Here is a 140,861-nt window from a genome sequence, read left to right as displayed (position 1 = left end):
TAACCTGAGCGTGTCACAATGCTTTGATCTTATAATTATTATTAAGCTTCTATATTGTTTTCAAATTTTCAGTAGGCTTTAGAAAGCTGCAAAATAGTATACACTGACTGACAGTGACAATGCAACACCAAGGAGGAGTGGTTCGAAAGGGATGAAAGTTGGGGAAAAAACAGAGTCGGCACGGAAGAATAATTGATGTTTATTTCAAACCGATATGCAGGTTACACAATGCGCACGGCATTGACTCAGTAGGATGTAGGACCACCGCGAGCGGCGATGCACGCAGAAACATGTCGAGGTACAGAGTCAATAAGAGTGCGGATGGTGTCCTGAGGGATGGTTCTCCATTCTCTGTCAACCATTTGCCACAGTTGGTCGTCCGTACGAGGCTGGGGCAGAGTTTGCAAACGGCGTCCAATGAGATCCCACATGTGTTCGATTGGTGAGAGATCCAGAGAGTACGCTGGCCACGGAAGCATCTGTACACCTCGTAGAGCCTGTTGGGAGATGCGAGCAGTGTGTGGGCGGGCATTATCCTGCTGAAACAGAGCATTGGGCAGCCCCTGAAGGTACGGGAATGCCACCGGCCGCAGCACGTGCTGCACGTAGCGGTGGGCATTTAACGTGCCTTGAATACGCACTAGAGGTGACGTGGAATCATACGCAATAGCGCCCCAAACCATGATGCCGCGTTGTCTAGCAGTAGGGCGCTCCACAGTTACTGCCGGATTTGACCTTTCTCCACGCCGACGCCACACTCGTCTGCGGTGACTATCACTGACAGAACAGAAGCGTGACTCATCGGAGAACACGACGTTCCGCCATTCCCTCATCCAAGTCGCTCTAGCCCGGCACCATGCCAGGCGTGCACGTCTATGCTGTGGAGTCAATGGTAGTCTTCTGAGCGGACGCCGGGAGTGCAGGCCTCCTTCAACCAATCGACGGGAAATTGTTCTGGTTGATATTGGAACAGCCAGGGTGTCTTGCACATGCTGAAGAATGGCGGTTCACGTGGCGTGCGGGGCTGCCACCGCTTGGCGGCGGATGCGCCGATCCTCGCGTGCTGACGTCACTCGGGCTGCGCCTGGACCCCTCGCACGTGCCACATGTCCCTGCGCCAACCATCTTCGCCACAGGCGCTGCACCGTGGACACATCCCTATGGGTATCGGCTGCGATTTGACGAAGCGACCAACCTGCCCTTCTCAGCCCGATCACCATACCCCTCGTAAAGTCGTCTGTCTGCTGGAAATGCCTCCGTTGACGGCGGCCTGGCATTCTTAGCTATACACGTGTCCTGTGGCACACGACAACACGTTCTACAATGACTGTCGGCTGAGAAATCATGGTACGAAGTGGGCCATTCGCCAACGCCGTGTCCCATTTATCGTTCGCTACGTGCGCAGCACAGCGGCGCATTTCACATCATGAGCATACCTCAGTGACGTCAGTCTACCCTGCAATTGGCATAAAGTTCTGACCACTCCTTCTTGGTGTTGCATTTGCTCTGTCAGTCAGTGTATAAGAGCACACACACCTACAATAAAAAGAACCAAACCTCATGGCGTAACAGCCCTGAAGGGCCATGGCCTAGCAAGCGATCTCTGCTCAGCCCAAAAGCCTACAGATTACGAGGTGTCGTGTGGGCAGCATGACGAATCCTCTCGGTCATTATTCTTGGCTTTCTAGACCGGGGCCACCATCTCACCGTCAGATAGCTCCTCAAATGTAATCATGTAGGTTGAGTGGACCTTGAACCACGCTCAGATACAGGTAAAAATCCTTTACCTGGCTGGGAATCAAACTCGGGGCTTCTGGATAAGAGGCAGGCATGCTACCTCTACACTGTGGGGCTGGTACACACCTACAATGACAAAACTAAAAATAATAAAACATCAATCATAACATTTACAGTAATTTTGTTATTTAGAAAGTCATATTGCTAGTTATAAAATCATCTATTTTGATCAAAATACTGCATAATTCTGTTTTAACTTATTTTTTTCAAGAATTTTAGAAAGAGAAGGTAATATTGATATTGAGCAATCATTTCCTTGAATAAACATACAGATATATCCTCGTTTATGAATAGGCACCTTTCTTGCTATTTTAAGACTTTTAGGGACTTTGCCAAATTTCAATGAGAATATTATCAGAGTTAATGGTTTTGCCATTTTTTACAGCATTCCTTTAGTAATATATTACTTACGTTATCAGTATTTTGGAATCTTCATTTAGTAGTTCTTTTTGATTTCTTTCTAAGACTTCACTTTCACTTCTATCATTTTAGCGAGATGAATTTTCATTTGAATGATTTCAATCAATCAATCAATCAATCAATCAATCAATCAATCAATCAATCAATCAATCAATCAATCAATCAATCAATCAATCAATCAATCAATCAATCAATCAATCAATCAATGTAGTGGCATTATTCAGTGAGTTGTTGTTCATTAGAGATCCAGCAATTGTTTGTAGTACCATAATCACAAAAATTTTGCAGTTGTTTCCAGGGGTCTGGTAGGGGAACCATCCTCCTAATTAATTTCAGCACTGTGTGCTTCACTGCTCTTTTGTTTGTTTGAAATGATCTTATTAATCTTTCCATTATGTTCTTACATTACCTTCATTTTCAATTTTATTAGTGTAATAATTATTCTCTATTCTCCTTTTCAAGTTGTTACTAATAAATGGCATCTTTTTTCTTCAGAGAATTTGAATCAGAGGGCTTTGCAAAGTGTGTTTTATTTGAAACAGTAAAAAAAAAAAAAAAATTGTCATGTATAAACAATAAAACTTTAAGGTATAGTTAGAAGTTGAATTGAAAGTACACCTAGTTATTAACCAACTAGTCTGAGTCCATAACAATGACTAGAGTTTTAACCTAATGATTTTTTAAACATTTCATTTACTCATTAGCTTCTATTCTTCTTTGTAGAATATCACAACATATGGCTGAGTGGGTACTTAGAAGACACTCATTGGGTTTGGAAACCCAAAGAACGCCGGATTCCTACTGTGCCTGGAGATGATGGTTTCCCTGCATGGGTGAGAAGTATGCCTCGACCAGAGCATGATTGTCTTAGCTTATACCGTGATACAGAGAACAAACCATTTTTTCTTGACACAAGGTGTGAAGAGAAGAGACTGGTAGTCTGCCAAAAATGTAAGTGTTGTCCAATCAGAAAAGGTATTTTAATGGCCATTGTAATGTTGTATTAATATGATGTCATGTGACTTCTTAATGGAAGATAGTTAAATTATTATTAAGGATATTAGAGCTTACAGTGTTCAACTCTTTGGCTGAATGATTTGTGTTGAGACTTTCGGTTCAGAGGGTACTGGGTTCGATTCCCGACCGGGTTGAGGACTTAAATTGCATCTGCTTAATTCTTCTGGCTCAGGGACTGGGTGTTTATGTTTGTCCCAACATTCTCCTCTCAGTATTCAGACAAAACACCACACTACCATCCTCCATAGAAACATGCAAATAGTGATTTCATCCCTCCATATTGGGCTGTCATCAGGAAGGGCATCTGTCATAAAACAGGAACAAACCCACATGAGCGACCCAGTTCATACCTGTGGCCACACAGGTGTGGGCAAAGAGGAGGAGGAGGAAGGAGAAGAAGACTAGAGCTTTCAGTAATTACTTTCCTAGGAAAAATCTGCTTTGCTATAGTGGATTAATTACTAGGCTGAAAAATATGATGAATCTATTCAGGTTTTGATTATTATTCTAATAGCTCCCTCTATGGATCAGTGGCCGAGTGTTGGCCTCTGGATCTCAAGAGCGCGGGTTTAAACCTGGCAGGGCTAGTTGCAGTTTTGAAGCATAACAAAAAGTCTGTTTGGCACTCCACATTGTACAATATCAATGTATGAAAGATCTGTGGTGACACACTTTGTGTTTACCCAAGAAAAATAATTAAAACTAAGCCATAGATAACCCAACAAAGGTTAATTTCTCTGCCATCTGGTAGAGTGGAATGGAACATAAAAGTTGACATGTAGGCAGTGTAGATAGCATCAAATCAAAATGCCTGCACACAGTAGTGAGGCCATATTATTACCATTGATGCTTTCACGGCCCGTACTTATAGACATGATATAGGATTTTTGGACTTGCGCCGTGTCAAGAAAATAAGGTTTCACAGAGAACTTTACTCTGCATCTTCAGAAGAAAATCCAAGACTGAAAGTTTGAATTTAGACATTAGAACGTTAGATATGGTACGTTCATTCATCACCTTCCTCGTAAACAGTCGAGATTTTCTACTGAACACTCAGAGCAAAGTTCTCTGTGAAACAAAGAATTTCACCTTATTTTCTTGACACAGCATAAGCCCAAAAAGCCTGTATCATGTATATTATTATTATTATTATTATTATTATTATTATTATTATTATTATTATTATTATTTAATTGAGGTTGCTGATTGATATTGATGTTCAGACACTTTTCTATACTGTTCAACATAATCATTTAATACAAGTATGCTTAAACATACAAGGCCAATGTAAGGAGATTTACTGACAACTTAAAGACGAAAATCAGAAAGGAGTGTGCATGTGGTAAAATGAAGGAACACTAAATAAACTCAAAATATAAAAGGAACAAAGACATGAACTTTTGAAAATGTGAATTTTTCCTTGTTCTTTTTTATAGGTGTAAAATGTGAATTTTACCTTGTTTACCTAAATTTGTGTTTGTCCTTGTTGCTGCTTTCTGATACTTCATTTATTTACACATTTTTGTTATTACGTTTATGTATGTATGTATGTATGTATGTATGTATGTATGTATGTATGTATGTATGTATGTTCCTATCCTCCTTCCTAACTTCCTCGTTCTGTTGAATATTCATTCACTTTATTGCTATGGACTTCAACAATTTCCCTTACTTAGTAAACAATTTGTATAAGCGAATAGTTCAAGATAACACTTTACTCACTATTATTAGTCTTTCTTTGAACAATTATTTAAAGCCTATGTTCTTTACGCAACTCCCACCAAGGACCCTGTTCCTCCCTTTTAATTTCTTTCTGAATAAGGACCTTGGCATTTGTTTCATTCTTATGTTCTCATCTCAATCCATCCAAGATGTGGTTCAATAATTCAAACATTTTTCCAAGATCTTTTGAGATAAAATAAAAATAGGTTGTCATATAATTTGTTTCTAATACAGGATACCTGACAATACTGTTATCTTCCTTTATATCACTATCTAAGAAAATGAAAGTGATGTTACTGGTGTATCCTTGATATACAATCAAATTGGATGATTATTCTACTTGTCAAAAGCTTCTTTAATCTTTTGTTAATACTATTGGACTTCACTCTTATGTTGACTGCCTTGACTCCTTTATAATGACTCTATAAAGTGACCAAAGATTGTTTTCCAGGAACATTCTCCAAATTTTTCTTTCTGTCCCTGGAGGCAATGCATTCCCAGAAATCCCCAGATTTTTGTGCTCATTATTAGTATGGTATTACATCAACAGAATGATCCAGTAATTTTTTAATTGTATTCATAAAATACACAAGTACTTCCCTTTGCTGTAATTTCTTATTGGTATGTCTTAGGTCTAATCCTTGCACTTATTATTCTCTTTGGAAGTGAGTAGTTGTTAGTTCTGCAGCAAGTAACTCCTTCAGTCTTTGTTAGCAGCAGTTTGCAATGCCTGTAAACATGTGGTAAACTTGCATGGTGATGTACTGTATGTTATTAGAATATTTATTCAGTATGAAGAATGTCTAACAACATTTAAGTGCTCAGGAAGTGGTTTGATGCAGGAGTTTTCTTTTCTCAGTCAAGCTGTGAATGAATCTACTGCATTTTGTTCTCTATGCCAAATAATATTTAGTGTTGGGAGCAGCAGAGAAACCTGTTTTGTAGTACACATGGAAACAAAAATGTGTGAAAGTGCTTTGTGTCATGAAAGTAGTAACACAAAGTAAGTAAATATGTTGGCCTATGTAAGTAGAATGAGTATTTTCTCTCTTTAAAATGTGTATGGAACAATGAGATGAATGAAAACACACCTACAGCACATTACAAAAGTTTACATCTGTCCCCAAAAATCATAGAAAAGATCTGGTAAACTTACTTCAGTAGTCAGTAAGGTTCCATTGGAATTCCAAATTCAAAGTTCAATATTACTCCTCAATTTAAAAGCTGGTGAAAAGAGAGACAGAGTACTGAGAAGTGAGTCATATAGTTCTAAAAGGGGCCTTCTCCAAAACTGATAATTTTTCAGTTAGTGATACTAGCACCATCCTCTTGAAAGTTTCCATGAAAATCAGCATGGAGTATGTTCCAAAATGAACCCATTTTAACGTAGTTGCATAGTTCCTTATCCAACATACTGCTTAGTCAAACAGCTCTTCTTATTACTCCCATCCCAAAGTTTGCAACATTTTTGGAACACTATTCTTTTGTCGGAAATCACCAAGAACATATAGTGCTGCTTTCCTTTGGATATTTTCCAGCTCTTGTATGAAGGTTATGCCGAAAGTTTTTAGCGGCGTGTAAACCGTAATTCTGAGGTCAATGGGATTATTTTCCTTTGAAAGAGCAATGTTTTTTGACCTTGGAACATGTGCACGCAACCCCTCCTAGCGGTAGTTCCTTCACAGCGAGGGAAGAAAGCACAGGCAGTGCTGAGCCAGACACAGTGCAAGATGGATCTGTCACGCCGCGATTTTCGAGCAATGACTTTTTATGATTATAAAAATAAATTAAGTGCTGAAGAATGCCATTCTTCTTTGCTGCGTATTTTTGGTGAAGCTGCCCCTTCTAGAGCCATAGTTGGAAATTGGTTTCGTGAGTTTTCAAGGGGTCGACAGTCAGTCAAAGGTGAACCTCGTCCCAGTCGCCCAGCAACAGCTGTGACTCAAGGAAACATTGATGCTGTGGGGAAAATGATCAAAGCAGATCCACATCTTACATTTTGTGACATTAAAGGGACCTTAAATATTGGGTCAAGAGCAGTGCAGACCATTGTTCATGATTATTTCGGCCTTACCAAGAGATGTGCTCGTTGGGTGCCACATTCCCTGACAGAAAGCCAAAAGGAGGAGAAGGTGGACTGGTGTCATTTCATGCTAGAAAAATTCAATGGAGGGCAGTCCGAAGACACCTACAATATCCTCACAGGTGATGAAACATTGGTCTACCATTATGACCCTGAAACGAAGAGACAGTCTTCTGTATGGTGCTTTCCAGGGGAAGAACCACCCACAAAAGTTCGATGAAGTCAGAGCTCTGGAAAGAAGATGGTGGCAACTTTTTTTTTTTTACAAAAATGGGGCATCTCACCTCTGTGACCTTGGACACACGTCGTACAATCAATCCTGAATGGTATGTGAATGACTGCCTTCCCAAAGTCCTTGCCACTTGGAGGTCACAGCACCCAAAGTCCAAGAGTGGGCACCTTCTGCTGCATCGCGACAATGCATCTGCACACAGGGCTGCCAGAACAATGGGCATTTTGGAAAGGGAAAATAATGTGCGACTGTTACCTCATCCCCCCCTATTCACCTGACCCGGCTCCGTGTGACTTCTTTCTGTTCCCTAAGACCAAGGAAAAAATACGTGGGCAGCGGTTTTCGTTAGATGAAGAGGCCATTACAGCATATGAGAGTGCACTAAGTGACATCCTGAAAGAAGCTCGGACTAAAACGTTTTCTAAGTGGTTTCAAAGAATGGAAAAATATATACGTGCTAATGGAGAGTATTTTGAAAAGTTGTAATTGTTGTTTCGCAAATAAAAAATTTTCTCACACTCTGTTAAAATCTTTCGGCATAGCCCTCATATCTAGTAGTCCTGGTGTGGGTTGTACACTGAAACCATACTCTAATTGGGGACTTACCAGAGACTTATACTGGCAGCCCTGAAGATGGTTTTCGGTGGGTTCCCATTTTCCTTAATTAAGGCCATGACTGCTTCCTTCCCACTCCTAGGCCTTTCCCATTCCATCACCATATGACCTATCTGTGTCAGTGTAACATAAAAAAAAAAAAAAAAAAAAAATTAAGAGAGACTTATACGCCTTCTGCTTTACAACCTTAGTACAACCACTAAATTCCCTCATAACCATGTGAAGAGATTTGTAATCTTTCTTTACAACCTTGTTAATGTGAATACCCCAATGAAGATCATTCCTGATATGAACACCTAGGTACTTACAGTGATCCCCATGAGGTACCATCACCCCATCAACACAGTAATTAAAACTGAGAGGACTTTTCCTCTTGATGAAATTTACAACCTAATTTTTCATCCTGTTTACCATCATACTGCTGTCCATCTAATAACATTGTCTTGTTCTTTTTGTAGTTGCTCACAATCCTGTAAGTTATTTACTGCTCTATACAGTATAACATCATCCTCAAATAGCCTTATCTGTGATTACAGTACTTTACTCATAACTTTTATATATGTATACCAGCAGTTACCCACGGTTTCGCTCACTTGGATTTCGTAATTTGTTAAAAGTAATCGTTTCTCGGTACTGTACTAAATCATTATCTGAAAAACGCTAATCTATAAAAAACTCACTGAAAAATTGAGTTTCGTTTACCCCAGAAACTCTTTGCAAACCGCGTTTGTGGTATTGCCTTTGGGGGCTAAGATGACCATGCGACATAGATCTGTACATGTGAGAGACAGTCTTCTCTCAAGTCGAAGAAATTGTTTCTTTATTTTTAAAAGAGATTCCAAATACCTACTTCCACATCTGTTTAATCTTCTGTTTTTGAGATGTAAGTATCCTCATAAAAATTACTTCAACTCTTTTTTAATTTCTTTTCACCCCATTAAGTGCATTTTCTGAAAATTAAAAAAAGTATTCCTGCATTTTTAAAGGACTTTCCAAATACCAAGTTTCATGTCTGTAACATGTTAAGTTTTTGACTTACATTCTTTAGATATACTGGTACTCAATTTAAAAATTCACCCGCTTGTTCAAATCTTTTCACCCCCTTAGTGGATTTTTTTAAAAGAAAAGTGTTTCTTTATTTTTTAAAGAGATTTCAAATACTGGTGTTCATGTCTGTAACATCTTCAGTTTTTGAGATATAAGTATCCACATAAAAAAAATTCAACTACTTCTTCACTTCCCTCCACCGCTCTCTCCCCTTAAGTGGACTTCCTGAAAACAATAGATATGCATTTAAAGTAGGTAGATTCAAAATACCAATTTTCACATCTGTAACCTTCAGTTCTTGAGATATAATTATCCCCATAATCATCATCATTTAACAGTTCCAGTTTCTCGGGGACTGGTGGTGACCCTCTTCCATTCTGTCTTATTGAGGTACGTTCCATTGTTAATGACGTCCTCCAGTGTCCTTCCCCGATCTGCAATGTCCATCTTTACGATATCCATCTTTACAACGTCCATCCAATGGGTTCTTGGTCTTCCCACCATCTTTTTCCTTGCCACATGTCTCTCCAAGTTAACATATGCTGTCCTTGTTGACTCCATCCACATTACATGCCAAAACCACCTCAGTCTGGACATGCTGACCTGATATAACAATGTTGTAACAATCCCAGCTTCCTTTCTAATCACATCATTCCTTAACTTGTCCAGTTTGGTTTTTTTGAATTGTGGACCTAAGGAACTTCATCTCGGATGCCTGCAACCTTGATGAGTCTTTCTTAGTGAGGGTGCAGGTTTCAATACCATAGGTTAAGATTGGTATGAAATACTGATTGAACAACACCAGCTTTGATTTTGTTGGTACTTTGGGATCCCAGAGGAGTGTTCATACATGCTGGTAAAAGTGAGAGCTCTTCTGCACTCTATTTGCCACCTCCTTTGTGGCTAGTGTATCTCAAGATATTACATTGCCGATGTATGTAAATCTTTCCACATTTTCTAGTGGATGATTTCCTAGCATGATGTTCGCTGGTCGTCCCTCTCTGTTTATTGCCATAACTACTGTTTTGAGTTTGCTTATCTTGAGATTGAACTCCTGGAACTTAACTTTCCATTCATTGAGTCTCAACTGTACTTGTTCCTCAGTTTCTCCCTAGATCATAACTACATCAGCAAAGGCCATTGCATTTAGTTCACCAGAGATTTTCTTGATGTTCTTCATTATGTCATCCACGATGGTGATAAACAATAATGGGGATAGTGCACTGCCTTGCTGGACTCCACTTTCGGTTTTGAACCACGATGAATGTCGGTCACCCAATCACACACAGCTGATACAGTTCTCATGCAGCATCTGAACTTTCCTCACCAGTCCCTCTGGCACATTCCTTTTTCTCAGGCATTCCCATATCTTCTCTCTTGAAATGCTGTCGTATGCCTTCTCAATGTCAAGGAAAACCATAAACAGATCTTTGCCTTTTTCCTAATATCTTTCCATTAACATACGGACACTGAAGATTAGGTCTGTTGTGGACCTGTTAGGCCTGAAGCCATACTGTTCCTCTTTGAACTGTGGCTCTAAGATGACTCACAATCTGCTCTTTAAGATTTTCTCAAGAATCTTAAGCCCATGAGAAGGGAGTGTTACTCCCTGGCAGATGTAGCATTTTTGGCAATTTCCTTTCTTAAACAGGGGGATAATGACACCCTTGCTCCAATCAGTAGGTATCTTGCCATCTTTTCAAACTGCATTGAGCACTCTGTGTAGCCACTGCAAACCCTGGAGTCCTGCTGCTTTAATCATGTCCATGCTGGCTTCATCGATTCCTGGGGATTTTCCTTTCTGCATCTTCTTAAGGGCTGCTTCTGTTTCTGCCCATATGTAATGGGAGGTTCCTCTGTGCAGGTTTCACCAGGTGGTTCTTTTGTTCTCTGATCTGCTTCTGTCCTGTTCAATAGGTGATCAAAATGATTCCTCAGAACCTCTTTGATGTCCTCTTCTTTCCTGACCAGGTTTCCATTAGGATCCTCAATTGCTTTGATGGTTTCAACTGAATTCCTTTTGTTTTTGATCACTCTGAACAATAGCTTCATATTGCCTCTGCTGTCTTTCTTCAGTTTTTGAGTAAATTTCTCCCAGCACTTTATCTTCTCTTCTACTACTCTACAACTCTCAATTTCTTGTCCCGGTAAACCTGCTCGAGGTCTTTGATCTTCCTCTCATCACTTACCTGTTCCGGCTTGGATTTCTCTTTATCTTGTTCTTTTTGTGCTTTTTATTGATTATCTTACTCTTTCATTCCACCAGGGTCTCTTTTTCCCTTACTCTCGCAATTGTACTCCCGCAAACCTCTATCGCTCCTCAAGGTATTTTTAAATCTTGTTCACTCTACCTCACCACTCTCCACTTCTTTTATAGGCAGTTGTCCTCTTGTACTATCCTGTTAGTTGGTCCTTTATCCAATCTGTTGTAGTTGCTATGCCTTAATCTTAGGTAATTTCCTGATTTTTATTTTTGGTACATTAATGTCTTTCAGATCTGCTACTAATAACCGGTGGTCGCTATTGAGGCTCTCACTTGGAATCACCTTGACATCAGTCACAAGCCAACCTCTTTTTTTAATCTGTAATGATATAGTCAATGACCGTATTGCTCTTTCCATCCCAGCTGAAACGGGTAATCTTGTGACTGACTCTTTTGTTGAACCAGCTGGTTAATTTACTACCAAACAGTTTCTTATGCAGAAGTCTAGAAGGTGTTCCCCTTCTGAATCCCTTCTCTCATAGCCATGTGGTCCCATAACCTTCTCATAGCCATTTCTCTCTGTCCCAAGCTGAGCGTTGAGGTCCCCGATGATGATTGCCCTCTCTTCACTGATGGTCTCTTCTAGGTCTTTGAGAAACTTGTTCTTTTCATCTTGACTGCAACGTGTCTGAGGGGCATACACTTGCACCAGTGTCAGTGTCTCTTTTCCAAGGTGAACTGTTGCCTTTATCATCCTCTCATTAATGTACCACATCTCTGTAATGCCATCTAACTCTTTAGACAATTTCAATCCTACTCCATTTCTCATCTCTCTGTTGTTACCATTCCAGTAGAGGGTATAGTTTTTCCTCAAATCTTTCTTTCCTTTACCTTTCCATTTAGTTTCACTCAATCCTAGGATTGATATTTTCCTTCTCTCCATGATGTCCACTAACTCTTCACATTTCCCAGTCAAACTCAGTACATTGATTGTTCCAATTCAAATGTGTTGTCTTCTCCGGGGTTGTTGCACAATTGCAAGGCTTGGCCTATCATCAGGCTGTAAGCCATCTTACCTGGCGTGGGTCTGCAGGTGCTGTTGTCTGCTCCAAGTTCTTTGTTTGCATCCAAGGCTCGTATAAGTGTTGAAAGCATTTGCAGTTACTCTCCAACTGACTTGCTAGGCCGAACGTTAGAGAAGATTTTCTGTCAGGGTTATCTCCCTTAGCCTTTAGCAGTCTCCTGCCACATCTGCAAGGCAGCAGCTTCCAGTTGAATTTATGTGTCATTTCCTTTACAGTGGCTTCAGCAAGCCCCCTAAGGGTGAACTCCTTTGCCCATAGCCATTGGGTCGCTTAAGTGCGGCCAGTATCCAGTATTCGGGAGATAGTAGGTTCGAACCCCACTGTCGGCAGCCCTGAAGATGGTTTTCCGTGTTTTCCCATTTTCACACCAGGCAAATGCTGGGGCTGTACCTTAATTAAGGCCACGGCCGCTTCCTTCCCACTCCTAGCCCCTCCCTGTCCCATCGTCGCCATAAGACCTATCTGTGTCGGTGCGACGTAAAGAAACTAGCAAAGCATAGCCATTGGTTCTCCCTTAGTTTGTCAGGTTTGGTAACAGCCGCCCAACCCTCGGCCAGGCAGTCACAGGTAGTACTGTCTACTCTCGCAAATTGTAGCAGGATGAACCTGACCTGACCCATAAAAATAATACAATTCTTTCACTTCCTTTCACCCTCCCTCCTTAAGCGAATTTTCCAAAACCAAAGATATATGTTTCTTTGTTTATAAAGGAGCTTCCAAATATCAATTATCAGGGCTGTAATATCTTCAGTTTTTGAGATATATGTATTCTCATTTGAAGGAATTCAACTCCTTCCCACCCCACCATCCACCCTATTTGATCCCCCATGGTGAAAATGCTTGTTTCTTTATTTTTAAAGGAGATTCAAAATACCAATTTTCACATCTATAACATCTTTAGTTTTTGAGATATAAGTACCCTCATACAAAGAATTCAACTAATTTTTCAATTCATTCACCCTCCCCCATCCAAGTGGTTTTTCCAAAAACAAAATAATGTGTGTTTCTTTACTTTGAAAGAAGATTCCAATTTTCATGCCTGTAACATCTTCAGTTTTTGAGAAATAAGTATCTACATAAAAAAATTCAACGCCTTTTTTACTCCTGTCCCCCAAGCTGATTTTCCCCCCAAAATATACGTTTCTTTGTTTTTTTAAGACGTTTCCAAATACTAGTTTTCACGTCTGTAATGTCTTCAGTCTTTAAGATATAAGTATCACCATAAAAATCATTCAATTTTTTCACTTCCTTTCACCCTCTCCCTTAAGGGAATTTTCCAAAAACTAAAAGAAGATGTTTCTTTATTAATAAAGGAGTTTCCAAATACCAATTATCATGACTGTAACATCTTTAGTTTTTGAGATATATGTATCCTCATAAAAATAATTCAACTCCTTTTTCACACACACCCTCTCCCCACAAGTTGATTTTTCCTCAAAAATTTTTAATGGAGATTTCAAATACCAATTTTCATGTGTGTAACATGTCAATTTTATGAGATGTTCTGTAAATATTCTCATTTTAAAAATTCACCTCCTTTTTAGTTCCCCTTAAGTGGAATTTCCAAAAATAAATTATCTATATTTCTTTACTTTTACAGGAGATTCTAAATACCAATTTTCACGTCTGTAACAATTCATGTTTCTGAGATATACTGTAGATATAGTTTTTTTTAAAAAATTCAACCCCTTTGTCACTCCTGTTCACCCCCATTAATTGGATTTTCCAAAAACAAAAGAAATATGTGTTTCTTTGTTTTTAAAGGAGATTCCAAATACCAATGTTCATGTCTGTTACATCTTCAGCTCATCAAAGGTATTCAACCCCTTTTTCACCTTTTCTCAGCTTTTCTGAAAAAAGTGTTTCTTTATTTTTAAAGAAATACCAATTTTTACATCTGTGAACGTTTAAGTTTTTGAGATATGAATATGCTCATTTAAATAATTCATCCCATTTTTCACCCCCTTAGCAATGGAATATTAAAAAATCTTCGCTTAGTGAGCACCTAGACTAGAATATAAATGTATCCCCAAAATTTCATTTCTTTATGTTCAGTAGTTTTGGCTCAGTGATGATGAATCAGTCAGTCAGGACATGTTATTTTATATACCGTATATATAGATTTTATGTATTGTTGCATTACGAGATTAATAAGTTTAATGGTTCCAGTATGTAATGCAAATATCGTTCATTTCCCAAAGTAGGAATGGAATTTTTGTAGAAAAGTTCAAGAAATTCAGATTTATTACTTTGGTTAAGTATGTATGTATGTATGTATGTATGTTCGGTATTCAGCCCAAGGGCTGGTTTGATCCTTTACAGCTCCACCAACAGCTGTCATAGATAGCCTAGGTGTCACTGAAGAGGCATACTAGGGAAATGAGGAGTGAGGTAGTTTCCCGTTGCTTTCCTCACTGCATCAGAAGTTGCTATTACATATCAGTCTGCCATGCCCACTGAAATGCATGCACCAACCGACCCTATGAGCGATATTTTCACACCATTCATAACGGACTGGCTGCATAAGGAACGGTGTTACTGGAATCGCTCATACCTCGGTTACTTTTACCTGTATTATTCTGTTAACAAAACTAATTAATGAAGCAAGAATTCAGTAAATTTTTATAGTGAATTTCAAAATATATATATGACCTTAAATTATCTACATAGAGATAGACAAGATGGGTAGACAAAAAATGTAAGTAATATTTTTCTAATTATACATCTTTTCTTTATTGTTCCCTTCTCCTGGAATACTCACCAATTCATTAGTTTCCCTTATAACCTTTATGAGAAACATCGACATGGTACAGAAGTTAAATTTTCTGCCATATTGAGTTAGAAATGCGCTTTTCTCTTTTGTGCATATAAATAATTAACAGCTATATATTATAACACTTACTGTGAAAGTTATTTAAACTCTGTCTAGCCATGACTTGGTCTCGCTCTACTTCTCTTACAGTCCTACGCCAAGTTCAGTATTCTACACTGTAAACTATTCTTTTCATTTGCCTCACAGGTGCCTCAAGGTCTCACATTCTAGGAACAGTACTGCAGAAAATGCACTCTTCTATATCCATTCACTTCTACCCTCCAGATTTCAGAGAATTTTAATATAAGTACTACTACTTGTATTGTTTTATTTTGTTTCAGTTAACAATAATCTTGGAGAATTTCTGGAAACATTTATGCATGATGATCGTCGTTTTATATTTGTTCATCACCCTGAAACATGGAGTGATGCTTCAGAGATTTGTCGCCGAAATGGCAGCTTCTTAGCCATCATTTATGATCATGCTACCTCAAGAGCTGTAGCAAAACACATTGGTTGTAAGTATGACCTAAGGCCCTGCACTGTGTAGCTTATGGAATTACATCTCATTAAACATATTTCTTAATTTATAAGATATTAATATCTTGTTTGAATAGTGTTGTGATTATTAAACTCTGTCTTCCAGAAAGTTTTATTGAATCAAATCACTGATTTTTAAATGAGAATTATAATTTATTTAGAAGAAACAGTAAGCCACAGAACCAATAAATCTGTAGGCTAGACCATTATCATACTCATCAGCATTTGTCTCGTTTAGTGACAGGCTCACAAAGTGACTCATTTCTCTCTATTTCATTTAGTCATGGGCTATGTTGGTGTGTATATTTACCGTGGCCTACGTTATTACTCAAGGCCTGGAAATAGAGCCAAGACTGGGAGAGACAAACTGGTAGTTCTGCTTCAAGCCACTAGGATCATGGCTTAGCACCATGCATTACATCCAACTCGCATACATTTTACACACGTCTTCTTCAGTATTTATTACCGGATTTTCTCCAGTTCCACCCCAATGATAAATACGGCTCATTCTTTGATGAAAGTCACGTTACTTTAAGGGCCGGTATTGTAATGAAGGTTTAAATTGAAGATTGAGTTAAACTGTAACTTGAGTTTAAACCGATGTTGAGTCTTATAATGGCCGGCCTAAGTTAAACTGAGGTGAAGAAGAAAATATACGATCTTGGTAGCAGTGACATGCGAGAAAAGATGACTGTCAATAATGTTTTGCAGTGACTTGCAAGAAAAGATGACTATCGATAATGTTTTGTTTACTTCTTGTAGGTAAAATGGCGGATAAAAACAATAAACGTTGTCCTAATGTTACTTGTAAGGAAATAGAATTGCTTGTGGAATTAGTACAGATATATTTATATAGTTCGTGAAACAGTGGCCTTATGAATTCCCCCAAAATCACCCCTAGTAATAAACATACTACCGGAGGCATAAAAAAGCAATGCTATTAGTAGCTGACTGAGGGGTTCTACAGTATGATTTCTGAAATAGAAGGAAGTTACTTTATTTTCTAAAATTTACACTTTTGATATTCAAACAGTAAAAGAAGTCATTTTTACATTCTTACCTTTCCATTGCATGTTATATTCTAGCACCAGTTTGAAAAATAGGTTTATGACAGTCTGTTTTGTAAGCCTAAACCTATTTAAAAACTCTGTTTCATTCCATATATGAAAGTGACGTTCCCGTGCTCGCAAAACTCATGGTGCCTGTGGTCTTTCAATGATTTGAACCACTTCTTCATCATCGCTTAGTATCTCTTCAAACACCTCAAAAATATCTTCCAGATCCATTCGTTCTGCCATGTTGTAAGGTTATGTATTTTTAAACTTCAGTTTAAATGGTAGAGGAGTGGCAGTAAAATTAATCTCTAGTTAAACTTAAGATTAAGTTTTATAATACGCGAGTAACAGATAAACCGAAGTTTAAACTGAACCAACGGTTTAAACCTCTATTATAATACCGGCCCTAAGAATTTTTCTCTCAAATGGTTTACTTCTGACCGAGCTCAATAGCTGCAGTCGCTTAAGTGCGGCCAGTATCCAGTATTCGGGAGAACCCCACTATCGGCAGCCCTGAAGATGGTTTTCTGTGGTTTCCCATTTTCATACAAGGCAAATGCTGGGGCTGTACCTCAATTAAGACCACGGCCGCTTCCTTCCCAGTCCTAACCCTTTCCTGTCCCATAGTCGCCATAAGACCTATCTGTGTCGGTGCGACGTAAAGCAACTAGCAAAATTAAAAAAAAAAAACTTTACTTCTGAAATTCGGAAATGTGCAGCAATATTCTTTCAAAGTGGCCATAAGAACTAACTTCTCATTATTGTGAATCATTCACTTTTCTTCAGTTGTCAACCTACCTTTTGCAAGTGATATGATACCTGTCATTCCATTCATGCATCCAATGTAAGTTTTCAGTGTTTGTGGATGAGGAAGTTATAAAATATCCCTATCTCTCACTAAGCAATTGGACGGTGACTTACTTGAGAGCATTACACCAATTTTGATTGTTATTTAATTGTATTTATGCTTCTTTTTGGTTAAAGCTCGGAATTTGTTTAGCTTTTGAGCTTTGTTAGTTGAAAATAGAGTTTGCCCCGATGTTACAGTGACTGTAAATTTTTAAAAATAAAATAATCTTTTGATTTAATAATGTAATTGTAGTTTTGTATAATGCGTTTTTTTCTTATTACCCTCCGTAACGGTTTTTTTGGTCGACTTACCATGAGCTAGCTCGATTGTAGAGTATTGCGTTCCTGTACTAACACGTGGTTGATCATTGTTTTCCTCAACTAGTTCATCATGGTGGTCTTCTGTAATATTTACATTACCTGCACATTTTCTTTTATTGCTGATACTCTTGTCTTTTACTACATATGCTTTTTTGTGTGCATTTCTATTTACTTACACTTGCTTACGTTTGGGGCAGCCCTCAAAATCTGCCGGAAGTGCGTTTGATAAGGGCTTTCTCTTTGTGGTACTTATACTGTAATCAGAATCCTTGAAATCCTTGCTACAAGATGTAGAAGGCTGTTTCGGTGTCTACAAAAACCCTGGTTTTTTCCCCTCATTGAAACAACTAGAAACCATTTTCTCTGAAGGCCATCATTCAATGAATAATTATGAAACAAAAGTCCATCGCATTTAACTTGACGAGATTTACAATAGGGCATGCTACAATACACCATTTTTAATAAACACAACTAATAGCGCTGCTATTTACATTTTAAATTACTCTACAACTGACTGAGCAAGTGGCCGTACGGTTTGGGTCACATAGCTATCAGCTTGTTTTCGGGAGATAGTGGGTTCGAACTTATTGTTGGCAGCCCTATAGATGGTTTTCCATAGTTTGCCATTTTCACACCAGGCAAATGCTGGGACTGTAGCGTAAGGCCACGGTCACTTCCTTCCCACTCCTAGCCCTTTCCTCTCCCATTGTCGCCATAAGGCATATCTGTATCGATGTGATGTAAAGGAAATGGGGGGGGGGGGCAAGCGGGGGGGGGGGGACCTCTACAAATGGCACTGTGTGATTTATTTCTGCCATATTTACACTTGCTTTTTCGCTGCATCTTCTTCCCAGATAGCATTTAGCACCCATCTCATTCTCTGTCAAACAGCAGTCCAATGCCCTTAACTAAAGTATATCTATAATACGACACAATTCGCTAGTCAAATTTAAACACACCCCAGATTTCTCTCTCTTTACGACTCCTTGTTTACCATCAAATATAGAGAAGAGAGACAAGGTACATATTAGGTAATGAAAACGATACAATTAAGGGCACCAAAAAGCGAAATGTGGAACAAGATTGAACCATCGCTCGCAGTGTTGTTTCATGCCTCATTTCCAGTCTTGTAATATAGGTCATGATATTTACACCCATAATGTTGTTTTGTAGCATATTGGCCCATTGTTGCATAGGTCATCCCTTGGATTTATTTCTGATGATTTCTAGTCTGTAGCCCATCTTTGCAATTATACCTGCTTCTTTATGATGATTTCTAGCCTTTAGCCCATATTTGCTTCTCCTGACAGCTCAGATCCAAACCATTTTGGTCGATTTTTGTGCACAATTTTCTTCTTGATTGATGTAGTGTTAAATCATTTTCTTATGCTTACGTTGGAAACATGATCAAGTCCAGCATATGAGCGTGTCAGTCTTCAAGACACTAAGTCAGTATTCTGCCTCTGTTGTAATCAACCAACCTTTGGTAGCACAGGAATGCAGTAGAATGAGGAAATAGTGTGGTATACTTGAGGTGGTCTTTCAACGAATGATTGTAGGTAATGTTTGTCATGATTCACCTCTTCTTCAAGGCTGTATTAACTTTCATGTTTGCCTCTTTGGTAACTTGACCATCATTAGCAATCCTCAACCCAAAGTATTTAAACTTCATCATTCATGGTAGCTATAATAGACCACTAGATGGCAAGTAGACTGAGTGAAAAGAAAGAGTTAAAGTCCATGAGCTATAGACTTAGAAGTGGCTATTGCATTCAGCTTTGATAAGTGAGAAATCTTAAGTAACCAATTCAGCTATTAGTATCAAGTCCAGCTCAGTGGGTAATTGAATGATACCAATGATGATGACATCAACAGTGATCTCTAAAATTATCCCTATAACAATTTTATTAAATTAGTCTATGGCTCAGGCCATACCTATTAAATGTTGAACATTAATTTATTGAAACCACCTATTCAATACTGGTTAAGTCTTTATGACTATAACAATGTCATTACATTAACTTTGAGTATGGTACATGTTTCGCTTGGCATAGCAGGCATCATCAGCCTTAATTCTATCTCCAAGTCAGAGCTCTGAGTGGATGCTATTTTAGGATTAATCATAGTCAATATTATTTAGATAACATTGCAAAGGAGTGATTAAGCCGTCCATGTTTTAAAGTTCTAAAGTGACATTCTCTCATGTTCACATTTAATGGAAATATGTTGACTGTTAACTTTCATAATGTCGGTAATGAGAACGGCTTGCTGCAAGTGGAATTTAATCATCTGTACATTTTTACAACTTATTGGAGATTAACATATGCAAGAACTATTCTTAAACATTATTTTTTACAACAATTTACATAATATATATATATACAAACTTATGGTACATTTTGGAACTGAACTGGTTGAACTTGTCTTGAAGTTTCAATGGGATGTCTTATTCATATCCTGTCAAATGGAGAAAAAGCTGATGCTGGGATGGCATTATAGTCTGTTGAAGTCATAGCATTTCAATATATATTTTTATATTTGTAGGACATTGACACATGTTCAGCTTATATGTTTTTTTGGGGGGAGGTCTAAATATTCTATAGATCGGTAACACTCCTTAGAAGAATGAGCATCAATATTTAGGTGTCTTAAAGTGGAATGGCGAGAATGCTGTTAGAGAGTTTGATCAAGATTTTTTAGATAACGGATTAATATATGACTGTATAAACTTGTATGTTATTTCGTTGTGGAGCTTTTTGAGGTTATTCAGTGTCAGGTTGAAGAGCAGTTCACTGGATTCAAGATGTAGTGTGTGGCTGGTGAGTGTGTTGAAGTCTGTGGAATAAAACAAAAAAAGTGTGTGAGTGCTATATTAGGATGATTTATTAGTTAGTAGATTCAATGTTCTTGAAACTTACCCTTTAGATGTTAGGAGGAGGTCCTGTTGTGTTGCCTGTGTGAGGTTGTCTGAACAGTTGCTTTATCTCTGCTTCTTGTATTGTAGGTATGTGTCATTGTTGGTAGGGAGTGAGTTGGGTTATTGTTGGATTTATAGTTGAAGATTAAAAAAAAAATTATTACTGTTTATGTTAAGAGTTGACAATAAATTAGGGATTTGTTCCATGACCGGGCTCTTTGTTTCAACGGTGTCATTTAGATTTTTGTTTTTATTGAAGTGTTGATCTAAAAGGATGTAGGTGTTTTCAAATTCATTCATTAGACTACCTTTATTGATGATCTTTAAGATTTGAAGGTCCTGGTCTATAGTGGTGAAGTTATGTCCCATTTCTTTCATATGGATACTCATAGCGGAGTGTTTGTTGTGCTTAGATGCATTGTAATGTTCTAAATATCTTGTATGAAAGCTGCGTCCAGTTTGCCCAACATAAGAAAATTCACATTGGGCGCATTTGAGTCTATATACTCCTGAATTAGAGTATCGGTCGTGTGTTGAACTTACTGTATGGGAGATAAAGAATATATTTCTCTTCGTGTTGCGGGTTTTGAATGCAATATTGATGTCCTGTTTCTTGATTGGGTTAGTGATTTGGTAAAGAGCCAGTTTTTTTGTTTTATTCCATAGACTTCAACATACCCACCAGCCACACACTACATCTTGAATCCAGTGAACTGCTCTTCAACCTGACACTGAATAACCTCAAAAAGCTCCACAACGAAATAACATACAAGTTTATACAGTCATATATTAATCCGTTATCTAAAAAATCTTGATCAAACTCTCTAACAGCATTCTCGCCAATCCACTTCAAGACACCTAAATATTGATGCTCATTCTTCTAAGGAGTGTTACCGATCTATAGAATATTTAGACCTCCCCCCAAAAAAACATATAAGCTGAACATGTGTCAATGTCCTACAAATATAAAAATATATATTGAAATGCTATGACTTCAATAGACTATAATGCCATCCCAGCATCAGCATTTTCTCCATTTGACAGGATATGAATAAGGCATCCCATTGAAACTTCAAGACAAGTTCAACCAGTTCAGTTCCAAAATGTATCATAAGTTTGTATATATATATATATATATTATGTAAATTGTTGTAAAAAATAATGTTTAAGAATAGTTCTTGCATATGTTAATCTCCAATAAGTTGTAAAAATGTACAGATGATTAAATTCCACTTGCAGCAAGCCGTTCTCATTACCGACATTATGAAAGTTAACAGTCAACATATTTCCATTAAATGTGAACATGAGAGAATGTCACTTTAGAACTTTAAAACATGGACGGCTTAATCACTCCTTTGCAATGTTATCTAAATAATATTGACTATGATTAATCCTAAAATAACACCCACTCAGAGCTCTGACATGGAGATAGAATTAAGGCTGATGATGCCTGCTATGCCAAGCAAAATATGTACCATACTCAAAGTTAATGTAATGACATTGTTATAGTCATAAAGACTTAACCAGTATTGAGTAGGTGGTTTCAATAAATTAATGTTCAACATTTAATAATTGATTTTCAATATGGTAAAAATGAAAATAATCACTTGTAACAGGCCATACCTGCATTATAGTGGATGATAACCTTATTGAATCAAATGAAGAATGTGCCTGCTTGGGCCACACTATAAAGCTGGGATGATAAAAGCAAACAGTGGAACTCAAACACTGAATTGGGTTGAGTTGGGTAGCCTTTGGTAAACTAAGTCATGTTCTGAAGAACGCAAAAGTTCCTATCAACTTGAAGTATAAGGTTAACAAGACATGCATACTGCCAGTCATGACTTGCAGTTTTAAAATATCATGCTGCCTCAGAATAGTGCTGAGAAACTACGTTGCAGCCAAAGAGCTTTGGAAAGGTCAATGTTGTATATCAGCTTAATGGGGCTATGTAAGAAACAAAGTCATGAGAAACAGAACAAGTGACAGATAATGTAAAATGGGTGGCAACGCTGAAACAGAAGTAGGCGGAGCATGCAGCCGAAGCTCCGAGGAGAAGTGGGCCAGCCACCCCCCCACCCCCAAATCTGTTGGCACAATGATATAAAGAGATATGCTGGAGTAAACTGGTTGCAGACTGCCCAGGAAAGAACGATATGGAAAAGACTGGAGGAGGCCTATGTCCACGAGTGGATGTCCCCACGCTTGAAGAAGAAGAAGAAGAAGAAGAAGAAGAAGAAGAAGAAGAAGAAGAAGAAGAAGAAGAAGAAGAAGAAGAAGTCTATAGAGGTGAATTGAATCTCTAGTTTTAGAACATATTCTTCTTGATAAATTATAACATATCTAGAGTATGACATTACATGAAAGTAAAAGAATGGAACATAACTTGTTAGAAAGAGAAAGAATAGAATAATTCAAAATCACAGAATAATTTTAAAGATGGATAGGCCTAAGTACAGTTACAAAAGAATAGTTATTAATTTGTGTTAGTGAGAAGAAAATAATTTATTGAAATGTGGATTACTTCCTGGTATGCCCAAGTTTTTACCACACCTGTCAACAGCTGAACAACCTGTTGAAGCTGCAAGCAGATGCCAGGACATTAATGGAATGAATCCAGAATCTACCATTATAAAACAACAAAAACAGTTTTTGAAGTAACATAACACTTTATACTTATTTTGAATCGTGGTCCTTCATATTATTGCTTTCTGCATGAAGTATTTCTAGCAGAAATACTAGATGTTAGATTTTGCACCTTATTTCATTTTCCAATAAATGGTGTTGAATTTTAAGATATATCAAACAGAGTGGTACAAATACAAAGTTCATCATCATCATCATCATCATCATCATCATCATCATCATCATCATCATCATCATCATCATCATCATGTTGCTGTAGCCATATCTGACGATCTTCTGCTAGCCTCTTCATGTTGCTATATGAACCACATGCCAGTTCACCGACGGAGTTCTTGATGTATGACATCCTTAGTCATAACCTCGGTCTCTTTTCTAGTACTGTACCTTCAATGATGGTTTGGATAAGAGGGAGAAGAGAGTCATGTCTCACTACGTGTCCAAGAAACCTTGTTTTCCTCTTCTTTATCGTATTTAATAAACATTGGTTCTCTTTTACGTTCTTTAAAACAAAGTCATTTGTTTCTTTATATGTCCAACTTGTTTTTATAATTCTTCTCCAAAACCACATTTCAGCAGCCTCAAGTATTGTTTCTCCCTGTTTCCCTAATGTCCAGGTTTTGCACCCATTCAGTAGCACCCTTCAAACAAAGGTCTTGAGAAATGATTTCCTGGTCTCCAAACTGAGGTGGTTGTTTAGCAGTAACTTTTTCTTATTTTGGAAGGCTTGTTTTGCTACCACTATTCTTTTCTTGATTTCTGAAAGGGATCTGTTATCAGAGGTAATTATACTACCCAAATAGGGGAATTGTTTTATCGGTGTGTTATTTAAATTTAAGTGTTTTTTGCCTGTAGGCTTCTCTTTGCCTACTGTCATGAATTTTGTTTTCTTTATATTTATTTTTAGTTTAAATTTTGTAAGGATTTGTTGAATGTTCTTAGCATCTTACTCATATCCTTTTCAGAATTAGCTAAGAGAGCAATATCATCTGCAAAGCAGATACTGTGCACCTGAATACCATTAAAATTCATCCTTTTAGTGTGCTCTTTCATTTCTCTAACTGCATTTTCCTTAATCTGTTCCTTTCTTCACTGAGCTCTAGAATTTCTGAGGTCATGCATGGTTTCCTTGGTTCTAATTTTGCTCTACCAAAGACTTCTGCGGCAGCTATCTCTAAGCCACTTTTTATATCATCCCATGCCGAGTTACCTTTCTTTACTTTGGTAGCATTCTTAAATGTTTGTAACACACTAGAATCTTGAAGTTTATTTAGGCACCACTTCTTCCGTCTGAGTGTTTGGAACTTCTTGAATCTGACATTACATTTAGCTGCAACAAGAATGTGATCACTGTCAATTTCAGCACCTGGATAACAATGACTGAATTTTGCTTGATTTCTGTACCTCTCAGTGGGCAGCCTTGTCACACTCCTCTTCTAATTTTTGCTTTTCTTGTAGTAGGTACCATTAATATTAACGTCGGTGGTTTGAGCTTGATATAGATTCAGAATAAGGCGCCTGTCTTTCCAGTAAAATCCCATATTCCTCATTACTTGAAAAGCAATTTCCACTCACCATTATCAAAGGCTTTTTCCAGGTCAATAAATGCTATACCATTTTTACTGTTGACTTCTATCCTTCTTTCCAGAATTTGATGTAATGCTAATATAGCCTCCCTAGTTTCTTTCTGTGATCTAAAGCCATATTGATCATTATCCAATTGTTGTTCTATTTTCCTTCTAATTCTGTCTTTAATGCTGATAAGTAAAATCTTAGAAACATGAGAAAGGATCGCTAATGTTCTATAATTTGAACAATCGCATGAATTTCCTTTTTTGAGGAGTGTAATTGTTCTACTTTTAATAAAATCAGTTGGTAAGGTTCCTTGTTTGTAGCATTCAGTAATCACTTCAAACAGACCATTTTTCACGATATCATCACAGTTTTTCAAGGGTTCTGGTGGAATGGCTTCCACATCAGTGGCTTTTTTCTGTTTTAGTTTAGAGAGTGCTACATTGAACTCTGCAATAGTAATGTCGACTTCTTTGAACTGATTCCACATCCTTCAAATATTCTGCAATATTGACAATATCTTCTGCATCATATAAGACTTCAAGGTATTCTTTCCACTGGTCACTAACATTTTCAATTTGAAAGAGCAGTTTTCCATCTTTATTTTTAACCACATTGCTTTTAGTTCTTTTCTTTTAGCCCAGAGATTTTATCTTAAAGTATGCTTTATCAGGATACCCCTTCTTCAAATCATTTTCGATTTTTCCACTTACTTCTTTCATCCAGCTGTCTTTAGCTAGTCAGCATTTCATTGTTATCAAGTTTTTAAATTCTTTGTATTGTTCAGAATGTATTTTTCCTTAATGTGTTCCTTTCTTCAATGAGCTCTAGAATTTCTGAGGTCATCCATGGTTTCCTTGGTTCTAATTTTGCTCTACCAAGGACTTCTGTGGCAGCTATCTCTAAGCCACTTTTTATATCATCCCATCCCGAGTTACCTTTCTTCACTTTGGTAGCTTTCTTAAATGTTTGTAACACACTAGAATCTTGAAGTTTGTTTAGGCACCACTTCTTCTGTCTGAGTGTTTGTAACAAGAATGCGATCACTGTTGATTTCAGCACCTGGATAACTATGACTAGTTTTCACTTGATTTCTGTACCTCTATTTAACCACTATATAGTCAATCTGGTGTCTTCTTGTATCTCCAGGGGCCTTTCAAGTTTAACGTCTTCTTTTGGGAACTTCAAAACATGTGTTTGATGTAATCATCTCGTACTGCTCATAAAATTCTATCAGTCTTCTGCCTCTTGAATTTGTTTCTCCCTGACCAAATTTACCACTGTATTGAACATTTTTATTTGAACCTACAGAAGCATTAAAATACCCCGTCAAAATCACATGAGCGTTCTTGTCCACAATCTCAAATGCAAAGGTAACTGAAAATTTATTATGTTAAATTATATGCTCTACTATACAATTAAGTACCCTCTATTATACAATTACATGTTGCTATGTGTCTTCCTTCATTGTGAAGAAAAAATTCAATGCTATCGGTTATCTTAGAAACTTTAACGGAGCACTGTTCAGGTGTTATATCAGAGAAAACTAGTTCATTGTTCATGTAAAGGCCATATAGAGTTTGTGGAGGTGGTCTGAAACATTTCTCTTTTAACACTCCCCACAGAAATCCATTGGATATTGCAAGGTCTAGACTTCCAGAAGGATAAGGATATTCAGAACTTCTTGACACAAGCTAGTGTGGAAACAGTGCTTGGTTTCCAAAGCCTATGTGCATGGTGACTCTGTCCTGTTAGAACACTTGCTTGTCAAAATCCAAATTGTTAATTTCACAAAATATTCCTAGGTATGTGCAAAAGTCCTGTATGACTTGCTCCCTGTATACCATAGCACTTACATTTATTGTGTTACTATGTGTATCTTCTAGAAAATAGGGGTCAGTAATGCCATGGCTTGAAAATGCTGCCGAACTTTTCTGAGTGAAGTGGTTTTTGCACATACTTCTCTGACTTTTCCCAGCCAATAAAGTACCTGTTTGTTTGCATGTTCACCGAGGAGAACATGACATTCATCAGAGTACCACCAATTACTGTTGATGTTATGTTGGCCTTCTTAAAGATTCACCATCAGATGTCCATAATACTGGAAGTGAGTATGGAAATCCTGAATCCTCAATTCAAGAAGCACCTATATGTGATATGAATAAGCTCTGATCCCCTTTACCATATGTATGAAACTGTTTTTTCCTATGGATAATTCTTTCGATATATGCTGTGTGCTTTTCTTTGAAGACCGGAGGACTTTGTCCATCACTTGACTAACATTGTCATTTGTTCTGGTGCTTTGTGGTTGCTGTTTGGAATAATTCCACCAACGGCAATATGTATTTCTTTGGTGGTGATCATAACTGAAAATGTTCCTGAAAATCATTGCATGTGTGTCCTGTACTGTAACTTTGGAAATAATTTCACACTCCAAGTGCAATGTACTGCAATATATTGTGGCATGATTAATTAACAGTCCGTGAACAAAGAAGAAGAAAAATGATTTAGTATGTGTTTTAGAATTTATGCACCTGACGGCTTTGATCGTTGAAGCTATTTGCTGTACATACCACCGACACAGATAAGTCCTATGGCGACGATGAGACAGGAAAGGCATAGGAATGGGAAGGAAGCGGCCGTGGCCTCAATTAAGGTACAGCCCCAGCATTTGCCTGGTGTGAAAATGGGAAACCACGGAAAACTATCTTCAGGGCTGCCAACAGTGGGGTTCGAACCCACTATCTCCCAGATGTGAGCTCACAGTGCGCGCCCCTAACTGCATGGCCAATTCGCCCAGTGATCATTGAAGCAAGGACTAAATAACCAAAGGTTAAATTGAAAATCACAAATTGCCCATCATGTTTCAGAATTTATTACTTTCTACTTTTCTTTTCTTTTGCACTACCCTGTACTTTCTGTTTGTATTACTAATTCATCCAAGTTTCACAGCTGTCTTGTTTTCTATAGTCTCTTTACATTAAGAACATCATCTCCATTATAAACGGCTATGGTTATCTGATTTCATTACAGTAGTTCAGTCCAGAAATTAGCCACTTTCGGAACCCAAAACTGGTTTATACTGAACTGGTTTGTACATAATTCAGAGGGAATAACCCAAACTTTTGAAGGATAGAAAGATAAAGGTATCTTAGCCTTAGGAATGGTTAGCTTTATTCCCGGCTGTCTTTGCCTCATTTCTAGTGTGGCTGATCCTCAGATATCATATGTTCGGGCTCTCTCTTCGAAGTCATTAGCTTCACTGTTAACCCATGAGGACCACCGATGTTTTGTTGATTGTGCTCTAGGAGAAATGCATGGGCCTGTGAACATCGGCAATGGACCATGGAAAAGTGGTGGTGTGTGGTATGGTCCAATGAATCCCGGTTCCAGTTGTATCGAGCTGATGGGCGCATGAGAGTGTGGCGTATACCCCATGAAGCTATGGATCCTGTGTGTCAACAAGGTTGTGTCCAGAAAAAAGGTGGCTCAGTTCTGGTCTGGGCGACGTTCTCATGGTCGTAGTTAGCACTGACAGGTCCTGCACATTATGTGGACATTCTTTCAGACCATCTGCATCCTTTTCTGGCCTTAGAGTACCCTGATGGAGATGCCATGTTTCAGCAGGACAATGTGCCATGTCACTGCTCTGTGGTGGCACACAGGTGGTTGGAGGAGCACTCCAGTGAAGTTATGACCATGGATTGGCCTTCCAGATCCCCTGATCTTAATCTAATTGAGCATTTATGGGGTGCTGTTGATGCTGGTGTATGCTCCATGAACCTTGCACCAACCACACCAGACCAATTGTGGGTAGCAGTGCAAGATGCATGGGTCCATATCCTTCTGGAATGATTACAACACTTTGAAGAGTCAATGTCTTGCCATATTGCTGCCGTCTTGAGGGCTCGCGGAGGAGCAACTAGTTATTAACATCACATTCAGTGTCTTCCATGACTTTTTTTTTTTTTGCTAGTTGTTTTATGTCGCGCCGACACAGATAGGTCTTATGGCAACGATGGGACAGGGAAGGGCTAGGAGTGGGAAGGAAGCGACCGTGGCCTTAGTTAAGGTACAGCCCCAGCATTTGCCTGGTGTGAAAATGGGAAACCACGGAAAACCATCTTCAGGGCTGCCGACAGTGGGGTTCAAACCTACTATCTCCCGAATACTGGATACTGACTGCACTTAAGCGACTGCAGCTATCGAGCTTGGTTTCCATGACTTTTGGCCACCCAATGTACTACCAGAGTTGACTCAAGATGAAAACTAAGTGGCCTGAGTAGGTGGCACAATTTAAGTTGAGTTGGACTTTAAGTTGAGGTATATGGTTGGTGTGAAAATGACCTGCTTGAAAGAATAAAGAATAAATCAAATAAATACTTCATATAACAAGAGTGAAAGCTTATTGGGGGGACGAGTGACTATTTTATTTTACACTTACATACTGTATATATTAATATTGCTCTGTCATCTGAGAAGGTACATGGTTCTGGGATTCACTCAGATTATGACAGAAATTAGTAGTGGATGACTTCTTGTGGGACATGGTTGAGCATAAAACTAATCTCTCTATCATTTTTGTCTACTAAGTTTAATTATAAGGGAATATTTTTCGCTACTCCATAAGCATACATAGCCTGTGTGGAGATGACTTTGCTTTTAAGTGAACTACATTTCCATAGATTTTGTTACCAGTTTTAATTAACAGAGATTTATTACATATGAAAAATTAAATCTTATATGCATCATCACCTTGCAGCTGTACCGGACATCTGGACAGGAGGACGTCTACAAGAACATCGTTGGTTCTGGGAACTGAGTGGAGAGGAAGTACTGTCTATGAAGGATGATGAGGAGTTTCCAATTTGGATAGGAGAACCTCATGATCCACAGTTTGGATGCATGGCCCTAGACTCGCAGGTTGCTGGTCAGCCGAGATTTGCAGATCGAGACTGTTCTATACCAAAACCTTTTGTGTGTGAGAGTGGTGAGTATACAGTAAGCTATGTATTTCTCACCATTGTATGAGAATGGTTTCTTTGAAGAATATGGATTGTTATTGATTTTCTTTACTGTGAGAATTCATATATAAAAACACTTGGTAGAAATTAATTTCATGTAATATTCAAAGAGAGAATAACTGAAACTTTTGTTAGTAAAGGACTTAATTTACAAGTGGCTTTAATGTAAGCCTCCCTTAACATGTTCATCACAAAACACAGTAATACTCCTCCCTGCTATCAGCTGGAATTTTTCTGTCTTCCACATTGTGATAGATATTTGGAAGATAAGTCCTTATTGTGGTGCTGAAAGGGTAGGCCTACTTATTATTGTACAGTTGTACAGTTTTCATTGTGTATATTTGTGTCCTTTTTAAATATTTATATATCTTTAATTTTAGATTCATATCTATTGTACATAGCTCAAATCGTTGTAATTCGGCGTTATGCTGTTGCTGATCCTGAATAAATAAATAAATAAATAAATAAATAAATAAATAAATAAATAAATAAATAAATAAATAAATAAATAAATAAATAAATAAATAAATAAATAAATTAATTATGCTTTTCTGCCTATGTTTCTGTATACCACCAATGGAATGCACTGGCTGTCAGGAAAGCTGGGCATGTACAACTAATGGTACATGTATGTTCAGACTCTTTTTCTCATCAAGGCTATCTTGACAGACAGCTAAGTTCATATTAGGAGAAACAAATTGGTAAAACTGCTAAGATTTGTGCACTTATCAAGCTTCCCCACTATTATTGATAGTTTTGAGGGTTATTTCTTATCATTGTACATCCTGTATTATTGATGCCAGTATGGCCAGACATCACACCATACATTATGACTCATCCTGATGATGATACTTGGTGTTTTAAGGGGCCTAACATCGAAGGTCATCGGCCCCATGACTCATCCTAGAGCCAAATGACAAGAATTAAATTCTCCACTAAAACTTTCAAGAAGGCAGAGAGATACGAGGATGAAAGCGTGTACTACTAATGGTATATGACGGGCCTCTAAAAACAATGTTCGTGCTGCCAGAAGCAAACATGTTAAAATGATTAATATCTAAGGCAAATTAAACGAAACTGTGACCACCATCAAAATTCAAATCCAAATTCCTTGCTTTCTCATTCTTGTTCTTCTTATTCATCTTCTTCTTATTCGTCGTCTTCTTCTTCTTCTTCTTCATGTGCCATGTCCTCGCAGAACGTTGGCGATCAGTAGCATGATCTGTTGTTTGTTCGTAGCTGTTCTGAACACAGTAAGCTTTGTCACCCCAAACCACTGGCTCAAGATGCCGAGCACAGTGTCTGGCTCCATGGCTAAATGGTTAGCGTGCTGGCCTTTGGTCACAGGGGTCCTGGGTTCGATTCCCGGCAGGATCGGGAATTTTAACCATCAATGGTTAATTTCTCTGGCACGGGGGCTGGGTGTATGTGTCGTATTCATCATCATTTGATCTTCATCACGATGTGCAGGTCACCTATGGGTGTCAAATCAAAATACCTGCACCTGGTGAGCCAAACATGTCCTCGGACACTCCCAGCACTAAAAGTCATATGCCATTTCAGTCGTCAGTCATTTCAGGGGTCAGTCGTTGGGAGAATTACTTTCATTTTTTTGATGTGTCTATGGAAACACATTCCTGACTGGTAGCCATAATCATTAAGGTGTCAAGTATATATGGTCTGCCACTGTGATTAGCTGATTTGAGTCCCATTCGTGGGGAAAAAAAAACCAATCAGATTGTTGGCTGGCAGAGTAGAGAGGTGGTAGTATATAATTTCTAATCACTAGACTGCGTACCAAAAGCCTGGATTCAGTTCCAAACCTCTCCACAGTGTTCATATAGAGTGAGAGCATATGATGCTGTTAATGATCATTCATCCATCATATGAAGCCATTAAGCCTTGAGCAGACCCCTCGGCGTAATGCGGCAGGAGTGGGCCGACACCAGGTTTCACCCTCTCCCTACCTCATTATCATCAATATCATCACCATCATCGAAAACCCAAGCATCTAGGTCGGCCATGGGTGTCAAATACATACAAAACCAATCATGTCCTCGCACACTTCCAGTACTAAAAGTCATATGCTAAATGAATGAATGAATGCATGCATGCATGAATGAATGAATGAATGAATGAATGAATGAATGAATGAATGAATGAATGAATAAATGAATAAACTGGAATAACTGCAAGGGCAGTCACATTCTCTACTCCAGGGCCTCTCAGGATGCATGCACCTGGTGCATGCACTGTGCACGGTGCAAAAGAGGACTTTGCTTGGTTGACCAGAGTGCAGACCCCCACTCCTTGATTTGGAGCGATAGCACTGTCTCTCTTTTTCCCCACGCCTGTCTTGCTCATTTCGCCTGTCTCCCTCATCCTCATTTGCTCCATAGCGCTCCAAATCCAAGACGAGTTTAGTCGAGTAGCCCAGAGACGAAGCGTTGGTCCGAGCTGAGCCGAGTGGGACCAATGCACTGTGCACAAGAACTCTGTGCTTCTGTTTGCACGCATGAGATTTTGGACGTTTGAGAGGCCCTGCTCTACTCTTTCACCTTAGCATCTTCTTCATTTCCTGTTTCCAGTCTTAGCATATAAAACATGATTGTTTATCATAACAGAGAGCTGCTGTAGAAGCAGCATTATCAAGCATTGAGAAAGGAGATATTTATTTTCAAACTAGTGAGATGATCTCTAATATTTGTCTTAATTTTATTCAATTAACCTTGAAAAGATGACTGTTAAACTTATGAATTGTTTAGGCTGCTTGCCACTCACTCAAGCAAGGCGTGGACAGTGGTCACGATCTGAATGTCTCTCACGTGTTGGTATGAGAGATGAGGTGTGTGAACTGAGCTGTTACGAAGGCTTTGAGTTGTGGGGGTCCAGAAGGCTTGTGTGTAGCAAGAGTGGCTGGAATGGGACCAAACCTCAATGCGTCAGTATGTATGAGTATCATTAGTCATATATTTTATGCTATAGAAAGTTAATTCTTTGTATGTTCATTCATATGTTTTGTAACACTAGTCTACCTCAAGATTACCACCCCTGTGGGTGGGCGCAGTAGAATAACACCCACAGTATCCTCTGCCTGTCATGTGTTTCATGTTTGTCATTGTCTCTAATTTCTGTTGTCCCCTTTTCTAAAGCTGATGTCGAATTTTGCTTTTCCTCTTATATGTTCCGTTTCATGATGCTATATTTCTATATATCCTAGGCCTACATTTACACAGCTGCATATCAGTTGATTTTTCATAGAAGTATAATTCATTCCTGATGTATTCTCAGTTTTGAATATAATTTTATTATTTATTTACACTAAAATGTATATAGTTGTTTTAACTTGATGGTCATATCGTGACTTACATTAAATGTCAAAACAATTTACAATTAACCGTTCACAAAAGACTTACATTGAGCATACAACCTGTGAAAAAATAATCTTTATTTTGGTAATATAAACAAGAATCTTTAAAAAATTGAATAATTAGGAGGCACAGTGAATGAGAGTTTATTGTCTTTTGAAGCTCATTAGGAATACTGTGTTAATTTTGCCATTGATTGTACAGTTGACATTCAGTGATTATATGCTTGATTGTCAATGGTAAGTTACATACATTGTAAATGGGCTGTTGCTCTTTTCTTAGAAGATATCTATAGATTAGCTTTGAGTGTCCTATCCTCAGTCATGATATTAAAGCCTGATCTTGCCTGCAAAGGTTCATAACTGGGTACTGTGTTATGGAACTGGATGTTATTTCATGAAACATAAAAATTGTCAAACACACACGTGCACTTTCCATGCTATCAGTTCTGCTAGTTCATAAAAAATTGTACATTTTTTAAAACGGGAATGTCAGTGTTACATTTCATGTTTTCGACAGACTGAAAAACTGTAAGATGTATGGTATTAACTGAGTCAACACAGTAAAAGAGGCTTTCTTTTTAACACCTCAGTGATGGGGAACATTTGAGTGCCGTTTTATCCAGCGGACAGAAGTGATTCAGGTGTAAGCACTAGGCTGACTGTCTTTTCTAGATTTGTATCCATAGTGTAACGTCAGATTTTTCCTGGCCACTCACTTTTTTTTTTTTTAATGTACATTAGAAATACAGTTATGATAATGTTTATTAATTGAATTAACTGTTTTTAGCCCCAGATAAACTGGCGTATGAATTTGTGGAGCGTTTGAATGCTACTCTGGATGCTGTTGTGGAACGTTTGCAATCTGATCAGCTACTAGGTACTGGAATCTTGTTTGTCATAGGCAAGACCACCACCCTTGGTCATGCAGGCTATGACCAGATCACAGAGTTTCTTAAGGCTACAGTAGCAGCTGTGAGGTTTGTATTAATTTGATATTCTTTTCAGTGTCCTGGTTGCATGCAAAATTCCTTCCTAACAGGAAGCCCATATTGAGAAATGTTTCTGAACATTAATGAAGTCAATAATGCAATAGAATAGAAATAAGAAATGTCTACCTTCTTATCTTCAGTGTTGATAATGAAGTTAATGTTTTCTAGATAAAACAATTTCATGTCGGAAACAATAGTGAGTGTAAAAGCTTCGACAGATCTTGCACAATTAGAGAGAGAGTGATTCATTCCTAATGTTCATCTTACATGCTCTTACAGAAGAACAAAATAAGCAATGAATTTCTTCTCAAAAAATATGTATGTGTGGTTTCAATTCTGTTAAGAATGACTGTACTGCAGATTATTGCATACAAATACTACTCTGAAAGGTCACTGCCAAAACATTTCGAATTAATTAAAAATTGTCTTGTGTCTGAATGTGACCAAAAGAAATTGTTCAGTATAATAAAATTGCTGTGGTTTATGGTAGCATGCTTGTCCCTTACATGGAAGCCCTAGGTTCAATTCTTGGCCTGTCCAGGTATTTTAATTCTGGACTGTGGACTGGAATGGGATGGGGTTCATGCAGTCTTACGAGACCAACTGAGGAGCTGTTTTAACCTTCTTACAGATATGTGGGTTGTCTTGGGTGTTGATTCAAAAGACGTGCACTGAGTCTCTCTGGAGGCATTACATCATATTATTATTCAAAACACAAACATTAACTACATCTCAAATGCCAGCCAGCCATCTCTAAACAGGCACTGAAAGTCTCTTGGAACAGGGTAAGGTAAAGGCTTCCACCATCTGTAACTTTGGCACGAAGTGGGATTGAGTGGTTAGACTTTCCCTCCAAACGTTAGACTGCTGCTCATTTTTGGTGTAGGCTAAGTGAACCTCAGGGCTGTGCGCCACTTCAGAAATGGATATCTCATTTCTATCTTTTTTAACCTTCTGATAGGGTATCAAACCCTTGTCTGTTCTTGTGAGCCAAGCACGCTTTTCCTGCCTCAAAGAGGCAACCCATATAACTCAAACAGTAAAATATTCCTTAAAAAGGAATTGTTCTTAAAGTCAAGCATTTCCTTTTTGGAAATTGGTAAAAATATTTTGAACTTTATAATAAAATGATTTTGCAACTTATGTTCAATTTGAGGTTTCCTAATGCTCAAACGAAAACAGGAACACAATTTGTGCTGACATGAGGGTTAGTTTTCTTGGTCACATCAGAAATATATAAAAACCTGCCTATAGTTTGAACACTACGCTACACATTTCACTACCTATTGATATGTGTGTGAAATTTCTATTGGACCAAGTGGAGATGAAATAAATTTTCTCAGTACTTCAGATTTCCCAAATCTTTTTCATCCCAGTGTACTGTAACCTTTTAGTTGTAATTAACTGATTAATTAATTAATCAAAACATTAATCAATTAATTTCATTTACCAAATGATTTTGAGGCAGAGTTTGGTAAAAAGAGTGTATTCTATGACAACTCACTTTTCAAGTAAATTTTTAGAAGAAATTATGAAGAACAGAAAACACTTCATTGCATATCTGCAATCATCATCATCATCATCATCATCATCATCATCATCATCATCTTCATCATCCCATCCCTCATGAGTATAACTGTTGTCTACAGAATGCATCAGTGTGTCCAGTTATGGATTTTTAGATGGCTAAAGAGACCAAGTCTAGAACCACAAGTTCTGCTGTGATGCTGACACTTCAGAAGTGCCTAAGCTCCTCGTTGTTGTGAAACCTGGAAGGTCAGTTCTTCTCTGCACTTCTCGCTCTTGTCTGCAGTCTTTTTAATTGCACTTGTGCCTTCATTGCTGTTAATCAAAACGTTGCAGGCCCTCATGAACAACACATCACCACATTGGTCAGTTGACGATGTCAGTATGGCACTTTTTCATGTTAGTCCTTAGAATGCACTTGTATTGCTTTTGCTGTCCTTCCAGATTACACTGTTCATTCTTGAACTGAGAATACACCACTTTCTTTGGAAGACATGTGTTAGGCATGCAAACAATGTGGCTGGTCCATCAAAGTTGATGTTTTATAATCGTTGGCTGATATGAATAAACCTGAAATCTATCTCTTGTCTCATAAATATGGAGATATATCTCAAATGTTTCATCTCAGCAGTGACCTTTGCCCCTTAAAACGTTCCGTGCGGTTCGGGTCACCATGTGCCCCGAAACATGTTACTCTTCTCCGTCGGTGCGAACTTCCCAGAATTGCGAAGTAAGTAACTACGTCCTAGTTACAAATTTCCGTTAACTAATGGCAACCTAGTGTTCCAATTGAAGTAAAGGATCGAGGCATACTGCTAGTTTTGATCGGCCCACCGGTGACCCGAAGGAAGTTTTTTCATCTTCCATTCATATCGCTTCGGGTCACCCTGAGTCCCGATTGTTGTCTGACTTATATTTTTACGCGGGAATCGCTTAGCGCGGTTACGGTGAATGAAGCCTAGAGGGTTGCTTCCCGCAGATGGTAGATTGTTGTTTAAGGAGTAACCCTTCTGATATCTGCTTTCTACATTGCTCTTAGGAAAGCCTATAGAGGTTACTGGAGTAGTTATTGATATATTTATTATCTTCCGAATATAATATTTACAAGCAATTTCACGTCCTTTTTAGGTATGGAGCTTTCACATTCTGACACACCGGTGGAACAGAAAAGAAAGAGGGTTAGGACAGCACTGGGGTAGGCTTATATCACGTTCTGTGTGGTTCGGGTCACCATGTGCCCCGAAATATGTTACTCTTATCCGTCGGTGCGAACTTCTCAGAATTGCGAAGTGAGTAACTACGTCCTAGTTACGAATTTCCGTTAACTAATCGACAACATATTGTTCCAAAGGAAGTAAAGGATCGAGGCATACTGCTAGTTGTGATCGGCCCACCGGTGACCCAATTATTTCCGGGGTCATGTCTGTTTCACGCAATTGTTGAATAGGAACACTGTCGCACAGGTAAATACGCTGGAATGTCTCCTCAACAATAACGCACACAACAAGTGCACATGCATGGTTTAGGATGTCATACTAGGGAGTAAACAAAGTCAAATTCGTCAGGTCACCGGTGACCTGAACCGATAATAACTAAAGGCAGCATCGGGTCACCGGTGGGCCGATACGACGTAACATTAAGTCATCGAAATTCACTGCCGCAGGGAACGTGTTAAGGTACATCTTGTTAGCAGATTCTCTCGGAAATACATCTCGAAATATGTAGATGAATCAACTGGTGCTTCGTTAGAGATGTCTCTCAGAACTTCTTGAGACTGCCCAGTTGGTGACTCAAAGTGAAAGAGATCAGCAAAAATGTGATGACGGACTTTATGATCATTTTACAATGGAGAAAAAAAATGTATAAAGCATGAAGAGATTGTCTCAAACATAATAATTGTATAAAAATCTCTATAGGTTTTATAAAGAAAATGTGGATTATGGCAACATTCTGGAGCCAGAGAGGTGGAGCATTACAAATGAGGAAAAAGATATATTTTGGGCGTAAGATAGATGACTTTGGGTGTCAAAGTGATGTGGTGTAGCCGAAGATGTAGGTTTCAACCCGAATGCTTTGGCAGGTAGTTGGAGCAATTAAGTCACAAACAGAAGCCTGGATGTAATTTCGAACAATTACACAAGCATTGGAAGATGTAAAGATCAAGTGGCAAGAAAGTTATGCTTTTCATAGTGCTATAAGAGCAGTTGATTGCACTCCCCATGTGGGTGGGATAATATAATACATCCATGGTATCCCATGCCTCTCGTGAAAGCTGACTAAAAGGAGGCCTTAGCAGCTCTTAACTTCGGAGCAAGGTTTGGTGACCCCGGGACACTAGCTGAGTCTGGTACTGTTCCAGCTTACTGGTTTCTCACAAATTAATTTAATATCAACACTGACAAGGGCTTCTCTACACCTGACACCTGTGAGTTTGTTGATGTTTATCACCTGGTAGATCCTTCTCTATGAGATTTTCAACCTCTTCCATATGTCAACTCCTGGTACCTGAAAGAGACAGGTTGGTAGATGCAGAGTGGGTCTCGGCCCATAAGTGGCCACGGCTGGTCCATGGTCCAACCGCTCTGCACTCTGACTAGCCAACCGAACAGAGGAGGGTGGCCACGGTTCCACCGTAGGTCTCTGCCTTTGCATTCGGGAGACAGGACAAAGCTGGACCTCACGGCTGACCTCAACTGTCGGCTGTCCTGAAAATGGTTTTCCATGGTTTTCTTTTTTCCTGCACTAAGGTAAATGCCAGGACAGTTCCTAGTATACACCACAGCCACCAACCACCTCACCTTCTCTGAGCATCTCCTTCACTGTAACAAATCTCTCAGCCTGAGTAGTAGTAGTAGTAGTAGTAGTAGTAGTAGTAGTATCTTGTGACTGACACAAAAAGCAAATTTTTTTTCTCCAGAGAATAAGCTCTGGATAGGACTAAGATGTGCCCGTTATTTTGGTATGCTGATAAAACATGCTTAGGTTCAGTAAATACCTACATATTTAAGGCTGCCATTTTAAAACAATTAACTACTTGAAAAATCAGAAATGGGCCTCTTTTATAATTGAATATCTGAGATATATTAATACCAAATTTTAGGTCAATTTGTCCTGTAGTTTTGGCATGATTGAGTGAAAAGAAACAGACACCATCTCATTTTAGGTTACTACACAATTCTTTCGCAAATAATTTCTCAAATAATGTATTTTCTGGTCAATATTTTGCACAAAAACATGTGATAGTTCCTTCTAAGGAGGTTTATGCAAATTTTCATTAGACTCCACCTTTAGATGTGATGTTGTTTTGGAATGCAGGCAGGCAGGCAGGCAGGCAGGCAGGCAGGCAGGCAGGCAGGCAGACAGAAGGAAGGAGATTATTTTAGTTTGAATGGTTGACTTAACTGTTGTTCGCCTCTGTAGCTGAATGGTTAGTGTTATTAGTTGCCGTCCTCGGGTGCCCGGGTTTGATTCCCGCTACTACCAGAAATTTAAAACTGGCAGGAGGGCTGGTATATGGTTGAAATGGTACATGGAGCTTACTTCCATTGCGGGTGTGCTGGAAAAGAGCTGTACCACGTAAGGATGAGGACACAAGTTTACTTTACGAGCATCATACTTCGGTATGCAATTAATGGTCGAATAGAAGAAAGATTTATCAAGTTTTTTTAATGTTTTCAGAAACAAAAGTATAGCAAATATATCACAGATTATATTAGAAAACTGGATATAATGGCAAGTTGTGAACAAATTAGTCTGCTGGGGATGAGATGGTGCTTCGGTGCTTGCAGGTGACCATAAAATTATCCCCAGACATGTGTACTCATTGATATTCACACAGAGTGAACCTACTGCTTCATTAGGGTTTGAAGCAAAAAGTTGAGTTTTCTACATTAGTGAGCTCGCTATGTTTCACTCATTGTTTAGCAGGTCTACTAAAAGAAGTGAGCATCTCCATGAACAAGGTTTCAGGTTTGCTCATCACAGTGGTACTGGGTGGAATTATCACTCTCAAGCTGCATCAGTGATAAAAATGCATTTCGAAGTACTTCAGAAAGCAGTGCAGATGAAGATGGTAATTGGGACCCAGTTCCACCAGCTCTGCAAAGTCTAACAAACAAATTAAGAAGCAGAAGCCTTCAGGCAGATGAGAAATGAAAACACCTTTGTTGCACATTGTACAGCCCATCAGTTAAATGACAATATAATATACTGTATGATAAAAGTACTCACAAATTACACAGTCTCACATCTGAAATATTGGATTCATTTACTGTGCAAAAAGAACTTCGATTTCAGGACTTTGAGCAAATTGACTTTATGGAACTTCTAAATGAGAAAATATTTGCAGAATATTGGGCTCCTCAGAATAAGGCCATTAAGTAGATGAAAATGTACCCTTTGAGTTAGAACAACTAAAGAATGAGATTATTTTTATTATTATTATTATTATTATTATTATTATTATTATTATTATTATTATTATTATTCTGAGAGGTCTGCTGCTGCTGCTGATGATGATGATGACTTCATAGATGATGTGCCACTTTTTACACGAGAAGAATTGACGAGAGCGATTAGGTCCCTTAGAAATAAAAAGGCCCCAGGACCAGATAGTATTCCAGCAGAGATATTAAAGCTGATAGCAGATTCCTGTCCACAACTACTGCTGAAAATGTACAATAACTGCCTGCTAGCGGGGGTGTTCAGTGTTCGCTGGAAAACAGCTTGGCTAGTTTTAATAAGCAAAGGAAAATCTGGGGGCTATAGGCCTTTATGTATGCTGGATACTGCTAGTAAAGGATTAGAGAACCTTTTGCAGCCAAGAATACTTTCAGCAGTTCAACTACCTGGGGACCTCTCTGATCGTCAACATGGTTTTCGAGGAGGGCATTCGACAATCGATGCAGTATGGGAAGTGTTGAATACAGCTAAAAGGGCACAAATGGGTAATCATCACTCTTGAAAAGTGACACTCCTTGTGACCCTTGATGTTAAGAACGCTTTCAACTCGATCAGTTGGAATGACATATTGGAAGCGCTTCAAAATACTTTCAAACTACCAGAGTATCTCATGCGCATAATGAGAAATTATTTGAAAGATCGTACTCTAGTATATCACACAGAAGATGGGCAAAGAGTGAAACGGCTCACAGCTGGTGCAGCACAAGGGTCCATCCTTGGCCCAAATCTGTGGAACATAGTGTATGATGGATTGTTGAGGTTAGAGATGCCGGAAGACACAATGCTAGTGGGCTATGCTGATGATATAGCTGTTTTGATAGTTGCTCGAAATTTGGAGTTGGCTCAGTTTAAGCTCTCACCACTCACCACCCTCTAGGTCCCCGGTACCACCTAGGGGTGATGAGGTGAATAACCTTACCCACCAGGGTGAGAGAAGAAGAGAGAGGAAGAGAGAGAGAGAGAGAGATAGATGGAGACCCTGGCGAGAAGGTTGTTAGCGTGCCCGCCCCAAAATGGGAGTTATAGCGAACACGAGGAAGGGTGATGGGCACAAGAAGAACAACAACAAGTACAGTCACAATATAAAAAACAAGAACCATAGAAAAACTTACCGGAAACAGCTGAGGAAGACGACTAAAAGGCCGTGGAAGTTAATCAGAGGCAGTGCTCCACCGAACGTGGCGAATGAAAACCAGCATTTACATGAAGTTTAAAAAACTTAATGGAAGGGCAAATAGTAAGTAACAAACCAAGTCATTTAGTTTGATAAAACCTAAGTTTATTTTAAAACGTAAGGCCAAAATGTAAATAAAATAAACGTAAGGTTGAAAAATGGAAAGGGAAGTTAACAATAAATTAAATAAATAAGAATATACCCAGGTAGGGTTTAAAAGAAAATTAATTCATTACTAATTGACAATTAAATGGAAAATAAATACTCTTTAACAGATAATAAATGGGGAACTTTATGAAAACAACAAAGAAAGGAAAGGGGTGACCTCCGTACCAAATAAAATGTGATCAGAAAACAACGGAAAACCAATAGACTCTCTTACATAAGTACAACTTGAAATAAAATGTGATCGATCACGGATAGTTATTTAATAAAAAACTAAGTTAACAATTATTCAATGAACTGGATCTTCAACGCGGTCGCTTCTCATAATTACCAAATTTGAAAACGTTCTGTTTACACCAAGGACAGTTTCCAAGGCAAACAGAATTTTACGTAAAAATACCTCCTCACGCGGGGCAAGGAAATGGTACACAATATTAAAGGAGGAGAAAATAAATAAATTAATTTAAACAGAAAACGATACACTCAACCCCAAAATATATAAATCAAGATCCACACAGGCACAACACGCCAGACAACGCTTAATCCGACAACAATACCCCCACGAACCGTTGCCAAGGTCACGGCTAAACAAAAGCAACGCCTCCAAAAACACGGAGGAAAAACAGGCTAGAGAAAAAAATTTAATTCACCCAAAAACCCCAGGAGGGGGGGGGGGAGGGGAGAAGAAAACATACCAAACGAATTAGAAAACAAACACACGAAAGCAAACAGAAAGCCGAAGAAGGCAAGGCTCGATACCTTGGAGGCTGTACCTTGGTTTACAAAGAAAGTTACAATTTGAAAGTGCCAAAAGTAGATCAGTAAAATTTTAAATTAATAATTCCAATTTAGTTCATGGTGAACCTTCCACATTACTGTGATTAGCTGCCGAAACTGTTTTTCAGATTTTCGATACCACACACGCAAAAAGGAATTAATTTAACGGCGAAGTCCAAATATTTATTATTATTATTATTATTATTTTTCCAGAAATTTTCGAAAATATCAAAATCCTCTTCAGGACGACGTATAAAGTGTGTCAAACACTGGTACATACCTTTGGTGATGAAGAAAAGAAAGGAATTTTAACCTGACATTGTTGACGAAGAAAATACAGTCACACCACTGGCATCCAGACCTCGTTGTGAAGTATCCAGACGAACAATAAAACCAAAACAAGATCAGAAGGAATGGCAGGAGGTCTCCAATTAGTTCATCTGGGGCAAATCCCCGTTATCGTGGAGATTACGGTGGTTTCCAGGTACTCCACGACTCCATGACGCCGGACACAAAACCACACCAGCTCGACAACATGGCTGATCAAAGCGAACTGAGCCTCGCGTCGGCAAGCAAGCGAGGAGGAGGCCAGTTTTGCCTGGTACTAGGACTGCGCATGCGCAACCCAACAGAGCTAGGAGAACGGCGCGCGGCTTACATTAGCTTAAACTGTTAGTCAAGTAGTCAATTGACACAGATATTCTAGGGCTCACAGGCCAGTTCAAAATGGTTATAAGGGGGGAGGCTCACATTATTTAATACTGTCTCAGCCCTCCCGCCCCGAAACGACGACAAAATCTCATGCACATGCCATCAATGATGAGGTGGTCACACATACACTAAATTTGGGCGAAGTTGTCCAACAGAAAACCACCACCAAGATTAACTCATTTTAGTTAGGAGTTCACATGACCAGGTTAATAGTCCAAGACACAGTTCCATATCACATAGTTTTTAGAAATAATTGGCGGGGTGCGATTAACATCAGTGTCCAGATACGTTAACCGAGCACTCGGAAAATCACCAGGGTAATGTTTGTCATCAAATAGAGAGCACAATGACCAGAGTTCGCCAAATATTCAGTTTCACCCAATACACATTGTTTCAATGCATCACACAATGATATAGTTTATGACACATGACGCAGTTTACCTTGAGGTTTGGCAACTCTCACACTAATCACAGATATACTGACCAAAATTAAACAAAAACCACATGATTATAAGTCCACGCATACAGGTTATTTTCTCAAGCACGGTGGTAAATTAATTTTTAATGCATGAATACCTTTACAAGTCTCCTTTGATGTTAAGGGAATGCATGATCTCGGGTTGCAAAAGGGTGACAACAGGGGAATGAAACGCACAACGGGATCAGGGGAGGACCAAAGAAAGCGCAATTGGTGAATGTAATCTTCAAAATAAGTGAACCGCCAATTTTAGATCAATACAGTTTTGTTACGCTTGATCGAGTCAGGGCCACGGTGCACCACTCAGAACACAGCAGTAGGTAGTCAACGAGGTAAGCACCAGATAGTACACGGAGTATCCATAATACCAGAATGGAACGAGCAACCACACCCATCACCATAGCCAAACAAGACCTCAAACTTCAACACTCGATTCGGTTAGCAATTAAATACCCAGAATTAAAATCACCGCAAAAACAACAACCCATAATCAAGGGCATCAACCACAACATAAGGTGCTATAACCGCAGTGCCAAATAGCGATTTTCCACAGAAGTTCAGATCAGAAACTCTGAGAGAACCAACACCTAGTCCACAAGCACCATCACAACAGTACAACGGCTTACCACCACTAACTAAACGTAATGAAATATGACATAGGTCAAGAAGGTTTTTCATCTAGACAAAGGTCATTACACAGGCATACTCCAATGGAAGCAAGTTAAGTCCAAGATATTGAATTTAGCAGATACAGGGCTACGACACAGTGAAGAATCGACCACTAACAGATTCCGAGATCCACTGACAAGAGCATTAGGGCAAAAAAAAAATATTTCAAATACAGGTTTAACTTCCCACATCAAAATACACCACCTAATTGAATAAGAGTGAGGACAAGCAACCAAGACACAATAGATAAATCTAGCTTCGAGAAGTCAGAGTTAGGATATTAAATTTTGAAAATCCAAGGCTTAAAAGGGTAAACATGTTTAGAGCAAGGGAAGGATTGACTGGACCAGTTGGAGACTTCTTAAGTTATCCAGATGGAGGGTTCGCGAACAGTCTGTCATCGACAACCGATCAGACAAGCAACACCAAGCAACCGCACACATCATTAGTCACAAATAAGCAACCTGGAATTAACGGAACAGAAATAGGGATAGAAGAATCACCGGAGGGAACACAATCTGGAATCAGTAACCAACCTACTACACAGAACCTTAAATACAATTAATTTCACAATGGCCAGCCAATCAAATTAAAAGGCAAAGTAAAACCTCAGATCGGAAGACCAAAATGGAAAATATCGAGCAATGACGCACACAACGTACACCACCGGATACCCAATAGGGTCTCGGCATTACCCGGTCTACAAATACGTGACTTTCCCATCACACTGTCCCAATACGGCCACAGGTACTTTCTCCTATCCACCAGGAGAGCAAGCAAATAAAACATAAGTGGCGGAATACGAGGCGAGTCCATGGAAAATGCTCACAGTAGCATGAAGAAGGCAGTACTCTACAAGAAGACCCCATAATCTACTCGCAGGAAGATTCCAGTACCGACCAAGGGAGCACTACTCCGTCCCATACCAGAGTAGCAAACCCAGAGCACGGTAAGATGACAAACACCAAAGTCAACAGACACAAGAGATCCACAGTGAAAAATGAAACACCATAGAGTGGTAGGTAAAATAAAAATGAGCTTTACAGTAGAAGAAGTTACAAACGCGACATCAGATCAATAGGAAATGCATGGAGACAGGGAAAGTAAAACCCGAGCATACCAAACAGACACATTACTGAAGACCAACAAGCTAATTCTGAGAGTAGTAGATTCATGTAGAAGAAATGGCCATATCCACAGAACACGGAGGTAAATCAAAGACAGACACGAACACTGCCCATACCAAGGTGCCAACATCACCAAATAATACAACACAAAAGAATAACCCAAACCATGACCAACCACACCGGACATGTGTCAGCTCCACAAAGGGATTAAAGGAACACCAACATCCTCAACAACATGCCGTGTAGTTCTCATGCCACCCCAAAATACATCCCCAAAAATAATCCACGGTACCGTCACAACACAACCACCTTACATATGTCCAAAGCCATCCCAATGAAGGTTCAAAAGGGCAAATACCACCCCTCAGGCAGAGGATCATCAACAACAACACAAAACCCGACAAGTAGATATGGTAAGGAATACTTGAACCCACAACCCAAAGGAATTAGATAAGTACCAATAGGTTAACAAAATTTTGACAACACATATTCTAGGCCTATAATTACCACGGCAGTGCACGATACCAACATGGAGTGAATAATCAGGCATAAGAAACACTAAACCACCAAGTAATGCTTACAACAGGATGAAATCCAAAGCAGTAGTTCAGAAAAGGTCAGTCAGATTAATTAATACACAGCAAGACAAGTTACGAGTAGGAAACTAGAAGTGGCCCAGACACCAGATAAATGTACTTCAACTAGTTGATAGGTTACACGAGGAAGATGGTTCATGACACACCAGAAATAGCTAAACACGTCCGACCAACAATCAGGAGGGGAAAAACCAGTTAAAACTATAATAGCTCAGGCACAAGGCCATCCAGTTATCCCAACCTAATACCGGCCAACATGGCCCAACCATAACTGATAACTGCCTCACAACCAGTTGACAGGAAAGATAACTCCAATCACAAACCAAGATCAGACATACATACATATTCACGGGTGGGATGATGAAATGAAAAGACACTCAAGCCAACAACACACAGCACTCAGCCAAGGCACAAACACACAAAGCTCGGTAATGATTGAGGCACATCATATAGGCCGATTCAATATACCAAATTCCACACAAGGATGGGAACACGTCTCTAGTAACAGGTCAAATAAACCAGATATGATCTTGCAAGGGTGCATATTTAACGGCACACTAAAAGCCAACTACACTTCAGATAACAGTAACCTAAACCAAATTTAAAGAAATAATAAAAGACAAGTAAGGTTAAGCAATTTCCAAATTTAAACAACCAACCCAAGAGAACAGAAACATTACAGGCTTGATAAGTTCCAAAATACCATGATGTTGCCCACTAGATTATCAGATACTAACAGCCAAGAACGGTTACTGGCATGGAAACAACAGAGGTTAGCCATAAGTTAGTAGGGGCAAATAACTTTACCCACACAGCCCCAATTAAATGAAAAGCACATACAACCATCAATACCATAACACCAGGTCACATTTCAAAACCATGAAAGGGCATAACACATCACCGTGCACTTCAGCACATAACCGATTACACATATAAGTAGGCATATTTGGACATGCTTAGTGGCCAGGTCAAATTATAATCAGAATCACACACCAGAGTTAACGCAGTAAGAAGGTATTAAATTTAGAAGACAAATAAACGGTTAGCATGTACACCACCGAGGTACCACACAGGAAATATACTAGAAATGATAGTAACATCATTAAGTCTCGGAGCCCAAAGCAAGGCCAGAACAGATAACGCAATAAAATGATCCCAGGACACACAATGTCACTCTGCAAAAGCAACCGAGTGACCTTCACATCACATAATGATCAGAAAAGCTCTCCACGATAAAACCAGATTAATTCCCACCGAAATCGCAACCACAGTATGCAGGTAGGCAGCAAAAATACAAGGTTGACAGCCAGTACAGATAATACACGACATGTACCAGGCGGTAGTACACCAGTAGCCCTGAGTCAACCAAGTCATACTCCATTACAAGTTGTTCAATTATTACAACTTCCACCAACCCAGAATAATTAATTACATGCAGTCACTCACCAAATCCGCCAGGAAAAGGAAGAAAAATTTACAGATCACCTCAAAACAGCAAGGCAGAAGCAGAATTCACAGCACAGGTACCCAAAGGGTTTCAAAATCATAATCAGCAAGTAGATAAGTCCATACAGCTCAGCATAAACACAGTTGAAAGCAACAGGGAACTCCAAAACACAGGTACATGAAACAAATAACATAGGGAATTACACGAGATCCTTGCATTTCCTTTTACAATAGTTATTGACAATAACACTTTTTGTTTCTTAAGTCTTTGATTTTCATTCACCAACATCCACTACAGCACTGCACCAAGCAAGGGTAGAAAGGGAGGAAAATTAGGCTGCACAAGGCAGAAACAACAGAGATTAGGCAGCAGAGCAGCAACAGTGGAACAACCAACAACCACCGCTCTGCTACCACTCTCACCACTCACCACCCTCTAGGTCCCCGGTACCACCTAGGGGTGATGAGGTGAATAACCTTACCCACCAGGGTGAGAGAAGAAGAGAGAGGAAGAGAGAGAGAGAGAGAGAGAGAGAGAGAGAGAGAGAGAGATAGATGGAGACCCTGGCGAGAAGGTTGTTAGCGTGCCCGCCCCAAAATGGGAGTTATAGCGAACACGAGGAAGGGTGATGGGCACAAGAAGAACAACAACAAGTACAGTCACAATATAAAAAACAAGAACCATAGAAAAACTTACCGGAAACAGCTGAGGAAGACGACTAAAAGGCCGTGGAAGTTAATCAGAGGCAGTGCTCCACCGAACGTGGCGAATGAAAACCAGCATTTACATGAAGTTTAAAAAACTTAATGGAAGGGCAAATAGTAAGTAACAAACCAAGTCATTTAGTTTGATAAAACCTAAGTTTATTTTAAAACGTAAGGCCAAAATGTAAATAAAATAAACGTAAGGTTGAAAAATGGAAAGGGAAGTTAACAATAAATTAAATAAATAAGAATATACCCAGGTAGGGTTTAAAAGAAAATTAATTCATTACTAATTGACAATTAAATGGAAAATAAATACTCTTTAACAGATAATAAATGGGGAACTTTATGAAAACAACAAAGAAAGGAAAGGGGTGACCTCCGTACCAAATAAAATGTGATCAGAAAACAACGGAAAACCAATAGACTCTCTTACATAAGTACAACTTGAAATAAAATGTGATCGATCACGGATAGTTATTTAATAAAAAACTAAGTTAACAATTATTCAATGAACTGGATCTTCAACGCGGTCGCTTCTCATAATTACCAAATTTGAAAACGTTCTGTTTACACCAAGGACAGTTTCCAAGGCAAACAGAATTTTACGTAAAAATACCTCCTCACGCGGGGCAAGGAAATGGTACACAATATTAAAGGAGGAGAAAATAAATAAATTAATTTAAACAGAAAACGATACACTCAACCCCAAAATATATAAATCAAGATCCACACAGGCACAACACGCCAGACAACGCTTAATCCGACAACAATACCCCCACGAACCGTTGCCAAGGTCACGGCTAAACAAAAGCAACGCCTCCAAAAACACGGAGGAAAAACAGGCTAGAGAAAAAAATTTAATTCACCCAAAAACCCCAGGAGGGGGGGGGGAGGGGAGAAGAAAACATACCAAACGAATTAGAAAACAAACACACGAAAGCAAACAGAAAGCCGAAGAAGGCAAGGCTCGATACCTTGGAGGCTGTACCTTGGTTTACAAAGAAAGTTACAATTTGAAAGTGCCAAAAGTAGATCAGTAAAATTTTAAATTAATAATTCCAATTTAGTTCATGGTGAACCTTCCACATTACTGTGATTAGCTGCCGAAACTGTTTTTCAGATTTTCGATACCACACACGCAAAAAGGAATTAATTTAACGGCGAAGTCCAAATATTTATTATTATTATTATTATTATTTTTCCAGAAATTTTCGAAAATATCAAAATCCTCTTCAGGACGACGTATAAAGTGTGTCAAACACTGGTACATACCTTTGGTGATGAAGAAAAGAAAGGAATTTTAACCTGACATTGTTGACGAAGAAAATACAGTCACACCACTGGCATCCAGACCTCGTTGTGAAGTATCCAGACGAACAATAAAACCAAAACAAGATCAGAAGGAATGGCAGGAGGTCTCCAATTAGTTCATCTGGGGCAAATCCCCGTTATCGTGGAGATTACGGTGGTTTCCAGGTACTCCACGACTCCATGACGCCGGACACAAAACCACACCAGCTCGACAACATGGCTGATCAAAGCGAACTGAGCCTCGCGTCGGCAAGCAAGCGAGGAGGAGGCCAGTTTTGCCTGGTACTAGGACTGCGCATGCGCAACCCAACAGAGCTAGGAGAACGGCGCGCGGCTTACATTAGCTTAAACTGTTAGTCAAGTAGTCAATTGACACAGATATTCTAGGGCTCACAGGCCAGTTCAAAATGGTTATAAGGGGGGAGGCTCACATTATTTAATACTGTCTCAAAGCTAAATCAAGTAATGCGACGGGTGAAAGATTGGATGGCGAATCACAGATTACAGCTTGCAGATCATAAAACAGAGATTGTTCTCTTGACAAGAAAAAGGATCACGACCGTCATTCCAATGTATATTGGACAAACAGAAATTGAAACATCTAGAAGTATAAAGTATCTCGGAGTGACACTTGATAGCAAACTTACTTTTTGGGATCATATCAAACGGGTGACAGATAAGGCGGTGAAAACAACGATTGCGCTGAGTAGATTAATGAGCAACATTAAAGGTCCAAAGTCTAGCAAACGACGACTTCTGATGTCGATAGTTCACTCGACACTTCTATATGGCGCCAAAGTCTGGGCTGAATCTCTGAAGTTTGAAAAATACCGGCGAAGGATAGCTGTGGTACAGTGGAGATCAGCTTTGCGTATTACAAGCGCATATCGCACAGTATCCGAACCTGCGGTCCTTACGATAGCAGCGATAGCACCGATTGATTTACTTGCCTTAGAGAGGCAGGAAGTCTGGCGAACTCAAGGAGAGCTCGGAAAGAAGTGCGCTAAGGAGCTAGCTTATAGGCAATGAACGGAGCGGTGGCAGCAAAGATGGGAGGAAGATCCTCGAGGAAAATCGACTAAGCGGCTGATACCACGCCTAGCTGATTGGGTTGCCCGAGCTCATGGCGAGGTTAACTTTTACATCACGCAACTATTGACGGGTCACGGATACTTCCGGAAATTTCTACATAGAGTAGGTAGAGCGAGCGACTCGGCGTGTATTTATTGCAATGATATAGATGATGTATTTCACACATTTTTCGTATGCTATCATTGGTCAACTCAGAGAAGATGTTTATATACTGAGCAAGGAGAGTTGACGCCAGAAACTATTGTGCAGGCGATGCTACGAAACCAAGAATCTTGGGATCAGATAGCAGTATATGTAGAAAGCATCCTGCGTCAGAAAAAGAGAGATATGAATGCTCATGAACGACAGTAAGGAGAAATAAAGAAGAAGAAACCTGAGAAATTAGCACGACGCCGCCCTGAAGTAATGCGAGAGCGGTTCCGGGGCGGAGATATACGTCGTGGGAAAAGGGTGTGTGGGTTTTAGTGAGTAGGAATCTCACACGCTTGTGGAGTGCGGACCCTCACAAGTGTCTAATGAAAGATTTCCCATACTTCCCTCATAAAAAAAAAAAAAAAAATATTATTATTATTCCAGAAAGCATATATCACCAAATAAATTTCTGAAATTCATTTTCTGCAATGTTGATCAAGTACAGCTTCTGAAGTTTCTACATCTTGCTTTGAGCTTCCCTATGACAACTGCATTTAATGAATGCTGCATCAATGTGTTAAAATATGTTAAGATATTTCTGAGAAATTCCGTAATGAATGAAAGACTGTTCTATTTATCTTCTTTGGCCATTGAGAAGACATTGCTTTCTGAGATAGCGTGTGAGCCAAGGTTATGGAGCATGTCATTTGATGGTTTTGACAAAAAAGATGAACAATGTATCGAATTTCAATACAGAATTTAGTGAGTTGAAGCTATTTAGAATATAACAGAGCATGTGACAAGTTTGCCTGAAATATTTGGATTATTTATATCAAGTTCTTTCAGAAGGTACGGTATTATTAGGTGCAGAAGAAAGTCTCAATATCACCCTTACTTGAAATGCATGCTTCATCACTGAAAAACAATCCTTACTTGAAATGCATGCTTTGTCACTGAAAAACAGTAACATTTTTGACCGAAAAGGAAAGGAATTGATAGTACGCGCCAAGTACAATTGAGAAATACTTCAAGAGGAATTGGTCATAATATTTAAGTCTAGAGAGCATTGTGACTGAGTACCATACCAGGTTAAAGAGTATTGTGTATCCTAATGAATGGTGGTTTGAAGGAGAGCACAGTACAACCCAAAATTTGTATTTATGCTGAAAATTAGGCTGTACTGGATTCTTGACAAATTTTATGGTTTGAGGCAGCACAGATTATTTATTGCATTATTATATAAAATCAAATTAATCTACATTTTTTTAGATTTTTAATTATTTTACTAGGATAATCATCATCATCATCTTTAAGATTTAAATATTTCCCAATATCTTAAGTCGTCATGTTAAAATCGCAATCCCTTCCCATTACGATTCTTTGTTATTAATGCTAATCCATTCAGTCCCACAAGGAAAGATGGAATAGATTAATCCAACTGTAAGATGATAGTTAAATTCATTATTTAATGATTTATAAGGTCGGCAGTTTTTTCCCGGAACAAGAATCCTTCCATAGTTTTGATTGACAGCTCACATTTCACTCACTTTGCACACTCAGTCATTTCACTCAGCTGCTTCATGCACGCAGATTTGAACACACAGTCTGTTAGCAAGCATGATGTATGATGACTGTTCCTTGGCTTGACTCCAGAGAAGTCCATCACTCATACATTCATTTCACATGGACACTCCACACAGTGAACTACTCAGAACATATATGGAGGTCGAGTCATAAGTCGTGGCAACTATTTTTTTTCACGAACGGGAGATAACACAGAGAATCTAAGATATGCATATTAAAACGTACGGTATGTACTTGATGATGCCACTAGATGGTGTATGTAAACAACAGTGTGGGTCTAAGCATGCCCCCAAGTTCAGTGTGTGAGTGAGAGCGTCACAAAATGGAAGTCAACAAGCACGAGCAATGATTGTATATTAAAATAGCAGTTCTCCGCGGCAGAAAAGCACTCCAATGCCATGCAGAGCTTTGGGAACCATTAGGTGTGTGACTATGATCTAATCCTCATTAAAGTCAAGAAGCCATTACGTGGACAACAGTTTGCTAACAAAGAGGACATCGTAACAGCATTTCGGAGAGAGGTGTCACACGTTAGCGATACACATGCAGCGAATGGTATTCAGCGCCTGCCCCACCACTGGCAACACACAGTGGAAACGTTGAGTGAGTATGTCGAAGGTCTGTAACCAGTGGAGACCTGTCCTTTGTACGTAGTCTTGTGTATTTGCTGTATGTACCATTATAAAACAATGTTTACCAATGGCCTGTGTTCTGTCACTTTCCTATGAGAATCTCCTGAAGTCAGAATTTGTCTTCAGGCACTATGCATATCTTAGATTTTCTGTTTTGTCTCCTGTTCGTGAGAAACAAAATTGTCTCCTGTTCATGAGAAAGAAAATACTTGCCATGTCTTATGACTCGACCCCCATATTTTGGCAAAGCAATAACACAACACCTCTAAATGACAGAGATCATACATAAACATTACTCTAAGTTGTATTCCACCAACACACTCTGCAAGGACAACCACTACTTCCGCTCTCCCAGTCCAACAACAACCAGTGTTGTCCAGCTCAGCACCGTAATGACACTCCAACACTGCTGACACTGGCACTAACTCTGGTAAAACACCATCCACAACAACTTTGACAACAGCCAGCACTACTCCAACTCCTTATTTATGGCTAGGATCCTTTTCATATCCCCGCTGACGAAGTACTGGAATCCTCACAATACTGCTAGAGAAGGAACATTCTTATTTTGCCTTCGAGACCAGACAAAGAGCACGATACAAGGAGAGACCGGCTGGGAGGTCCCTGGCGTGACTCACTCATCCCTGGGCTATGACAGTGCTAATGGTTGCTTGAGCATGTAACAATACAGTGTACATCATTGTCCTTACAAAGTCATTTCCTTTCTATTTGTTCTAGGTGTGGATATTGTCCTCTGAAGTTAGAAAATTTTACCTAATTAAAAGTCCCTTATAGCAAACAAATAAGTTTTTTTTTTTTTAAATTGCACGCTATGAAGGAGCCATCGCAGGGGCACATAAGTGGATACAGACACAGGATATGGTAGTATACAGAAACCTTCAAAATATTGTACCACACCAAGCATTTATTACAGTGTAACAGACACTTGCAGGCTGCTCTTAGTACAGTGCTGGACCATCTGTAACATGGAGACAGGCAGTGATTCAAGTCAGGCATGGAGGCATACAGAGGCATATGTTCACCTGGGGAAGAACCTGTCACAGCTGGTGCAACTTCAAATCTGCCATAGTTGCCACTGGCTGAAGATGCCATCCAATCTGGTTCCAAACGTTCTCAATGGGGATAGGTCTGGAGAACTTGCTGGCCAAGGAATCATGTTGGATCATGAAGGCAGACCAGTGATACCTGTGCTGTGTGAGGCCAGACATTTTCCTGCGCAGAAATGGGATTGTCAAACTGCAGCAGGAAGAGAAGCACACACAGTCACAGAATTTCATGGAGATACCACTGCCCCGTCAGGTTTCCAGCTGTTAGTGGTAATTGTAGGAAGTGGCACCCCACACCTTACACCTCTCGTTGAGCAGTGTTCCACTCTGCAATGAAGCGTACAACACCACACTCGCCAGGGCATCTCCAGACTTGAATTAAGCAGTCGTATATATCCAGATAGGACAGTGATTTGTCGCTGAACACCACTTGTTGCCATTTCACAAGCTGCCATGCTGCCCATTCCTGGCAGAACTTCAAATATGCTCAGCAATGCTCAGGTTATTATGATATATGTCATAAAGGATACCGGGATGACAGATCCTGCTTTGTTAACTACCTGGATATGGTACTGGTGGACACAGGCCATTCCTAGCTGTTGTGATATGTCTCTGGAATGGTGCACATTGATCCCCGTGGTATGTTTGCAGCATGTCACATGATGAAATGTTCCTTCCTGCAGGTGGTCTGTTGAGGTCGACTTGAGTCTTCTTGATGCATTCTCTTTGAGTCAAACACCAACTCGCATTGTGGTCAGGATGGTTCAAGTGGTGAGCAGTGTGCTGGTCCATCATTGTGGCATCTCTGGCCTCTCTCAAACTCATCTAGGTGGTTAAATGCCTTCATGGCATACTGCACGTTCACTCAACTTAGCTCTGTGGTTCTCACTACTCAGACTGCTACTCAGGTCGCATTCAATGTCTTGCACTAGGTATGAGGAAGGGGCATACATGCACAAGCAGTCAGCATTAAACACAAGCATTTCGTTCATGGTGTGCAATTAAAAAATATATGATAGCCAGTGAGCCTTCATGGCTCAGGTGGCAACACACTGGCCTCCCATCACTGGGTTCCATGTTTCAAATCCCGGTCATGCCATATGAGATTTGTGCTGAGTTTGGACAGCCCAAGTAGGGGACTGCCTGTAGGGGTGAAGTACAGTGGGGACTTCGAGGGCCCTGGGACCGCTACAGTAGCTGTGAAGGCCCTTCAGGAACTCTGAAAAGTGGTGGCAAAAGGGGCTCTGGTTAAGACGCAGCAGGTCGTTATGCTACTTAGGTTCCAAAATGGGTAAAATATAAATATGTAAATAAATTGAATGTTAATTTTAATCTTATACCAGTTGTATAGTATTATTAGAAGTAATTTCACATACCGTACTGTATATGAGTTGACTATGTTTGTAAGATATTATAAGTAGAATTTTGTAAACAATATAAATTTATTAAGGATGATGTGTGTGTTTAATAGAAAAAATTATTAGCGTAAATTGTATAAAATTGTATTCTAGGAAAATTTCCTTCGTCTCCTGTTAATTTAAAATTTAGTGCTTGACAATAATGTATTTTAGTGTACCATTTGCCACCGAGGTAGACACCTCATTTGCAAATAAAGAGATTTTGATTTGATTTGATTTGAACATGGAGGCAGCTTTTTCCCAGGTATTCTGATTTTCCCTGTTGTCTTTCATTCTAGCAACACTCTACAATATCATTTCATTTCATCTGTCATTAATCATTGCCCAAGAGGAGTGTGACAGACTTTGGCAGATGCCACAATTCCTATCCTCGCTGCTAGATAGGGCTTCATTCATCCCATTCCTGACATGGACGAATGACGGGAAAAAGGCTGAGGATTTTCATTACGACTGCCATTGTGTGGAAATACCATCCACATGTTATGATATGATTCCAGCTGGATCACTTGTGATGTTTCAGAGCAAGTAAACTTTAGGATTGTCAGTTGGTGAACAGGAGTGTCAGACAAACTCCAAGGTAAAGCAAGTCAGTCTCTAAATCTGCTTTTCTCCTCATTCATGCTCCACTGAGATATTACCAATGTTGTCTTCCAGGTAGCTCTGTGCCAAAGAGATTATGAAGTTACATTGTCTGTAATGTTAAAAATTTAACCCCATCTGTGATGAATACAGCAGTTAACATGAAAATATAATTCTTTTAAAATGTTTTCAGGCTCTCCCCATCACAGGTTTCAGCAGGAGTTATAACCTATGGTCCAGAAGTGGTGTTAGAAATTCCTCTTAACACATCAGATACATGTGACTTCATTGATCAGGCTGATCAGATGTTGTATGACCATTCTGGTGACAATGTTGATCTTCAGGAAGCATTATCTCATGCCAAAGAACATATTGAAAAAACTGGTCTCTATGAACGAACAGTTATAGGTTGGTATAATTTCTTATTAGTCTTTAGTACCATATCTGAAATACTTATTTGATTATTGTTTGCATGAAGGAGCTACTATATACCTAATGAATGGAGAGTTGCTATAGTAACCCCTGTGTATAAAGGAAAGGGTGATAGACATCAAGCTGAAAATTGCAGGTCAGTAAGTTTGACATGTATTGTATGTAAGCTTTGGGAAGGCATTCTTTCTGATTTTATTAGACATGTTTGCAAAATTAATAACTGGTTTGGTAGAAGGCAGTTTGGGTTTAGGAAAGGTGACCTTGTAGGATTCCAGCAAGATATAACAGATATCTTGGATTCAGGAGGTCAAATAGACTGTATCACGATTGACCTGTCTAAAGCATTTGATAGGGTCGATCATGGGAGACTACTGGCAAAACTGGGTGCAATTGGACTAGAAAAAAGAGTGACTGAATGGGTTGCTAATTTCTAGAAAATAGATCTCAGAGAATTAGAGTAGATGAGGCTTTATCTGACCCTGTAATAATTAAGAGGGGAATTCCTCAAGGCAGTATTATTGGACCTTTATGTTTTATATATATAAACGATATGAGTAAAGAAGTGGAATCAGAGGTAAGGCTTTTTTTGGATGATGTTATTCTGTATAGAGTAATAAATAAGTTACGAGATTGTAAACAATTCCAAAATGACCTCGATAATGTTGTGGAATGGAAATGATAAACGGGCTTAAAAGTCAGGTTGTGTGATTCACAAATAATTTTTTAATGTTTTAACTATTGCGTTGTTGGGGTGAAAGTTCCTTTAGGGGATCATTGTAAGTATCTAGGTGTTAATATAAGGAAAGATCTTCATTTTGGTAATCACATAAATGGGATTGTAAATAAAGGGTACAGATCTCTGCACATGGTTATGAGGGTGTTTAGGGGTTGTAGTAAGGATGTGAAGGAGAGGGCATATAAGTCTCTGGTAAGACCCCAACTGAAGTATGGTTCCAGTGTATGGGACCCTCACCAGGATTACCTGATTCAAGAACTGGAAAAAATCCAAAGAAAAGCAGCTCGCTTTGTTCTGGGTGATTTCCGACAAAAGAATAGCGTTAAAATTTTTTCGCAAAGTTTGGGCTGGGAAGATTTGGGAGAAAGAAGACGAGCTGCTCAACTAAGTGGTAAAAATTTACGAACTTCATTGTGTAGATCCGTATTGGTACAGTTAAAACTAAGAAACAATGTTTGGTTTTGGTCCACCTGATCAATACACATCACTTTACAAGTGAACTATTTAAATAAAAAAGATATTTAGGTACATGTTTCATCTCTATTGGAGACTTCATCAGCCATAAAATCACGTGGTAGATTACAAAACTCAAAATCAGAAACTGAAAAAATTGGAAGAACCCAATGCCTTTTTAAGGACTATATGAGAAACGCAAAAGATATAAATATATAGGTACATTATTTACACAAATTGACTTCACTTCTTACAAAACCTTTTGTCTTTAATGTTAAAAATGAAATATAAATTGAAATTGACAAGCCTGCCATAACGTCTCATACGGAAACAATGTCCAATGTTGCTGTCCATATTTAAAACAGAGTTCCTTTTGAACTGTTGAGAAAACATAGGAGAACAAATATATACATATTTAATGAGGTAGTTTAACACTTCTTGCAAATAATCAAAGTTAAAATATGAACAACCTTACTTGAAAAACGTTGCAAGCATTGTTGGAATCTGGTAGTTTCAGAGTGTTGACTGGGGAGATTGAAATTCTGGCCTCGGAAAAGGATTGGTACTAAATCCATATCAGAAACATTTAAAAGCGTTAACTTGTAGAATACTCTTTCAAATTGAGCTATTTTGGTAAAAGAAATCTGAAGCCTTATGAGATCGCCTGTCATATGGTAAAGACCAGCGCTGCATGATCACCATATTCGTGGCTTAAATCTTGAAAATAATCCTTTTTGAAAAAGACAAGGTCTGTAAAGAAAGAGATATAAAAATTAATAGGTTTAAAGCCCTCAGATATCTAAGAAAAGAGATTCCGTCATGAATGTATGACGCAAAAGCTTACCGTAAATGACACTCCCTATAGCTGGTTTAGACTGAGCCTCATTCTGACTTGCTTCTCGCCACACTACTGCGTGTGTTGTAGTTGTGTTTCCTTTCACCCAGCGGAACTTGGCTAGAGGCGGTACGGGGGTTGGGGTGGGGAGACTGTGCTATTAGTAGGGGAAGGGGAAATAGCTCGGCCTGTAGTAGGAGCGGGAGGGGCGGGAAATTTGAATTAGAGGAGGTGACTTCAAATTATTAATTTTTCGTGATGTTAGAAGTGATGGTATTTGTTCATATAACAGATTTTTGTTCTCTTGTTCTTCATTTAAATTTTTGTTTGCATTAATAATCTGGTTCAAACCTGTATAAATATTTTTGTAATTGCTCATCAGGTTCCCTTTGCTTACTTTTTTTGAAATGGTCAAGTCTTTATTTATGTCAGTATATTGGTGACCAGTATCCCCCATATGGACAGTCATTGCAGAATACTTCTTGTGTCTGTTAGCATTGACGTGTTCAAGATATCTGGTTTGAAAACTCCTACCTGTTTGCCCACTTGCAGCTACAATATCATTTTTTCCCTCTATTTGTACTACATACACATCATTCCTCCTGTTTGCAATAAACAATGTTTCATCTCCATTCTTATCTACAACTGCTGCTTTCACACCTGCAAATCCTACTTAGAAACCTTTGCTGGTTAACTTACCAACTGATATTAAATTTGCACCTAAGTTTGGTACATACAATGCATCTGTAAATGTAATTGTCCATCCTGTTGACATTTTTACTTTCACCTTACCTATACCTCTAATATCCAGCTTACTGTTGTCTCCTATTTCTACGTTCATAGTTACATTTGTTGACATGTCCATAAATATCTCCTATGTTGGACACATATGATTGGATGCACCTGAATTGAACAGCCAATCTCTAATTTTCTCAATTCCTGCAGAAACTACCGTGCTCATTGCTTTATCTACTACATGTATAATTTCTGAGCTTACCACTTTACCACTCGCATTCACTGATTTATTCTCCTGTGATGATTCACTCTTCATTATTGGACATACTTTAGAATGATGTCCTGACTTACCACAATTGAAGAAGTTTTGGGTACTGCGACAGTATTTAGATACTTGTCGCTGTTTATCGCAATTGTAGCAACTATACTGTTTTCCTCGTTGCACGTCTTCTTTCTTGATATATCATTTCTGTTGAACAGCCATGGCTTGAGCTTCATCGTGCTCATGTTTTCCAGTGTTGTAAACCTTTCCTCCATTTTTCTGAAGTTTCCTTCTGCTTTCCTCAGTGAGTAATCTTGCCTTCACCTTTGAAATAATCAGTTTTGCCAAATCAGCTTCCAAGTAAGGTATACAAACTGCATATTCCTCTGTAAGGTTTCCTATGATCATTTGTGCAACTTGTTGATCTGTGAAATCTATCTGCTTTACTTGTTCTCATCCACAGTTGATTTATTTTTGCGAAGCATTCTTGAACACTCATGTCCTTGGGCTTCACAAAATGAGTTAACTGTTTCAGGGTCATAGCATCATTCACTAGCCCTCCGTTATTACACAACTTGTCCAGTTTTTCCATGCCTTTTTCGTTGATTTAATATCTGCAGTGTCACTTTGAAAATCTCCCACATATTTGAAAATAACCACTAACGCGATCACATTGTTTTACGTCCGTTGTCTTGTTTCTGTCTGGGGCAGTTGACAATCTGGCATATCCTCATACCCTATTACTGATTCCCACACATCTTTCAACAACAGCTTTTGTTTCACCTTCAGTGCCCACAAAGAATAGTTCTCCACTGTAAGCTTAGCCACATTCCTATTCAGTGTTTCTTCACCGGTCCACGAGGTCGCCATTTTTTCCGTCAATAATGTTACAACTTGCTTCGTCCGTTAATTCTCATTACTCCATTTCAACTTATATTGTCCGGAATGTACTGCGGTGCTCTGGAGCTCTCGGCCCATAACCTTTTGATATATCTTCATTTCTACTCATTGCACCGGTTTAGGTACCTAAACAAATTATACCATAGAAACACCAGCTTCATCACACACATCCTTTTATTACGAGCTGTTATCCACAAGTGGCAATCACACACACCAAGCAGTTCAAAGAATAAAGGAAAACCAAAATAAACCACTAGACTCAATTATCTTAGTTACCAACACGTAACCATAATGTTGTTTTCTTTATAACTAATACAAGATATGTATACATGACATATTATTATTATGTGAAAATTATAATATTCCAGCAGGAACTGTTTTGTGGCCTGCTAGAGAAAGATCTGAGGAAGAGACTTTCAAGGTGTTACGTATGGAGTATAGCTCTATACGGCGCTGAAACATGGACATTAAGGAAGGAAGAACAGAGAAGAATAGAGGCATTTGAGATATGGATTTGAAGAAGAATTGAAGGAGTAAGCTGGGAAGATAGAATATCAAATGAGGAAGTTCTGAAGAGAGTGGGTGAAGTGAGGAGCATGCTGACTATAATCCAAAAAAGGAAGAAAAATTGGATAGGGCATAATCTAAGATATAATACTTTTCTATGAGCAGCAATGGATGGGATGGTAAAAGGAAAATGAGGAAGGGGAAGGAGACAATATCAGCTATTAGACAACATTAAAATAAGAAAAGAAGATTATACAGAAGTGAAGGAAAGGGCACAAGATTGAGAGATTTGGAGATCACAGCCATGATTGGACCTGCCAGATGGCAGAACAACCTATGATGATGATGATGATGATGATGATGATGATGATGATGATGATGATGATGATGATGGTGGTTAAAATTTGTAGAGTTTTCTTAGTTTTTCATTAAATATCTGCCAGCATTGTACTGTCTTGAACTGACTTAAGAGTTGCACAGGGCTGAAAGCATTAATTTGCTCGATGAAACAAATATATCCTTTTCTCTATATTTATTAATTCTTCTCCAGCTTGTTAGAATATCTGTGTCTGGAAATGATTCCAGGGGAAGAATGTTTTGTTACTTCTTTTAGTTTCATTTAGTGATAGCTTGTTCATTTACAATAATACCTAGATGCATTCTAGAGTACTTTAGATTTTTATCAATAATTTGTAGGATGTTAAGTAAAAAACAAAATTTTAACCAATTTTAAACAAGACATGCACTATGTTATACGTAGTTATGTGAAGATAATATATGTACGCTTATTCTTCCTTTAGTTCTGATTACGGATGCTGACAGCACTGAAGATTCAACAGAAGTAATAACGGAACTCAAATCTCTTGGCCACAAGTTCTTTGCTATTGGTATTGGCACATCTGTGTCAATAGAGAATTTGGAAGCCATTGCATCTAAGCCTATCTCTCCAGTAGAAACAACTCCTAACTTCTACTTACTCTCATCCCTACACACATTTGGCAACATGGTATCTTACCTTAATGAAAGTAAGTAAAATGATAAATTGTATTATTGTATTGCTGTATATACAGCTAAGTTGCTGTATTTTTAAATACCAAAGAGGAGTATTCTGATTTACCTTGTACATTCTTGTTCTGTTATTAATAGCGTGGTAGATATATATTTATTATTATACTACTGCCATTCAACAGTGGTAGCACTAAGCACTTGGTATACTGGTATACTTCTCCTTCTCCTCCTCATTTCCCCTCATCCAGCTCCTGCTGGGTTGGGACATTTATGGCACTTATCCACATTCCTCTCTCCTTCCACCATTTTGTCCCAGTCCAGGTTTCATCTTTTTGCACTCCTCTTTATCAAATCAATCCACCTTGTTCTAATTTTCTCTCTCTCTCTTTTTACATATCAAAACCATCTTAGTTTAATCCTATCAGTTCTCTCATATAGGTTTTCCATTCCAACCTCCTTTCTCACTTCTTCGTTTCTCAATTATCTCTACTATTCCTTGGATCAAATGAGAACAGCAAGAAAATGGCTAGAATAGGAACTGGAAGGCAAAAGACCTAGAGACAGATCAAGGAAATGGTGGATGAGTCAAGTAAAGCAGGACCTGGGAGGAAGAGGAGTGGAATGGCATCAAGTTGAAAAGGAAGAAATGTACCTGGATAGACAAAGATAGGGAGCTCTCTTGCTAATCTCCATGTCCAGCCTTGTATGGTGCATTAATTCACTCCCTAGGTATTTGAAACTGTTAACGATATCAAGGCTTTGACCACCAATTTTCACAATGCCTTTCTCCTGTCTTTCTCCTGTTGGTATCATCATGGTCTTGCTTTTCTCTGCACAGATTTTCATACCATACTTTTCAATTTTCTTGTTCAGTGCATCAGCATCATCAATTAAAAGTATATAGAGGTCGCTCTTTTGAGTGAACAAAGAGTAAAATAAAATCTGTCATGATTTCTTGAGGACAATGGTGACAGTGTCATCCCTGAGACCCATAAGTAGTCTGTAGTCATGGTGAAACTTCTTGAATGAGTTTGGAATAGCACCATTAAGATGACCGATTATACGTATACGTCCCAGTTTTACTTCTTGAAGTATAGGATCATTGGGTCATATATCACCTTCTTTTCAATGCTGCCACATGTTCAGTGCCCTGTTCAAGCCTGATCATGGGAGTTGATTATTATCCCACATCTGGAAGTTTTGGAGTAGATGATTATGTTCACACAAAATACATAGAGCCATTCACTCTAAGGCTGACAACCTCTTCATGCACTGACCTTTCCTAGTCAAGGCAGTGGCTATTTGGTATCAAACTAAATGATGATACCATTTTTGCCATGAGTAACATCCTGGAACCTGCCAGGTATAGTTCTGACAGTTGTTAGACAGCTAAGCCTTTCTACTTTTAAATAGCAAAGAAAAGTAAATTGCATCATTGTACAGTACTCTGGTTTACCTTTTACCAAAAGCTATGGGTCTATCTTGAGCTTTCTTGATTATTTCGACCGCATATGGGGTGACCTGCTGGGTACGGTCATCCAGCAGACAAGTGTGACTTCTAATGTTTAGCCCACCTTTTCTAGGGCCTTCCTCATTTGGGGTGTGCAGCAGAGATCCTAAATAGGCCTGCCCAAACACAGGTGCAGGACTGAATTCCCAAGTAGTCACAATTCTTAAGAAAATTGCCATCACATACCTGCTGCCAACATGCAGGTCCAAACTGAGGGGCTTCCAGTTACACCTGAGAACCTACCTCCACTGTCCTTATTCCATCGCCATTGGACTTGGAGTAAAAAGTGACAGCTGAAGATTGTGCCATTGGCATGGATTTGTTTAAGGTGGATCACAGCTTGCCAGGAAGCGACCCAAACGCTATGATTGTGGAATCATTCATCACAGCACATATGCATGAGACATGTCTTGTCAAACAGTAAAATTGCAACGAACTGCCACTGACTCGAGTAAAACTGAGCAGTACCTTCATAGACAGTCTGCCTTGCATTTTCTCTTCCTCTTCACTTGCCGTACCGAAGCCCATCTTTGCCGCTAAGTAAACCGTTGAGTAATGGTATTTCAGTAGAATTTCCTTTTTCTGAGGGGCCATTGCCCTCCTACAAGGTCTCATCTGCCCAAAGCCGTTGGCCCTTGTAGGAGTCAGGTCATTTTCCACTGCCTGACATTTGACATGGAATTGCTGGCTGTATGGTCTACTTCATTCTGTAGCAGGACAAACCTGGCCAGACAATAGGTACTATATAATGCTAGTTCATATAATCTCATGTCTTTAAATTTAAATTTTAGCATTATTCAGTCTAGTTTACATTCCAATCTCTCAAAATAATGAAAGGAGGTTTTACTATATATCTATAGTACCATACATTTGTACAAGGACTGTTCAAAATGGTAATAAAGGTATGAAGGGCAATTACTGATGATTTCATATAAGTAGTTGTAGTGATCCCATAACAGCTGTAGCAATCCCCAATTGACCAATGTGAGATTGGCAATCAAACAAATTGGTCAGTGCAATTAACACCATTCTACATGCAGTTATCAGATTAACATGGATATGTTTTTGATCTCAGGGTCTGTCGGAATTAGAGTCATCAGTTTAGCGTAGACAGAAAACTGACACCGTGGTAACTAGGCAACCAATGTTTGTCATCAGTCTATACTAAAACTTCCTCATGTTATTACCACGTGGAAAAACTATGCCTTCTACATACAGTTGGTACCAATGGCACCACGTTTTAAACATGTTTCCACTGTCTTTGAGTGGTGTTTCATCTAGGTCACAGCAAAGCCCCTTACACATGGTGTTGTCATTGGAGGCAGCAGAAATGTTCTCATAATACATATCTTGTGAATATTTATGGCCATAATCTTGTGTGCTGGATCAGCTGTCATATTGATGGACATAGATATTGATGTTACATATTTTTTTTGATTTATCAGAACTCTTTATCTCCCCTGTGGGTGGAGTAAAAGGCTGCATTATCTATGCTGCTGCATGCCATAAGAGGCTACTAAGATGGAAACAACCGAATAATCTGTACTCACTCTCTCATCTTCTAAGCCCAAAAACATACCCACGATTCTGTTTTTCCATGCAGAGGAGAAATTTTCATACATGAAATTTTTTGCAATCAGAAGCATGGCAGTCCTCACAGATTAGTGACTGATATGGTGCCCAACTATGCCAGCCTTGTGTCAGTAGATTTACTAGTATCTGAAAATAACTCCTGCCGGACAAAAGCTATAAAAGTAGTTAGTAGGACATGAAACCTCGACCGTGATAATTTTATTTGTCAAACTCTTTCCATTTAATAATATCTGGCTTCATGGCTAAATGGTCAGCATTCTAGCCTTTGGATCCCAGGTTCGATTCCTGGGTGGGTCAGGAGTTTTAATCTTAACATGTTGAGCGCCAAGCAAAATATTGAAATTTTGATGTGTGAGCCAAAACTGTTTTTTTGCTCCCTAGTGTTACAGCAGCAACATTCTACCACATTTGTAACGCAAAAGTAAAAAATTAATGTAAAAAAACTAGAATAAATTAAGACGGACACCGGTGTTCGCTGTGGCCTGTTAGGAAACTTACGTTGGCTGTGGCTAAGGCGGTCACACTAGTGGATGCTAGCGCACATGCACAGTAATGTGCTGAATGTGTATGGTGCTACTTGAAATGTTGTTTTGTAAACATTCAGCACATTACTGGGTCCACTAGCCTGACCATCTTGGCCCCAGCCGACGTAAATTTCCCCACAGGCCACTTTTGACGTTAATTTTTGCTTTTGCATTAAAAGTGTGGTAGAATGTTGTGACTGTAACACCAGACAGCAAAAATACAGTTTTGACCCACAGAGAAAAATTTCAAAATTTTGCTTTACATTATCAATTTTGAGCCAGCGGGCTTGCATATCCTTGAAAATAAAATAAAATTTATTGCACCTGAATATATAACTTTGAAGCCTGGTACTTGAATTATAACTGAATGGGATCTGATAGATATTCTATATGGTCAAATAATTCTGTATAAAGTCGGAAAACTCTTTACTTTACCACTTCTGAGTGGGGCCTAGCAGAAGTCCACAAATAGACACTGGTGTCCGCTGTGGCACTCAACACGTTGATTGGTTAATTCATCTGGTTAATTCGTCTGGCTCAGGGGCTGGGTGTGTGTATGTCGTCTTCATAATTAGAAATCATCTTATATAGGGTCCAATTTTCACAGACTTGCAGGTTGCCTATAGGCCGTCTACTAGAAAAAGACCTGCACCAGATTTCTCCAGAGGCCATATACCATTATTATTATTATTATTATTATTATTATTATTATTATTATTATTATTATTATTATTCCGAGATATCTGTGGAACAGCAGATGTGAAAGAAGGTGCGGGCTGGAATGGGTCTAACTACAAGTCCGAAAGATGAATTAAAATTTCAATAAAGGTTATATTTTCAATAGACAACAAGATTTAACAAATTTTCACTAGGTGAAATAGCAATGAAAAATCAGGTACAAGTATAATTTTACAAACTCAAACACCAGTTCCGGGACCTTTACAAGTTCTGGGCTTTGAGCCCCAAATTTCACAATCCTTGGGCAATTAGCCCACCTTTACACATTTGTTCAAAGGGCAAAAATTCCCTTCATACCAGGAGCATAAGCTCCAAAAACCATACCGGACCTCCTAAAGGCACGTTTACCACAAACAAGAGCTGACCCGCTCTCAATTTTTCAAGCCTATTGAAGGCCATACCATACTTTACAATTAACTGCCATCAAGGCACAACTTACAAATATAAACAGGGGTATCTCGTACCCAATCTGCTTGGCCTTTGCAGGAAGGAAAACAAAACGGGTTAAGTTAATGGCCCAAAATACAAAGATGAATGGAGGCGAGTACTTGCACTCCTACATGAAAGTGGCGCTAGGCCGATTCAACAGGGGCTATTCCCACACTAGGGAGGTGACTCGTATAAGAAAATTTTAATACATAAAGAAAGAGAAGAAAATCGGTTACGAAAACGTAGTCACCTCAGATCAAAATGAAGGGGAGCTTGAGAGGGTAAAACACTCTCTATCCCCGATTTACAGTTAAAGTAACATGAAAATTTTATATCGAAATGGTATAGGTTACATCAAAAACGGTTTCGGACCTTCCCTGAGGATTAAACTGCTGAGCTAGGAAGAAAATAAAGATGTTAAACGGACATTACCTTTTTGAAGGGCTGCTGACTGATGAAAGAGGCGCTTCCCGCCTCCTGCTATACTTCCATACACTAAGCTAGATGTTGTACGAGTGGCTGAGAGACCAGAAAATAAGCAGCTTTTATACCCTTGTGGAAGATTCGAGACCTTTCATGAATAATTAAGACACACCCACATGCGTTTATTGGTCGGCTAAAAGTTACAAGTCAAAAATGAAGAAGAAACCTGTGATTGGAGGGAAGTTAATTACAGAAATTACTGATTGGGTAAATTCAAAACAGGCAGAAAGAAAGGATTAATATTGCCAACCCACCAACAAAAGAACGAAGTTTAGTAAAGACAACAACTTATGAATACAAATTTTCTTCAAAAAAGGTTCCTTCACTTCGCACCAGGGTGCATGATCATAGTTTTTTAGGCCGTGACATCTATAAGGGAAAGTCCACACTTCTTGATCACTGAAAAACAACAACAAATCGAAATACACACAGTGACATCTTCTGAGAAATTGTGGAATTAATTCAGTCTTTAAAGTTCAGCGTTTCTCCAGTAGAGAAGTACTTTAAGGCAGAAATTCCAAACGTGCGGCATAGAAGTGTACCAGCCGGTACTATTATTATTATTATTATTATTATTATTATTATTATTATTATTATTATTATTATTATTATTCAGACAAGGAAATGACCAGAGCATAAGTTAAAGCACTAAATTTTGAAATTTTATTTCTTTCCTCCTGTTTTTTTTTTGCTTGTTTAAAAATTTGGCAGATATAAAATCTGAATAAACAACAAATAGTGAGCTCATGAGCTCTGATAACAACAGCGGACTATAAGTCCAAAAATCGTGTACAAGAACAAGAAAAAATTATCCACATGATAATCTATAAGGGATGAGCAATATAGCTCTACACCAGTACACTTTCATAAGAGCATATTTGCTCCACTAATTTACATCCTAGGAGACTGAGCTCCAAAAGTTACTGTAGTCCAGGCTCTCAGAGGCACAAGCTTCTTACAAGGTTATGCTTGACAAACTACAAATAATGTACTTGCACTCACTTCTGCTCAACACTTTGTTACACACAGTCTTTAAACCATTACAAATAAACAGGGGCAATGAGTGCCCATTCTAAACGGCCTTAATGTACAAAAAGAAAAGGTTTAATATGAATCACCATGAAGAAAATGCTAGGAGATGAAACACTTGCACTCCTTTTTGAACAACTCCTAAAACCCTAAGTGGGCTTATGGCCTGAAGTTGCAGAGGCTAAGCCTATTCTACAGAGTGGTGACTAAACGAGGAATATTAAATCCCAAAAAATGTGTTAAGAATTTAGACGTTTAGAAAATTTTAGTCACCCCATACCAAGTTGAATGGGAATCAACAGAGGGTGATCATCCTTTGTTCCCTTAGTTTACATGTTTCCCAGCAGGGATTAGAACAGAGTCCTCAGACTTGCCAAAAATCTACATTTAAACCATAAATTAGGACTTTACATAAAATAGAAGAGGTTTGAAACCTTCCCCTCAAGCTATCTGCCGGAGTTATCACATATTAAGAAAACTTTGCCATTACCTTGCTTGCTGGGCCTTCCGAACGCTGATCTATGGCCCCTGCCTCCTTAATACACACTGCACACGATCAACTGGAGGGGTGAAGATGAGAATACGGCCTTAAAGTACCCAGCTTTTATAGCATTTCAAGGGGAAGTTTCCAGAACTTTTCACAGATAGGCTGGATGCCTCTACACACCCCCAAATTTTAATTGGCTAGAGAAAATATTCTAAAAATTCCTGATTGGTTAATAACTAAGGAAGAAGGAAGCCGCAGGAGTGTTGACAACTTTGATACATGAACAAAACACTCTTCACAAACTTAAGGTTTGCCACCTTCAAAAGATTGAAATTCCTGTAAGAATTAATTGTCCTTAATCCTGCCAGATAGAGATATCTAACTGTTGAAAATTGAAGCATCTTGAATAAGATTAGTTCCAATTCCATAACATAGATGGCCTTATAGAAGACGTGCAGTTTAACTGGATGGAGAAGGCGTACCCCCGGTATAATGATAATGATAATAATAATAATAATAATAATAATAATAATAATAATAATAATAATTTTAATAATTATTTAGGTGCTGGCTTTCCAGCATGATGACAAAGATTTCAGTCCCACTTACTGCAGGCAAATATTTCATCCAAAAATATTAAGTAGGCTTGTTACTATGAACTCTCATCCTAAACCCAAAATTAGCCAAGGTGGCTTAAGCAAATACAGAAATGATTAATGTAAACTGAAGGCATCACCATTGTCCGTTAAATTTTCTTACCTTAATTCAAAGGTCACCACATTTTTGCTCTTCAGGACATGACAAAGCACGGTTATATAGTGGTCATAATGATGATAATAAAATACTATTTATATTGTTTCAGCTTACCTGTACAACAGTGATCTGGATTGTAAGTATTACTTTTACTTCATATTTTAATTATTGGTACTACTGTGCACATAATGTGAAATTTTGAAATATCTACCAATAAGAAAACTTAATAGAAAAAATTAGTAATTTTATTAGCTGGACCGCCCCACTATAAAACTGAATTACCGTACTGCAAATGTTTCAGGAACTAAAGTTTAAAATTCCAAAAATTCCAAAATATGAATATATTAGCAGAATGGCATTTATTTGAGTTGTGGTCAGAACTCTGTATAGAGGGATTATATTGCCTGGTGCCAGAACTGTAATTGGGGTACATCTTATAGGCTACTCTCTTTGGATTTTCATAGCCTGCCGTGCTGAGCTCTTTGAAACTCCAGCTTCTTATCCAAGTCATTCTCTAAGGATTTTGTAGGCATATGTTCCAATTTTTTCATCGATTTCATTTACTTACAATTTATATATTTTCCCACCCTGTAGAGGGATCAGACCAACAGTTCAGGTCACAAAAAGCTAAGTATCTGGCATATACAGTATAATGTACTTGGTGATTATAAATCAGATGCACTGAATACCACATATCGTCGCTGCCGGGGCAAAACCTCCTATGTGAAATATTTTAGCTTAGAACTTTGGCCCGGTACGGTTCTGTCATCTAAGGTGCAATATTCTGTGAACATTGTCTTCATAATGTATGTGCTTCGGGTCAGTATATCTCCAAAACTATTATCACATAGGAGGTTTTGTCCTGGTAACAACGATATTCTACATTGGATGAATCGTTTGAAATTTCAATACGAGGTACACAGAGCATATCAGAGCACTCAAGTGTAACACAAAAATTACATTAGTCAGAGGCCCTGGGCTCAATTCCCTCCCAGCACCAAGGATTATAATACTGAACTGAGGGCTGTAACGTGTTTCACTCAGCCTTGTGAGGCTAGCTGAGGAGCTGTATGATCTGAGAGTCACAGCAGCCAAGCAATATGGCTGAGGATTTCGTCATGCTGACCACGTGAACCTCTAATATGTGTTGGCCAACTGTTGGACAACAGTTTTGTTGGCAGGCCAATGGTCTGTATGTGCTATATATTTTTGTTCAGTAACTATGAAGGAACATTGGTCATATTTCTAGGGTCTTAAGTTTTTCTCTTTTTTACAACACTACAAGCAAATATCAGTTATCCTTTATAGTTAAATTATTATACTCTTGTAGATGTCGCTTTGACGAAAATCTTTCAGACTAGTGTACATTAGTTTCTGGCTGAAAATTTCTTTCTTCCTTAATTCTATTTTGTATAATCTATCCAGGTTGCATGCTGCTCCACGTCCCAGCCCATGGTCAATGGGAACCTGCTCAGTGCAGTGAAAGACCTGGTAACCTCCACGACACTTGTTCCATTTTGTGTGAGGAGGGCTATGAATTAGTGGGAGATTTGAAGCTCACCTGTACAGAACATGGCTGGTATGGGGAGAATGGCAAGGGACATATACCATCATGTCACAGTAAGTTCTAGGTGTATATAAGTAATAGCATTGCAACAAGTAAGTGGAATATAAGTGAATATTTAGGTGAGTGTACTACAGTGAGTTTCTGTCACTGGATGGCTGGCAGGCGCGCCCAGCTTGTCTGCCTCCTGTTGACTCATCACTCCCCACTACACAACATAGCAACAAGGACAGAACTTAACTCACTTTATCGGTGCATGACATGAGATAACAATTAAAATTAAGAAAATAAGTATTACACAAAAATTAGTAATTAAGAATTAAGAAAATAATCTCAAACCTTATGGCAGGAGATGTTGAAAATGTTCTCCTTCTGCATCCACACATTTCTGGCATCACCTTAGGAAACTCCAATTCACACGCATAAGTTTGTCTTCTGTAATTAAGGCTATTTCTCTCTGGATTTTTGTAGCGTGCCATGCTGAGCTCTTCGAAACCCCAGCTTCTTGTTCAAGTCATTGTAGGGATTTTGTAGGCATACGTTCTAATCTTTCTGCAATTGCAGCGTGTACTTAACGAGGGAAAAGTATCCCTCGTTAAGTACACTTTTTTTAACACTTCTTATAGGGTAAAGAACCACTTGCTCTCATTTTGTTTACGAGTTTCTGCACGGTCTCTCCATGTGGAGGGCATACAACTGGAAATTGTGTTTCAAATAACCTAACGACTTCCCTACAAGACTCTGTTTTCACATAATTACTATACATAAATACCCTTTCCTCTACCGTGTACACATGTGGAGGCATTATGAGAATTACCCCGAAGTAGTACTTCGCAACTCAAGAACAGTTAGAGCGAGAGATCAACACTTAATAAACGTTCTATGCATGGACCTGAACTGATGAGTCAAAGTGAGGCAGATAAGCTGGGCATGCCTGCCAGCCAACCAATAAGAGAAACACTCTGTTTATGTACTGAACATGACATAATAAGCTGAAAGTTTATTTCAAGTGGAATATAAATTATCTGAGATAGGAAGCATGCCTGTTCCTATACTCCTTCTTAGATTCCTATTGTTAATGTTTTAGATACATTTTACGTGTGTGTATGCTTGTAGATATTGACTATGAAGGCAGAAGGCTGATCTTCCTGTTTTAAAAAGATCAGAGGGCCATAATAGAGATAAAGGGATTTATAAAAGAGTCAAATTTGGGAGAGGAGTTATACAGGGATGTCCCCAATTATGTATATGTTTAATGTTAATAGCAGGTTATCATGGTTCTTAAAATGTTTTTTTACAATTAGTTTTTATGTTGCACTGACACAGGTCTTATTGCAACAATGGGATAGGAAAAGGCATAGGAATGGGAAGTTAGTGGCTGTGGCCTTAATTAAGGTACAGTCCCAGCATTTTCCTGGTGTAAAAATGGGAAACCATGGCAAAGCCACTATCCCCCGGAGGAGAGCTCACAGCAGTAGCATAGCCAGGATCGGCCAATGGGGGGGGGGGGGGGGGTTACAGTTACAAAATTAAGATATAACATAATGAAAGTTCAGTTTACAATCTAAAATCTAATTTTCGAGGCTTCCTAGAAAATAAATTTAACACATCTGTTGGTTTTACAACTATGTCTCTGTGAATGTTCAAGGGAGCCAACCCGTTGAGTCGACTTTCACTTGTGGTATTTCTGAGGTAGGTTTTAAGGCGTCTTAATGTTGAAAATGATCTCACTGGCTGCAGTGGTGACAGGTAGGGTGGCAAACACTCTCAACAAGCAGTAGATTGCAGGGAGTTTATCTTGATCACATAAAAGAAGTTTATTGTTTACTGTCAGTTTCTATTTATTTTCTTTTTGTGAAAGTTCAATGGGGGGTTCTAACCCCCAGTAACCCCCCCCTGGCTACGCCCCTGGCTCACAGCTGCGTGCCCCTAACCACACGGCCAATTTTAATCACCTCTAGGGTGACCAACTGTTGAAGGAAGGAATGAGGGACAAGACAGTCAAAGAAAAGGGGACGTTCCACATTTTGGGGAACAGCTACATTTTTAGCTCTAATTTTAAAACAACAAAAAGTTAAATTTTAAAAAGCATTGCGTTACCAGTTTCCCTCTTTTCTTGATGAAGAGTACTCTTACTGAAGTAATAACCTAGAAAAATACATGTCACTCATCATTATTGTACAATTTCTTTTGCAGTCTGTAGGTTGAAGAACCTTCATCTGAATGAGAACATGTTAAAGTTAACAAATTCCAAAGTAATAAAATAAACATTGGACATTTTATAGTCGAAATGTTATCACAATTTTTTAAACTGGAAATAGGGGGAAAATGACATATTGATGGCACTTCTTAGTTTTATTAGTTACATGAAATACTTTCTAACAGCATTTTTTGGGCTGATGACCTATATGTTAGGCCAATTTAAACAGCAAGCAAACAAACATCAGCACTTGTTCTAAAGTCCAACCTCTAGTTGTATAGAAATACTGAAAACCTCAACACAAGTAAAACTATTGCATCATTTATCTTGTTTGAAACTGTATTACGAAAGCCAAAATTTCTTTTTCATTCAGTAGATCTGGAACATTTCCCCAAAGATCCTATAACATGCTTCTTTCCACTTTCAAACACTCACGCTCTGTTTAGTTGAAGCTAGATGGCAGGACAGTTACTTATTGTGAAAATTAATAACGATGATAATAACACAAATATTTGTTCAGATAGAAATCATGACATTTGCAGGACAAATGACGTTAACTGTTTACAGTTAATTACAAGTTCACTTGCATTTGAGTTTTCCACTGTACTCATGATCGTGGTCACTGCATACCAGCATCTCACACTCCTGTTCTCCAGTGACTCATCACAGACTCACGACCATATGCTTACATTCACTCACTTGTATCTGATGCAACATTGATTCATTGCAAGTTATAAATTTCATTCTGTATTGATGGCTGTCACTTTACAGATAAAAAGGTCTTATGTTTTCCTCCTTTCAATACAAAAAATCCATCTATATTAGATGGGATAATCTCTAAACATGTTTCAGCCTATCTAAAGGCCATCTTCAGTAGAAACTAAAATGTTACATGTACATGTAAACAGATAAAAACACTGAAAATTGTGTGAAATTAAAAGATAATGATCGTGATTAACATATTAAAAACACGTGTGAATGTTGAGGTAAAAAATCCTCTCATCTAAAAACTCTTCTGGTTAACATAAAACTTGCTAGTTTTTTAAAAAAAAGTGGAAATATGTGTTGCTCGACGTAGTGAGACCATCAGATAATGAGTGCACATCATTTGCAATGGGAAAAAAGATGGAATGGAATAGTGAAACAAAATTAAACTAAATATTGCATGAAAAGAAAGAAAGGATATAGGCCCAAACAAACTTACTCATTAGGATGCTGTTGTCTTGAGTGGTACGATCTTGTCAGTCTCCTGTCCCTGTTGACACTAAACATTTGTGTAGTTAGCAGCAGGTCAGAGCTGATGTGGTTGAGAGGGGAAGTGGGAGGGGGAAGGTGAAGGGGTAAGGCATGGGAGGGGGATATTGAGGGAAGAGCGGGTCTAGTTCCGGAATGTCGATGGGGAAACTTATTTTTATTTACAAAATGCTGACAAATGAGCGGAACAAATGTTTCAAGTAAACTTTCTTCTTTTCATTAATTTCATTTAAGTTGTGTGAAGAATTACTGTACTGGTCAATATCAATATAAATATTCTCAAGTATATTTAGATAGGCTGGAACATGTTTAGACATTATCTCATCTAATATAGATAGATTTTGTATTGAAAAAGAGGACAGTATAAGTACTGTTCCATCAGTACTTTTGTCATCCGCCAGCCCCGCACCCTCCCAGCATTCATTATCACAGTATGTTCGTTGAGGACTAAGAAAAAAAATCTAATGGTATAAAAGTTAGTGCAGAACTGCTACATTATACGATGTGCTGATGATATAGTTGTCATGACAGAGACAGAAAAAGTGATGAATCAAAGAATAGAAACTTTGACAACTCCTTTGTGGAAGTGATAAATATCATTATTGATCCGTTTTGAAGATACTATATGTAGGATGCTAAAAATTTTTTAGTTTTTACTTAGTGAAATTTGGTGACAATTACCACCATTTCTGATAATAAAGCATCAGTACTTCATGTGGACCACTGCTGCTGGACACTGTCAAGTGCCCTGTGGTCTTGCCTATTGGTGCAAGTCACTTGCTTTCCCTTAAACTGTCCCATGTTAATGTTGTGTCATCCTTTGTAGGACGTACCCTAGCAACCTGATGCTATTGTCCTTCACAACTGATAGTTTGCAGCCAATGTTATCTATATCATCAGTGAACATTGTTTTTCTCTTGACTTTCCCACTGTAATATGTCAATTTTGTATCTTAGTATTTGCATTTTAATTACAAATCAGGTACCTGATTTATGCCTTGAGGTGGTACCATGACTGATGATGCCCTCAAGGAAGGGTGGAACATGTCTCATATGGAAATAATAATAAATTCCTAAATGTTTAAAATTTCTAATGTATGAATGAGTGACATAATTTAAAAAAAAATAGCATCCTTTGTGGAAACCGAAAATAAATCTCTAGCTGTGAGTAAGGACAACAAAGAAATTAATGCTAATGTAGTGATAGGAACCTCAAAAATAGAAACTGTATTTGAGAAGCATGGTCACTGAATTAAATTAGGAGACTGGCAGCAATAACTGGAAAAGCTTTCAACAACAAATAAAATATACTGTTAATAATAATAATAATCGTATGGCCTCAGCTACCGTTTGCAGACATTTCGATTTGACACCATCTGGCTGTCTGCTCGTCAATTTCGACATTCCGGCTTACTCTGTCTGCCATCTAGCGGACCTAGAGTAAACCGGGTCTCTCTTGGGTGTCTATGGCTGAGATTTAATTAATTTTGTCGGGTAAATACCAAATGTATCACCAGAGATCTTTTACATGCCGACATCGTACGACATGGAGTGTCGAACGGACTTTTTTCCGCCCTTTAAAAATCCGACTACCTCTGCCGGGTTTGAACCCGCTATCTTGGGATCCGGAGGCCGACACTCTACCACGGATCCACAGAGGCAGCAAATATACTGTTATTGATATGGTATGCAAGGAATTTAGATAAGAAAGAATATATCCAAAACCTTTATTAGGAGCACAGTGCTGTATGGAAGTGAGGGTTGGACTAATGGTAAAAATTAAATAAAAAAATAAAAACAGATAGAAGTTGTGGAGAGAATAACATGAACAACATGGATAGGAAAGAAAACAAATATCGAAAAGAGAACATTTATTTATTTATTTTCTACTAAGAAATAAATGGATATCAGAAACTTAACAACAACAAAGAACAAAAACTTGATTGATAATAATATGCATGTAGGAGTAGGCACATCAAATGGTACAAAATTATCTGTACAATCTTTATCAGTGAAGGAGAGAAGTGTTGTCTCGTTACTTTTCCTCTGCTTCCTTAACTTTTATTTCACTGATGCCACAGTTCTTTATTATCTCACATTAATACACTTTTTTCCTCAGGTGTGGTGATGGTAACACGCTCCATGTTTGATCGGATGGATGAAACTTTAGCTCCTCTGGACAATGTTGGAATTCTATTCCTGGTTGACCAGTCCACCAGTATGAGTATACTGGATTTCCAAGAACAGACAGCCTTTGTAAAAATGATTGTGAATAAGTTTTCGTAAGTATATAAAATTATTTATACAAACAATATTCTTGGAACTGAGTTCATGTTTTCAGTGCACAAAATATTACCAGTAACTCTTCCTATTGGTAGAGTAAACATCTAGTTTAATGAATAAAACTGCTTCTTCAGTGTGTGTTTCCAACCCTTGTCCCATTTCTCTATGGGGTTGGTATGAACTGAGATGAATCTTCATAGCGAGTTTTTTCGACTGGATGCCCTTCCTGATGTCAGCCTCATAGGAGTTAGTGAGATGAATTGAATGACATGATATATGATAGTAGGAAGGGATAGGGTGAAATCCAGTACTAGCACATATCCCCTACTCCTGTCGAATAGCACCCAGGGGTCTGCTCGACGCTTCATGTTGCCATTCGATGTACGAATCCCCACAGCAACAAAGACCAGAGACATGCCCTCACTCTATATGAACACTGCAGAGAGGTTTGGAATTCACTCCATGCTTTTAGCACAAGATCTAGTGATCAGAAATTGTATACCACCACCTCTCATACGCTGCTGTCCAACATTCTGATGGTGAAAATGTTTTCGACCAATGCAACTTGATGCGGCTAACCACTGTGTCAGACCACGTAGACTCGACGCCTTAAAGATCATGGCCACCAGGCAGGCTTCATGGTTATTCACCTGAGATATTACAACAAAATATCTTCTAATCCATTGAAGATATTGATATTCTGTTTTAATATTCTTAAATTTAAAGTTAAAAACTTCATCACTGATCCGTATTGAACTGATAATTACAATGCCAAAAAGAGAGAGATGTTCCACCTATTTAATACAATAATAAATTGTTTCACAAATTAATGTTGCAACATGTTTAATATGGTTTGGGACCGATTTCGACACATATCCATGTCATCATCAGCCGATACAAAAAATGGCAAGAAGTCAACACACAAAAAACATTAAAGGGTAATTGTAACACTTATGACACTTTCTTGAAGAATTAATAATTGAAGTTCTTGTAGCACTTTTCAGTGAAGATAATTTTTGTAGATATCTTAGGTTCTTGAGCACTCTTGCTGTAGATCTTGAAGTTAAAAAAGGATGCAGCATAATTCATAATTATTCATAATTCATAATATCGTTATTCTTGGCTTTCTAGACTGGGCAGATATGAAATATTGTTCTATATTTTTCCATGGGATTGTCAGTAATGGAGATACTGGCACCAATGTTGTTTTTCTTTTATGAAACTAAAGAAATTTCTGCCACTGGCAGTAAAGTTCAAATTATGCTGCATCCTTTTTTAACCTCAAGATCTACAGCAAGAGTGTTCAAGAACCTAAGATATCTACAAAAAATTATCTTCACTGAAAAGTGTTACATGAACTACAATTTTTAATTCTTCAAGAAAGTGTCATAAGTGTTACAATTACCCGTTAATGTTTTTTGTGTGTTGACTTCTTGCCATTTTTTGTATCAGCTGATGATGACATGGATATGTATAAAAACTGGTCCCAAACCACATTAAACATGTTGCAACATTAATTTGTGCAACAATTTATTATTGTATTGAATAGGTGGAACCTTAAATGGTATGAAGGGGATATGAAATAAAAAAACCAAACCAAACCCCATGGCACTACAGCCCTTGAAGGGCCGTAGCTTATCAAGTCACCGCTGCTCAGCCCGGAGGCTTGCAGATTACGAGGTGTCGTGTGGTCAGCACGACAAATCCTCTCGGCCGTTATTCTTGGCTTTCTAGACTGGGCGGATATGAAATATTGTTCTATATTTTTCCATGGGATTGTCAGTAATGGAGATACTGGCACCAATGTTGTTTTTCTTTTATGAAACTAAAGTAATTTCTGCCACTGGCAGTAAAGTTCAAATTATTTTAAATTTAGTTATGTAAGTAATTTTTACATTGGACAATTACTTTTTGAAAGTTGAGAATATATCGTACAATTGTTTGCCCAGTTACTATCTATGGAGCTGAGTGCTGGCTAGTAACAAGACAGTACAAGCACCTACTTCATGTTATGGAGATGCGTATGTTGTATTGGTCAATGGTAATCTCTTGCCTTACGAATGACACTATCACACTATTCGGCAGAATATTGGCATCACCCTAATAAATGAGAAAATGCGTGAGAGATGTCTCTGATGGTATGGCCACATCATGTGCGCAGCACTTAACACCATTGCCGATACTGCCTACCATCTTAAAATCAACAGAACTTGACCAATTGGAAAACCAAAACAATGGTGGCCAGATGTCATCAACACTGACATACAAACTTTCCTCCTACAGTGTAATGATGTTTTCAATCATAGGAAATGGTTTTCCTTGATCTGTCAAGTGGACCCTACATGAGTAAGATAAATGCTTGGATGAAGAAGAAGAATATTTGCCGGGCTAAGTGGCTCAGACACTAGAGTGCTGGCCTTCTGACCCCAACTTGGCAGGTTCGATTCTGGCTCAGTCCGGTGGTATTTGAAGGTGCTACGTCAGTGTCATGTCAGTAGATATACTGACACATAAAAGAACTCCTGCGGGACTGAATTCTGGCACGTGAGCATCTCTGAAAACCATAAAGGTAGTTAGTAGGTCATAAAAACAAATAACATCATTATTTATTATAATAAGAATATTTATAAATTATCAATCAATCAATACTGATCTGCATTTAGGGCAGTCACCCAGGTGGCAGATTCCCTATCTGTTGTTTTCCTAGCCTTTTCCTAAATGTTTTCAAAGAAATTGGAAATTTATTGAACATCTCCCTTGGTAAGTTATTCCAATCCCTAACTCCCCTTCCTATAAATGAATATTTGCCCCAGTTTGTCCTCTTGAATTCCAATTTTATCATCATATTGTGATCTTTCCTACTTTTATAAACGCCACTCAAACTTATTTGTCTACTAATGTCATTCCACGCCATCTCTCCGCCGACAGCTCAGAACATACCACTTCGTCGAGCAGCTCTCCTTCTTTATCTCAATTCTACCCAGCTCAAACTTTGCAACATTTTTGTAACGCTACTCTTTTGTCAGAAATCACCCAGAACAAATCGAGCTGCTTTCCTTTATATTTTTTCCAGTTCTTGAATCAGGTAATCCTGGTGAGGGTCCCATGCACTGGAACCATACTCTAGTTTGGGTCTTACCAGAGACTTATATGCCCTCTCCTTTACATCCTTACTACAACCCCTAAACACCCTCATAACCATGTGCAGAGATCTGTACCCTTTATTTACAATCCGATTTATGTGATTACCCCAATGAAGATCTTTCCTTATATTAACACCTAGATACTTACAATGATCCCCAAAAGGAACTTTCACCCCATCAACGCAGTAATTAAAACCGAGAGGACTTTTCCTATTTGTGAAACTCAATACCTGACTTTTAACCCCGTTTATCAACATACCATTGCCTGCTGTCTATCTCACAACATTTTCGAGGTCATGCTGCAGTTGCTCACAATCTTGTAACTTATTTATTACTCTATAGAGAATAACATCATCCGCAAAAAGCCTTACCTCTGATTCCACTCCTTTACTCATATCATTTATATATATAAGAAAACATAAAGGTCCGATAATACTGCCTTGAGGAATTCCCCTCTTAATTATTACAGGGTCAGATAAAGCTTCACCTACTCTAATTCTCTGAGATCTATTTTCTAGAAAATTAGCAACCCATTCAGTCACTCTTTTGTTTAGTCCAATTGCACTCATTTTTGCCAGTAGTCTCCCATGATCCACCCTATCAAATGCTTTAGACAGGTCAATCGCGATAGAGTCCATTTGACCTCCTGAATCCAAGATATCTGCTATATCTTGCTGGAATCCTACAAGTTGAGCTTCAGTGGAATAATCTTTTCTAAAACTGAACTCTCTTCTATCGAACCAGTTATTAATTTCACAAACATGTCTAATATAATCAGAAAGAATGCCTTCCCAAAGCTTACATACAATGCATGTCAAACTTACTGGCCTGTAATTTTCAGCTTGATGTCTATCACCCTGTCCTTTATACACAGGGGCTACTATAGCAACTCTCCATTCATCTGGTATAGCTCCTCCGACCAAACAATAATCAAATAAGTACTTAAGATATGGTACTATATCCCAACCCATTGTCTTCAGTATATCCCCAGAAATCTTATCAATTCCAGCTGCTTTTCTAGTTTTCAACTTTTGTATCTTATTGTAAACTAACTGATGTACCCATGCTTCGCTACGGAATTCTACATTGTATACAGAATTCTAGGTTAGGTAGTGTACACCTTGTGAGTAAGATTGTATTAAATTGCATAGCTCTTAATGTTACCCTAGAAACGCGACGGGGAATTCACCAAATGTCTTTTCTCATATGAAGACTGGGTTAAGGAATATTCATTGTAATGGTAGACCCGCTTGATTACCATCATTCACAATCAGGACAGGGAGTTTTCATTATAATGGCAGGCACTCACTCTCCACCTGCTTTTAACATCTCAAAAAGACTATCTTAGTGGTTTTCCCACGTGAAATGAACATAGGTCATTACAATGATGTCAGTATGAATGGCGCGATTAAAAGCAATATGAAACACTTGATCAAATGAAAAACCATGCATTTTCTCACTTTTAACGAACAGTACTGCACTGCCGATCTAACAGTCCAAAGTTCCAGAGCTGGAATGACCAAGTCACAGACAGCTGTGATCCGTGAACACTCTTAGTCTTTTTTCGGCGGGGGGAGTCAAATAGTGAAGAGTCCCAAGGCAAATCTATGCCCTTTTACTAATCTGTATCCTAGGAGTACCCGATTAATCGGAAAATCTTATTTCACTACACTGGCGGCGGAAAAATCTATCTGCTTTGGAGGCAAATTTTTCGTCCAAGCCAGAGGAGAAAACCCCTCTTCACTACTAATTTGGAATGAAATGATTGTAGAATTCAATAAAAGTGAAGAGAAAGACGCCTTTCTTAATAAATGGCTCTTTTCAGGGTTGCATTTTGAATATTTAGTGAATTGTAGTACTATAATTTGGAATAGGCCTAAATCATAATTATAGCCTCTGCCAAATGTGCACACTGCTCATTCAAAACAGTGCATCAGAGTAGGGATCGAATAGCTGGAATACTATGATGAACCAGTGTGTTACGTACAAGCAGTATCAGACAATGTATGAACCAGAGGAATGACAGGCTAAAGAAAAACGTTTTTTAACTCGCCAGCTATTTCCTGCCAATATTCAGTCGGGCTGTTATACTCGGTACGCAACAGTAATCCTATCTATCAGAGTTGAGGACACCATAAGAGGCAAAGAATATCACAACAAGCAATGGTCAATGTAATGTTTTTGTTGATCAATGTTATGTGCTTTTGATATTGTAGGCCTTCAACAAGTATAATTAAAGAACCACCTAATCATACTTTATTTTTTGCGTTGGGCAAAATTAAATATACATTATCACTCACAGAACATGTTTCGACCACTTAGTGGTCATCATCAGCTGTATAAGGAAAACTTAGATGAAAAATATTGGACAATAAGCACAAGTGTTAATCTTTAGGTTATGGAAAAAATATTTGCTGTGTTGATTGTTTAATTGGTAAAACTTCTTTGGTATCTTCTCTGTTATAAAATGGCGGTCATCTGGTTAGGGCAGCTTGTCTCACGTTATCATATCTTGGAAAGATGTTTATTCCACGCTGCCTTGGGGATCTGTCTTTGTGCACGACCTAGTGTAGTAGCGATGTGACATGGTTTGATTGTTCGTGCAATCCACAGAAGAAATGGGAAGTGGAGTTGTGTCATCATATAGTACGTCATTTGAGGGAGGAGGGAGACTTAGCAGTGATTCCGCGACGTCGTGCTTGATTATTACATTTTTTCTTCTTATTTGTTGTCTGTCAACCCATTCCATGTATTTGCTGATGTGCTCATATAAGAGGTCTTTTTGCTCATTCATTTCGTTACGATTCCGTTCCCCATTTTCTAATTTTTTCTGTTTTTCTGTCTGTAGTTTCTATATTTTACATGTTTGTAATTTCTATATTTCTCATGTTTCTGTCTCCAGGTTATCTAAAACTCGTACGGCCGGCCTCATAACGTTTAATACCAAAGCTAGTGTGAAGGTGCCTCTCAATACATCAGATACTTGCTCATTCCTAGTGACTCTCGATCAACTTAGTTTCCAAGGAGGGGGAACGAGCTTTTCTGCTGCACTTCAAGCTGCTGAGGAAGAGATCTCTTTGCATGGAGAGAACAGCACCATTGTACTATGTAAGTACATAATAATTGCAATGGGCCGATGACCTTCGATGTTAGGCCCTTCAAACAACAAGCATCATCATCATCAACAATAATTGCAATAGGAAGCAAACAAGCTTAATTATACAAAAGATTTACTTTTGAGTGGTGAGATCAAGAGTTAATACTAATTCTATCAATATCACTGGCTTGAATGTCAAAAGCATTACTTATACTTCCACATAATCTCACATTTAGTTTCCCCTTCCCAACCAGAGTAGCTCTGCTCAGTGAAGCCTTGATATCAATATGCTGAGAATCCATGGGAGATAAATATATTCAAATCCTGCCATTGACCATATTTCATGATTTCCATTTTAAAACTTGGTAAATATTGGGATGGTGGTCTCTTCAAGGCCATGTTTACTACCCTCATAACTATACTTATTAATTTATGTAATACACAGTAAAAATAAACAAAATGTATGAATGTCCCTCAAATATAGAAATCTAGAAGAAGGACAGGAACACACATAAACAATAAATATTACAACAGGCTAGTGAAAGCAGAAGCAATGACAGACAGGGAAACAAGGACAGTTTGACAACACAAAATGATAAGGATTATCTCTGCATATTCATTTAGTACCATTGTTGTTGGATGGGCTCCCACCTCTTCCAAATGTATTTCTTCTCAGATAAGCAACTTTCTGCCTTTGTGTTCTTTTCTTCCTATATATGATAATTTATCATCATTCATCAATCAGTCTGACTTCAGAAGGATATACTGAAATTCTGACTGTCAAAATTCAGTTGGGCACAATTGCACAATTAACACAGAAGCAGCCAGCGTTCAGTCACAGCCTATATGGCTAGTTATGGGCGACTTCAACTGCCATAGTTCATCCTGGGGATACAGGGACACAACAATGGAGAAAACCTTGAGAACTTGGTAAAATAGATGGGACTGAAGCTAATACATGACCCAAAGATACCTCCTTCCTTCTGCAGTGGAAGATGGCAACATGGGTACAATCCAGATAATATTTTTATAAGTGAACAAATTGTTTTCCAGCTAAAAAAAAGAAAAGATATATACACAACTAGAGTCATAATCTGTGCTATAGAAGCAGTTATGAAACCTGATACTGCAAGGTATAAAGGACAATTTCATTTTAAAAAAGCACAGTGAGAGTTCATGCTTGACTCACAAGAAGAAGTTCTAGAAATTGACACTGTTACAGAGAATTACATACCGTAATTTTGTTGAAGCAGTCAAAGCTATTCTGTGCAAGCACATTCCTAGTGGCTGCAGAATGTCCTCCAGGTTTGGATAAAGACTCAAAGGTGCTTTTGGACAAATATGAAAACTTTTTGAAGATCCTTTCTCTGAAAAAACAATCCAGACTGGTGAAGATCTGATCCATGCTATAGAAACCACCAGAAGAGAAAAATGGTGCAATCTAGTGACTCAGCTAGATATGAAGTAGAACAGCATTAAAGCTTGGAAACTCCTGAAACAGCTCAAAAATGACTTAGTAAATGCTCCCCTTGGTGTGTTCAAAGTAACTCCTGACAAAATAGCTCACCAGCTATTGTTCAATGGAAAAACCAAGAGGGGAACTAAAAATTATACACTTCAAAGATGTTCCAAAGAAGAAAAACAAAAGGACTATCGTGATACTTCTTTCACTTTAGCAGAAATAGAAATTGTCATCCAGGCAAAGAAGAGTAATATACTGCTGGTTTAGACGATCTGTGAACAGAACAGATAAAAATGTTAACCCTCATTTGAAGGAGTGGATTCTAAATTTAATGAATGCTTGTGTCTCAACACAGCAGATGCCAAAGATATGGCACAAAGCAAAAGTTGTAGTGCTACTGAAATCTGGAAGAGAACCTACAGACCCGACTCAAGAAACTTCCAAACAGTGTCACTTCTTTGTCATCTCTACAAAGTACTTGAGAGAATGATTCTCAATCGAATATCAGATTCTTTTGACCAAACACTCATAGGAAGTTGATTTGAAAGATACACACCATTACAGAAGATTACTGTTTAATGCAGCTCATTCAGTGTTTACCGCAGAATAGGTGGTTCTTTAACACCTTGGACAACAGGAGAAGCCATTGGAGAACTCTCAAAAATGGCTTCTCTCAAGGCAGCATGCTGGTTCTATTGCTGTATAAAAACTCTATAAACAACCAGCTGTTCATACCTGATACAAAGGCATTTATTTATGCTGATGATACAGCTACTGCTGTTCAAGCCAAAACCTTTCAGAAGATAGAAAGGAAGTTGTCAGCAGTGCTTGTCTATCACTGTATTGATACAAACCATCTGAAGCCTAACCCTGGAAAAACTTAAGTCTGTGCTTTCCACCTGAGAAACAGAGAAGTATGGAGAAAGCTGAGCTTAATCTGCAGAGGCCAACATCTGTCTCCCCAAGATACTTCAAAATACCTAGGAGTAAAACTAGAACACACTCTCTCATTCAAAGCCCACTGTGAAGACACAAAACTTGAAGCACATGCCTGGAACAACATCATCTGGAAACTTACTGGTACTACGTGGGGGGCACAGCCAAGTGTTCTCCACACACCTGCTCTTGCTTTATGTTCCTCTGCTGCTGAACCAATTCGGCAAAATTCCACTCACACAAGACAATATTACCCTCAATGAAACAGGGCATATTTCAACAGGCTGCTTGAAACCAACCCGTGTCAATAAACTTTACTATCTGATGGACATGGCACCTCCAGGCATCAGATGAACGGCAGCAGAAGTTGAGAAGGAGAAGCAGGAATGAACCTCAAACCTTGAGAGTGACACTGAGAAAGAGCTTCTTGCGGATGACACAGCCAGTTCCATCGTCACCTGTAATTCGCTGAGTAAAACTATGGTGCAGTTCTGTACACAAGGGTGAATGTCAAAGAGGAGCCTGCTCCTTGTTATAATGTAACATATACAATGTGGAAGGTGTTAAACAGACTCAGGACTGGTGTGTCCCTTTATAAAACAAGCTTTAAAAGGGGGGTACTTTATAACAACTGATAAACATCATTCAGTGTTTACTGCAGAATAACGTTTGCAGAAACTTGCAGGATCCAGAATACCTTTTAATTTGCAGAGAGTTAGTTGAAACCTGCATTTTGGATGTCCTATTAACAAGAACTGACAAGGCTATCCAGACTGCTGAATTATAGTCTTCGTGACACATTTAATTGCATATTGTTATTGTGACTACCATTGTCAATCTGTTTCATATATTTTATTATCTACTTAATTTCAATGTATATTCACGTTGAAATAGTTCAGTAATTTAATGTCCTGGATAGGTATACATATCCACAGTCTGTTTCCAGTCAAACGACTGGGTCAGGAATGGAGTGAATAAAGCCCCCATCTAGTGGCGAGGATAGAAATTGTGCTGGCTGCTGAAGCTTGTCACGCTGTCCTGGATAGGTAAAATAAATAAATAAACAATCAGTCACCACTGATCTGCATTTAGGGTTGTTGCATGGTAAATGATTTCAAGGAAGTGGGAAATTTATCGAACATCTCTCTTAGCAAATTATTCCAATCCATAATCCATCTTCCTATAAACAAATACTTACCCCAATTTGTCTTCTTAAATTCCAACTTGATCACCTTTTCTTCTCAACTTTAAAAAAAATTATACTCAAGCTTATTCATCTACTTATGTGTCCGCTTCTGTAGCGTAATGGTTAGTGTTATTAGCTGCTGTCCTCGGGGGCCCAGGTTCGATTCCCGGTACTGCCAGAAATATAAGAATGGCAGGAGGGCTGGTATGAGGTTGACATGGTACATGCAGCTCACCTCCAATGGGGGTGTGCCTGAAAGGAGCTGCACCACCTCGGGATGAGGATGTGAGTTTTTTAAATCTACTTATGTCATTTCACACCATCTCTCCACTGACAGTTCAAAACGTACTCCTTACTCCCAAGTTTTCCTAGCCTTAAGTTCGCAACATTTTTGTGACATTACTCTTTTGTCAGAAATCACCCAGAACACACTGTGTTGTTTTCCTTGGGATCTGTTCCATTTCTTGAATCGAGTAATCCTGGTGAAGGTCCCATACACTGGAACCATACTCTAATTAGGATCCTACCAGCAACTTATATGCCCTCTCCTTCTCTCTTCTTTTTCACTTTTTTGTTCCCTCCATTACTGATATTTTAAAATGATGTTTTTACATCACTCCAAAATTCATTAATTTTCCTGAGAAATACTTCAGTAAAAGTCTCTACTTATTATTTACTTTTCTGTTTCAGTTCTTATGACAGATGGGCGTAGCTATGGCAATCCAAAAGTTGTGGCTGACCGACTGAAAGCTGATGGTCATATTATCTTCACTTTGGGTGTGGGTGGCTATAACAGGCGGCAGTTGGAAGCTTTGGCCTCTGTTGGACCTAATCAACGACCACAGTTTTTCAGTCTGGCTGATTTTGAAGCCCTCAAGACTGCAGTATCCTATATAAATAGCAGTATGTTCTTTAATTTAACATGATGAAAGAGTTTGGTTGTTTACTTGCATCAACTGATTTTGAAAGTCTTTGTAGCCTTGTGTTCAACACAGTTGTCATCTTATAACTAACTGATATCTTTATATTTTTCAGCTCTGATGAGATCTTCGGAGAAGCACTGTAAGTTTCTTTTTACCAATTCATAATTTTAGTTACATAAGCTTATAGGAAGTATTATTCAATTATTTGAAAAAAATCCTTCAATAATTTCCTTGTTAATTAAATTTTAGAGCAAAAAGAAAGAGGGAAGTGTGGCTTCGGTATCAAGTTGCATGATAGAAAAATATCATACTTGCCTCGATAATCCAAGACTTCCAGTAGTAGGATTTAAGTGTACTATAATTGTTCATTTACAGAGTGGGGTGATGAGGCTCTTGAGTCATGATCATTATGGTGAAATTACATAATTTGTCTTCATTAATTTAGTTTCAAAAACTAAACCTTTTCCTTCTAAGTATATATGCCAATTACACTTTACCTTTTCATTATTTGGACAAACTGGGGCAAATATTCATTTATAAGAAGGGGAGTTAGGGATTGGAATAACTTACCAAGGGAGATGTTCAATAAATTTCCAATTTCTTTGAAATCATTTAGGAAAAGGCTAGGAAAGCAACAGATAGGGAATCTGCCACCTGGGCGACTGCCCTAAATGCAGATCAGGATTGATTGATTGATTGATTGATTGATTGATTGATTGATTGATTGATTGATTGATAGATAGATAGATAGATAGATAGATAGATAGATAGATAGATACTGGTGAAAGCAGTGGTACACATTAAAACAATATCTAGTTTCTTTATATGTAGGAAACATCATGCTCTTAGCATGGATACTTTATTCTAAGATTTTAGCACTGGGTGAGTTGGCCATGCGGTTAGGAGCGCGTAGCTGTGAGCTCGCATCCGGAAGATAGTGGGTTCGAACCCCACTGTCGGCAGCGCTGAAGATGGTTTTCCATGGTTTCCCATTTTCACACCAGGCAAATGCTGGGGCTGTACCTTAATTAAGGCCACAGCTGCTTCCTTCCCATTCATAAGCCTTTCCTGTCCCATCGTCGCCATAAGACCTATCTGTGTCGATGCGACGTAAAGCAACTAGCAAAAAAAAAAAAGAAAGAAGCCTGAATATTTATAGGATCTTCCTTAACTAACTTAATTCTAAAATTTTTGTGTACAATTTCTAGCCAATTTCCTGGATCACTTGAACTGAAACACGTTAAAAATCTTGTAGTTCTGATAGTTTCCTCCTTTCCGTGGAGTCGAAAGTTAGATGAAGTATCATTTTCATTATGCAACACTAAAGATGAAGTTAAGTCTACTACTTTTTTTGGTTAGGGTTGCACAGTTGAGAGCTTGCCTGTGGGAGATAGTGGGTTCGAATCCCACTGTTGGCAGCCTGAAGATGGTTTTCCGTGGCTTCCCATTTTCACACCAGGCAAATGCTGGGGCTGTACCTCAATTAAGACCATGGCCGCTTCCTTCCCACTCCTAGGCCTTTCTTATCCCATCATTGCCATAAGACCTATCTATGTTGGCGCATGTAAAGCAAGTTGTAAAAAAGAACCTACATTTTTGGTTTCAGAGAACATTTACATTCATGTTCAATACGAGTAAATGGTTTATTTACCAATGTTGAATTTCTGGCACTATCTTCTGATTATTCACTGTTATTATTTAAGATGATATTTGACTAATTTTCACTACACTCATTCATTGGGGACTTTATTACTTTACACTTGTTCGATAAATATATAAATATATTTCAAGTAGAATTTAATCACTACAAAATATAATTGTATTGAATAGGTGGACACAGAAATTTTATTCAAGAAAGAATTTTACTTATTGTATCTTCAATACGGAACAAAATGAGATTAGTTACTTGTATTCCTTGTACTTGTACCACATTGTTCGTTCACAGGCACCACACCACATTATCATCTAGCGTTCTCTTTACAAATTTGTTTACTGTATGTTACTGTCGTGATGTTTCTTTCTTCATTTCCTTCTTACGCTTTCTCTTATGGGAACCTGATAAATATTTTCTATTCATTTTATGTTACATCATGATAAATCATGGAGACAAAGCGTGGACTTACCTGACCAACACACAATCAAGAAACATGCTAAGCAGACTGGAACAGCACCTACACATCATAATCATTAGATATCGACTCTTGAATTTGAATTGCAGTGGTGTACGAGATTTTATGATTGAAAAACATTGATCGTTCATCTGGAAGATTAAGGGATTTTATAGAAACTCGCCCTGTTTGTTTTTTTGTTTTTTTTTTACTAATAACCCTTTTTACAGGAGGCTGATTGTGGGGACCCTTAAGCTCCCCTCATGCAGCTGTGGGTTCTGCAGGACCCCTAAACCAGTCTTTTGAGTGATGAGTATGAATACTATATTGAGAAGAAGAAAGTGTAGGCCTCAATTAAGTGGAAGACTAGTCTAGTTCCATGTTTAAATAACGAGTTATTTTGAAAACACAGAATTTCAAATTTGAGATTAATTACCATAATTTAACAAAAGTTACCCATTAATACTATAATGAACATTTAAAAGCACTACCTGTTAGATAATTGACTTTTGATAATGGCATATCATAAACTTGACATGAATTAAAATTGGTAATACACAAATTTACTGAAAGACTCCAACAATTGGAAGTGTATCATATTCAAAGGAAAAGATCTATGACCTTGTGTACCACAGTTCAATATTTTACACTTACTCTTTGCTGATATATTTGTTGCTGGGCTGAGGGGCTCAGACGATTGAGGTGCTGGCCTTCTGACTCCAACTTGGCTCAGTCTGGTGGTATTTGAAGGTGCTCAAATACATCAGCCTCGTGTTGGTAGATTTACTGGCACATAAAATAACTCCTGAGGGACAAAATTCTGGCACCTTGGCATCTCTGGAAACCGTAAAAGTAGTTAGTGGGACATAAAGCAAATAACATTATTATTATTATTATTATTATTATTATTATTATTATTATTATTATTATTATTACATACATACATACATACATACATACATACATACATACATACATACATACATACCCCACGTCGTTCCATCTTAAGCGATGGGTCGGCAAATGAGGCTTCTCCACCAGTTGCGGTCCCTGAACTTCTCTCCTTCTTCAATGCTTTCCAAAGTATGTCCTCTCTGTTGAATGTCAATCTTCACCATGTCCTTGTACCTGAATCTTGGTCGCCCTCTTGGTCTTTTGTCTTCAAGTTTTAGTTCGTACATTTTTTTTTGGTAATCTGTTATCACCCATGCATCGCATATGTCCATACCATCTCAGTCGCTGCACTATTATTTTGTCCTGCAGTCTTACAACTTGAGCCTGCTTGCGGATTTCCTCATTACGGACTCTGTCCCTCCCTGTTTTGCCAATCATGCTACGGACAAATTTCATTTCTGCTGCCTGGATTCTACTAACATCTTTGTTTCTCATGGTCCATGTTTCGCAACCATAGGTCAGGATTGGTATGTAATAAGTTTCATATATGACTCTCTTACATTTTGTTGGGATTTTCTTGTTCCATATTATGTCTTTAACTATTTTGTAAAAGTTGCTACCTGCCTGAATTCTGTGGGAAATTTCCTTATCTATAGAACCAGTATCAGAGATAACACTTCCAAGATATTTGAACCATCAATTCAATTCATTATTATTATTATTATTATGATAAATTTGTTGCCCTTGAGTGGAGTTTTTAAAAGTAGGAAAGATCTTAATATGAAGATAAAGTAGGAATTCAAGAGGACAAATTGGGAAAAATATTTGTTTATAGGAAGAGGAATTTGGAATTGGAATCATTTACCAAGGAAATTCTTCAGTAAATTTCCAACTTTGAAATCATTTTTTAATGCTATTATAATTTGAGTTCAAGAATTCCTTAATAGTAGGCTATACAAGGCAAATTGCAAATTGGATGAAATCAGAATGGTTTCAGACGACAGACAGTCAGGACCAAATTTTCAGTATGCATCAAGTAACTGAAAAATTCTACAGGACGAATAAACAGGTTGTGCTTATGTTATGTAGATCTAGAGAAACCACATGACAGACCAAATGTAGACCATACAGAGGCATTATGGCAACAGGGGTATGTTACTACAGACTCTCAAAGAATTGAATGTCAGGTCAGAAATACAGAATAGGAGAGGTGAACCATTTCAAGTGCTTAGGAAGTGTATCCTCCCAAGAGAGTAGGATAGGTGTATCAAGACTAATGCCATGAACTAGTAGTTGCTGTAAATGGCATTTCCATAAGTTAGAAGTAATAGATATGAAGGTTTCAAGAATGAGTGCTGATGCAAAAAAAAAAAAAAAAAAAAAGGCAGGAGGGTATTTGGAATGAGGAGATAAAGGCTAAGTTAGGAATAATGAATAAAACTGTGTGCATAAATTGACTTTGGTGATGGTGTCATATGAGGCAGCTGGAGAAGGATAGTTTACCTTGGAGAATAACAGGCTCAGCTAAGGTGACAGAAGCAGAATGAGACCAGGATGATGATGGTAAGACTCAGTTTTTAATGATTTAATAATAAGAATTTTAGAACAAAACAATGCCATGGAGCTAGCTGCAAATAAAGGGGTGTGGAAGCACTTAGTTAATTTACAGAGGCATGTGGACCAAATACTGAAAAGCTTAACAATCTGTGATGAAAAGAGAGTGGTGGGTGGGGGTGTGTGTCTCCTGCTACCACTCGTCTTCCAGTATCTTCTCCCATTCCAGGCTCCTCCTAGGCATGTCCTTTTGCACTTGCTTTATACATCCATATTCTGGTCTGCCTCTAGGTCATTTTCCAGATACTTCTCTTTCAAAAAGGGCTTTAGTTGTTCAGGTTGATGCTATCCTCATCAGATGACCAAACATTTCAACCTTGACTGCTCCAGAATGTCAAATACACTTCATTGCAGCTCTGATTCCATACCATATGGTCTTTTGTATACTTGACCTGAGGAACTTTATCTCTGTTTCCTCTATTTGGTTGTTGTCCCTTTTTGTCAAGGTAGGTTAGGATGAAAAGCAGATAGGCTTTATACAATGAAACTTGAGATTTCTGGGGGGAAGATTTTGTGCCATAGAAGCTGTGGTATAGAACTGTAGAAGTTTGCATATGCTTGAACCCTGCCGTTAATTTCTTGAGTTAATCTGTTTTTTGCTGACAAAATGATGCTGAGTTATTTAAAATGCTGGACTGATTCGATGAACATATTTTTTTTAATCTAGTATTTTTTTCAAGCATGTACCTTTTACATTTTCTAGGCTGCCTGAAGTTGGACCCTGATGTCTCAGGAGTGTGGGATCCTCCTAATTGTGCTGTGGCTCCTTCTGAGGAACATGATGTTTGCTATTTGACCTGTGATCCTGGCTACGAATTGTTTGGCAGTGACCAACTCTCATGCTCAGCTGATGGATGGGGAGCTACTATGCCCACCTGCTTTGCCAGTAAATATAACTTTCAGTTGTTTATGGCTATGATAGTTGAGAAATATTAAAATATAAGATTATATCTCTTTGGATTCAGAATGTTTCACCATACCTACTAGATTCTAAACAATAGTCTACAGTATTTCAAGAATTTGTTTGCAAGCAAATTTGGTTTAGAAGTGCAATACTGAGAGAATAATTAGTGAAATGTTTAGAAAACAAGTATAAGGATATTTTCAAAATACTCTTTTTGATCAAAGGTATCCAAACATCTACTTGAAACTGTCCTCTAAGTGTTCCTCAGATATCCTGTCAAATAGTGGAAATAATATGTGGTGTGTAGTGGAAATAAATATAACATAAACCAGCCCACATTTGGCCATTATTACAACTCAATGTCTGTGGAGGAGACTGTCTACCGAGTGTTGGGACATCTATGGGTGAAAGGCAGCCATTGTAGCAAGGTTGATGGTGATGTGGGTCGTTGGGGTCTGGAACAAATTTGCCATTCTAGCTCATCCCAGAAGTGTAGTATAGGACTGAAGACGGGGCTCCATTTTGGAACCTTATGGTCCACAAACCTCTCATGAACAGAACCTTGACTGCTCCAGAATGTCAAGTACACTTCATTGCAGCTCTGATGCCATCCCATCTGGTCTTTTGTATACTTGACCTGAGGAACTTTATCTCTGTTTCTTCTATATATCCTTGTAGCCTTCTTTCTTCAACATGCTCTGTAGTATTATAAGAGGACCCTGTTTCTTCCATGAAAAATATCCCCCTCTCCCGCACTGTCACCCCACCTCCATTAAATTTTACTCTGGGCACTGTGCAGGCTGGCATGTATCATTTGCCTCGCATTTGCCACATTCAAACTCTCCTGTCTGACTGCCACATGGTATAATATGATTCATCAAACCACATCACACATCTCCAGCCATCAGTGATCTTGGGGGGTGGGGCACTTTTACATACACCACCAAACACAAGGCTTAATAGTCACCGGCAAAATGGGCAGTTTATGGGTGGGTGCTGATACCTTGAATTGCAGTCCTTAAATCTTTAAATACAGTTTTGGTACTAGCTGCACAATTAGTAGCTCTGCAGAATTCACAGATGATAAAATCAGGATTGAAGTACAAAGACAGGAGGATAGAATTTAATTTGCATAAAAATGAAAGAGCCATCAGTAGAAATGGCACTAGTGAGGAGGAAGCAGAGAGAAAGAAAAGTATGAGGTAAGGCTGCTCCCCATCTCCTACAACTTTCAGTGTATATATTCAAGAAGCTGTACATATTGGATGTAAAAGTGAATGGTCCGAGGATTGTCACATAAAGGTTTGCAGGTGATATTACAATAATCATATGTCCTCGGCTACCAGGCGCAAGCATTTTAATTTGATGCCATCTGGCTGCCTCCTCATCTATTTCAATGTTCCATTTAACTCTCGGACTACTAGATGGCAGAGTATACCGAATCTCTACCGAGCTCAATAGCAGCATTCGCTTAAGTGAGACCAGTATGCAGTATTCAGGAGATAGTGGGTTTGAACCCATCTGTCGGCAGCCCTGAAAATGGTTTTCTGTGGTTTCCCATTTTCACACTAGGCAAATGCTGGGGCTGTACATTAATTAAGGCCATGGCTGCTTCCTTTCCATTCCTAGCCCTTTCAAGCCTGAGTTTTTAATGAATTTTGTTGGGTAAACACCAAATGTGTTACCAGAGATCTTTTACATGCCAACATCATATGACATGGAATGTCAAATGGACCGTGTTCTCCCCTTCAAAAATCTGACTACCTCTACTGGGTTTGAATCCACGATGTTGGGATCCAGAGACTGACACTCTAACACTGATCCACAAAGGGAGCTACATAATAGAGTTGATTTAGAAGAAGTACCAACAGAGATCGAGAAATTCCCCACTGTCCACTATGGTATGAATTCCAATAAAATGAAAATAAAGGTGATGGTCTGTAGTGTGCAGGACAGAGATACACCCTTGAGAGTCAAACTAGAGAAATGTTTTGGGAGAAGTGACAACTGCTTACTTGGGGAACAGAATAACAAAAGACAAGAGGTAATTAATTACTTTAAGTTCCAAGAAAAACTTGTTTATATCTAATAATCTCAAGTTTGAACTAATCAAGAGACTGATGATGGCATATGGCAGAGAGACACGGATGGTGGAAGCAGTGGAGAGGAGACTTGAAGCTTTGGAAAACTGGTGGTGCCGGAGATTGCTGGATGGACAGAGTAATCATTACAGTGTGATCTGTACTGACAGTTATCAGTTACAAAATAAAATGTTAATTAAGATCAACCAAATCAATACTTGTATTACTCGTGATGAATTACAATTGGTCAATATATGTTCTAGTTCATTTTAAGCCATCATCAGCTGACAAACTGTGGTAAAAAATAAAACAGTGGAATTTTATGTTAAAAATCTATGTACATACATACCCTTCTTAGGAATTCTTAAATTAATGTTTCTAAAAAAAAAAAAAGTTAAAACACTGCACATGAATTTGGTGATGAATGCATGAATCCTCTGTTGTATTATAAGCATTCATTAGTTCAATTAATATAAAAGGAGCTGTGCATTTTCATGTGGTTTGAATTTAAAGAATTTGTGTTCTTGGAATGGGACTGAAAACATATTAAAACACTGCACATCTTAGGAAATTCTTTAAAACTAGTGCTTCTTGATGAAGAGAACATCCTGTTTGAAACACTGTGTTTCATTCTGAAGGGCTTATTAAATTTTGAAACAGAACGTAGACCTTGGTTTGATTGAATCCCTCAAATAATTGAAATTTTCTAACTTGAGGTGTTGAGAAATGTAGAGATTAACTGTGATGTGGTCAACATGTTGTTGACTTGACAAAACAGATTCTTGATTTGGATGATATATGTTCTTGGAACAAACTGAATACTTTCATATCTTCTGATGTTCTGTCAATAAGCCCCAAATTGTTCAAATGGATGAGTTTGGAAAGCAGATGAATCTCTGAAAGATGCAAAGGATCCGAAAGTGAGAATAAATGTAGATGCCAGAGAACTAATGAACAGAGTAATGAATGATCTGGTGTTTACTAGAGCAGGAGAATCGAGATGTCTTTGGCATCAGAGGCAGATGGTAGACCACTTACTTCACCATAACACAGTACCAGAGGGCTGCACAGAAGGATAAAATTAGGCAGGAATACCATGTCTGCACCAAATCATGTCAGATAATGGAATGTACAACCTACTCAGAACTGAAAAGAAAGACCAAAAGAAGAAGAAGAAGAAGAAGAAGAAGAAGAAGGATGATGATGATTATGATGATTCCATGTTCAAAGTTCTTAAGCTGCCTTGTTACACTCATGTAGGCTCTAGTTTACAGGCACTGGGGAAGTAAAGTTTCATTCGATCATACAGGATGTATAGATTTGACAATTCCCATCTGATCTAATAGTTGAATCTTAAATCTTTTGTATTGTATTATACTCTTTCTTTCTGTTTATGACATGTGAAATGAAACAAACTGCTGAAAGATTTTACTTTTTGTGAACTGTTCTAACAATGCCAAAAGGTTTCAATTAAATTTATTCCAGCCCACGGAAATATAAATCAAAACATTTTCCCTTCGTATTTTGGAATCCAAAAATTGTTGATAGTTCCCTTATAGAACCATAATTTCACATCCCCATTGCTTTATATAATTAAACTATTTCATACTGGCTGAGTATTTTTCCACAATCTATCCTGAAGCCTAAATTGAAAATTCATATTCACTTTTGAAAGAAATTAATAATTCAGTAAACCAAATCATGCATTTGTTACATTCTCACCTAGAAAAGATATATTTACTTTTGTTGTTTCAGAACCAGACCTTATGGGAAGTATAATTTTATATCAGCTAAAGGATTTATTGGAACTGAAAGAGGAGTCTGCATCCATTGTGTTCCTAGTAGATCATACAGACACCTTAAATCATGAATCATTTGACATGCTTACTGAATTCATAAAACTTCTTGCCTCAAGATTCTCGTAAGTAAAAATAAACTTGTTGTAGGTTCTTGTAGTGACATTTCATGAGCATATTGCATAATACCAGGTCATTCACAGTGCTTGAAGTTTGGATAAGAGAAAGGTGTCAGGATGGTCCCTTTTCCAGCTGACACTTAAAAACACACATGTACACACTTTTTACTCTCTCTGATATATTTTGCCAAATTTTAGCATTAATATCATATTGGCCAGTGTTACCTGCTATGGTATGGAGTAGACCACACAGCCAGTGAGTGACTCAATGCTGAGCAGTAAAAAACCTGACTCGCTAAAGGAGCAAATGGCTTTGGGCAGAGGAGCTCTTTTAGGTGGGTGCTGGACCCCCAGTGTAGAAAATACCTCTAGAATCCAGTACGTAGCATCGGTTCTTCAGGTTAGGGGCAGCCTCATTAAAACATGGCAGCATTTGAAGGATTTGAGCATGTTAAGCCTACCTTAACCCGTACCCCTCGTCTGTCGGGTGAGTCCCGACATTACGATATTCTTTTTCTGGTCGCGTGTAGGACGAGGCCTGACACGACATTGTATCACCCACCACTCATCTGGCATCACTTAGCCATCAGCGTGGAACTTTGTAAAATCCAGATACTATTTGATAGCCAGTCAAAAATCTATTATTTAGATGGCAGCGTAGCCGTCAGCTGTGTCCAGTCCACTCTCGCATGTGAACGCACATGGTCGCCATGTGCTCTCCTAGTCATATACAGTGTACTGTTCAATGTGTATATGTCAGGTAATTGTACAAAAAACACAGTATTTTCACACCTCCCTAATGAACATATCTAATAGCATTTGACGGCACCCACAAGTGAACCCGTGATGGTCAGCTTGTGTACCATAACCCAACATGTAGCTGATGCTGACAGCTGGTGCAGTTATAAATCAACAGATCCCGATTTCAAGAAATCACCATTTACAGTGATTTCACGCTACAAACCACCGTGAGGTATGAAACCAGAATTAGAGTTTTTCAATTGCATTTTACTGATAATTTGTTCAGTGAAATTACTAACGAAACCAATCTGTATGTGATAATGATAGTTATAATAATAAAAATTTAAAATAATGTGTCTTAAATTGCACATATTGCTTTTATTTGCTCCAGTACAGCTTTCTGTAAATGTTTATAGGCCTAAATACATCATTTAAGAGCAAGTGCTATCTTCAAAATCGTGAAAGATGAATACAGGTCACATAAGATAGAAATTCACATTTAAAATACGAGTAGTGGAGATAACATGGAGAACTTTAATTCAAGGGATAAGGGTTAATAATAGCCTGTACAAAGCATCATAATGGATCAAAGTAAAGAGAGGGCAAAATTCAGGTCAATTAACTACTGTCCAACCCAGGAGCTCCCTGGACAAGGTTAATAGAAGAAGATAGCATGGCATACATTTCAAATATTTTCCAGATGCTTTCCTTGTCAGGAGTGGAGTGTGAGATCTGTCTGCAAGTGTCAGACAACATTGATAATCCACATAATAATGCACTTTTTTAACCATTCATTCCTTTGTGGAATATTCAGCATTAAGTGGAGGGCCAACTAATGATATAAATATCAAACTGGCTGCTATCTTCAGGAGTAGTATATTTCTAAGAGATGAAATACAGTAAAACTTCTTTTATATGTTTCACACATACGTTTTCTACACTTATATGTTTTTTACAGCAGTCCTGACAAAATCCTATATGTATTACAGCGATTTATTTCATTTATATGTCTTTCACTTACACAATTTTTATGCTTATATGCTTATATTATAAGACCTTAAAGGTGTCACACTGACACAGATAGGTCTTATGGCGACGATGGGACAGGAAAGGCCTAGGAGTTGGAAGGAAGTGACCGTGGCCTTAATTAAGGTACAGCCCCAGCATTTGCCTGGTGTGAAAATGGGAAACCACGGAAAACCATCTTCAGGACTGCCGACAGTGGGGTTCGCACCCACTATCTCCCGGATGCGAGCTCACAGCTGCGCGCCCCTAACCGCATGGCCAACTCGCCCGGTACGATGGTTTCTGTCTTCAAAATTGCAAGAAATATTCTAAACACAAACTTATGCCTCGCACTGTACTTTTCTTGGAAATCATACTTCTACGCACATGTTTGGTAGCGTGAGCGACCTAGAAGCTATTTTTGAGCATACTCTTTGGTGTTTTGTGCTTCAGATGTGACCGAGTTGTGATTAACATCGTGAGATTTGTGAGTAGTGAACACGGCTGAAAGAAAGAGAACGACCATTACGATTACTGAAAAATCACTCATCTTGAATGCAGTGAAGGAAAGTGGCAACATGAAACAAGTTGAAATTGCTAAGAAATTGGGGATTGCTCTGTCTATCTTACATACTATTGTAGCTAAGGCTGTGGAAATTGATGAAAGCACGCATTTGTTAGGTGTTATGACAAATAAGTGGACCCGCATTCAGGACGGAAAATACAAATGCCTGGAAGATTGTTTATTACAGTGGTTCAGGGAACATAGGGGCAAAAGGCATTCCAGTCAGTGGACCAATGCTTTGAGAAAAGGCACTGAACTGGTGATTAGACTTGTTGTAGTTAAGATTTTAGTGCTTCATCGAGCTGGCTACACAAATTTCAGGTTAGACACGGTATTGGCAGTCATAATGTGTCTGAGGAAAGCAGAAGTGTCAATGCCAAGACTGTGCAAAATGGGAAGGAAAATCGTGTGAAAGAACTGACATCTTGATTCGCTCCTAAGGACATTTTCAATGCGGACAAGACAGGCCTCTTTTTTAATTTAATGCCTGGACATACAGTGGCATTCAAAGGGGGAAAACGTTACAGCGGGAAAACAAAGCAAACAACACGTAACAGTTCTGTTATGTGTCAATAGTGATGGAAGTGAAAAACTGCCTCCACTGACAATTGGCAATTTTCAAAGCCGTGTTGTTTCAAAAATTTTGCTACGCTCCCCGCGAAATACACGAACAATAAGAAATCCTGGGTCACTATGAAAGATTTTTGAAGACTGGCTTTGAAGTGTGGACGCCAAAATGAGAGCAAACGGTCGTAAGATCTTATTGTTTATGGGTCGATGCTGAGCACATCCTCCTATTACTTCATATTTGAAGAATGTGACTGGAATTTCTCCCCGTGAATTGCACAAGTGAGCTTCAGCTGCTCGATCTTGGAGAGATACGGAACCTCAAGTTGCATTATCGTAAGATGCTGCTGCAGCTCGCAATCAGATGTGTAAACATTGGAAAGAAGGACAAAATGAAGATCAACAGGTAAGATTTCTCTCATTTGTTTCCTCTTTTTGTATGTTTATTCTGTTTATGTCAAATATTTGCCCTAGGACTTTGCGTAGCGTCATGCATTAAGGGTCGTTTCATGCTAGGCAACAGGAATTGGCTATCAGCTGCTCGTGCTTGTGAAACACTGAACTACTCTGTCTCAGCGACAGACCTTGAAGTAGCTCACTTCCGCTAGCAGCAGCTGAGGCAGATCTCGCAACCCCAACTGGCGGCAGCTGGTAAACCGTTACTGTACACTGGGGTCTTCACATTCTTCAGTTGTATTCTATTCAGTGTCATTGTGCATTTCATGTTCCTTCATGTTATGTATTCCATTTCAAAATACTATAAACTGTACTAAATAAATTATATTCAGTATGAATGATGTCCAGCTCCTTGACTAAATGGTCAACCTATTGGCCTTCGGACCTCATGTTCAGTTCCCAGTGGGGCCGGAAATTTTCACTGTGTACGGTATGGTTTGTATTTTTCCCCACACTCTCGTCTTCATATTCATACAACACATCACACTACCAACCACTACAGAAACACACAATAGTGAACGCTCATAGGGCTGGTATCAGGAAGGGCATTCGGCCGTAAAACAGCTCCATGGAGCAACTCAGTTCACACACCCGATCCCACCACTGTGGGAAATGCAGTAGAAGAAGAAAAATATTCAGTATGTTATTTCCAGACAAGTGGACCAAATAAACACGGAAGATTTCATTACACAAATTATACAACCATCTGGAACTTAAAATGTGATGAATGTAGCAATAGAGTTGAGAAGAGAAATGTATGGTCTCGAGTAATGACCATCTCAATTTAACTACCTTAAAGTGAATGCTTTTTTTTTTTTTTTTTTTTTGCATTTCTCAACTTGGTATCCATTCTTGTAATATTTTCTTTCACACTTTCAAAGAGTTTATCAAAAAGTTTCTTCGACATCCTAAAGTAACTAATAAACTTGGTCATCACATAAATAATCAAATAATTTATAGAAAAGTCCTTTTTCCAAACAATCTTTTAGCATAGGATGTGGATGAAACCTATGACACTCTCTTTCCTGCTTTCTTTTCGGCAGTAACAAGAGGCAAGAAGATGATGAAAACTGGCAGTAGGCCGGGGGAGGCGGCTAAGTAGCATGGCGGGCTACCGCTCAGCGACATGGAATTTATGAGCTACTCTGTAGCCGATTCCGGTCGCCTATGTGAAGCGGCCCTGAAAGACACGATTCTCTGAGTTGTTGTAATCTTGTGTCTTCAAACAAATTAAAAACAATAAATTAATATATTCTATTTTCTTTTCTTCTAATAGGCAATGAATTACATTAAAGCATCATGGCACCATGTTTCAGAACTTACATTTAAAAATTGTTTCCGAAAAGCGGGATTTAGAGGTAGTTCTGATGATGATTGTAATTTCATCGATGATAATGGCAATTCTCCTGATAATGATGGTGAATGGAGGGAACTGGAAGGGGAGGCATCATTCGACGATTATGTAAATATTGACACTAACCTCGTCACTCCAGAAGCTATGACTATGTCCGAGATTGCTGAAGACGTACAAAGGGGTCTGAATGAGTACTCTAATCACAATGACGACGACGATAAAACCGAAGAGCCACAGCATACTTCAGTGACCTTAAATGATGCTGTCGATGCTATATGGACTATCAAATATTTTGTGATGGGTACATTTCCTTTGTGTTTATATTGTTTCATATTGCCGTATATACTTTGGAATATAACTCGGCTTCATATTTACAGAATTTCATTTAAGTGGTTTTCACATTTATATGTTTTTCCTTCGGTCCCCTGGAAAACATATAAACTAAGTTTTACTGTACTTATGTTCACTGCACTACTAAGCATTCATCAATATAAGTTTTAAAACAATCAAATCATGTTAAAATGTTCTGAGATGATATTATTATGATCAAAAACTAGCGGGATGGTTGGAAAGTACTTTAAGAAGCACTGCTCACAGAGGCTTGTCAAAATGCTACACTCACTGGTCAAAAGAAAGCAAACCACTACGTATTTCAGAGAAAATTTAATGTTGATTTGTTTCAGACCTTGTATAAATCAAATATTATGATATTACAACTATATAGCAATGTATTTTAAGTTAATTAGTTACAGTGCAATAATTGAGAAATCTTATTAATCGTGACAATCACAACATCAATATTGTTGTTTCAAGTTTTTGAACTTTTAAGGTATATTGCTAAGAATTCTCATGCCACATGTATTTGTGGACATTACGGCTTATCTACAACAGTTAGTTTCACTTTTAAGTCAGATCATAATGGCTCTTTCTCCTGAAAACTTAGCAAGGCTATGGCATTAGTTGAGGATGGGCCAATAGAGTACGGTATATACTATGTGGCAGGCGTTATAGGCATGTCTTGTTCTAACATGTACAGAACTGTTAAAAGGTACAGAAAAGACCATACTGCACCAGGAGGCCCGCTTCTCGTTCCGAGGGAAATACTACCGAGTGTGATGATCACTTTCTCGTAATGCAAGTTCTACGTGATCAACACACAACAGCTGAGGAGGTCAGAAATAGTTTTCAGCAAGTAGGTTGCATTGAACATCAGCCAAAGGACAGTAAGAATTAAGTTATATGAAGTGGATTTATGGTCCAAGAAGTTCTCCACAGAACCTCTGCTTACATGTGAGCACTGTGCCTCTCTGGTACCTGTGACACATTCATACAAGATGCACAAAAACATTGAAATTCTCTGTCTTTTCCATTTGCACATTGACACCCAATCACTGGAGTAGGATAAGTAAAACATTTTTGGATAGAATAGTAACAGTAGTAGTGGGACTGTCGCCTGTCTGTCACTTTGAATCAGTCAGTCAGTCAGTCAGTCAGTCAGTCAGTCAGTCAGTCAGTCAGTCAGTCAGTCAGTCAGTCAGTCAGTCAATCTTACTGATCTGCATTTAGGGCAGTTGCCCAGGTCGCAGATTCCCTATCTGTTATTTTCCTAGCCTTTTCTTAAATGATTGCAAAGAAATTGGAAATTTTTTGTACATCTCCCTTGGTCAGTTATTCCAATCCCTAACTTGCCTTCCTATAAATGAGTATTTGCCCCAATTTGTCCTCTTGAATTCCAACTTTATCTTCATGTTGTGATCTTTCTTACTTTTAAAGACACCACTCAAACTTATTCGTCTACTGATGTCCTCCCACGTCATCTCTCCACTGACAGCTCAGAACATACCACTTAGTTGAGCAGCTCGTCTCCTTTATCCCAAATCTTCCCAGCCCAAACTTTGCAATATTATTGTAATGCTACTCTTTTGTTGGAAATTGCCCAGAACAAATCGAGCTGCTTTTCTTTGGATTTTTTCCAGTCCCTGAATCAAGTAATCCTGCTGAGGGTCCCATACACGGGAACCATATTCTAGTTGGGGTACCACCAGATAGAAATATGCTCTCTCCTTTATATCCTTACTACAACCCCTAAATACCCTCATAGCCATGTGCAGAGATCTGTACTCTTTATCTACAATCATATTTATGTGATTACCCCAATGAAGATCTTTTCTTATATTAATACCTAGGAATTTACAATGATCCCCAAAGGGATCTTTCACCCCATCAATGCAGTAATTAAAACTGAGAAGACTTTACCTATTTGTGAAACTCACAACCTGACTTTTAACTCCGTTTATCATCATGCCATTGCCTACTGTCCATCTCACAACATTATCAAGGTCATTTTGCAGTTGCTCACAATCTTGTAACTTATTTTTTATATTACTCTGTACAGAATATTATTAATCTGCAAAAAATCCTTATCTCGGATTCCACTTCTTTACACATATCATTGATATATATATGAAAACGTAAAGGTCCAGTAACACTGTCTTGAGGAATTCCCCTCTTAATTATTACAGGGACAGATAAAGCTTCGCCTACTCTAATTCTCTATTTTATAGAAACAGAGCCACCCATTGTCACTCCTTTGTCAAGTCCAATTGCACTCACTTTTGCCAGTACTCTCCCATGATCTATCCTATGAAATGCCTTAGACAGGTCAATTGCGATACAGTCCAATTGACCTCCTGAATCCAGGATATCTGCTATATCTTGCTGGAATCCTATAAGTTGAGCTTCAATGGAATAACCTTTCCTAAACCCAAACTGCCTTCTATCAAGCCAGTTATTAATTTTGCAAACATGTCTTGTATGTATGTTGAGTCTTCAGCCCTAAGGCTGGTTGGATCCTCAACAGCTCTGCCATCAGCTGTCATAGATGGCCTAGGCATCACTGAAGAGGTATACTAGGAAAACGAGTAGTGAGGTAGTTTCTCGTTGCTTTCCTCACCGAGCCAGAAGTTGCTATTACATATCTGTCTGCCAAGCCCACTGATATGCATGCATCAACCAACTCTAAGAGCAACATTTTCACACCATTCATAGCAGGGACTGGCTGCATAAGGAATGGCATTACTAGCATCACTCATACCTCAGTCACTTTCATATTGTCAAAGCTAAGGATAAGACTGAGACAGGTCAATGAAAGTAACAAAATTGCTTTAGCCTATACCAGAAGACATAGTGCACTGTAAACACTAGGTCCTGCCAGCAAAGCTTACATGCAATGCATGTCAAACTGATTGGCCTGTAATTTTCAGCTTTATGTCTATCACCCTTTCCTTTATATACAGGGTCTACTATAGCAGCTATCCATTCATTTGGTGTAGTTCCTTCATGCAAACAGTAATCAGATAAGTACTTCAGATGTGGAACTACATCCCAACCCATTGTCTTTAGTATATCCCCCAAAACCTTATCAAGTCCAGCTGCTTTTCTAGTTTTCAACTTTTGTATCTTACTGTAAATGGTATTGCTGTCATAGATAAATTTTAATACTTCTTTAGTATTAGTCACCTCCTCTAGCTGGACATTATCCTTGTAACCAACAATTTTTACATACTGCTGACTGAATACTTCTGCCTTTTGAAGATCCTCGCATACACACTCCCCTTGTTCATTAATGATTCCTGGAATATCCTTCTTGGAACCTGTTTTTGCCTTAAAGTACATATACATACTCTTCCATTTTTCACTAAAATTTGTTATGCTTGCCATCATGTTATCCTTAGGTGACTTCTTTGCTAGATTCAATTTCCTAGTAAGTTCCTTAAATTTCTCCTTACTTCCTCAGCCATTTCTAACTCTATTCGTTTCCAACCTGCACCTCCTTCTTAGTCTCTTTACTTCTCTGTTATAATATAGTGGATCTTTACCATTCCTTACCACCTTTAAAGGTACATACCTGTTTTCACATTCCTCAATAATTGCTTTAAACCCATCCCACAGTTTACATTTTTATTTACCGTTTTCCACTGATCATAATTACTTTCTAAAATCTCCCTCATGCCTGTCTTATCAGCCAAATAGTACTGCATACTAGTCCTACTTTTATGACCTTCCTTTCTATCATATTTATTTTTTACCATGACAGAAACAGTTTTGTGATCACTTCAGTTTCTCTATAGAGCACATCTGGTTTTACCAGCACCACATCCTGAGTATTCTTCTCTCTAGTTGATTCCATCACTTTCTGATTCAGCTGTCCAAACCTATTTGCCATTTTTGGTCATTTTTCCTGTTTTTTGCCACACCTTCCCAATTGACATTTGATAAATTTAGATCACCTGCTACAATCACGTTCCTTTCCATATCATTTTCCATATAGATAGGATAAAATAGACAGACAGATAGATAGATAAAATAATAATAATAATAATAATAATAATTGTACCGGGCGGTACACCTCTACTCTGTTTATTTAAAAGTTGCGCCAGTTGAAACTCCTCTTCTGGAGGAAGGTTGAACTTTATCTATTCTATTAATTCTCTACTTTCTCAGAAGATGTCACCACGTGGAAAATTTTGAGTTTTTGAACTGTGTCACTTTTGATGTGTTTTCGTTTCGCTTGAAGTAAGAAGTGGGAACTTTCTCTTCTAGAGGACACTACTGAAGAATTACAATAGTGCAACCTAGTGCGAAATCAAAGAACTATTTTGTTGGAGAAATTTTTATTTCAAAAGTTTGTTTCTTGTTAAATTTCTTTCTGTTATTGTTTAAGTTGGCTGTATACCCCTCTTTTTCCCCTTAGTTTGGATCTAGCCAATCCCGAATTTCTTTAATTAATTTTCCACCAATAATGTGTTTCTTTTTCCTCTATGTAGGGGTTTCTTTTCCCGAACCAATAAAGATTTTGTGGGAGGGTGTTTTATTTCCCCTAACGCCTAGAATCTTCCGCGAGAGGATATAAACTGCTGATTTTGGGGTCTCCGGGCCACTTCTGTTCCATCTTTCAGTGTATTAAGTACATAGCAGGAGGCGGGAAGCGCCTCTTTCCTCGGCAGCGATCTACTACCAGGTAATGGCCTATTAATATCTTCTTTTCTTGCTAGGTCGGCAGTTTAACTCTCGCGGCGGGTTCGAAGCGTTTTCCATCATGTAACCTTTTCCTAAAATGTAACTACTCTTTTCTTCTTTTTCTTGTAAAGTTACATATTTGGATAGAGAGTGCTAACCCTCTCGAGCTCCCACTCACATTCGTTTTGAGGTGAACTTATTTTCTCAAACTTTTCTTCGTTTATGTAATGTAAAGTGTTCTTCTCTAAGTCACCTCTGTAGTATGGGATTAGCCCTTGCGTTAGTGGCCCAGAGCCAGATTAGGTTTTAAAAGCAAAGTGTATTAGGAGTGCAAGTTCGCTTCCTCTCAAGTTGTATTTTAGAGGTCATGTATTAATCTTTTCTCACCTAATAGACCTCAGTAGGTTGGGTATTTTACCCCTGTGTATATGTCCTTTGAGGACAACTTGAAAGTTGAGTTTGGTGTGGCCTGGGAGAGGCTTAACTTTAAGAGCGAGTGGCTCTTTTCTAAAACTGAGAGTTGTATGCCTCGAGGAGGCTTTGCTGTGTAATTTGGAGCAAGGGCTCCAGGGTTTGAGTGGGGTCTTCTGCCCCTTTTGTTAAAATTGGTATATCGTAAAGTTGAGCTAGTTGCTCAAGAATTGTGTTTTCAGGGCTCGAAGCCCAAATTCTTTAATCCCTGTAATTGTACATTTCAAGTTGTATTTCGGCTACTAAGTACCTGTTCTATTTGTTGTTACCTAATTTAGAAAAGAAAATATAACCTTGTTAAATTTTAAAATTTAATTTCTCTTTAGTAGCTTGAGACCTATTCACCACCCAGCACCTTCTTTCATGCTTAACTACCACAAAAACTCGGTAACAAGTGGTAGCAGAGCGTGGTTGAATGGGTCTCAATTTAGCCCCTTTTGACGGCTAAACATTGCTTTGATTCGAACTCTAACAATTTTCTCAGTTGCTGGAATTTTTTGAGTTTTTCAAAATTGTTCTGTCATCATGCCCGGCCCTCGCGATGTTCTCCTCCTTAACTACTTGCGCAAAGAGGAGTTGATATATGAGTTAACTATCAGAAACGTTCAATCTGGAGGCACGGTTGCAATAGACACTAACAAGCTTAGAGAGTCCCTTGATTTGCCCATTTCCATCCCCAATTTGGGAGAGAAAGAAATTGACGACTCTCTTTCCACGATTGTCGAGAATATTACTGGGCTAGCATCGGTAGTCAGCTTTTTTGATGAAAACGATCCATCTCCTAATCAAATTAAGCGTGTGCAAGGCAGGCTGTATCACTTTGCAAATAGAGTTAATGATCTATTGTCTCTAAAGGTGAATGACGTTCAGAGGAAGCAAGCTAATACGCTCCTTGAAACTATTTCTGAATTGTCTAATAAGGTCACTCAATTGCTAACCGGCGAAGCTCCTCCCAAAACTGATCAACCCGCCACGGTGAATGTAGGTAACGAGGAAGAGCCTCCTCAGGGAGAAGTCAATAGGATAACCGTTGCTGCTCAAACTATCTCTGCCCCATCGAACAACGAATCTGAACGCCGTGCGTCATTGAGTAACATCCGCTCTGAATTAACTTCCTTGCCCTTGAAACCTTTAACGACTATGACACCTGGGTTCAGCAGCTTGCCTCATCCATTGGCAATGTTGCTTAGAGGTATCTCTAAGTTTTCCGTCAACACCACCAGTGACGTAATTTCATTTTTAAGATTTCTAGTGGAATTTCAGGATCATGCCCTTGTGTTTTCTCTTTCCCCATGTCAAATTTTGCAAATTATCTATCCTTATGCTATTGGTGTTCTATCTGACAAAATAGTTAGAGCCATTGCCGAGCAATCTTCTATTGAGGATTTCCACGCCCATTTGCTAGCTAACTTCATCCCGGCTAGGGCCAGGTCCTCCCTTATTCAGAAATACTATTATCGGGTACAGCGCTTGGATGAAAACCTGGCAGACTTCATCCAAGATATTAAGTTTTATACTAGGGTGTTTGCTCTCCACTTCCCTGAGGATCAGATCGTGCAAGCTATTGTTGAAGGGATTTCACCACCCTACAGGTCATATTTGTGTTTCGCGGCGTGCCCGCAAACCTTCTCTGAACTGGAAGCATTAGCCGTCTCTGCGGAAGGAGTTAGGTATGCCGATTCCTTGCGTGTGGCGAAAGAACCCCCGCCTTCCTTTAGTAACACTCGGCCTCCACCTCGCCGACCAGTCAATCCCCGTAAATGTTATGCTTGTGGGTCGCCTGACCATCTGCGGAATAAGTGTCCTCTGATCAAGTCAAGTGGGACAAGGAATGGAGTAGGGTCATCACAAGGCTGTTTTAAGTGTGGGGCCTTCTCACATATCGCCAAGAATTGCCCAAACTCAAATAGCACCCCCTCCTGCTCAACTTCTGGTGCAAATTCCAGCTATTCCAATAATAAAAAGTGACTAGTGGCGTCGGCTGAGCCGACTAATCCATCTTCCCGAGACTTAGCCCCTAGTAAACAGGTTGTAAATGCAGAGAACGACCAGCCTTCAAATTCATCTTTTGAATGCCCTAAAGAGTGTCTTAGGATTGCGGCGGATACCCCCGCACCTGTTCCTTTTCTTAAGATTGAGTTAAATAACGAGCCTATAACAGCTCTCTTAGATTCAGGCAGTGTTTGTTCCATTATTTCGGCTGATTGGTATTCTAAATTGAAATCTGTTTGTAAACTCCCTGACTATGTCTCTTCTCCTGTTCAATATGTTTCGGCTAATTCATCTCCATTAGAAATTCTAGGTTCCATACATGTCAAAATTCGGGTTTTTAAGTTTACATGGAAGATCAAATTGTTTGTGGCCAAGCGTTTGTCTTGCCCCATCATATTGGGAGCGGACTTCATTTCTCACACTGGTCTTGTGCTCGATCTCCAGAGTAGGTCGTGCATATTCAAATTTGCGTCCAATTGTAGAATTCCCTTGTTAAAGTGTAATTCTGTATCATGTTCATCTATTTCGCCTACCCAGGATGAGATGTTGTTAGACCTTAGACATCTACCTGAGGAGCAGGCTGATAGTATTCGGAAACTGTGTCAGTCGTTTCCCGAGGTGTTCTCTGATACTCTTGGTGTTACTGACCTTATTGAATACAAAATTGAGGTCACGGATTCAATTCCTGTCCGTTTTCCACCGTATAGGCTATCTCCACCTAAAATGAAGGCTCTGAAAGAAATCATCGATCAGATGTTGAAGGATGGTATTATTAGGCCCTCTAAGTCAGCGTATTCTTCGCCTATTTTTCTAGTCCCGAAACCCCAAGGAGGCTTCAGGCCTGTCATTGATTACAGGGCTCTCAATCGGAAGGTGGTGTTGCAATCTGTGCCCCTTCCCGACCTTCATTCTTGCTTTTCATGGTTTCGTAAGGCCAAGTTCTTCACCATCTTGGACTTGAATCAGGCCTATAATCAAATTCCCCTTGCCGAAGAGTCTAAACATCTTACAGCGTTTGCCACGGACTGGAATTTATATGAATACAACCGCGTGCCTTTCGGGCTCCCCACGGGGGCAGCTGTGCTCACTAGGCTACTAGATAGGGTCTTTTCCGACATCAAATTTGAGTACTTATATCACTACTTGGATGATGTCGTCGTATTTTCCGAAACCTTTGAAGAACATCTAGATCATTTGCGAGAAGTTCTCAATCGCCTTCGTAAGGCTGGGTTAACTGTTAAGTTGTCCAAGGTTGCCTTTGCTAAGCCCTCTATGTCATTCCTAGGGCATATTGTGTCACCTGATGGTGTAGCAGTCGATCATTCTAGAACACAGGCCATCCGTGATTTTAAACCTCCTAAGGACATCAAAGGTATCGCTAGATTCATTGGTATGGTGAATTTCTTCAGGAAGTTTATTCCTAACTTCGCTAATAGAGCGGCGCCCTTAAACCTTCTTCGTAGGAAAGGCATCAAATTCGAGTGGGGACCTTCTCAACAAGCCGCTTTCGAAGATCTTAAATTAGCTCTCTGTAATGCCCCTGTACTTGCTATGCCTGATTTCTCGAAGAAATTCATCGTCCAAACGGACGCGTCGTCGTCAGCTGTAGCTGCAGTCCTTCTTCAAGAGACTGAACTAGGGAGGCGTCCCATCGCCTATGCATCTAGGACTCTATCGGTTCAAGAAGCCAAGTATTCCATCTATGAGCTCGAAGGGTTGGCAGTCTTATTCGCCTTAGAAAAGTTCCGTCTATATCTGGAACATGTCAAATTCGACCTGGAGACAGATAATCAAGCCTTAAGCTGGGTCTTAGGTAGGCCGCGTCGTACTGGTCGTATAGCCCGTTGGGCCATCCGTATTTCTGCCTTCCAATTTGATGTACGACATATCAGAGGTACCGAAAATGTTGTTGCTGATGGACTCAGCCGTATGTTTCATAACGACGTCGAGACCCACGAACCGGTCGATAGTTCATCACCTTCCGAGTCCATACTATCTGGTGTTAATGCCATCTTAACAGGTGCTCCCATGCTTTTTAGGGATATTGAGAAATACCAACGTGAAGATCCGACGCTGGCTCCTATAATGGAAACCCTTTCTTCTGGGGAACATGTTGTCCCTTATGTTCTGAGGAATGGTGTTCTATGTTGCCCTTCGAGGCATGATAAGTTGATGAAAGTTGTTGTTCCAGCGGTTCTTGTACCTATGATCTTCAAATACTATCATGAGACCCCATTGGGGGGGCATCTTGGAATCTTTAAAACTCGTGAAAAGATTCGTGAAATGTTCATATGGAAAGGTATGGACGGTGAAATTCGAGAACTTGTAAAAGCTTGTAAATCTTGTTTGATCAGTAAACCCACCATGTCCACTAAAGTAGGCCTTTTGTCTTCTCATCAAGCGTCGCGCCCCATGGAACGCCTGTATATCGATTATGTGGGACCCTTCCCCCAGTCAAAGGGTAATGCCAACAAGTTCATCTTTGTGTGTGTAGATGGTTTTACAAGATTTTCCTGGTTATTTCCGACTAAGCTGGCTACCGCTCAGTCCACCATTACTTGCCTAAATTCTATTTTTGCTTCTTTTGGTCCGTGCCAATACATTGTATCTGATAATGCTAAAGCTTTTACATCAAATCTGTTTCGTAAATTCTGTTTTGACTTGTCCATCTCTCATGTAACTACATCTGCTTATTACCCTCAACCATCTCTGGCTGAACGGGTTAACCGCAATCTCAGGTCCGCACTTATTGCCTATCATCATGAAGATCATTCTAGGTGGGACACGTCCCTGCATTGGTTAGCTTTTGCTTTGAATTCGGCGGTTCATGAATCTCACAAATTTACTCCAGCTTCTTTGATGTTTAAGTTCGTTCCCAACACGCCGCTCTCTAACCTCTGGTCTCTGAATGACATTCTGCCCGAGACAATAGATCCGGACAACATTAAAGATCTTTTGAAGAAGGCTAAAGCTAATCTTAAAGTGTCTCATGAAAAGGTTAGGGAAAGGTATGATCGTGGACGGAGACCCACCACTTTGAAGGTAGGTGACCTGGTTATGGTCAAAAATTTTGTTCCCGCGGGCAAGCTTGCCCCCAGATTTCATGGGCCTTGTATCATTCTCGATTTTCTTACGCCGGTTACCTTATTGCTAAGTAATCCAGCCACCGAGAGGATATTTAGAGTTCACCTGTCCCAGGTGAAACCGGTGTAATTTCTGTGTTAACTTGCTCCATATTATTTTGAAAGGATATGAAGGTTATATTTTTTTTTGAGTTTCACTTTTAAGGCATTCTGCCCCTTCTGTAATATTTTGGTTTTAGATGTAAGCCTTATGTAAAACCTGCCCCGACCCGTTAAACTGCCATCCTGTTCTTGCCACGGCCATTACCACGCTCCCGTCTCCTGCTCCACTCTACACAGTGGCTTAATGAATACCATGAATATCTGCACGCCGCTGGCCCCTCACTCTCTCTACAAGCCTGTACCCTCAAAGAAAATAATTGTCCAACACAATTCTGCCGCCTAGCTTTAATGTTTCAGCGCCCCCGCAGCCGCGCAGCGCCGTGCAGCGACTGGGGAGGGGGATGGGCCCCCTCCTCTCCAGCGAGGACGACATGTGCACGGCGAGCCGGAGCTCACCTCCCGGCCAAGGCTGATGTGCGGCGCACGACCTGCTACATGCCCGCAGCCTGTATCTGTTCACCGCGGGCGCGGCGTACTTCAACACCTCTGCTCCCCTCATAGTGCGGGCGATCGGTATCTCAGGGTACTTGAGGGGTCCGAGCGGCCTCCGTTGGACGCAAGCTGCAACGGCCGGTCTGGCCATCCGACTCAATCTACATCAACTACATGGACAGTCACCATAAGCAATAATTACATTTGGGAATTTAACAACAATATTTGGTGGACATTGCAAAATTTTTCTTCACCTTTAAGTATTAAAAGTTTATCTTCAGAAATACAAATTCTACAAACATAAAAACTTTACTGCACCGGCAACAACAAAATTTTGAAATTGCAACCAACCAAATTACTAAAATCTTATAAATGCTTCCGCAATTAATCTTAATATCAACATCAAAACTTGGACCTTATTTTGGAAACAAAGCTTATGTTCTTCTGTGTTACCCCTTGGAGGAACTTTTGGGGGGGGAGGTCTGTACCGGGCGGTACACCTCTACTCTGTTTATTTAAAAGTTGCGCCAGTTGAAACTCCTCTTCTGGAGGAAGGTTGAACTTTATCTATTCTATTAATTCTCTACTTTCTCAGAAGATGTCACCACGTGGAAAATTTTGAGTTTTTGAACTGTGTCACTTTTGATGTGTTTTCGTTTCGCTTGAAGTAAGAAGTGGGAACTTTCTCTTCTAGAGGACACTACTGAAGAATTACAATAGTGCAACCTAGTGCGAAATCAAAGAACTATTTTGTTGGAGAAATTTTTATTTCAAAAGTTTGTTTCTTGTTAAATTTCTTTCTGTTATTGTTTAAGTTGGCTGTATACCCCTCTTTTTCCCCTTAGTTTGGATCTAGCCAATCCCGAATTTCTTTAATTAATTTTCCACCAATAATGTGTTTCTTTTTCCTCTATGTAGGGGTTTCTTTTCCCGAACCAATAAAGATTTTGTGGGAGGGTGTTTTATTTCCCCTAACGCCTAGAATCTTCCGCGAGAGGATATAAACTGCTGATTTTGGGGTCTCCGGGCCACTTCTGTTCCATCTTTCAGTGTATTAAGTACATAGCAGGAGGCGGGAAGCGCCTCTTTCCTCGGCAGCGATCTACTACCAGGTAATGGCCTATTAATATCTTCTTTTCTTGCTAGGTCGGCAGTTTAACTCTCGCGGCGGGTTCGAAGCGTTTTCCATCATGTAACCTTTTCCTAAAATGTAACTACTCTTTTCTTCTTTTTCTTGTAAAGTTACATATTTGGATAGAGAGTGCTAACCCTCTCGAGCTCCCACTCACATTCGTTTTGAGGTGAACTTATTTTCTCAAACTTTTCTTCGTTTATGTAATGTAAAGTGTTCTTCTCTAAGTCACCTCTGTAGTATGGGATTAGCCCTTGCGTTAGTGGCCCAGAGCCAGATTAGGTTTTAAAAGCAAAGTGTATTAGGAGTGCAAGTTCGCTTCCTCTCAAGTTGTATTTTAGAGGTCATGTATTAATCTTTTCTCACCTAATAGACCTCAGTAGGTTGGGTATTTTACCCCTGTGTATATGTCCTTTGAGGACAACTTGAAAGTTGAGTTTGGTGTGGCCTGGGAGAGGCTTAACTTTAAGAGCGAGTGGCTCTTTTCTAAAACTGAGAGTTGTATGCCTCGAGGAGGCTTTGCTGTGTAATTTGGAGCAAGGGCTCCAGGGTTTGAGTGGGGTCTTCTGCCCCTTTTGTTAAAATTGGTATATCGTAAAGTTGAGCTAGTTGCTCAAGAATTGTGTTTTCAGGGCTCGAAGCCCAAATTCTTTAATCCCTGTAATTGTACATTTCAAGTTGTATTTCGGCTACTAAGTACCTGTTCTATTTGTTGTTACCTAATTTTGAAAAGAAAATATAACCTTGTTAAATTTTAAAATTTAATTTCTCTTTAGTAGCTTGAGACCTATTCACCACCCAGCACCTTCTTTCATGCTTAACTACCACAAAAACTCGGTAACAATAATAATAATAATAATAATAATAATAATAATAATAATAATAATAATAATAATAATAATAATAATAATAATAATAATAATCAGACATGGTAACTCTGAATCAGCGTCTGCATCACCCTTTCTAGGTCTATACACTACTAAAACATCAAGTTGGCTATTATCTTTAGAGATGAGCCTTACACCTAGAGTTTCATGTTTGTCATCTTTTAACCATTGAGGAAGTGGATGCATCAAATAAGCAAACATTTCTTTTTTGCCACTTTGAACCAAAAAAATTGGGGTGCATAAATTATTCAAGAAAATACAGTATTCCTTCAGGAGGGCCAGCGTCAACATAAGGAAAGTACTGCTATAGGCTAATAAGAAGGCAAGACAAAGAGATAAAAATATAGGCTAGGAAGGCAGGACAGAGGCATGAGAAGAAAAGGATCAGAACATGACACAAGCCATATTCTAAAAAGACAGTAACATGAAAAGGAACACACAGTGTGTGACACTTTCTAGGAAAACATAGCTTAATTCGGAAAATCACATTTTTGGTTTATTTTATATTATGGAAGTAAATAAATTTACAATCATTTCTGTGAAACCCAGATGTCTCTAGCTTAATAACTGTTCACTTTATGTAACTTTCAAGGTGTAAGACAGAATTTATTGATTTCCAAGAAAATCAATCAGAAAATGGGATATAGTAGGTACTCCAATAATGTGTTAATGATTTAAGAAAATCTGTCTGTTTCACTGGATAAAGGAATATAAACTTTGCACATTAAAATAATTTTCACTAATATTTAGGAGTTTTATTCTCCAGAAATTAAATATGTAAATATGTTCAAAACTTGAAAAAAGTGAAAAAGAAAGTTTTAGTCTTGCGGCACTCATATATGCAGAAGATCTGTCTCAAGATGCACAAATAAGCTAGAGATACACTAATTATACTAACCGTGGCAATACTAATGATGATGATTGTACCGGGCGGTACACCTCTACTCTGTTTATTTAAAAGTTGCGCCAGTTGAAACTCCTCTTCTGGAGGAAGGTTGAACTTTATCTATTCTATTAATTCTCTACTTTCTCAGAAGATGTCACCACGTGGAAAATTTTGAGTTTTTGAACTGTGTCACTTTTGATGTGTTTTTGTTTCGCTTGAAGTAAGAAGTGGGAACTTTCTCTTCTAGAGGACACTACTGAAGAATTACAATAGTGCAACCTAGTGCGAAATCAAAGAACTATTTTGTTGGAGAAATTTTTATTTCAAAAGTTTGTTTCTTGTTAAATTTCTTTCTGTTATTGTTTAAGTTGGCTGTATACCCCTCTTTTTCCCCTTAGTTTGGATCTAGCCAATCCCGAATTTCTTTAATTAATTTTCCACCAATAATGTGTTTCTTTTTCCTCTATGTAGGGGTTTCTTTTCCCGAACCAATAAAGATTTTGTGGGAGGGTGTTTTATTTCCCCTAACGCCTAGAATCTTCCGCGAGAGGATATAAACTGCTGATTTTGGGGTCTCCGGGCCACTTCTGTTCCATCTTTCAGTGTATTAAGTACATAGCAGGAGGCGGGAAGCGCCTCTTTCCTCGGCAGCGATCTACTACCAGGTAATGGCCTATTAATATCTTCTTTTCTTGCTAGGTCGGCAGTTTAACTCTCGCGGCGGGTTCGAAGCGTTTTCCATCATGTAACCTTTTCCTAAAATGTAACTACTCTTTTCTTCTTTTTCTTGTAAAGTTACATATTGGGATAGAGAGTGCTAACCCTCTCGAGCTCCCACTCACATTTGTTTTGAGGTGAACTTATTTTCTCAAACTTTTCTTCGTTTATGTAATGTAAAGTGTTCTTCTCTAAGTCACCTCTGTAGTATGGGATTAGCCCTTGCGTTAGTGGCCCAGAGCCAGATTAGGTTTTAAAAGCAAAGTGTATTAGGAGTGCAAGTTCGCCTCCTCTCAAGTTGTATTTTAGAGGTCATGTATTAATCTTTCCTCACCTAATAGACCTCAGTAGGTTGGGTATTTTACCCCTGTGTATATGTCCTTTGAGGACAACTTGAAAGTTGAGTTTGGTGTGGCCTGGGAGAGGCTTAACTTTAAGAGCGAGTGGCTCTTTTCTAAAACTGAGAGTTGTATGCCTCGAGGAGGCTTTGCTGTGTAATTTGGAGCAAGGGCTCCAGGGTTTGAGTGGGGTCTTCTGCCCCTTTTGTTAAAATTGGTATATCGTAAAGTTGAGCTAGTTGCTCAAGAATTGTGTTTTCAGGGCTCGAAGCCCAAATTCTTTAATCCCTGTAATTGTACATTTCAAGTTGTATTTCGGCTACTAAGTACCTGTTCTATTTGTTGTTACCTAATTTAGAAAAGAAAATATAACCTTGTTAAATTTTAAAATTTAATTTCTCTTTAGTAGCTTGAGACCTATTCACCACCCAGCACCTTCTTTCATGCTTAACTACCACAAAAACTCGGTAACAAGTGGTAGCAGAGCGTGGTTGAATGGGTCTCAATTTAGCCCCTTTTGACGGCTAAACATTGCTTTGATTCGAACTCTAACAATTTTCTCAGTTGCTGGAATTTTTTGAGTTTTTCAAAATTGTTCTGTCATCATGCCCGGCCCTCGCGATGTTCTCCTCCTTAACTACTTGCGCAAAGAGGAGTTGATATATGAGTTAACTATCAGAAACGTTCAATCTGGAGGCACGGTTGCAATAGACACTAACAAGCTTAGAGAGTCCCTTGATTTGCCCATTTCCATCCCCAATTTGGGAGAGAAAGAAATTGACGACTCTCTTTCCACGATTGTCGAGAATATTACTGGGCTAGCATCGGTAGTCAGCTTTTTTGATGAAAACGATCCATCTCCTAATCAAATTAAGCGTGTGCAAGGCAGGCTGTATCACTTTGCAAATAGAGTTAATGATCTATTGTCTCTAAAGGTGAATGACGTTCAGAGGAAGCAAGCTAATACGCTCCTTGAAACTATTTCTGAATTGTCTAATAAGGTCACTCAATTGCTAACCGGCGAAGCTCCTCCCAAAACTGATCAACCCGCCACGGTGAATGTAGGTAACGAGGAAGAGCCTCCTCAGGGAGAAGTCAATAGGATAACCGTTGCTGCTCAAACTATCTCTGCCCCATCGAACAACGAATCTGAACGCCGTGCGTCATTGAGTAACATCCGCTCTGAATTAACTTCCTTGCCCTTGAAACCTTTAACGACTATGACACCTGGGTTCAGCAGCTTGCCTCATCCATTGGCAATGTTGCTTAGAGGTATCTCTAAGTTTTCCGTCAACACCACCAGTGACGTAATTTCATTTTTAAGATTTCTAGTGGAATTTCAGGATCATGCCCTTGTGTTTTCTCTTTCCCCATGTCAAATTTTGCAAATTATCTATCCTTATGCTATTGGTGTTCTATCTGACAAAATAGTTAGAGCCATTGCCGAGCAATCTTCTATTGAGGATTTCCACGCCCATTTGCTAGCTAACTTCATCCCGGCTAGGGCCAGGTCCTCCCTTATTCAGAAATACTATTATCGGGTACAGCGCTTGGATGAAAACCTGGCAGACTTCATCCAAGATATTAAGTTTTATACTAGGGTGTTTGCTCTCCACTTCCCTGAGGATCAGATCGTGCAAGCTATTGTTGAAGGGATTTCACCACCCTACAGGTCATATTTGTGTTTCGCGGCGTGCCCGCAAACCTTCTCTGAACTGGAAGCATTAGCCGTCTCTGCGGAAGGAGTTAGGTATGCCGATTCCTTGCGTGTGGCGAAAGAACCCCCGCCTTCCTTTAGTAACACTCGGCCTCCACCTCGCCGACCAGTCAATCCCCGTAAATGTTATGCTTGTGGGTCGCCTGACCATCTGCGGAATAAGTGTCCTCTGATCAAGTCAAGTGGGACAAGGAATGGAGTAGGGTCATCACAAGGCTGTTTTAAGTGTGGGGCCTTCTCACATATCGCCAAGAATTGCCCAAACTCAAATAGCACCCCCTCCTGCTCAACTTCTGGTGCAAATTCCAGCTATTCCAATAATAAAAAGTGACTAGTGGCGTCGGCTGAGCCGACTAATCCATCTTCCCGAGACTTAGCCCCTAGTAAACAGGTTGTAAATGCAGAGAACGACCAGCCTTCAAATTCATCTTTTGAATGCCCTAAAGAGTGTCTTAGGATTGCGGCGGATACCCCCGCACCTGTTCCTTTTCTTAAGATTGAGTTAAATAACGAGCCTATAACAGCTCTCTTAGATTCAGGCAGTGTTTGTTCCATTATTTCGGCTGATTGGTATTCTAAATTGAAATCTGTTTGTAAACTCCCTGACTATGTCTCTTCTCCTGTTCAATATGTTTCGGCTAATTCATCTCCATTAGAAATTCTAGGTTCCATACATGTCAAAATTCGGGTTTTTAAGTTTACATGGAAGATCAAATTGTTTGTGGCCAAGCGTTTGTCTTGCCCCATCATATTGGGAGCGGACTTCATTTCTCACACTGGTCTTGTGCTCGATCTCCAGAGTAGGTCGTGCATATTCAAATTTGCGTCCAATTGTAGAATTCCCTTGTTAAAGTGTAATTCTGTATCATGTTCATCTATTTCGCCTACCCAGGATGAGATGTTGTTAGACCTTAGACATCTACCTGAGGAGCAGGCTGATAGTATTCGGAAACTGTGTCAGTCGTTTCCCGAGGTGTTCTCTGATACTCTTGGTGTTACTGACCTTATTGAATACAAAATTGAGGTCACGGATTCAATTCCTGTCCGTTTTCCACCGTATAGGCTATCTCCACCTAAAATGAAGGCTCTGAAAGAAATCATCGATCAGATGTTGAAGGATGGTATTATTAGGCCCTCTAAGTCAGCGTATTCTTCGCCTATTTTTCTAGTCCCGAAACCCCAAGGAGGCTTCAGGCCTGTCATTGATTACAGGGCTCTCAATCGGAAGGTGGTGTTGCAATCTGTGCCCCTTCCCGACCTTCATTCTTGCTTTTCATGGTTTCGTAAGGCCAAGTTCTTCACCATCTTGGACTTGAATCAGGCCTATAATCAAATTCCCCTTGCCGAAGAGTCTAAACATCTTACAGCGTTTGCCACGGACTGGAATTTATATGAATACAACCGCGTGCCTTTCGGGCTCCCCACGGGGGCAGCTGTGCTCACTAGGCTACTAGATAGGGTCTTTTCCGACATCAAATTTGAGTACTTATATCACTACTTGGATGATGTCGTCGTATTTTCCGAAACCTTTGAAGAACATCTAGATCATTTGCGAGAAGTTCTCAATCGCCTTCGTAAGGCTGGGTTAACTGTTAAGTTGTCCAAGGTTGCCTTTGCTAAGCCCTCTATGTCATTCCTAGGGCATATTGTGTCACCTGATGGTGTAGCAGTCGATCATTCTAGAACACAGGCCATCCGTGATTTTAAACCTCCTAAGGACATCAAAGGTATCGCTAGATTCATTGGTATGGTGAATTTCTTCAGGAAGTTTATTCCTAACTTCGCTAATAGAGCGGCGCCCTTAAACCTTCTTCGTAGGAAAGGCATCAAATTCGAGTGGGGACCTTCTCAACAAGCCGCTTTCGAAGATCTTAAATTAGCTCTCTGTAATGCCCCTGTACTTGCTATGCCTGATTTCTCGAAGAAATTCATCGTCCAAACGGACGCGTCGTCGTCAGCTGTAGCTGCAGTCCTTCTTCAAGAGACTGAACTAGGGAGGCGTCCCATCGCCTATGCATCTAGGACTCTATCGGTTCAAGAAGCCAAGTATTCCATCTATGAGCTCGAAGGGTTGGCAGTCTTATTCGCCTTAGAAAAGTTCCGTCTATATCTGGAACATGTCAAATTCGACCTGGAGACAGATAATCAAGCCTTAAGCTGGGTCTTAGGTAGGCCGCGTCGTACTGGTCGTATAGCCCGTTGGGCCATCCGTATTTCTGCCTTCCAATTTGATGTACGACATATCAGAGGTACCGAAAATGTTGTTGCTGATGGACTCAGCCGTATGTTTCATAACGACGTCGAGACCCACGAACCGGTCGATAGTTCATCACCTTCCGAGTCCATACTATCTGGTGTTAATGCCATCTTAACAGGTGCTCCCATGCTTTTTAGGGATATTGAGAAATACCAACGTGAAGATCCGACGCTGGCTCCTATAATGGAAACCCTTTCTTCTGGGGAACATGTTGTCCCTTATGTTCTGAGGAATGGTGTTCTATGTTGCCCTTCGAGGCATGATAAGTTGATGAAAGTTGTTGTTCCAGCGGTTCTTGTACCTATGATCTTCAAATACTATCATGAGACCCCATTGGGGGGGCATCTTGGAATCTTTAAAACTCGTGAAAAGATTCGTGAAATGTTCATATGGAAAGGTATGGACGGTGAAATTCGAGAACTTGTAAAAGCTTGTAAATCTTGTTTGATCAGTAAACCCACCATGTCCACTAAAGTAGGCCTTTTGTCTTCTCATCAAGCGTCGCGCCCCATGGAACGCCTGTATATCGATTATGTGGGACCCTTCCCCCAGTCAAAGGGTAATGCCAACAAGTTCATCTTTGTGTGTGTAGATGGTTTTACAAGATTTTCCTGGTTATTTCCGACTAAGCTGGCTACCGCTCAGTCCACCATTACTTGCCTAAATTCTATTTTTGCTTCTTTTGGTCCGTGCCAATACATTGTATCTGATAATGCTAAAGCTTTTACATCAAATCTGTTTCGTAAATTCTGTTTTGACTTGTCCATCTCTCATGTAACTACATCTGCTTATTACCCTCAACCATCTCTGGCTGAACGGGTTAACCGCAATCTCAGGTCCGCACTTATTGCCTATCATCATGAAGATCATTCTAGGTGGGACACGTCCCTGCATTGGTTAGCTTTTGCTTTGAATTCGGCGGTTCATGAATCTCACAAATTTACTCCAGCTTCTTTGATGTTTAAGTTCGTTCCCAACACGCCGCTCTCTAACCTCTGGTCTCTGAATGACATTCTGCCCGAGACAATAGATCCGGACAACATTAAAGATCTTTGGAAGAAGGCTAAAGCTAATCTTAAAGTGTCTCATGAAAAGGTTAGGGAAAGGTATGATCGTGGACGGAGACCCACCACTTTGAAGGTAGGTGACCAGGTTATGGTCAAAAATTTTGTTCCCGCGGGCAAGCTTGCCCCCAGATTTCATGGGCCTTGTATCATTCTCGATTTTCTTACGCCGGTTACCTTATTGCTAAGTAATCCAGCCACCGAGAGGATATTTAGAGTTCACCTGTCCCAGGTGAAACCGGTGTAATTTCTGTGTTAACTTGCTCCATATTATTTTGAAAGGATATGAAGGTTATATTTTTTTTTGAGTTTCACTTTTAAGGCATTCTGCCCCTTCTGTAATATTTTGGTTTTAGATGTAAGCCTTATGTAAAACCTGCCCCGACCCGTTAAACTGCCATCCTGTTCTTGCCAAGGCCATTACCACGCTCCCGTCTCCTGCTCCACTCTACACAGTGGCTTAATGAATACCATGAATATCTGCACGCCGCTGGCCCCTCACTCTCTCTACAAGCCTGTACCCTCAAAGAAAATAATTGTCCAACACAATTCTGCCGCCTAGCTTTAATGTTTCAGCGGCCCCGCAGCCGCGCAGCGCCGTGCAGCGACTGGGGAGGGGGATGGGCCCCCTCCTCTCCAGCGAGGACGACATGTGCACGGCGAGCCGGAGCTCACCTCCCGGCCAAGGCTGATGTGCGGCGCACGACCTGCTACATGCCCGCAGCCTGTATCTGTTCACCGCGGGCGCGGCGTACTTCAACACCTCTGCTCCCCTCATAGTGCGGGCGAGCGGTATCTCAGGGTACTTGAGGGGTCCGAGCGGCCTCCGTTGGACGCAAGCTGCAACGGCCGGTCTGGCCATCCGACTCAATCTACATCAACTACATGGACAGTCACCATAAGCAATAATTACATTTGGGAATTTAACAACAATATTTGGTGGACATTGCAAAATTTTTCTTCACCTTTAAGTATTAAAAGTTTATCTTCAGAAATACAAATTCTACAAACATAAAAACTTTACTGCACCGGCAACAACAAAATTTTGAAATTGCAACCAACCAAATTACTAAAATCTTATAAATGCTTCCGCAATTAATCTTAATATCAACATCAAAACTTGGACCTTATTTTGGAAACAAAGCTTATGTTCTTCTGTGTTACCCCTTGGAGGAACTTTTGGGGGGGGAGGTCTGTACCGGGCGGTACACCTCTACTCTGTTTATTTAAAAGTTGCGCCAGTTGAAACTCCTCTTCTGGAGGAAGGTTGAACTTTATCTATTCTATTAATTCTCTACTTTCTCAGAAGATGTCACCACGTGGAAAATTTTGAGTTTTTGAACTGTGTCACTTTTGATGTGTTTTTGTTTCGCTTGAAGTAAGAAGTGGGAACTTTCTCTTCTAGAGGACACTACTGAAGAATTACAATAGTGCAACCTAGTGCGAAATCAAAGAACTATTTTGTTGGAGAAATTTTTATTTCAAAAGTTTGTTTCTTGTTAAATTTCTTTCTGTTATTGTTTAAGTTGGCTGTATACCCCTCTTTTTCCCCTTAGTTTGGATCTAGCCAATCCCGAATTTCTTTAATTAATTTTCCACCAATAATGTGTTTCTTTTTCCTCTATGTAGGGGTTTCTTTTCCCGAACCAATAAAGATTTTGTGGGAGGGTGTTTTATTTCCCCTAACGCCTAGAATCTTCCGCGAGAGGATATAAACTGCTGATTTTGGGGTCTCCGGGCCACTTCTGTTCCATCTTTCAGTGTATTAAGTACATAGCAGGAGGCGGGAAGCGCCTCTTTCCTCGGCAGCGATCTACTACCAGGTAATGGCCTATTAATATCTTCTTTTCTTGCTAGGTCGGCAGTTTAACTCTCGCGGCGGGTTCGAAGCGTTTTCCATCATGTAACCTTTTCCTAAAATGTAACTACTCTTTTCTTCTTTTTCTTGTAAAGTTACATATTTGGATAGAGAGTGCTAACCCTCTCGAGCTCCCACTCACATTCGTTTTGAGGTGAACTTATTTTCTCAAACTTTTCTTCGTTTATGTAATGTAAAGTGTTCTTCTCTAAGTCACCTCTGTAGTATGGGATTAGCCCTTGCGTTAGTGGCCCAGAGCCAGATTAGGTTTTAAAAGCAAAGTGTATTAGGAGTGCAAGTTCGCCTCCTCTCAAGTTGTATTTTAGAGGTCATGTATTAATCTTTCCTCACCTAATAGACCTCAGTAGGTTGGGTATTTTACCCCTGTGTATATGTCCTTTGAGGACAACTTGAAAGTTGAGTTTGGTGTGGCCTGGGAGAGGCTTAACTTTAAGAGCGAGTGGCTCTTTCTAAAACTGAGAGTTGTATGCCTCGAGGAGGCTTTGCTGTGTAATTTGGAGCAAGGGCTCCAGGGTTTGAGTGGGGTCTTCTGCCCCTTTTGTTAAAATTGGTATATCGTAAAGTTGAGCTAGTTGCTCAAGAATTGTGTTTTCAGGGCTCGAAGCCCAAACTCTTTAATCCCTGTAATTGTACATTTCAAGTTGTATTTCGGCTACTAAGTACCTGTTCTATTTGTTGTTACCTAATTTAGAAAAGAAAATATAACCTTGTTAAATTTTAAAATTTAATTTCTCTTTAGTAGCTTGAGACCTATTCACCACCCAGCACCTTCTTTCATGCTTAACTACCACAAAAACTCGGTAACAATGATAATAATAATAATCTTGATATTTTAAAAGATCGTTCTGAAACTACCTGTACCAGGAGGTACACCTCTATGCCGCACATTTAAATCTTGCGCCTAAAAGAACTCCTCTATTGGAGAAATCATGAACTTGAAACTAGTCCTACTTCAACCTTTACTCAGAAGATATCACTACAGTAATTCGACGTAATTTTGTTATTGTGAAGTTTCCAGTACTGTGTGAATTTCAACTTGTTTTTGTTTTCCGTTAATCAAGAAGTTTGGACATTCTCTCATAGATGTCACTGCTAGAAAACTATGATCATGCACCCTGGTGCGAAGTGAAAGAACTTTTTTGAAGAAGTTTTGTATTCATAAGTTTTTTTACTAATTGATGTTCATTTATTTTTGGGTTGGCAATATTTATCTTTTCTTTTCGCTGGTTTTGAATTTAGCCAATCATGAATTTCTGTAATTAATTTTCTGCCTATCACAGGCTTCTTCCTCAATTCTGAGTGTCACTTTTGATGTCAACCAATAAAAGTGAGAGGGTGTGGCTGGTTTATTCATGAAAGGTCTTGAACTTTCCCCGAGGGTTTATGAACTGCGGATTTTCACGTCTCTTGGCCATTTGATCAACATCTAACTTAGTGTGTGTGTCAAGCAGGAGGCAGGAGGTGCCTCTTTCATCAGCTAGCAGGTCTTCAGCAAGGTAATGGCCAGTTAACATCTTTATTTCTTGCTAGCTCCGCAGTTTAACCTGAGGGAAAGGTCCGAAACTTTAACCATGTAACCTACTTTTCTACAAATGTAATTTTCTGCCAGCTTATGTAAAAACTTCATAATATCTTTTACTGTAAATCAGGGATAGAGAGTGCTGTACCCTTTCGAGCTCCCCTTCACATTGGTTTGAGGTGACTACGTTTGTAACTGGTCTTTTTCCTTTCCGTAAAGTCTTAATTTATTTTTATACGAGTCACCTCCATAGTTTGGGAATAGCCCGTTTCATCGGCCTAGTTCCCTTTAGGTTTTAACACATTTACGCCCGTATCCGAGTTATTGCCTATAGCGCGTGACCCTGCTGTGGACCGTATCCGAGTTAGCCCGGATAAGCGCAACCTTGAACTGGAGCCGTTCCTATGCTGCTGGGATCTGTTTTGGTCACAAATATGTGTGAGAGAGATGAAAGTAATACCCTTATGAATTTTTCTACTAGCCAGAAACCACATGGCCACGGCAATTTTCCCTCGCAATGCACTTTCTTTGTTTTGTTTCTGAAGATAGCCTAGCGCTGGAACAACTAGCTGCGTAGTTGGTTTGTGATTGCACAAGCGAGTGTATAATTGCGTTCTGAAGTGTAACCATGGCGTGTAGGGACAATATAAATGATGCAAGTGATACGAATTTACAAAGCACAGTTTTTCAGCTGCTTGAAAATTATCTTGGCCAGGGGTATACAGTCTATATGGACAATTATTACAAATAGCGTTGGACTCGCAAAACAATTACGGGAACAGAACCCTGCCATATGTGGAACTATACTGTCAAATAGGAGTGTACCAAAAGATCTAAAGGAACACCAGGCAATTCTCAAACGGGGGGGAAAAAAGTGAACCCGGCATACAAGTACAGTCACCTCTCTCCGAAATCTCAGCTCCATCTACTTCATCAGCTCCAAGTCAACGTCCCGCGATTTTGCCGCCAAAAAGGGCACCAGTCACGGATCCATCATTTAGGTTAGATGGGAAGAGAAAAGAGCATATTCTCTTGAAGTTTCCACCATCAAATATAGTCAAGTTCCCCTGAAGAAGGTGCAAAGTGTCCTTCAAAAAAAAAAAAAAATTAGTGAAACACGCTATTTTTGTAGAAAGTGTGGTGTTCCCATTCACCCAGGAAAGTGGACATTACCTACCACACCCTACAGAGATACTAGAGGACTTCATTAAGGTGTGTGCAAAATTTTGTTTCCATATCTTGTTTAGTTTAGAACTTATTGTGTAAAGAATTCATTGTTGTTTGCTCTGCCACTAACAGCTGGAATAGTTGGGCCAGCCCTTTAAAGAGCCGCTCAGATGATGGGCGTGAATGTCACATCGAGGAGTGCAAGTATTCACCTCCTTTCATTTTGTGTTCGGGCCATTTATTTAACTGTTATTTCTTTCACACAAAGGCCCTATAGGTTGGGTACGAGATACCCCTGTTTCAATTGAGGAGTTGGATGCAATAACAGCGTAAGTAGATTTACGTTATTTTGAGAAACAGAAGCTTGAAGTTTATAAATGTTCTGAGTTAAAAGTAATGTTAGGAATCTACCTGAATTTCATTTAAAGACATTTGAAACAGCCAGGAAATGTATTTCCCAAAGAATTTTATTGATCTGTTAGCATATAAGAAAGACAGAGTTATTTAAAATTTCCTTTTATATGCTGTTATTGTATGAAGAGCAGGAATATTATATTTTGCCATACACCAGTATTGATCAGGGAGATAGGAAAGCATGATTGCCCACTATAGAGGAACAAAAGTGGCAGTTTATCACACCTCAGTTCTCAAAAATGTCTAAACTTACTCAAATTAAGAACAAATTCATTAAAATAATTGTCAACTAAGAAAGGTAAAAAATAAGTTTATTCGTTATATAATATTCATCTTTTTAGTTCTTTATTGCGCAAAAGGCCGAGAGAGGTTTGTTACAGCCTTCTCCCAAACTATGGTATTAGGCTGCGGTAATTCCCCACCTTCCCCAACAAATATTTGAAATGTTATAAAATTAGAAACATTGCTTTTTGAACAACTTTTATTCCTATTTTCATTTACAAAGTGATTCTCTAAACTTAAAAAATGAAAAGAAACAAAAAACAGATCACAAAGTATATAATTAGGATTTAGGCATTATATGTCTTACTTGTTTAAAATATTTAAAAACCGCATCATTGACCGAAATCAGGATGATTCACCTTTCACATGCTGCATTAGCAGACTCTAGGGAATCATTACACACATATGACTTTCACATACCACTCAAAATTTTCAGGTTTTAAGTATTTCATTAGTGAAAGAACATCAACCCTTTTGTCTGCACTAGACACAAAACCTTCTCTTGCGCTTGCTGACATCTTCTCCAGCCAAAGAACTGGCGGCAACTGAACGTGCCGCTCGTGAAGCATGCTTCATGCAATAACAGCGTAGCGCATGGTACTGGTTTTAGTGAGCTCCTGACCTCTGTCGGCACCCTAGCGAACTAAGACCTGGACTAGGTTGTAGTCAAGGGACCGAGAAATCCAAAACCGGTATTCATGCAATAACAGCGTAACTTACGCTGTTATTGCATCTAGCTCCTCAATTTGTAAACTGGGCCATGGAAGGCCAAGAGGTGTAAGATATTTTTGGTGTTGCCTTGAATAGGCTTGAAAACTGAGAGCCTGTTAGCTCTTTTTCAAAGTAAGATTATTGAATGCCTTCTGAAGGCTTGATATTGGGAGTTGGGAGCTAGCGCTCCATGTATTGAGGGATTTCTGCCCTGGTGTAAATTTATAACCTTCTGTAAAGCTCAGAAATTGTAAAACTAGGGGCTTGTAACCCAAGTGTGTTAAAGTTTTGAAATCTTGGATTTTTCTAAGTCTTGTTTCTAAATTGCTATGTCATTGTTATCTCACTAAGTGAGAATTTGTTAACTTGTTGTTTTTTTGAAAATATAAGCTTCCATTTCAGTTTAAATTCTTTCTGGACATAGTATTTAGACCCATTCACCCCGGCGTCTTCTTTCACCTCTGGTGGTCCACGGGTAACCCCGTAACACTACCCACAGTCGATATCCAATTAATGATTTACATTACTAATATATCTTGTATCCTGTAATAACAAGAATTGTTGTTCATTTTTCTGGAATGTTCTTTTGTGAACACAATCCATCTCACCATTTGGCTGAGGTTCAGGGGCCTTAATACCGCCTGGCCGTTAGCAAAATGAATCCCCTGTTTCTGCTGTACAGTACTCTCAAATGTTATCGAACAGATATTTTGTCCTTTCTGAAGTCATGCCTTTTACTTCGAACTTCTTAGGTATGTTTATGAGGATGATTATCTGCCTCACAAATCTTTACAATTACAGTTGGTTAGTCTGATTTTTGTTGGCACCTGATTATTCCAGGTATATGCTTTTTGACAGCAAAATGACAAAGATGTGATCTAAGGAACACTTTTCCAAACATGTTGCCAGTTAAACATATTTATTAAAAACTTGCCAGTTTATTTTCTGATGATGACAGCTATGTTAAGTTATGACTCAGCTGTGCTATCTTAAATGACCAAGACATTATCTGTCACGCGGTACTTCCTTTTCATGAGACCAAAAGTCCAGTCACAAAAAAACATTCGTATGACCCACTGACAGAAAAGAAATTATTATTTCTTCATGTAAACCTGACATAACTTTCCACAGGGTAATGTTATTTTTATTTTGTGTGACGCATTTGTCAGCATAAAGACGCAAATCATAGCACTATGACTGGGCTACTTAGTTAAAATTACCATTTTTAAAATATGCAACCAAGTAAATGTCTTTAATTATAACTGTGCATTAGCTTGATGCTCAGACTGGTTATTTCATATTTTGATACAAGAAAGCAATGCAGGAACTTCATTTAAGAAACCATACCTTAAGTTGCCAATGTTAAATTCCCATTGCAACTTAAGGTATGGTTTTGTAAGGCTGCACAGCTTGTTTCCAAGGTTATTTTGAAGACCTTTCTGTATGGTCACATCACTGTCACTCCTTTCATCCTGTAGTTCAAGGATCAGGCTAACAGATGGCACTCATATTTAAACATTGATATTTCTCACCCTTCCCGCCTTTTTCCTTCGTACCATAAAATTTTGTTGTGCGACTTAAGGTATGTTTTCCTGGAGAGTGTCACACATGATAAATGCAATGACAGATAAACACTGGGAAAGGGAACAACAAAAATGGAGATAAAAACAAATATGAAAACACAAAAGGACCAGGAAAATCTCCACATTTGCTGACATTAAATAGATAGGATTTCTCCTCATCAATTCCAGTTCTTCTATGTCCATTTCTTCACAGCTGCCTGTTGAGCTCATTTCTGCTTCCCAGCTTCATCAGAAGGATGAGCATCAACACTCATTGAGAGACCATCTTCCTAACTACTAGCTATGGTTATTTCGTATCTAAACCTGGTTCTGTTAATATCAATCACCACTGATCTACATTTAGGGCAGTTGCTCAAGTGGCAGATTCCCTATCTACTGTTTTCCTAGTCTTATTATTCCATAAAATGTAAAATATGGAACCAAGTAAATATCTTTAATTGTAACTATGCATGAGCTTGTTGCCCAACTTTATCTTCATATTGTGATCTTTCCTACTTTTAAAAACACCACTCAAACATGCGTCTACTAATGTCATTCCATGCCATCTCTCCACTGACAGCTCAGAACATACCACTTAATTAAGCAGCTCGTCTTCTTTTTCCCAAGTCTTTCAACAGTTTTTGCAATGTTGCTCTTTTGTAGGAAATCACCCAGAACAAATTGAGTGACTTTTCTTTGGATTTTTTCCAGTTATTGAATCAAGTAATCCTGGTGAGGTCCCAATACACTGGAACCATACTCTAGGTGGGGTCTTACTGGAGACTTATATGCCCTCTCCTTTACAACCCCTAAATGCCCTCATAACCATGTGAAGAGATCTGTACTCTTTATTTATAGTCCCATTTATGTGATTACCCCAATGAAGACATTTCCTTATATTAACACCTAGGTACTTACAGTGATCCCCATAAGGAACTTTCACCCGATCAATCCAGTTATTAAAACTGAAAAAGACTTTTCCTATTAGTGAAACTCATAACCTGACTTTTAAGCCTGTTTATCATCATACCATTGCCTTCTGTCTATCTCACAACATTGTCGAGGTCTTTTAGCAGTTGCTCACAATCTTGTAACTTATTTATTACTGTATACAGAATAACATCATCTGCAAGAAGCCTTATCACTGATTCCAGTTCTTAAAAACATCCCCTTTACATATACTCATCAGTGCAGACGTCATAATCACCCAGGACGTTGAACAAGGTTCGCCATCGGAAAGTGCATCAAACTGATGGTTACGATGTCCCAAGTACCTAAATAGAAGTTACAGCAAGAACAACTATCGGTTCTTCACAGAAACTAGATTAGTAGATGGCATGAATGATTTCTGTACCTGCTATGAATATACCCATAAATGCATTCATACTGAGCTGATTTTGCACCCTTGATTTCTCAAATAAGTGAGCCACTCACACTTAAATCAGTCAAGAGATATTCATTGAAATAATAAATGTTTATAATGTTCTCAGGTTATCTAGTGAGCTGACAGCTGGTATGATTGTCAGTTACAAATATGGAAATGACATAGAAATTCCTTTTAACACCAATAACACCTGCACTTTTCTCAGTAATCTTGACAAGATACGGCGTGAAAAGGGAAGTCCTAGCCTTTCAAGAGCTTTAAGGCTTATTAGGAAACTCAGCGATTCACCATATGATGAGGAGCAAAACATGATTATAGGTATGTATTCTTTACGTATACCATATTGAACTCTTTCTATGTTTGTTTTAGTAGGAAAAGCTTCATAAAGATTCATTCTTGAGTCATATTTGTTATGATTTGAAATTGGTGCTATAAATGTATAAACATATTTTATATTTCTAGATTCTTATGGTCAGTTTGAATTGAGAACAAATGATTATCTTCTATTGTTATATTGATGGTGAACAGGCCAATTTTTATAACCCTCCTGAATTTCCAAATTGAGGTTATGTGTGACTCAAGTAGTGAACAGTGTAACACACATTCTGGTAAATTGGCATAACCCTCAACACCTTCCTTCAGTGCAAAAAGGAAGAAATTTGATGGTGAACCCCACACGTGGCAAAGTCAGACAAGCCACTTGGTGTAACCAACTAGTCATAACCCACAGTTAACATTAGGTTGTACCAGTCAACTGTCGTAAGCCATTATACTTGCGATGGCTAAGTCTCTTGATCTCACAAGTTCGCGCAAGCCAGATAGCGTAACACAGTGTTTGCCTTTGTTTTGATGAGTGTCAGGAATAGTATTTTTGTCATATGATGTACAAATACTTATCAGTATATGATGCTAAGTCAGTTTGTTGGCAAATTTGAGTATTACTTCTGTGAAGGTAATTTATTTAAATAAATCAGGATAGAACATTATTTGTGTTTTATAATAGTTTTCTTACTATTAATGATCATTCTTCCACACAATAAACAACTTAACATTGTTATTATTATTATTTATTCCAATTAGTGTAACCCTAAATATACATTGTTTAACCAACTTTAAACTTGTATCAGTTCCAGTCAAATGATGTAACCCAGAAATTTCATGTTAAAAAATTAATTTCAAGAAACTATATGACACCACACCATAAATTCCAGTAGACTACAATCTTAGATACATTATAGAATTAAAAAAACTACAATTAAGACAGAACAATGCCTGTAGTGAGATGCAAACTGTTTTTGTCTCTCCTGAAAAATTTGTTTTTTGTGGCTTATGTCAGTTGGCCTGTACATCATTGATATAATTTAGTATAGTATTAAATAGCATGTAAATGTTAATATGAAAACTGGGATGAAATATTATAAATGAATATTTTCTGGGCAAAATAAGCCACTGTGACTAGTACTTGAAAGGTGAGTAACATTCATCACTAACTTACCACCAAGGCAGGCATGGACACTCAACCATATAAAATTTGGCTACTAGCTAAAATCTAAGAATCTGCCACATTAGAGACCCACCAATCAGGGTAAACCTGTACAGTGCTCACCATGAAATTGAAGCATACATTGTGTCTGACTTGTGGACATCACTGAGATTGGATTTCTAGATGGACACATAATACATAAACAACAAGTACCACAGGAAATTGTTTCTAGAAGGTCAAGGAGCAGCTATCTTTCCAATAAAACTGTTAATAACATACTTCATCGCTAAGTAGAGGTCATGCAACCTGTCCCAGCAGTGGGACGTAGTAGCTTAGTTGGTAGAAGCATTTTATATTGGTGCTAAGGTGTAAATTGCTGTGTTTTGAATCCGTCTAGTGCTTGCTACCCTTTTCTTTTTTTTTTTTTAATCACTAACTAGAGCAAATTGTAAGCACAGTTGCTTTTTGGAATACCTCCTCAGTATTAGCAAGGAACAGTTATCCTAATTCTCTTATTTCATTTTGTTTCATTTCTCTGTATAGCAGTATGTACAATGGTATTTGGTCCATTAATAAATGGTAAGCATAGAGAGAGCCATTATTTCTTTTTATTCTGTCTGATATGGCAAGACATTTCCATCTCTGAGCCACTAGAACCACAAGTTGAAGTAATATTGATATTTTGAAAAGTAACTGTCTGATATATGAATTAATTATATGCCTGCTAGTGACAAAAATGACTACAGTTTAATTTTAAAAGAATGAGGTTTGTGCCAATATCTCCAGTATTAATAATCTTGCATAAAAACATGGCACAAGGTTTCACGAGCCCCTTAATACCATTTAGGAATATGAAAACAGAACGTCGATATCTTCAATGGTTTAAAAGTCATTTCGATGTAACATCTTAAGTAAATATCCTTGAATGCATACATTTTTATTGCAGAAACTGACTCTCAGTGGGTTTGTCATAAGACACAAGCTAGTTAAACAAATGTATTTATGTGCATTAAGATTGTTTCTAAGGAAGTCTTGACATTTATAGGAAGTATTCCATTAATTGAAATTTTCTCCTGGTATCAACTCAAATACATCAGCTTGGTGTAGATTTAGTGGTACATAAAAGAACTCATCATTGCACTGTACAGGTCTTGCAATTCACCCTCAGAAGCAGCTTTTTGAAGAAAGACATTCTGGATTATCCTCTTCCTCTTTTTCTAGCATTTCTTCCTTCAGTGATGTTGCAAAGGAACTCCTAATGTTGCAGAATATAATGAATGAATGTTTTTTATTTTATTTTTTACTTCAATGACCAGACTCGAAGATCTCGAAAAAAGGAGAGGAGAATCTTAAGAAAATTTTAGGACCACGGAAAAATGCTGATGGGGAGTGGAGGAATAGAAAAAATGATGACCTCTACAAATACACCGAAAAAATCACTGTCGCCATGCGAAAGCAAAGGCTAAAGTTCTATGGGCATCTAGAAAGAATGGATGGGAAACGGCTAACTAAGAAAATATTCAAGTACATCACTGGACTGAAAGCTTCGATGAAGTGGGTGGAAGAGGTAAAAAGAGATGCAATAGAAAGTGGACTTACAGTGGATATGGTTCACAACAGAAAAGAATTTAGAAGCCAAGTGGACAACATCAAAACATTCCAGGAGAAACCACCAAAATGTAGATCCAAACTGGTCATATCTGAGAAAGAAAGGAAGATCAGAAGTGAAAGGAAGAAGAAGAAGAAGAAGAAGAAGAAGAAGAATAAGAAGAAGAAGAAGATAAAGCCTTAAGTTCAATGCGGTCCATAGGCGGCCAAATTCGGAAACAAGAAGAAGACCAGACTTCATATTTCTCCCCTGGTATTATTCCTCATTTCTGTCCAATTTTTCCTCTGCATTCTCCTCCAGAACTCCTGTAGGACAAAATTCTGGCACCTCACTAGCCAAAGTCTTTAGTGGAACATAAAACACATAACCATAACAGTGAACCGTCATCATTAGTAGAGTTCAGTAGTGGTGATTGGAAATTAGAAGTGGAGGAAGGGGCAAAACATTCATTGACAACAAAATATTATCAGGGATCTGGATAATATAGTTTGGGATAGACAACAAAATGGTAAGTTTTTGATGCTCTATGAGTGAATTTTGACAGAGAAGTAAAGTTTGACAGTTTATCAACTTAACTGTGATAGTAATAGTTTTTTGATATTTTGATTCAATACCATACAACGAAATGTTCACCAAAGGAACAATTACACATGCATACAGCTAAGGTTTTTGTGCCACCAGATACTAATCATGCTTCTACATGCTGTTGTACAAGTCTTGACTACTTACTGTGGCAATGAAAAATCAGTTAGCTGTGTCAAATGACATTTTATACATATTTTTGCTAAGAATGTTTTTAATATTTAAAGAAATTAAATGAAAGAATTAGATAATAGACAACAGGATTTGTGTATTTTGCTTTTTTTAAAAATAATTCCTAGTTTTAGGTGGCTAAAATGGAATTAAAATGTAATATTTTCTCTGCCCTCCTCGCCCTCCCTCCAACCCCGATCGCCGCTACTGATAGAGTTCCTCTCGCACCCACTAATAAACCATAAATGGTAAGGGATTTCATTTCATATATATCCTTGATATATGGGGACAATGGGGAGTATGCAGACTATTAGTAATTGTTGCTTTGGTTTTATACTAACAGCATAACTGTCATTAATCCTGAAATGATGTGTGTGTGTGTTATTGTAATATTTTTGTTAATTATCAATCACAGGAAGCAAAGAAATAAAATAGAAACCGTACATAAAGAATAAGATAGGTCGATCTTGACTTGTTACTGTGACAACCGAGATTAAATGGGTTATGTTCGGCTCCATAGCTAAATGGTTAGCATGCTGGCCTTTGGTCCAAGGGGTCATGGGTTTGATTCCTGGCTGGGTCAATGATTTTAACTTTCCTTGGTTAATTCCTTGGCTCAGGGGCTGGGTGTTTGTGCCATTTTCAACATTAGAATTCTCACAGACATGCAGGTCACTTATAGGGTGCCAACTTGAAAGACCTCTACAGATGCCACACACCATTATTTTTATAATTGGGGTATGATGTAAACAATAATTGTTCCATTCTAAAAAATATTTGGTTTTCAAAGCAAACTAGTAGTTTTATATGACAGTTGTATCATGATCATAGACATGGGACCTCTAGTTTTACATGGAATCCAAACCACAGAGATGTGACTTTTCATTTCAGTTTCAAAAATTCCACATGCACTGGTCAGGATTCGAACCTCAACTGCCTTGGTGATGAGCCGGTGACTAGGCCACTCCGTATACTGTATTCAGATTTGATGGCTACAATGGCTCATATAAGGGTTCAGTTATTGTCGTATACTGGATCTTGAAGCTTACAAATATTTAGTACAAAACCTTCAGCAAGCTGGTTGAAACTCTATGGCTGTAAAGCAATTCTCTGGGCAGGAAGAGATCCCCGAGTTCATCTTAGGTCGACACTAAATATCTGCATGACATACCTATACTCAATGTACAAAACCTATTGGTGGCTGTCTAACCAAGGTTGGGTTTGATTCTCCATGAGGAAATTAAAGAATTTAGAAACAAGACTTTCACTTCTGGAGAAGGCATTGGCCTGAGACTTACTACCTGCACCAGGTATTTAAAAAAAAAAAAAAAAAAAATCACCTACCAAGTTGTATGCCTTCTGAAGTGATGCCATATAGACAATATCAACCACACTGAATAATACACCACTGGAGATCTTTAAAATGTCAACAACGATATGGAGTGCCAAAATTTTTGACTGCTCATCAGATATCAACCACCTTAGTCAGGATCAAACCCATAATCTTGGGATCATGAATTTAGAAACTGTACTAGTGATCTACAGAGACAACTAGTTCTAGTATGGGTGAAAATGTGCTCAGGTACAGGATTATGCACTCTATTCCACTTTAGATTTTGAGGTTACAAGTAGTGGAAGCCTTAATCTTTCTCTCCTGTAGGGTCTACACGGTCTGCGCACAGATAGTTTTACTGCTTTTTTTCTTGCAAGTGAAGGTTAAAATAGTTGTTCTATTCAAATAATAAGCAATATTAACCCATAGTACCGGTAGTGTTGTCGAATTGTAAAGATGTTAGTATTATTTTTTGACAGTACCATTGCATAATAAAATATTCCCTTTTTTCTTCAGTATTACTCACAGACCGACAAGCAATCACAAAACCTTCTGTGAGCCTGGCAAAGAAGCTCAAGAATAGTGGAAATTCCATCTTGGTGATTGGAATCAACAATCGAGTTGTATATAATGACTTGTTTAAAATTGCCTCTGGTGAAAAGCAACCTAACAACATGGTAATTATTGATACATATGACACATTAGAGAGTGTCACCGACTATTTGACGGATGGAGAGAAGCAACTGGCATGGTATAGTGATACAGGGTACAGTGCTCCAGACTGTTAATGTATTATTTGGAGGCAAAGATCAAGGAATGCCTACCATACCACAGGTTGTATATGTATGATAAGTGAAGAAATACATTTGAAAAATTACTTTCATAATTGTCTTTCATTCCCTTATGTCCTTAGTTTGTCTCTTCCCCATTATACATCATCTAAGCTCTTTGGTTTCTATAGACTCTGCAACATCTAAATACTAAGTTTAAATTGATAATAATTTTATATTTTATGTTCTTATACTTATAGTAATGGATAGCAATGTCATTTCCAAAGTTTAGACTCTACAATTTTTGTTAACTCTGTTCACAAGTGGGGAATGCAGGCTTTGAAAATTACTTAAAATGTTATTTTCAACTTATAAAGGTGTAGCCTAGTTGAAACACCAGATCCAGTGAGATCTTTGAAGTCAGCTAACATTGGACATGGTAGTCATTTAAGTCGTGTGCTATATAGGCCTGATGAGTGGAAAGGAGCTGGCCACCCTACGACAAGAACTTGTGAAAATATAAGGAAATAGTGCTAGAAAACTGTTAAATAAAATAAGTGAGAATAATGAAATAAAGATGAAAGTTCTTCCACTATGGCTAGTTGGACCAATTAAAGTCTTAAATTCCCTTTTCCTGTATGTATCTGGCCTTTTTCTTATCCTACACTTCCCACTTAAAGACTGAAGATCTGTCAAGATGGTTCCTCAATGAATGTTGATGCACACCCTACTGGGAGGCAGAAACAAGCTTGTCAGGGGCTGAGAAGATATTATACTAGAAAGGCTGGTCTAGAATCGGTTTCAAGGTATTTCAAACTTTAAAATATGTGCCGCATGCCAGAGAGTGGCTGGCTACAGCAAACATGTGGCGAGTGACATAGGAGCCAGCTCTAACTCGCCAAGACTAAGTTACGTCATTCATCGAACCTTCCATACCTTCTACCCTTAATAACTTGTACGTTGATTATGATAAAAATATGAGAATAACATCACCATATATCCTATTTTGACACCTCCAATGCTATCAAGTTTTAATAAAATCCACCATGGATTAAGAAAGTTATTGAGAGAAATGAAACAGCTGTAGTCTCCACAACTTCAGTATAAAAGAGATGCGAGAATTGCACACAAAGTAGTCTTGTTCCACAGTCGACTTGTACAGTTGACTTCTGGTGGTTGTCATTGCTATGATACGTCGAAGTTATAAAGTAGAGGTCTTCGATACTCCACAAAAATCTTATTATTTTTCTCTGCCTACAGACTTAGCCATGTAGTTAGCGAATGTGATACTTTGAACATTTTCAAGTCACTAAAATTTTGTGTATCAGAACTTACAATTCTTATGTTCATAAACTGTGCATCAGTACTTAGAGTTTCCACCAATAAAACTTTGAAATACTAGTAATTTTCTTAACCTGACAGTGCCAGTCTTCGTGTGAAATAGTTCCACATTATTTGTGAACTCAGGACATTGTGTGAAAAAAACCAATTGTTACTACTCAGGAATTGAGTTAACAATATTATTCCACATCTTTAAACACAATCTTGCGAGTGAACAGGACTAATTTCGCTCAATAGTTTGCATTCTAACAGTGTCGTATATAAATGTGAAGGTGTTTGTGAATTGGACTAATTTTATACGTTAGGCATTTTACTTCTAACACCCTGTTGAAGTGATTGTCATTTAACTCAGTGTGAATGATACTCCTGTGGCATTTAGCAGTGTTCATTTCAGTGAATAAACTATGTGAATAGAATCAAAGTGATCTTAAAATCCTAGAGGACCTGACGAGTTGAAAATAATGTTGTTGTTTGAGTCATCAGTCCATAGACTGGTTTGATGCAGCCCTCCATGCCACCCTATCCTGTGCTAACCTTTTCAGTTTTACATAACTATTGCATCCTACATCTGCTCTAATCTGCTGGTCATATTCATACCTTGTTCTACCCCCACCGTTCTTACCACCTACACTTCCTTCAAAAACTAACTGAACAAGTCCTGGGCGTCTTAAGATGTGTCCTATCATTCTATCTCTCCTTCTAGTCAAATTCAGCCAAATCGATCTCCTCTCACCAATTCAACTCAGTATCTCTTCATTCGTGATTCTATCTAGCCATCTCACCTTCAGCATTCTTCTGTAACACCACATTTCAAAAGCTTCTATTCTCTTTCTTTCTGAGCTAGTTATCATCCATGTTTCACTTCCATACAATGCCACGCTCCACACGAAGGTCTTCAAAAACATCTTTCTAATTACTATATCAATGTTTGAAGTGAGCAAATTTCTTTTCTTAAGAAAGCTCTTCCTTGCTTGTGCTAGTCTGCATTTTATGTCCTCCTTACTTCTGCCATCGTTAGTTATTTTACTACCCAAGTAACAATATTCATCTACTTCCTTTAAGACTTCATTTCCTAATCTAATATTTCCTGCATCACCTGCCTTCATTCGACTGCACTCCATTACTTTTGTTTTGGAATTTATTTTCATCTTGTACTCCTTACCCAAGACTTTATCCATACCATTCAGCAACTTATCGAGATCTTCTGCAGTCTCAGATAAAATAACAATATCATCGGCAAATCTCAAGGTTTTGATTTCCTCTCCTTGGACTGTGATTCCCTTTCCAAATTTATCTTTCATTTCCTTTACTGCCTGTTCTATGTACACATTGAAAAGGAGGGGGGACAAACTGCAGTCTTGCCTCACTCCTTTCTGGATTGCTGCTTCTTTTTCAAAGCCCTCGATTCTTATCACTGCAGACTGATTTTTATACAGATTGTAGATAATTCTTCGTTCTCGGTATCTGATCCCAATCATCTTCAGAATCTTAAATAGCTTGGTCCAATCAACATTATCGAATGCCTTTTCTGGCTCTACGAATGCCATGTGCGTGGGCTTGTCCTTCTTGATTCGATCCTCTAAGATCGGACGTAAAGTCAGGATTGCTTCACGTGTTCCTACATTTCTTCTGAAGCCAAATTGATCTTCTCCCAACTCAGCTTCAACTTGTTTTTCCATTCATCTGTAAATAATACGTGTTAAAATTTTGCAGGCATGAGATACTAAACTAATGGTGTGGTAGTTTTCACACCTGTCAGCACCGCTTTCTTGGGAATAGGTATAACAACATTCTGCCGAAAATCGGATGGGACTTCTCTTGTCTCATACATCTTGCACACTAAATGGAATAACCTTGCCATGCTGGTTTCTCCTAAGGCAGTCAGTAATTCAGAGGGAATGTCATCAATTCCAGGTGCCTTATTCCTATTTAGGTCACTCACAGCTCTGTCAAACTCTGACCTCAAAATTGGGTCTCCCATTTCATCAGCATCAACAGCCTCTTCATGTTCCAGAACGAAATTATCAACATCTTTATCTTGATACACCTGTGGATATGCTCCTGCCATCTTTCTGCTTTGTCTTCTTTCCCTAGAAGTGGCTTTCCATCTGAGCTCTTAATATTCATACACCTAGATTTCCTTTCTCCAAAGGTTTCCTTGATTTTCCTGTGTGCAGCATCTACCTTTAGTAATGGTAATACCATTTTACATAACAATTGAGAAAAATAAACAAAACAAAACACACTAAAAAAAAGTTCAGTAGAGTATAAAGAGAAAAAATGTACAGATATATACACAGGTTATATTACAAGTAAGCACAGGAAAGTAATAGTCAATTCTGGAGATTTTGTAAGAGATTTCTAAATTTTGTCATTGAGCAGTTAAATATATCTTTATCCACTTTGTTCAGAGATCTTGACATTCGTTCAATTAGCCCATTGAATGCATAGTTAGTTCTATGCCAATTTGTATACAATGTATTCTTAAACCTCATGCATTTGTCTGGTACATGTAGGTTAATTTTTTCAAGGAGTTGTGGACAATTCACCAAGGAGTAAAGCAATTTAAAAATGAAAAATATATCCAGTAATTCACGGCATTGTGACAGACTATGCAGTTTTAAAGACTATTGTAGGGCTGTATAATCAATATTTTCATACGAGAATCCTGCTCTAAATGAATATAAAGAAAGAAATTTATGTTGTACTGAATCTAATCTATGGATAGAGGTCTGATGAGAAGGGTTCCCTACAGGTGTACAGTATTCTAGGATAGGGCATACCATAGATACATACAGCAATCAGTAGGTATCTAAGTTTGAAAATTCTCTGGAAGATATAGTAATGCAACCCAATCTTCGTAAT

General features: G+C 38.7%; 1 protein-coding gene across 1 annotated transcript; it reads left to right on the top strand.

The window, feature by feature from the left end:
* The first annotated feature begins 29,673 nt into the window (after window positions 1–29,673).
* On the top strand, window positions 29,674–136,757 carry LOC136874905 (collagen alpha-1(XII) chain). The gene is made up of 15 exons (XM_067148608.2): window positions 29,674–29,920; window positions 32,720–32,899; window positions 34,112–34,301; window positions 56,161–56,375; window positions 61,628–61,852; window positions 69,491–69,517; window positions 70,807–71,001; window positions 76,518–76,680; window positions 82,727–82,932; window positions 87,196–87,408; window positions 87,541–87,567; window positions 92,748–92,930; window positions 96,785–96,950; window positions 130,814–131,025; window positions 136,402–136,757. The coding sequence occupies exons 1-15, from the start codon at window positions 29,674–29,676 to the stop codon at window positions 136,671–136,673; spliced, it is 2,721 nt and encodes a 906-aa protein (XP_067004709.2). The 3' UTR covers window positions 136,674–136,757.
* The last annotated feature ends 4,104 nt before the right edge of the window (window positions 136,758–140,861 follow it).

Source organism: Anabrus simplex, chromosome 5 (assembly GCF_040414725.1).
Source record: "Anabrus simplex isolate iqAnaSimp1 chromosome 5, ASM4041472v1, whole genome shotgun sequence".
Classification (NCBI taxonomy): Eukaryota; Metazoa; Arthropoda; class Insecta; order Orthoptera; family Tettigoniidae; genus Anabrus; species Anabrus simplex.
This window is presented reverse-complemented; position numbering and strand designations above follow the sequence as displayed.

Excerpts from the sequence above, each read along its gene's own strand:
- LOC136874905 (XM_067148608.2), top strand. The coding sequence starts at position 29,674 with ATGCATCATCACCTTGCAGCTGTACCGGACATCTGGACAGGAGGACGT. Across the intron at positions 69,518-70,806 it reads GTACAACAGTGATCTGGATT|GTTGCATGCTGCTCCACGTC; the intron begins GTAAGTATTACT and ends TAATCTATCCAG. Across the intron at positions 87,568-92,747 it reads GAGATCTTCGGAGAAGCACT|GCTGCCTGAAGTTGGACCCT; the intron begins GTAAGTTTCTTT and ends TACATTTTCTAG.